The sequence below is a fragment of the Quercus lobata genome, chromosome 8 (assembly GCF_001633185.2).
Source record: "Quercus lobata isolate SW786 chromosome 8, ValleyOak3.0 Primary Assembly, whole genome shotgun sequence".
Classification (NCBI taxonomy): Eukaryota; Viridiplantae; Streptophyta; class Magnoliopsida; order Fagales; family Fagaceae; genus Quercus; species Quercus lobata.
In genome coordinates, this window is record NC_044911.1 from 1345592 (window position 1) to 1465928 (window position 120337).

General features: G+C 34.4%; 3 protein-coding genes across 10 annotated transcripts; all 3 read right to left on the reverse strand.

The window, feature by feature from the left end:
- Positions 1-17746: 17746 nt before the first annotated feature.
- LOC115955526 (vacuolar cation/proton exchanger 3-like) lies at positions 17747-29503 on the reverse strand. Of its 6 annotated transcripts, XM_031073662.1 has the most exons (15): positions 29157-29503; positions 28966-29005; positions 28359-28510; positions 28205-28255; positions 27839-28093; positions 27694-27761; positions 27581-27609; positions 25091-25284; positions 24788-25000; positions 22257-22391; positions 20271-20387; positions 20137-20190; positions 19086-19202; positions 18318-18414; positions 17747-18218 (listed from the first exon to the last, which is right to left on the reverse strand). In XM_031073662.1, exons 4-15 carry the CDS (start codon positions 28205-28207, stop codon positions 18196-18198), a joined length of 1305 nt encoding a protein of 434 aa, XP_030929522.1. In that variant the 5' UTR covers positions 28208-28255; positions 28359-28510; positions 28966-29005; positions 29157-29503; the 3' UTR covers positions 17747-18195. The 6 variants fall into 6 exon arrangements, with proteins under 6 accessions (XP_030929522.1, XP_030929520.1, XP_030929519.1 ...); XM_031073660.1 differs by lacking the exon at positions 28205-28255 and having other exon boundaries at positions 28971-29005; positions 29157-29502; XM_031073659.1 differs by lacking the exon at positions 28205-28255 and having other exon boundaries at positions 29157-29502.
- A 30964-nt stretch (positions 29504-60467) lies between these two features.
- On the reverse strand, positions 60468-93021 carry LOC115955767 (probable galactinol--sucrose galactosyltransferase 1). The gene is given in 14 exon segments (XM_031074089.1): positions 60468-61032; positions 88946-89163; positions 89300-89434; positions 89521-89588; positions 89685-89826; positions 89925-90335; positions 90423-90557; positions 90656-90763; positions 90889-90952; positions 90955-90979; positions 91083-91131; positions 91507-91597; positions 91694-91953; positions 92583-93021. Coding segments are annotated over 14 exon segments (2274 nt in total). The 5' UTR covers positions 92774-93021; the 3' UTR covers positions 60468-60655.
- A 13891-nt stretch (positions 93022-106912) lies between these two features.
- Positions 106913-115074, reverse strand: LOC115957469 (probable disease resistance protein At4g27220). 3 transcript variants are annotated; one of them, XM_031075713.1, is made up of 4 exons: positions 115035-115074; positions 114827-114928; positions 107261-110258; positions 106913-107124 (listed from the first exon to the last, which is right to left on the reverse strand). In XM_031075713.1, exon 3 carries the CDS (start codon positions 110189-110191, stop codon positions 107264-107266), a length of 2928 nt encoding a protein of 975 aa, XP_030931573.1. In that variant the 5' UTR covers positions 110192-110258; positions 114827-114928; positions 115035-115074; the 3' UTR covers positions 106913-107124; positions 107261-107263. The 3 variants fall into 3 exon arrangements, with proteins under 3 accessions (XP_030931573.1, XP_030931575.1, XP_030931572.1); XM_031075715.1 differs by having other exon boundaries at positions 107279-110258; positions 114827-115074; XM_031075712.1 differs by having other exon boundaries at positions 114827-115074.
- Between the last annotated feature and the right edge of the window lie 5263 nt (positions 115075-120337).

Sequence of the window (120337 nt, forward strand, 5' to 3'; positions counted from 1 at the left end):
AAAGAGACAGAACATGCAAAGTGAAATAGAAACAAGTTTTATTAATATGAAAAATTATTACAATGTACAAAAAGAGGCTTCAACAAGCCTATACAAAAGAGGGGCTGCCGAAGCAGTACTAACATCCACAGTACAGATAAGCAAACGGTCAAGCGCCTTTTAAACTTGTCTTCAAAGTCTCTCCAATCTCTGCCTCATTGTTGCTCATACTAAGAGAAGAACTCACTTCAAAGAAAAAAAGAACGAAGAAGAAGGAAATAGTAAGGAAGAAATCAATGAAGAAGATGGAGGAGATGAATGAAGAAGATGGAGGACATGAGTAAGAGAAGGAGGAGAAGAAGAGTGGGAGAAATGAAAAGACAAAGAGAGGAGCAAAAGAGGGAGAAGGACAGCACCAGGGCGGAACTGGTGCTGGGAAGACTATAAGAGGAAGACGGAGGAGGGCACCAGTGAGCAAAGAGAGGGAGAAGCAGAAGCACTTCGCCCCTGCCTCAGCCCTGACTCCTAACACACTGGTGCCATGTTAGGTACGCTCGTGAGGAGCCGAGTGGTGCTGATATTGGGTGCTGCTTCAGATTTTGACTGAAAGAGAGGCGGGACAGATCTTAAGTCTGCGCCATCCTTGCCCCGATCGAGCCATTTCAAGCTTTATCGGAACATGGTGTTTTGAGGAGGGGCATGGTTCCTTCATCGTTCGTTATGGTAGGCGTGTACTGATATGGTGTATAACAAATGGGCTAAGCAGGCGCTAAATGAGGCTACGGGTTTCAGATCTCAGAGGGAAGGAGAGGAGTCTGCACGAAAGTGATGGCCTCCTGCTTGCCTTCTTATAGGAAGGGCAAAACGGAGGGTATTAAATGCATTCAAGTTTCCCAAAGGAATCTGAAGAAAAAAGAGGCGTCCGTTCCATTCCCCCACCTTATCAGATAAGCCGCCGGACATAAATGAGCCTCGTAAAGAGGATTCATTTAGGGCGCGTCTGGGACAGCCAAGCGGCAGGAGTAGATCACAAGCAGATTAAACGGAATCCCATGAAAACCGGCTAACTTCTTGGATAGGTGGAAAACCGCTCACATAAATGCGGGGTTGAACCAAACAAGCCATATTAAGGGCCCGGGTTTGCCAAAACCCTCCTTTCCAACCCGGAAGTCGGATAGAAGGGTTTTGAGGGGCTATTGTGGGGCCCAATAATTTAAGGGCCAAGCCCAATCGCTCCTGGGAAATCCGAAAGCCCAATCCGAGGAGAGCTGTGGCCCAAGCTCTACAATACAGAGCACAGAACAGTTTTTGGAAGGCAGCCGAAGACGGCTTGGTCCTCGGCAGATCCAGAACCCCACCAGAATAAAGGGGTAGAACTGGTATAGGAACGAATTTGTAAGGAGATCCAAAATATCTTGGAGAAGTTATCCTTACTACCCATCCAGATAAGACCCAGCGCCTGACAGAGCCGTACCTTACAGCTTTATCAAACCATCCCCAACAATTCCGGGATTGGACTGATGGGACAAATGTCAGTTTTTGTAAAGATTGACCCTACACGTGGACGAAGGACAGCGAATGCAAGTTAGTATAAAATAAGAAAGTAAGTGAATCTGAAGAGGATCCATCCCACCTCCAAAAAAGAAATATCACATGGGGGGAGAATATCTCAACAACACCGGACTTCATTGAAGAAAGTCCGTCGTTGGAGAACCGGGGTAAGGCCTCAATGGTCCTCGGATCTACTCCGAGGAGTCCCATCCCATAGGGTGCGACGTCTAAGGGCTTAAATGTTCACGCCCAATCCCTTTTTTCTACTTGAATTCCTCTAAAGCCAGGATCGGACATCGCCCCGTGACCAGCGGCTAGCTTTTCAAGCCCACTCTCTACAAATCATATTGTGAGGGATCTTTCGTACGCGAGCCCAACATCCTTATTGGGCCGCCAGAGAATTGTGTCCTTACAAATAGGTTTTGTGTATTTTTTGTCTTTTTTTTTAACCTAATTTCCCAAAGTTTTATCCTATTTATTTGGTTATTTTTTGAGCATCAATCATTAAATAGAGTTAGACATGAATTTTTTTTATTTTGTATATCATATATGAATTACACTCTACAATAGCACACTTCTATTTTTGTTTAGTACAATTTCATTTGAAGTTCTGCATATTGGACAAACTGCTTCAACATAAACACCACGCCTAGATAAATTGTCCATTGCAAGTAAAGAATTACTCAATGATTTCCAAAGAAAAAGTAAGACATTTTTCCCCTTCACTTATTTTATTCTATTTATGCCTCAATAATTTTTATTTTGTTGGTCTTATTGCTTCTTCTTTATATATTTTTATTTATCCGTGTTGCTCACATTGTTAATTGGGAAACTACTGTTTACCATTCTCTTTGTAGTTTAAGCCTTATTTGAAAAATCTTAATTAGGTGAACTAGATAGGAAATATCATGCTAAGCAGGTTTTTTTCTTTTTTCTTTTTTCTTTTTCTTTTTTTTTTTGTGCTACTTATTTTGGTTTGTTAATAATAGAGAGAGAGAGGTTGAGATCAAATAATAAGATTATTGTTCACAACTAAAGGTCAAAATGGATGCTACTATTGAAAGGTATCACTTCTCAATTCTCATCATATCTCGTTACTAATGAATTTATTTATTTTTTTTTTTTTTTGGTTGGGTGAAAATCACTCAAGTTTTAGTGTCTTCTCCCATGCTTTCAAGGACAAAAATTATATTTTCATGTATGTCTCTCTACTTTATATTTTTAAATGTTTAGTTATTTAGATTATTCTTAATTACTGAATTGAGGTTTCCACTTAAATATGCTTTCAATCATTTTTTTAATAGCTTTTAATGATTAAATTCAAGGTTTTTCCATTTAAATATTACTTGAGCCCTAAATCTCAATATATTATGAAAAATCCTTTTATATTTCTTTTATGTATCTCATTTTATATTAGTTACTTAGTTATCTACCATCTTCCATTCGATTATTTTAGACATATATATATATATATATATATATGCTTTTAAAACATTTTAGTATCACACAATATGCATTTATTATATAACTTAAAAGTAAAATATTCATTTATTTTTTATTTTATTATTTAATTTTAAGGAAATTAATAAAAAAAAATTGTTTTACATTTGAATTTTAATTAAGCCGTTGGGCTTAGAAGCCGTGGTTGCGTCACGTAACTTCACCAAATTGCAAAAATTTTATTAAATTTTTAGATTTTTAAAGGAATAGTATACTATCAGGACTCTAATTCATTCTTATCATTAAATAAAATTATATTAACATTATTTTTTTATTTTTTAGGATATATTTTGTAAATTAAGGGATAATATTTAACATACAAAAAATTAATTTAGATCATATTTATCATCTAATTAACATTATTTTTTTATTTTTTAGGATATATTTCTTAAATTAGGGGATAATATTTAACATACAAAAATTTAATTTAGATAATATTTATTGTAGGGGTAAAGTTCTCAAATCAAACAATGGGCCTTAGGCCCCCTACAGAGTCCAGCCGCGTCAGAGGAGAAAGCGGGGCGCCAAGAGGACTTCTGGCCCAACTCTTATGAGCCCAAACTTATTTAAAAGGTGGTCCAAGGAGGAATGTCTCCTCGGACGTGCCAAATATGGACCAAACATGCACCCTACCAACAATAAGGAATCACTCCAACGAATATTGGTAGCAAGGACGAGCCTCACAAGCCCGGGAGAAGGGAGAGAGTATAGGATGTCAAGGGAGAGATTACAGTTGCCGCATTAAATTCAGGGAAGCTACTTTTCTGGCCGCATTAATGTGGAGAGGACAGGCAAACAATGTTACCTTGACCACTACAACTTACAGAACGGTAGGGGAGATGTCCGATGGGACGGGCACTCAAGTGAAGGTCCAGATGACCAACAAGTGTAAGGCTCTGATGACTTTAAGGAGGCTATATAAGAGAAGGGAATCCCCATGAAAAGGTGATCGGCAAAAAAGAAAGAAAGAACAGAAGAGAGAGAGAGAAAGACTATAGCCTTTGATCTGGAACAGAAGTGCACCCACACGTCTCCTCGGACCGGGTATTCAGTGGACATGAAGGAGATATTCTTACGTTCAATCGTTGCATGGCCCAAAGCTAACCAACATTCACTTCGTTAGGGCCTAGTTCTGTAACCCACTGTGAGAGACTGGGCCGCCTGCCCGTTTTTATGATGTGTTGGGCCAAACCCACGTGAATGGGTGGAGTCGTGTTATTGTCTCTCAAAATGGAGATTCGACTAGTTATATTTTTCCCTTTAGATTAAGGGTTTTACAATGGAGTCGCCACTTATTTAATTATTGGAAAAATAAGAAAATCATGAATGAAAAATTCCTCATTTTATTAATTTGAAATTGAATTTACATTGATCATAGGAAAATTACATGGCTTTGGTCCTAGATACAATCTAAGATAAAGTACATGGCTTTATTTCCTAGTTACAATCTAAAAATCAAAAATTACATGGATAAGCATTTGATCTACTAACCCTTGATTTAATCTCGGAAGCTATGTTACAAGGTGGGAAGGTGTTAGGCACCCACCTTGCCTGGTGAAACTGGTCTTCTAGACTATGGTGGCCAACATTCATATCACATCATCCAATATGTCAATCAATTTGTATGTTGAATTTAATGTGTGTGCATGTGATAAACCCTAATTCAATTTATTAAGCATGGCATTTGGATTGAAAAATAAACTCTAGTGAATGTGTGTGGATAGTAATAGCCTAGATTCAAGAATTTGAAAGAATTACTAAACAAACATGTTTTTCATATTTTTGATGTGGATTTAAGATTAAATCTAGTGATATGCATGAACATGTGATGAACAATTAAGAACATGTAAAGAACACATAAGAACAATTAAGAACATTCAAACATATTCAAGAGAATTATCATACTTTAATCTTAAATTCTCATCATGACAATATAAGCAGACAGTTAGGGAAGGGGATTATACCTTTATGCAAGATCCATGTAATGGAGGAGGAGATTCTTGATGGAGGTCCTAAGGGTGGAGGAAAAGAAGAACTAGGAGAGGGAGAGTGAGTCTCACTCAATACCTTGAGTCTCAGGAAGACCAAGATATGACAAGACTACTCAACTTCACTAGAACTCAAGAGAAGAGAAGAGAGAGGGATCTTTTTTTTTGTGTGCTTTGGAATGAAGGAGAGGGGGGTTTATATAGTAGTGGTGGAGGAAATATGAATGAAAGGCCATTTAATGAGAGTTGACAAGGAATCATGAACCTAGACCTCATTTTAGCCTTTGGGGAAATCTGGTGTATTAAATGGAAAGATTGGTGGGAGTGAGGAGCAAGCCAAAATTCGGTTTTCCGTAGTTGCTGTCACAGCCTATAGAGCCAACTTTGAAAAATCATATCTGCCTCAATTCTGATCGGAATTGTCTCATTCTTGTGCTCAAATTGAAGCCCCGGATGTCTAGTTTCTGGGAAAAATAACCTCATTCACAGATTCAAAATATTCTGAGAGATATCAATGAAATGGTAAGCAGAGGTCATTTGTTAGAAAATGGTTTCAGCACAATTAACATTAATAGGTCCCCAAATTAGCTCCCAATTAACATTAAATGGCTCCAATCACTCCCATTTCAGACTTAATTGGCTCTAAATTTACTCTAATTAAAAGATAATTGAACAAATTACTCTTTGAATAATTAATATTTAATTATCTAGTTAATTAGGTGTATGCAACTCTACCATAAAATGTAGTCCTAACCAATCAAATTATGACACATCATCGATCTCAAATTGATTATATTTATAACCAATTGAAATCAATTGTTCATAATCACATATAGTCAGACTTAATTTGTAATAGTGCATCTCAGCCATTAAAACTTGATTTGATGATAACTTTCAATCTAATGGTCCAATTAGGGCTCATGACCAGTCGATTTGATCGTTACAACATCAAGATCATTTTGGTGAAATGAGATTAAGGATCTAATGACCAGAATCAAGATGCATATTTCCAATGTGAAATTACCCTTTTACCCTTCATGTGAGGTTAAATACGGGTTGCAAAATAGGGTGTCAACACCCGTTCTCTACAAATTCATTATCTAGGGTTCCTTGGGCCAGAATCACCTACCTTTTGGGCCTGGGCCCCAAAAATTGACCCTAGAATTGGCGCCATCTGTGGGAAGAACTTGTGCTTTGACAAGTGAAACTATTAGAAATGGAAGGATTAGGTCCGCGCCAAACCAGACACGCAGACTCCCAACAGCAAGACAACTTTTTGAACCTCGAACGGGAGAAAGATCAAGACAAGTAGCGAAAGGGTAGTGTGAACACCTCTCACACGAGCAGAAGCCGCTCGAAAGGGAAAGGTCACGCATCCCATAAGCGAAACGATCATAAGGCTTTACAGTAAGAAATCGATGACTTGAAGAAGAAGTTACGCCGAGCGCAACGAAAACGTCCTTCACCTGGGTCGGACACTAGCGATGAGGAGGACAATGAATACAGGCAGAGATCAAGAACCCCTCTAAGTGAAACCTTTTCCTATGAGGAAGAGAAACCTCGCAAACACGGCCACAAAAGCCCATCTTACCAAGGCCTGGCAAATGACGCCATGAGTAAGGCCCTGGACCGCATCTCCCAGTCGCCTTTCATGTGTAGGATAGAGGGGGCTGAGCTTCCTCGGTAGTTCCACCAACCAACCTTTGCCATATATAATGGTCGGACGGACCTAGTAGAGCATGTAAGCCAGTTTAATCAGAGGATGGCCGTCCATTCCAGGGACGAGGCGTTGATGTGCAAAGTGTTTCTGTCCAGCTTGGGACCTATGGCGATGAGATGGTTTGATGGCCTTAAGCCAAACTCCATAAATTCCTTTAAGTAGCTTACACAGGCTTTTGGTTCCCGCTTCATCACCAGCAGCAGAGTCCCTCGGCCTCTAGATTCCCTCCTATCCTTGTCCATGTAAGAAGGAGAGACATTGAAGGCCTATTCAGACAGGTACTGAGAAATGTATAATGACATAGAGGGAAATTACGATGACGTCGCCATTAGCACATTCAAGAGGGGCCTGCCGATAGAGCATGGTTTAAGGAAATTCCTGACTGGGAAGCCGGTCACTAGTGTACGCCAACTCATGGACAGAATTGACAAGTACAAAAAGGTCGAGGAAGACTAGCAGACGGGGAAGGGCAAAGCGAAAGTTGTCCCTCAAGAGAGGAGGGATTTCAGGTCGAACCGCTTTAACAATAGTAATAGGCCGAGAAGGGATTACTTGGAACAGTCTGGATCCATTGGGGCACAAGCAGTCCATGTTGTGTTCCGAGAACCATTACATAAGATCCTAGAGAAAATGAAGAACGAACCGTTCTTTCAATGGCCAAGCAGGATGGCAGGTGACCCCTCAAAACATAACCAGAATCTGTATTATGCATATCACCAAGAGCCGGGCCACACCACCGATGATTGCAGGAATCTGAAAAACTACTTGGACCGGCTTGTCCGAGAGGGGAAGTTAAGACATCTATCACATTACCCTACGGGATGGCAGTCGAAACCAGGCAAAGCACATTGAGGCCATCCATTGGCACAATAAATGTCATTCTCGCCACACCAGGAAGGACCAGTTCCAATCCTTTAAGAGTAATGTCAGTGGGCAGGCTCTTGGTTGAAGCTGACGACAGGGAATCCAAGAGGGCTAGAGGGATGGCCACACCCTTAATCGGATTCTCAGATGAGGACAAATTGGGAACCCTTCAACCCCACGACAACTCCCTAGTCGTCACGCTCAGAATTGGGGGATACGATGTGAAGAGGGTGCTAGTTGACCAAGGCAGCACCGTGGAAGTAATGTATCCCGACTTATATAAGGGATTGAAGCTGAAGCCAGAGGACCTGTCGGCATAAGACTCCCTTTTGGTCAGTTTTGAAGGAAAAACCGTCACCCCGAAAGGCATGATTAGGCTGCCTATACAAATAGACTCGGACGTGGTGGAGGTGGACTTCATTGTGGTAGATGCATACTCCCCCTACATTGCCATTGTGGCCCGACCGTGGCTTCATGCCCTAGGGGTGTGTCATCCACCTTACACCAAAAGGTGAAGTATCCGTCAGGAGGTCAAGTGAAAGAAGTAATAGGGAACCAGGCGATGGCCCGGTAATGCATAGTGTCAGCAATCTCGCGATAGTCGAATAGTGAGCCTTCCACCTCAGCCGAGAACGGCTTATAGCAATTAACGACCCCGGCCCCAACCTCGGGTAGTGGGGGACCAACCATGGAAGCAAGTTGCGAGGATTTGGAGAAAATACTTGTCGGATCAGACCCAGAGAGGTTTTTTGAGGTTGGCTCAGAATTACCGTCTCAAGAGAAGGAGATACTAATTGATTTTCTCAGACAGAACGTGGACGTGTTTGCCTGGGACACCTACGAGGCCCCTGGGGTTGACCCAAATTTCATTTGCCATCACCTTAATATTAGCCCGGCAGTAACGCCTAAGAAGCAGTCTCCTCAGAGACCGTCGAAAGAGCATGCAAATGCCGTGAGAGAAGAGGTCACAAAATTGAAGAAAGCAGGGGCTATCAAGAAGGTATTCTACCCCGAATGGTTGGCCAACACAGTCGTGGTAAAAAAGAAGAGTGGGAAATGGCGGGTTTGCATAGACTTCATGAACCTAAATAAGGCCTGCCCGAAGGACCCCTTCCCCATGCCGTAGATAGACCGATTGGTGGATTCAACCGTGGGACACCCTTGAATGAGTTTTCTGGACACCTTCCAAGGCTACCATCAAATACCCCTGGCTGCTGAGGACCAAGAAAAAACGGCTTTTGTCACCCCCGTTGGAAATTATCATTATAAAGTAATGCCCTTCGGCTTAAAGAATGCCGGGTTAACCTACCAAAGGATGATGACCAGGATGTTTGAATAGCAGATGGGTAAGAGCATCGAAATTTATATAGACGACATGGTGGTAAAAAGCAAATTAGCGCCCAACCACGTTAGAGATCTCGGCGATATCTTTCGAATTCTAAGAAAGTATAGGCTGCGCCTAAACGCGTCCAAGTGTTCATTTGGGGTGGATCAGGAAAATTCTTAGGTTACATGGTGACCCACAGAGGCATCGAAGTTAGCCATGACCAAATTAGAGCTATCCATAGCCTGCAGCCTCCTTTGAATCCCAAAGAGGTCCAAAAGCTCATTGGCATGATTGCCGCTTTAAATCGTTTCATTTCCTGTTTAGCGGACAGATGCAGGTCATTCTTCCTCCCATTAAACAAGTGGACAGGCTTCGAGTGGACTGAAGAGTGCGCTTTAGCTTTCCAGCAGCTTAAGGAATACCTGACCCGGCCATCAATTATGTCCAGTCCTGAGGTCGACGGGATGCTATTCACCTACATTGCTGTAGCCTCTCATGCAGTGAGCTTAGTGCTGATCCGAGAAGACAACGGCACACAACGGCCCGTCTACTACATAAGCAAATCGCTACATGAGGTAGAGATCCGCTACCTCCCCCTCGAAAAGGCCATCTTGGCAATCGTACAAGCCACACAAAAACTCCCCCACTATTTCCAGGCATATACTGTTGTTGTACTAACCCAACGTCCGCTGAGATCCATACTCCGGAGTGCCAACTATACGGGTAGAATAGCAAAATGGGGGACGATTCTGGGCGCCTTCGACATTAGGTACATGCCTCGCACCGCTGTGAAAAGTCAGGGGTGGGGCTCGTTTTGGTCTCCTCGGAGGGGATCACCATTGAAAAATCGTTGAGGCTTGGGTTCTCGACAACGAATAACAAAGCAGAGTATAAGGCTCTATTGGAAGGAATGTCAATGATCCAGAAACTGGGTGGGAAATCCGTGAACATGTCCTCGGACTCAAGACTCATCGTGGGACAAGTAAATGGGGAATTGGAGGCGAGGGATGAAAGAATGCAAGAGTACCTAGTCCAAGTCAAGCACTTGCAGACCTATTTCTGTCTCTTCAATCTTGTGCATGTGTCTAGGAGCGGGAACACCCATGCTGATTTTCTTGCAACGCTCGCCACCTCCTCGGCTCAGCCACTTCCTAGGGTCATTCTCGTAGAAGATCTCTACAGCCCAACAACGGCGAGGACTCACCCAGTACGGGTTCACAGCATCAGGGCAGGGCCTAGCTGGATGGATCCTCTAGTACTATTCTTAAAGCATGACACCTTACCAGAAGATAAGAACGATGCCGAAAAGTTTACAAGAAAGGCTTCTCGATTCTGGTTGTCCGAGGACTCCAAACTGTATAGGCGCTCATTCTCAGGACCGTACTTGTTGTGCATGCACCCGGATGCCACTGAACTCATCCTGGAGGAATTTTAAGAAGGGATTTGCAGAAGTCATACGGGGGGTAGATCCCTGTCCCATAGGGCCATAGCGCAAGGATATTGGTGGCCGAGCATGCAGAAAGAGGCGCAAGAATTTGTAAAGAAGTGCGACCAGTGCCAAAGGTTCGCCCCGAATATACACCAATCGGGCAGGACCCTTAACCCGCTGTCCAACCCTTAGCCATTCGCACAATGGGGCCTAGACATCCTAGGACCATTTCCTAAAGCAGTAGGGAACAAAAGATTTCTTCTTATTAGCACGGATTATTTCACAAAATGGGTTGAAGCTGAGCCGCTGGCAAACATTAGAGACGTTGATGCCAAGAAATTTGTTTGGAAAAATATCGTCACTAGGTTCGGAATCCCTCACACCCTGATCTCGGACAACGGTCTCCAATTTGATAGTAAAGCTTTCAGAAGATATTGTAGCGAGCTGGGAATTGGCAATAGATACTCCACACCGGCTTACCCGCAAGGTAATGGGCAGGCTGAAGCCATCAACAAAACCATAGTGAATGGGTTGAAAAAGAGGTTAGACGACGCGAAGGGAAGATGGGTAGAAGAGTTGCCCCATATCTTGTAGACGTATCGCACCATGCCTTGCAAGTCTATAGGGGAAACCCCCTTTTCGATGACCTATGGGGCCGAAGCTATTATTCCTCTAGAGATAAACTTCCCAACACAGAGGACCACCGCATTCTGCCCTAGTGCTAACAACGGATTTCTGGAAAAGAGCTTGGACTTCATCGAGGAAAGAAGGGAGAGCGCAATGGTCCAACTTGCCTACTATCAGCAGAAACTCAAGCAGGGTTACGATGCCAAGGTGAAGCTAAGGCCCCTGGCACCCGGGGATTTGGTATTGAGGAAGGTCCTGGGCACTGCGAGAAATCCTGCGTCGGGAAAACTCGGACCATATTGGGAAGGCCCATATCGTATCACCTCCATAGCCGGCATAGCAGCCTATTTTCTAGAAGATTTGGATGAACGTGTAGTGCCCCGCCTATGGAATGTAAATAACCTGAAAATGTATTATTATTAATGAAAGACGTAATTCTTGGCGCCACACTACTGTGCAACTACTCCAACTAAGTGTTAAACAGAACCCAAGTCCTGCTTGGCTCCTCGGACCACAGGTTTGGGGGAAATTAACTATAGTGCAATTTTCTCTAAGTGTTAAACAGAACCCAAGTCTTGCCTGGCTCCTCGAACCACAGGCTTGGGGGAAATTAACAACTGCGCAATTCTAACTAAGTGTTAAACAGAACCCAAGACCTGTCTGGCTCCTCGGACCACAGGCTTAGGGGAAATTAACTGGAATGCAACTTGAACTAAGTGTTAAACAGAACCCAAGTCTTGCCTGGCTCCTCGGACCACAGGCTTGGGGGAAATTAACTACCGTGCAATTTTCTCTAAGTGTTAAACAGAACCCAAGTCCTGCCTGACTCCTCGAATCACAGGCTTGGGGAAAATTAACAATTGTACAATTCCAACTAAGTGTTAAACAGAACCTAAGACCTGCCTGACTCCTCGGACCACAGGTTTGGGGGAAATTAACTAGAATGCAACTTCAACTAAGTGTTAAACAGAACCTAAGTCCTGCCTGACTTCTCGGACCACAGGCTTGGGGGAAATTAACTACCGTGCAATTTTCTCTAAGTGTTAAATAGAACCCAAGTCCTGCCTGGCTCCTCGAACCATAGGCTTGGGGGAAATTAACAACTGTGCAATTCCAACTAAGTGTTAAACAGAACCCAAGACCTACTTGGGTCCTCGGACCACAGGCTTGGGGGAAATTAACTAGAATGCAACTTCAACTAAGTGTTAAACAGAACCCAAGTCCTGCCTGGCTCCTCGGACCACAGGCTTGGGGGAAATTAACTACCGTGCAATTTTCTCTAAGTGTTAAACAGAACCTAAATCCTGCCTGGTTCCTTGGATCACAGGCTTGGGGGAAATTAACCGCAAAGCAGTCTTGTCTAATTATTAACTATAATTTTTCTTACACGTTCATTCATGCTTGACCACATTGTTTAAAGCTCGAATGACATTTGGTTCCCAACAGTTAATAGAATAACAGAAACTCATTCATAGTGAAAACAGAAAAGGAAGCAGTGCAACAAAATTCAAAGGAAAATGACATCATTCATTGAAGTCCAAAAGGTGTTCTTTTACAAGCTTTAGCAGAACAAAATGTAAAAGACAAAAAAGGCAGTTACAAATAAAGTCCTACACTAATTTCCTAAGGCCTGGTCCTGAGTAGAACTCTTTGCAGGAGCTGATGGCTCAGGTTGATCATCTGTAGCCTTGGGCTCGGGAACAGCCTCCTTGGCTTGCGCGACAACATCCCTAATTGTGAGAATGTCCTCGGGCGACTTGTCCTTGGCAACCAGATGCACCTCCTTAGCTTCAGGTATATGGGAATCCGAGGTTGTGACCTTCTCAGGGAGGGGCTCCTCAGGAGGAATCTCACGAATATCTTATGGGAAGAAGATATTATCGACTTTCCTGAGATCGGAGTCCGCCGGAACCGCCGCTCGGTCCAAGGCCACCCCCCAAGACACAGTAATGTAATCCCTACATACTATAGCCACCTCCTCGGTCAGCCTAGCCTCAGTGTCCGTTACTCCACGTTCATATGAGGTTACCACTACAGCCTCGGCCGCCTCCCTGGCCATGCGAGCCGCCTCTTTGGCCTTTGATAGCTCGGCCTTGAGGTCTGAGACCATCTGCTTCTCAGTCGCGAGGTTTATCTCGGACAGATAAAGTTGTTGGCGCAGATCCTCAGCCTGCTTGGTAGTGTTTTTGAGTTCGGCCTCGGCGGTAGCACGAGCCTTTTGTGCCTCCTTCACTTCGCTATTCAGGTGATCCTTTCCAGCCTATGGACGCCAGTAGCCTTCTCTACAGCGTTACGAGACTGAACCTCAGCATGCAAGTCCTCACGAGCCTTCTTGGCCCACTCCTCAACTACAAAAATTTGTTGAGTGACCTGCATTGGAGTAATGGAAAATTAATTAAAAGAAAATGATGAATAGGTAAATGCAGTAGGAAGAAGCTAAGTAGGAAAGAGTTTCGTCTTACCAATGGTCATATCTCTTTTCAGGACATGAAGAGACCTGGCTGCCGAGTCTCCTGGAGCCCCTTCATGTCACGGGGCAGGAGAAGGGGCTGCTACAAAGCCTCAGCCAGATAGGACGCCTGTCCTCGTTGGGACTCCCACAGAGTCGCGTCCCACGAGATAGGGGCACCATCCAACTCCAGACGTGGGGACCAAGTCCGTTGCTCCTTCCTCATGGCCGCCTCGTCTCGACTGTCAATAGATTTCGTTCTTTTCTCCTTGGGATCTTTGCCCTTCTTCTACTGCTTGGCCTTCTCGGGGCCGACCTTGCCCTCTTCCAACTCTTCGACTAGCCTCTTCCGTCTCAAATTGGGAAAAGGTTGTAGTGCTGGGTCGGTTGTGGAGGGGGGAGGAGGAGGAAGCTTGGACGTAGCCTGCTCCTTGGGGGCATCCCTGGAAGATTGCCCCTTATTTCTGTTAGACATGAGGCCCCTAAGACCAGACCTCGGTTTCAGATCCATGCCTTCTTCCTCGATCTCTTGGTTAGTATCAACTTGTGCAATCACCAAACCAAGGTTGGGAGCCGCCGAGGCACGGTCTAAGTCCGAATTGGAGTCCGAGAGCTCTACAGGCCTGGCCGATACGTCTCCCTCCTCGGCAAAGTGGAACTGGTCTATCTGATCCTTAAGGGACGAGTGCGAGGAATCAGCTCCTTCTCCTAGGACAACTGCCGCGGGAAGAGCCCGCTGAGCAGGCAGTTGGACGGGGGGTAAGTCTTTCTGAGCAAGAAATCCTAGTATAGAGACGTCGATGGGTGCTAATCGGGGACTTCCAGCCCTGATGGCTTGACCAGCGTCCACTAGAGCGCGCGAAAGGGACTCGTAGTCCAAGATTAGAGGAGCAGCACGCAGTTGCCCGTCCTCGCTCATAAAGATTTCAGACCTCAGGAGGAAGTTGAGCGCCGGGACGTTGACCAAACTTAGCCGAGGAGTCGTTCGCTCCTTGTCTGTAAGGCCCAAAAGGAGAGTTACATTAGTCCGAGGAGGCAAATAAGCAAAACCAAAACTGAAACAAAGAAAGGAAAACTCAAGACTAAGATCCCCTCCAAGGAATCTGACCCTACAATGCCCCACCTGGTGTTCCTGCCCTAACTGGGCAGTGAATACCATCGTGCCATGCTTTGGAGACGATCAAAAGGTCGTCCTTCAAGCCTTTGTTGAACTTAGGAAGGCAGGATATCAGCCTCACCTCGTCGGACTTGGATTTCAGGTAATACGACTCGTTGAGGCTGTGGCATTCGTATAGGTGAACTACATCGTGCCATGAGAGGCCGAGGTTCATTTGTTCATTCAGAGCATCTACGCACCCAGGATTCAGAACATATTCACGGCACACTGGTGGGGGGCCAGCCTATGACCCCGCAGATAATCCCTGGTTATCCTCCCCATAGGGATCGTCATTCCTCCCTCTATGAAGGCTATCATCGGAATGGCGACCTGTCCCATCTTTCTCTTGAGTAGGACCTCTTCCAAGCAGCAATATTCTAGACCTCCTCCCGGCGGGATATGGTATTTGGCCCTGAAGCCTTCCATACCGGCTGGGGAGTCTACCAGTTTCTCAAGCTTACCCATCCTACTAACCCTAGGCGACACGAAGAAGGTTTACTTAAGGAAGAAAGCCGGGAAAGGTAACGGAAGGGAAATGAGCACTTACGGGATCGAAAATCCTAAGTTTCTCGAAGTTGTGAAGGACTCGCCGGGAATCTTCAAGGGAATGTCTGCGGAGTTTTGAACGCTTCGCAAGAGAAGATGCTGGAGTGCTCTGGGGCGTTTGAGTGCTTTTTCAAAAAATGGGAGTAAGTTCCCTTCGAAACCTTATATATTCGGGAGAAGCTGAATGGGCTTACTCCCGCCCAGAGAAATGGGAAAAATATCAACCGTTGATCTGGCGCCCCACCGTTGGATTGGAAGGACATAAAGCCGCCAAGCGCAATAATTAGCGCTTCGTGGGTTATGAAACGCCATTAGCAGTAATGAGGCACGTGGAAGCATACCTCCACACGGGTGAAGCAAGAATTCACAATCAATGACCCAATGAATGTCAAAATCCCGTCTTTCCTCCTCGGATAAGAGGGAAAGAGCCGGAATTTTGAGGGGCTATTGTAGGGGTAAAGTTCCTAAATCAAACGATGGGCCTTAGGCCCCCTACAGAGTCCAGCCGCGTTCGAGGAGAAAATGGGGCGCCAAGAGGACTTCTGGCCCAACTCTTATGAGCCCAAACTTATTTAAAAGGTGGTCCGAGGAGGAATGTCTCCTCGGACGTACCAAATATGGACCAAACATGCACCCTACCAATAATAAGGAATCACTCCAATGAATATTGGTAGCAAGGACGAGCCTCACAAGCCCGGGAGAAGGGAGAGAGTATAGGATGTCAAGGGAGAGATTACAGCTGCCACATTAAATGCAAGGAAGCAACTTTTCTAGCCGCATTAATGTGGAGAAGACAAGCGAATAGTGTTACCTTGGCCACTACAACTCACAGAAAGGTAAGGGAGATGTCCGATGGGACGGGTACTTAAGTGAAGGTCCAGATGACCAACAAGTGTAAGGCTCTGATGACTTTAAGGAGGCTATATAAGAGAAGGGAATCCCTATGAAGAAGGGGTTGGCAAAAAGGAAAGAAAGAAGAGAAGAGAGAGAGAAAGACCATAGCCTTTGATCTGGAACAGAAGTGCACCCACACGTCTCCTCAGACCGGGTATTCAGTGGACATGAAGGAGATATTCTTACGTTCAATCGTTGCATGGCCCAAAGCTAATCAACATTCACTTCGTTAGGGCCCAGTTCTGTAACTTGCTCTCTATAAATTCATTGTCTAGGGTTCCTTGGGCCAGAATCACCTACCTTTTGGGCTTGGGCCCCAAAAATTGACCCTACATTTATCATCTAAATTTTCAAAATTTTAATACTATTAAATTAATATTATTTTATCTAAATATCAAGCTACAAAACTTGATTATTAAGGGATAAGCACAACCAAATTCTTTAAGAGGTGATTAATATAAATCTATCCCAAGAAATAGTATATATCTCTAATAATTTGATAATCTCTATCTATCCCAAAAAACAATATATATCTCCATTAATTTTATAATTTTTAAGTTGATGAAATTTAATATATATATATAAATTCCTTATAGCTATCAACCACATTCTCTTTCTCTCTTTTTTTTTTTTTTAATTTATTATTATTATTATTTTCATTTTGTTTATTTTCTTTAGTGTTATTATTGGTTTTTTGTCTTCATGTAATTTTAATTAATGAATTCAAAATATTCGAAAACATTGTCAAGTTTCTAAAGGCTCCTTCTTTGTTTTTGTATTTTGTTTTTATCAAATTGATTAGGTTTTGTGTATTGGTTGCCTTTTGTTTAAACTAATTTTCTTAGTTTTGATATAATTTATATGCTTAGGGTTAGGGTCTTAGAATTAATGATTAAATATTATTAGAATTAATAGATTAATTTTAACAATTTTTTTATTTGATTTTTATGTTACATCAAATTATCAATAGGTTCTACACGTGTATTCTTGAATTATCAACTTTAATTTTAATTTATAATATTATCAAAATTATATTAATTTTAGATTTATCAATTGTTTAGTACGTTTTTTTAAATAATTATCAATTTAAAATTCAATTTTGGTATTATCAATTTAATTTAGTTTTAGGAAGAAATCTTACCCCTTATTTTAGTGAGATAATTATTTACACTTGATAATTTTTTTATGTTATCTTTATTAAATCTATTAAAATATATAATTATTTATACATTTATTTTATAAGTTTTTTCATAAAACCATGCAACGCACAAACCTATAACTAGTAAGATACATATATTGAAGCAACGATGAACCATTATCCATAAGATTATTTGCTTGGAATGATGAATCCGTATTTCTCTTGTTGATTCATACTGGGTACTTTCTAAATACTGCCTGAAGTTTAAGAGCTTCCCGTGGAGAGTAAGCATTAATCTCCTCCCCAAATATGATAACAGACTATGCTAGATGTAATACAACTTTGAATTCAATAAAACCTAATATTTTTATCAAAAAAAAAAGTACAACATATCTTCTTCTTCTTTGTCATCAAGCATCTCAAAAATAAAGATACAAGAGGAATCCAATTCACATACTAATCCACCTAGCTACAAACAGCTACCATGCTGCAAATGTAATTCATGTAAAAATTACTACACATAAGCATCTTAAGTGGGGCCATTACAACATATGGCAGACATGATTGGATAAGATTTATTAAAATAAATAAATAAATAAATAAAACCCTAACATTACAAAGATTTTTTTTTTAAAGGTAATAAATAAAACCACCAGTCCTGATGGTTTCCTTATGTTCCAAAATCCATACGATGATGACTTTATACCTTCAAATGATGTGTACAACATAAACAATCAATTTTGTTGGATGCATGCCCCTTAATATCAAAATGGAAAGGTACAAGTTATTTTAAAAGAAGAAAAAAATATCTCAATTTTCTATAATACACTTCTCTCTTGCAGATCCAAGTGAACATTTGACATCTAAGAAGTAGCTGAGGAAGAGAACGTCAAGATACCGGTCAAGTCATTCACTGACAAGCACAAGCAGGAGGTTGGAAAAATGTAACGGTTGAAAATTCAAAATATATACATTAGAATGAACCAAAGCTTTGGTGATCGATCTCTTGAATCAATAGCTCCTTTGACTATGTTTTTGGTTGGTTGTCATCTGCAGAAACACATACATCAGTTATAGTTTCTAATATATGTATTCATAAAATGATGAAAATTAAGCATGAAAAGCTTAAAGCTTTAATGTAGAACTGACCTCCTTGAGAAGGATCTTCATGTACAAAAAAACTTGCAGCAACTATCAGATAGCAAAGAATAAGCATAAGACCTTTAAAATAATTAGAAGTTCCTTCCTGCAAACAAAACATTTGGAACACATAAGAATTTGTGTACTAAATTACAAAAAGATTAATAACAATCATGAAAATGGAATCCACAATAATTAAGAGAGAAATTATTAGCACAAAACTTATTTAAAAAACAATTGAGCAAACAAGAAAACTCAGAAAGTATTTGGAACTTATTTAAAATGCTTACTAGCCTCTTCACAGGAGCCTTGCCTGTGTTCAAATGCTTTTTTTTTAACACTAAAGTACAAGTAATTATAGCTTATAAGCACATGCATTTATTTTTTTATCAGAAAAGCATAGATAGTTATAAATAGTAGTTAGTGCAAAAAGTGGAGTCTGGGAAGTTACTATGGTTACTACTTCTTCTAGTTATAATTTAGTTTGTATTGTGTTCTAAATTTTAAATGTGGCCTAAAAAATTGTGTTTGACATATGTTATTTTCCTTAATTGACCCTATTATTCAAAGTATTTTTAATTTACTGTGAGTGATTAATGTGAGGGTATTTTGGACCATTTAAAAATTGGACACCAAAAAGTCATATTCTCTTTAATAAAAGAGATATTCAGCTTATACAAGAGCGTACCATTGCAAACATTATTTAAAATGCTTCCTTCCCTTAAAATCATTTGACCAAACTATAGGTTTTTTTTTTCTAGTCACCAAATTACAAACCTGCAGCATGAAGGCTACGACTAAGACAGTTATGAAAAGCGTTGCTGTCTCGAAAAGCCGAAAGTCTAAGTCCATACGTTGCCCCATCATCCAACCAACAACTACAGAAAAAGGAATCTGCAGCAATAGAATAATGATTTTAGCAGATATTGACACCAAAAAAGAAAACCTTCAATAAATTTATACTAAGCAGAATAATCATCAGTACAAAAAGAATAACCTAGTATGAATGACCCTTCCAAAGACAAAATGAATCATACAAGATGTTCTTTTCCTTATTTTCTCTAAATTAATTTCTCTTTTATTTTTCTTTTTTTTGGACATTGTTTAAATTTGTCTAAAGGCTTTCTTGTTTGAGCCACAATAAACATCACATCACAGGCAACAAAGATCACACAAATCAAATTCATGTAAATATGTCTGAATAGGAGCATATCATCGAAAGTGTACAAGTTTCAAGCCAATAAAGGTGGCAACAAAAGCTGCTCAGATAGAAGAAATTACTCATGATAGTAATTATAATAATCACCAGCTCTCTTTTCCAATTAAATAGTTTATCCATTTGCTGGGACAGCCAATGAGTTGAAAAACTAAAGGCTGAATAAGCCTAAATTCCCAAATTCTAGAAGATGGCTGGTCTTGATAGAGATTGAGACCTCTGTTATATTCATTTTTTTCTTGGAGGAAAGAGGACCAGGGAGGGGAAGATCATGCACCATTTACTAATATACTTTTAGCGATGAAAGAGATATTTTAGTGGAACTTCAAAGCAACTGAAGAACAAGAATTATCATTTTCTTGTTCCTATGAACTTGTCAGATACTCGATCCCTAAAAAAGAATACATCTAGTGACTCATGAAGAACATAAAGGCTACAAGATATATTTAAGATTGAAACAATTTTCTATTTCAGTGCTTAAAATATTGGTTTAAATGCAAATTCAGATTCAAAAGTAAAAATATGAAACATCACTCAAGTCAACAAACTCTTATATTTTGGAAGTACAAATATAAAATAGCTTCAGAAGGAATCCATCTGGTTAATGCTTACCCCAAACATAGATATCTGCGTTGATGATCCTATTGCCACTCCTAATGAAATGTCCTGTGAAGAAACTCAATTATTAAAACTAAATTCTAAAAAATAAAAAATAAAATGTTAGAAATGAATGTCAGAAAGCTTACAAGCTTGTCTTTCATGGCAAACATAATAGCACTTGCATGCTCTGCAGCATTCCCCACAATTGGGAGCAAAATAACACTAATAAACGCAAGTGGCAAATTCCATGCAATAGATGTTCCCTGCAAAACAACCAAACCAATCAGAATGTTCATAAATCATTCAATTACAATAGCAAAATGGTAATCTTTCTCATAGAAACTATGGAAATCCCAACACTTTGTAATCTGAACAACCATGTCAAGTGAGTACAATCACCAATATCAAAGAGAAGAAGCAGCATAGTAAATGAAAAGCAGGGAAAGAGAGAGAGAAAGAGGGGGGTGGGGGGGGGGGGGGGGGGGGGGAGGGGAGGGGAGGATAGAAAAATGGTCCTTGGATTGGTGAAACACTTGTGAGGGTTTTGCCCATTCACCAAGGTTTAACATGAGCTTTCAACCTAATGCACACCTGCTCCTTTGCCAGACTTATTGCCAGTCATTAGATAAGAGTCAAGTTGTGTTCTTTGAAGTGAATATATTCATTAGTTTATGAATTAAAGGCAATTTTTTGCACATAAAAATATCTGGAATTTCACAAGATTCCTGCAAATAGTTTTACTTTTAGGGTTATTTTCTTAATCGCATTTGATCTAGATTCTTCTGGAGTTTGTAACAGTATTAGGATTGTTCTATTGGGTTTTCTTAGCCACTAGCTTACAAATCAATCCTAGAAGTCACAGTCCTACTAGGTTAAATAAGAGTCAATCAGTCTATAGAAAAATGCTTCATTGTGTTTAGACAATTTAAACATGATCAATGGAATTACAACTAACTTGCATTGTTGAAGAAATGTGTGCCTAGAATGATCTCTCTCTTCTTCTTCCTTTTTAGTCTGCAATTATGACTAATTTGGTTTTTTTTTTTTTTTAATCAGTAAAGTAAATATTTTTATTAATGAGAAAAAAGAAGGACCAAGTCCTGTATACTCTACAACTGATTTGGGTTAAACAGTGTTTGAATATATTCTTTAGTTTATGAATTATGGGCATTTTTATGCACAGAAACAGATCCAGAATTTCACATGATTGCTGCACATAAATTTATTTGTGGGGTTATGTTCTTAATCAGATTCATTCAAGATTATTCAAGAGTTTGTAGTTGTAATATGAGAGTTTTATAGGGTTTTCTTAGCCTTTAGATTACATATCTCCTAGGAGTCACAGTCAAACTTGATCAGTCTATATAAAATGCTTCATTGTATTTCAACAATTCAAACTTGATCAATGGAACCGACTGATTTGCATTATTGAAGCTGTATACCTAAAATGTTCTCAATCTGCTATTACTGTTCAAGTTTCTGTTCACACAGCCCCTAGAGCAACAAACTTCTTGCTTTTCATTCTTCATAACCCCAAATGAATACATTCGACTTACACGTCAAAATCCTAAAATAGTAAAACCCACATACTTTCTCTACCAAATACTCACAATGTAACCCATCAAACAAGCCTTTTAAGTTCAATTATTTGTTGCTGCCCAAGAAATCTTGCAACCTGCTTGTTCTCTATTGCAGCCCTTCTATTCCATTCAATCCTATCCTTTTTCCAAGTCACAAATAAATTACAAGCCTAAGCAATATTCCATATTTCTAAAACCCCAACTTTCACACCCTAAGCACAGAGAGATTTGGAAAATCTGCCCCATGTCACTTATGATCATTCAATGTCCAAAAACATGATAGAAAAGTGACCATATACCAAAACAGCATTTGATATGAACATATAACCATGACCAAACAAAGTATTATGTTATTAGCCTTTAGAGTATTGAATTGCAACAGCTCATATAAGTAAAATAAAATGGGGAAATGAAAATTATATACATCCTTTAGTAACATCCTTCAAAGACATTTAAGCCCAAAAAAAAAAAAAAAAAAAAAAAAGATTTATCCTTGAAGAACTAAAATATTAAATTTTCAAGGAGAAAGGAACATTAATAAGAAAATATTACCTCTATTGCATGAACTAAATATTCAGATAGGATCGAGATCCATGTAGTCATAATGAAAAGCCAAATTATTGATTCCCATTTTGAGATCTCAGCACTTTCATCGTCATTCAAGCCCTCTTCAATTGGACTCCCATCCTATGTTCATACCACATATCACACCATAAATTAAATAATTGAACAATCCAAGCTAAAAGAAGTGCTCCCAACAAACATGACAATGAAAATATAGGATACACCATATAAAGAAGGCGCCTTGTAAAGACTCAATAGGTCAAAAAGTTAAATATATGTAGCATTGAAAAGTGTACTGAGCTACATAGAAGGTAACAAGTTACTTAGTCCATTAGATTAAGGTTCAAATCCCCTCACCCCCGATTACCAAATTATTCAAAAAAAAAAAAAAGTGTAGTATACATGTCTCACCACCTTGATAGCTTTTAAAAAATATGTAAAATTCAACATTTCTTTCTCAATTCTTCAAAAAACTAAAATCCAGGGTTTATTATTGTGTTAAATATGGAACCCACTAATTGAATTGCCCTGAAAAATGAAGTGGGTCAAAACGTGGGACAAGAGCTACTTTTTAATATTTTTTTTATTTATAGGAAACTCATGAATTTCATTTCAACTGAAATATAACAGTTACAGAGTACTAGGCCTGCACTTATCTTCTAGTATTCACTGTTTGAGTTACAACCCAACATGGATCTTCTTCCAGTACAAGAGCTATTTAGGAATGGTGAAATGAGTAAAAGAGTGATGCGGTTTGGTGCGTGCATGGACGGAGACATTCATGGGCTAGGGGGGGCAATGGCCCCACCTAATTTTTTTTTAAAATAATATAACTATATAACTATATATTTAGGTACTAATTTTAGCAACTTCGTTCAATAAAATTACATTTTGTCCCCCTTATTGATCATTATAAGAGAAATGCTACAACTACAAACATTTTTATAGACTATTGAGGTAGTAAATTCTTACTGGTTTGCATCTGAGTCTACCATTTACATCACTTTTTTACTTACTAATAACCACTAATCACAACAACAATTTGTAAAAAAGTTTGTAAATTTAATATTTTCCTCCTTTTAAAGGCCATAAAAAAAAAAAAAAAAAAAAATTAGATCTAAAATCTTAAAAAAAAAAAAAAAAAAAAAAAAAAAAAAAAAAAAAAAGAGACTAATCAACCAATTTCACCAAAAACAAACAACTTAACCCTTTAAAAAACTTTAAACAAAATAATTTTTTCCTTACCAATAAAAGACACGCTCTACACACACATAAAAATAATAATAAAAGAAAACTTTTTCCGGCTACGCAGTAGAGCCAAAAGCCGAAGCTACTGCAAGTAGCTAACAATAAAATAGCCCCCCTTAACTCCAAGTCCTAGCTCCATCCCTGGGTGCGTGGATATTTTTTTTTCCCCCCTTTTCTTCCAGTCAGGGACTGTTTCTATAAGGTGGGCATGCTTTTACTTTTTTGGCTAGGTCAGTGGGATCAAACTAGTTAAGAAGTACAGAGGGTAATAACCCTTCTTTTGGCTCCATCCTTGGTTTGGTAGTAAGGCTGCGTTTGAATCGGCTTCAAACCAATTTCAGAAATCAATTTCCGGAAAATGCATGCGTTTGGCTGTCACGGAAAACATTATTTTCCGGAAAATGATTTCCTGTTGACCGAAATTTTCAGTTTGACCACGGAAATGAATTTCTGCCTTCATTTTCACTTCAAAGGATTTCCGGAAAAAGAGAGAGAGAGAGAGAGAGCGCGCGCGCGCGAGAGGAGAAGACCAGTCCGAGCTCCAGTCCGCGCCGATCTCCAGTCCGAGCTCCAGTCCACGCGCGCGAGAGGATAAGACCAGTCCGACGACGGCGATCGACGCTTTGCGAGATCGCGCCGTCGATCGCGATCTTGCGAAGCGTCGATCGCGATCTCGCCTTCGCGAGATCGCGTCGGATTGAGATCGCGATCGACGGCGCGATCTCGCGAAGCGTCGTTCGCGAGATCGCGCCGTCGATCGCGATCTCGCCTTCGCAAGATCGCGCCGGATCGAGATCGCGATCGACGGCGCGATCTCGCGAAGCGTCGACCGCGATCTCGCGAAGGCGAGATCGCGACGTTGATCGCGATCTCGCCTTCGCGAGATCGCGCCGGCGAGATCGCGATCTCGCGAACGCGATCAGGTTTTCTGGATTTGTGTTTTCTGGGTTGTGGCTTGTGTCTGGATTTGTGTTTTCCTTTCTTCTTTTCCAAACACTAGAAAATATTTTCCGGAAAATTTTTTGAAATGCAACCAAACACACAGAAATATTTTCCTTTTCTAGAAATTAGCATTTCCAGAAAATATGTATTTTCCGGAAAACGTTTTACGGCAACCAAACACAGCCTAAGAAACAATAAATTCTAGCAAAATTATAAGAAAGTTATTTTTTTTAAAAAAATACAATAAAGAACACATGATACTAAATTTTACACACATTTTTTCTGGATTTTTTGGAAGGAGGGGGGATGTTAAAAAAGTCATAACCAACCTCATTAAGAGGATCATAGAGATTCCTATGAGACTTTAGCTGGAAAAAGAGGTATGCAGCATATGCAATAAGCATGATGCAACTGCTAAATCTTGAAAGAGCCAACTCTGACTGCCCAGAATGAACTTCAGTGTGTGTATAATGAAGAACAGCTGGAAAAAGTAGGCCCATGACTGCCATCAACAGCAATCCAGAGTTCACAACAGCAGTTTCCTGCATATCACTTATGCTTTAGCATGAAAGATACAAGACAAATAAGAAAGAAATAAATAAAACCCCCAAAAAAGCTCCTAATACATCCACCTTTGTAAACCGCTGTTCCTTATGGCAAACAAGCCCACCACAAAAGAATGCACATCCTAGCACCAGCAACATGTTTGATAGAATTGAGCCCAATAATGACAACTGAACAACACGCACCATTCCGCTTTTCAGTGCATAGATTGATATAATAAGTTCCGTTGCATTACCAAAAGTAGCATTCAAAAGGCCTCCAACTGCAGGTTCAAATTCATGACATTAAAAAAAATGCAGCTAGAATACTAATTACTAACCTAAAGATGAAAATAGACATTGCACATGACACTTGTTAGAATTGTTGTGGGAAATTGAGTAACAAAAAGAGGAGAAAAAATAAAGGGCAAAAGCAAGAATTAACGTGGTTCGGCCTTATAGACTATGTCTACATTGGAAAGCACATGGCAACTACATCTTTTCTATATTGAGTACATGTTACAATGGGGACCTAATGTAGGGTTTGTATCTCTCTAACACTACCCCTAAAACTCAAAGAGGAAGTTTGAGTTTGGAATGTAACATCTCGAATATAAAATGTGACGATGTTAGAATGCAGCAGGAAAATATCAAAGGCAGTAGACTACAACAGTCAGTGATCATGGCTAACACCAGTTGCCAGAAAATGCGATGACAGATGGAAGCATTACTAGTGGCTGAAAAAAGCGTTGGCATACCAACAGCTAGAATGACTTTAGTTGTGGAGCATGGACCACATCACCAGTGGTTGTTCGATATGTACCCTTAAGAGGCTCAATAGTGATCATAGTAACAGGGTGATCTGATATTCTGGCACATGTAATGTGTGACGTACATGCAAGTGTGTTAGCTTGCATGAGACAAGATGATGCGGTAAGATTGCATGGCAACTTGCATAGGAGTATGTCACTGCTTGTGTTGATGTAGTTGTCCTACACAAGTTAGTGAATCCAACATACGTGGCGCAATTCAAGGAGTTGTCAGCATGTGAAAGCACATGTGGTCTCCTATCCTAATGACAAGTGTCACATGGGCCTAAATGATGTCGGGGTATGTGGCGTGTTTGTGTTAATAACTAGCAATATTTGAGCTTCGAACTAGGTTATTTGCTCACATTCTTTGGAATGGTTGTTGACTAAGCTTACAAGCTCAAAAGCCCACTTATGAAGTTGGACATTGTGAGCCTAGGTCCATCATGGTATGTATGATGCCCTAGATTGATTTGATATTATTTGAGTATGTTGTGCAAGCCTGTGTCGAGTCCCACATTTGGTGTTTACTAGATAGATCTTGGGTTTATAAGTAATTTTAAGGAGTTCAAATTGTATCTTTGACTAGTCCCTTTGCGGTGTAAGCACAGATATAGCTAACGCTTTCCTCAAGTCATTAAAAATGGTATGCGAGTAAGCCTAGTAACACCATGTTACTCAAGGGCACTGCACAGCACAAAAGGCGACAGACAAGGATGTGATGGGTGAGGAGATCTGTTTTACTCATTGGTTAACAGCAGCTATGGGTGATTTCAGTGGAGTTCTAGTGATGATGAGGCTTGCTTGGTCCAGAGGACAATGGCACAAGCTGGCTGGTACAAGTTTCGATTGTGAACTGAAGTTCACACAGAAGACCAGATCCAAGAGGCCGACCAAGCAATGGAGGAGCTTGAAACTTTGGGTTCATGGCATGGCAAAGGTAGATGGTGATGCCCACAATGCAAGAATTATCGTGATTCAACTTGACAACCTATTTCCATAGTGGAAAGCCATTGGCGGCTACATCTTTTCTATATTGACATATACATGAACCCAATATAAGATTTATATAGTAGCCAGCTCTAGGTTTATTTAGCTTGCTCTACAAGTATGTGGGTAATTGAGCCTACTATGAGTTTGAGCCTCTTGGACCATAGAATCTCTAATAATACTAAATTCAAACGTTTCAGGAACATATAATACTAAATCTGAATGTTTCAAGAACATGCATGGACAACAATGTGGGAGTATTACATTGATGTAGTTTATAAGGCAGCAACAAAATATATGACAATGAAGTATTGACTGGTGAACCTTGCCTAATACAATTTCCACCCCCTTCAATCATTCACATGACCATGAATATGCTTAATAAAAGGGCAACTAAAAATGCAAAAAGACAACCCAAAAGAGAAAGGTTCCCTTCACAGCTATGTTTACAATAGCTTTTTAACAAGATTGTTGCTGACAAAGAAGAAATCAAGTTCTTCTCCTGATCAAGAATGCATTTTGAATCAAACTCATACTAGCCAAGAAGTTTTTTTTTTTTTTGGTAAAAGTCTAATTACCTCAATGAGATCAACAGGAAGGGAGAGGGAAAATAAATGAACAAACATATATATGGTACTTGCAAGAAAGACTATGAAAGCATACCAACATCCAATAAAAACAAGAAAGAAATTGTGGAATTTCTGAGGTTATAAACTAAACAGGACCGAAGAAAAAGAAAAACTAAGAAAGCTACTAAATTGACATACAACAAAAACTTTACCTGTAGGTCCGGTGTAAAAAGCCAGCTGCCTAAATCAGAGTGAAAATCAACACATTAGCTACTTAATAATTCATATTCTTTGGAGAGAGAAGGAGAGAGACTGAAAGCCTTACTCTGTAGCATAACCTAAACGCTCAGCCAAAGGTGTTATACCCAATAAGCTTAGAAAGAAGACCCAAGCCTGCAATCCACCTCAACAAAATGAACAACAACAAATTTAAAAAATGATACAAACAATTCGAGGCAGGGACAACTCACATGACCACCATTCAGTTTCTTAACAATAATTGCTATTGGCCCAAAAGGGATCAGCAAGTTGAGTTTATTTGAGAAAACTACAATCTTTATGCTCTTATACACATTCCTCAACATTACATTAATGCTAGCTTGCGAATTTCCAGAACTCGATCCATGTTCAATTTTGGGAGAACGCAACTTGCAAGTTTCTTTTTCCAGGCTATAAGGACTCTCATCATCCAATTCATGTACTGATTCTCCATTTAGTGCCCCCATCTGTTAATCCCAAAAACATATATTACAAAATTTATTAAAAAAAAATCCCTTATTCATAAACCTCAGTACCAGAAGTTGCTTTGTATGCCCAAAATGAAATTATTTTCTTACCATACACAAATTGGCCCAGAAACTAATGCTTTAATTTTTCTATAACCATAGCTGAACGCATGCAATGTAAATTGAGAACGTTGTTATAGCATTAAAGACGGGAGAATCAAGAACCACTCAAAAAAGAGAAATGGAAACAAAGGTTGAAACTTACTTCAAGCTGAGATCGGCCACTGACAGGTTGTAACTTATAATCCATCTGTTCCTACTAAAAACACAACAATTCTTCCACATTCATGGGAAAGCATCGCCTAGATGTAGTTTCCTCAACATCAAGGCAACAAGGTCCTAGAATCTTTAGTGCGGCTGATACCATAAAAGCAACCATTACATTAGCAAGGTTTTTTTTTTTTTGAGAATCCATTACATTAGCAAGTTATTTATTAAGAAAGGGGAAAAAAAACCTTTATATGTATCCTATATCTCTTAATCTATAGAATCATTTTCTATGAACTACATCTATCTGCACCAAACTAAACTTGATTAGGTATCTAAGTTCTAAAATTTCGCTCCTGAAATTTTTTTTTTTGGGCAAGTGGGGTCTACATACCATTTCCAAAATCATACAACATATATGTATATATTTTAAAATAATAAGAAACCATAACTTCCATAATCCTTCATGTCAACACAGAAATCCCATATAACTAAAATCTTTAAAATCACGTTCAAACTAAAACACACCAACAAACCCCACTAGAAACTAACACCATAATCTCTTGCATCTAACTTTAATTTAAAAATAAAAATAAAAAAAGAACCTTGCCAATTAGGGTCCTCTGATCTGAAATTCCGAATCACCTGCAGATCAAAAAATCAACAACAAATTTCAAAAATTTAATCTTTTCCACACCCCAGATAAATTTCTACAAACCCCAGATAAATTATACAAAGATAGAGAGAGAGAAACAAAATAAGATGAGAAAAACAATAGGCTGAACTGAACACATACAAAGAAGAAATTTTGCAACAAATAGAAGTCTTTTACTACTTCTATTAGCGTAATCTCCAATTTATAAGAGCCAGAGTAACCAAAAGCAAATCTTTAGGCTCTAGCAAGCACCCTGATCCAGAACTTGTTCTCTCTGTCTCCTCTCTCTCTCTCTCTCTCTCTCTCTCTCTGTCTATTTGTGTATATAACTTCAAAAACCGTGTACTTTACTTCGTGAATGCACGAACTGAAATATACGATACGATACAACCAACGAAATGTACCAGTTTAAAGACCACTGTGTCTTTGCCGTCTTGCCACTGCACTTTCCAAGAAACTTCCCAGCCTCTATTTTTCTTGTTCAAATTTTTTTTTAATATATATTAAATGAAAGAAGTGCGTTTGAAGTGTCAGTGTGTGTATGTGTTTTACATGTAATCAGATAAGGTGGACGTATTAAAGTCTCTGTGTGAAAATATAGTATTAGTTACCCCATAAGAGTTACCGGCTTTTGTGTGTATTGAGTCGTGTGATATTAAATTCGGTCTCCATTTTCTGTGTGTGTTAAGTCTATTTACCTCTCAACAAAATTGAGAGAAGTTTCTCAAAAAAAAAAGTTACCCCCAAAAAAAAACAAGTGTGTTCACTGTTACATGAAAATAGTGTACTTTCCTAAAGAAGTATGAGTTTCTGTGCAGTACGGTGACAGATTTTGGTCTTTGAATTTGTGGGATAAGTAGTAAGTACGGTTTGAGGAATTTATATTTAAGACCCAAATGATCTGTACCATTGATTGTGCAGGTCAAACTCTCATAGATCTCTGCCAGAAACCACGGGCCAAATTTAAGGCTCTATGGACTTATTTTTACTGTGTTTTGTGTTACATGTAAGTGGTCAAACAACTAAAACTAGTCATTCCATAAAAAAATAAAAAAAATAAAACCAAAAAAAGAGTAAAACTAGCCCTTATTAGATTTTTCCGAAAATTATTAGTTAATTTTGAAATATAATGATGTGATATTCTTTCCTTTTATATTTATGGTAGATAAATGTTAACAAGTATCATGTGGTGTTTGTTAAGATTTTCTTATATAAGTTTCACATAATAAAAATGATAAAAAATTATTAAAAGGGTTGTCAAAAAAGATTAAAAAAAACTACTAAAAAATTGTTAAAAATGACAAAAAGTTGCAAAATGTAGACAAAAAACTACAAAAAAAAAAAATTGTTGTTAACGTGCACTCCGTTCACACAACCCTTTGTGGTAAATCCCATTATGACAAGAATAAGATTATAGATTCATATATAAAAAATATTATGTAATTTAATTGTGTATACTTTTATCGAATTAGTTTTATGGGTGATTTGGTTTGTTTCTCAAAAAATATTTTTCTCTCAAGAAATGTTTTTTTTTTTTTTCAACGGAGATTAAATTTTATAAATTTTATATAATTAATATTTAAATAAAAATCATAGTAAATTATTTTGCACGAAAATGTTTGGTGAAAAATATTCATATAGTATTATTTAATTAATATATCAAAAATCAAATGATATAATTTTTATATAATTCAGAAAATTAAAATGTTGATGTAAAAAAATTAGAACTTTCAAAAGCTAATATAGCAAGACAAGAGAAAATCATTAAAAAAAAATGTCGAAAACTTTCGTTATATTATTATACAACTAAATACGTGGTTTGTATTATGTGAAATATGTATTATTGTTTCTTAAACATTTTTGTTTATTATACTAAACTCAATTGTTCTTTTTTTTTTTCAAAATAAAATTATCATAGACTATTAAATTCTTTAATAAATAAATATATTTTAATTTGATTAAATTTTATTTTTTTTAATTAACGATAACCCTTGATCAATGCTATATAAATTATAATAGGAATAGAAAATAAATTATATCTACTTTTGCTGTATTTCTTTGCTTAAAAGTTAAAAGTATAAACAAAAAATTGGAAAAATATATTCCCAATATATTAGATTATTTAATTGATATCATAAATTCATTGTGTGCGTTTTTACATTTTTATAAAAGTAGAGTAGAAATGCAAAGAAAATTAACTGAATTTTGTGATAAAATTTAATGAATTATTATTAAAATTCATATAAGATAAAAATTCAAACTTTTAACACTTTTGCTTCTCTCACGCCAACACCCACCTCCACCTAACAATCTATCATAGAGGTTTGAAGTCCATATATAAAGCCTAACTTTGTAATGTAAATTGTAAACTACCTAATTGAACACGCCAAAAGGCCTTTTAAACATCTTCATCCTTGACAACCACGATTCATTTTAACCAAATAATACCGCGGTGAGATTACGCAAGGACTAACTTATTAAATTCATAATTTTTTTTAAAGGAAGACTTAAAACAAATCAACTATTAAAATTCCAAAAACTAAAAATGTAAGTTCATTCAAATCTTATTGACCAATTAATATTATTTTACAAGAATCAACTTGGGTCCAATACTCATGTTCGCTAGACTCATTGAAATAACGACACGTGTTATAATTTTACCACTTATCCACATCCTAACAGGTCCAGTTTGCACTAATTCCAATACTTGCATATCATTTTCTCTCAAACAAAATATCATGGGTCTGTTTAGATAGAACTTATTTTCCTGAAACTGAAAACTGAAAACACTGTAGTAAAATAATTTTTAAATGTGTGAATAGTGTCATGGGACCCATTTTTAATGAAAAAGTTACTGAAAAGTGGAATTTGTGGGTCTATGAACAGTGCATTCGTGCACTGTTCACAGTTGACTTGATCAAATAGTGCAGCTATGAAAAAAAAATAATAATAATCACAAAACGCAACCCAAGATTCAGCGAAAAACGCTGAATCCAAACGGACACCATATATAACAAAATTGCGAAAAGAAAAAACATATTTTCAGAACGGCCTTTAGAAGTAGCCTTTACGAAAGGTTCATACTACTTTAAATTTTTTGTGTTGAAAGCGATAGAATTTTTATTCAAACTATTATTATAATTTCTTTTACAGTGGGAAGAAGACATGATGGCAATCTTTTTTCTTTTTTCTTTTTTGATTGAAGACATGTCGGCAATCTTGAATCCACACTGAATTTATGGTCACGTTAATAGTTACAAATTGGAAATTAGGACAAGAATGGGTTTCTTTCTTAGGTCCGGACCAAGATTGAAACTTCCCTTGCCGAGATTCATGGCGTAACTACTAATCAAAGTTTTTATTTAACTTATTGAACCCCACTCCAATTTAATTCAATTCTTTTTTTTTATAACGTATCAGAAATTTTGGTCAATATAAGAAGGCTATGATGGACCTTTGCTTTCTGCTTTATAATCAATTATGGATAAGTCAAGATACATAATTGCATATAGCCAAAATAAATAAATTGAAAAAAAAAAAAAAAAAAAAAAAAAACTTTGTAAGCCTTCATTAGCCTTTGTATAGAAAGAATTAAGTGTCCAAATATATTTTGGCTCCTAGAATTTGATTTAAGTTCAATTGTTGCTCCAAAATTTAAGAAGGTACAATTTTTTTTTTAATATTAAAAAGACATCACTTTCACTATTTTTCATTTAATTTTATGTTAAATCACCTTTTAACTTTAAGAAAGTTATTTAACAGATGGTAGTACTTGGTAAGTAGGATGAAATTTTAAATTTTCAGAACCTATAAGGGCACGTTTGGTATACTGAATATAGATTATATTAGGAATAATAATCTTTATTATTGGAAATAGAAGATTTTGTAATGGAATAACTATTACTATCTATAAGTTTGATTGTTACATATGGAAAGTTAGTATGGTGGTCACTCCATAAGTATAAATACTTGTAGGGTGTAGGGGGTAAGGACCGGAGTTCAAGTCTCCAGGAGGGAGCTTCACACACATATATACTTAGATTAGGTTAGAGTAGAAATTCTATTTTGTATAAAAAAAAAAAAAAAAAAAAAAAAAAAAAAAAAAGAAGTATAAGGAAAATTTATATTTTTGAAAATACATTAATTTTATAGCTTATTATATGCACTAAAGAATAACTATTACATCAATTTTAAAGAAGAATAACTATTCTTCAATTTAAAGAATAATTATTTTTATGTAATAACTAATCCATATGATAAAGATACAACCAAATGACCGAATTGCTATTACACGTGAGTTATTACAACATACCAAATATACCTTAAATTGTTTGTCACTTCTTAAAAAGGCGAAACCAAAATGGATTAAATTTCAAAAACAAAAAATTTGTTTTACGCAAAATTAAAAAAAATAAAGGAAACAAAAAATACTTTTAATTTGATAATCTATTCAATATTCAAACAATGTAAAAGTATGTTTAAATGAGTTAATTTTATCTAAAAAAATCAGGTTTGTTAAAATTTTTAGATAAAATTTAGCTTTAATGGAAAAAGATAGTTTTTTATTTATTTGTTTATTAATTAATCAAAAAAAAAAAACAACTCTTAGTAGTAATTGAAAATAGAATCTATGTAATAATCTGAGCAACTGTCATTTATGTCATCTGCAATGAAGCCAACCTCAGTGCAATATCTCTTTGTTGATTTGATATGAGATATGAACATATAGCGCTTTGAGCATTCCACCAAAAAAACTAGTGGGTAGAATAGAATAACTTGACAAGCCCCCAATGTGAAGATTTTGATCTTTATTTGTAACGCTAAAAGAGATCAAAGCCGAAAACACCATTAGTCGAGCCAGTCCAGACTAAACTATCTTCAGGTCGTGGCTTCAAATGGTGGGAAGACCTGGTCTGGTTTACAATATCAAAATTGCAAACCTGGTTTCATTGGTCTATAAGCTCTATAACTTACACAAGCAATCCTCATAGAGAAACTGAGGTGGGAAAATTGATAAAGCCTGTATGTATGTTGCTGGAGATGGTCCATGTCTTGACAAATTCATACCGTATCCCCTTTACCAATTCGCCATCTTGAGTGAGTCGTGACCCATTCCTAATAATGTCCCTAGCTTTGGGCAATGCTATGCTAGGGGCATATGAGGAGTATGGTAGGACCCTAGCCTCCAAGACTGAACAATTTGAAAAATATTTGGATTTAAAAACACAAAACAATAGAGTTTGGGTTTTTCATAAGTATTTACCCTTGCTTGGCTACCCTCACATCTAGTTAAACACATGTTATTTCAGAAAAATTACAGGATTAAAACTTATAATACATTCATTTTCATAATTATTTGATGTAGCTGATTATAAGTGGTTGAGAAAAAAAAGTAGGTTTATGTGAAAGTGACAAATAGTTAATTACAATTTGCTGCATAAAATAATTGTAAAAATGTGTGTGAAATAGATTATGGTTCTAAAATAATTCTATTATAAAATTCCAGCCCATCTATTGAACTTTGTTCTCATTCCCTTTGCTCCCACAAAAATTTACCTGTAACCCAATTGGAAAATGAAAATAGCTCATTGAACATGTTGGTATAGCTTGTGCCACAACTTTTGTAAAAATTTCTCATCCCGCTTGAGATAGTAACCTCTCCTTCCAACCATTTATCATTTTTCCAAAATCCTAAACTTAATTTCAACAAAAGCTTTATTTTTGCTCCTCCCAATCATTGGAGGCAAGGCAACCTGAAATATTTTCTCCAAAGGGTCTAAGCTTCTAAGTCTAATGCTCTCATAACATGCCTTACGTCTCTCTGTATATCAAGAGGCATTCGTGCTAAAAAAACACAATGATCTCTTCACAATTCAGTTTTTGCCTCGAAGCTTTTTTCATATGTAGTGAGTGTTTGTGAGAAGTGAAAACATGAACCTCCTCTAAGGTAGCTATGTAGAGAGACCTAGACCTTTAGCACACATAAGTAAAAAAGGAAAGGTGACAAAAGATCTCCTTACCAAAATCCTCTTTATGATTGGATCAATCTTGTTTGGGAGCCATTGAAGATGATAGAACAGCTAATTGATCGAAATAATGCATGCCATGACAAGATCCATCCACTTTTGCTCAAACCTCATTTTTAGCATTACAAGCTTCAAATAAGTCCATTCCACCGCTCATAGCCTCATAGCCATGAGCATGAGCTTGAATACTGCCAATTTTGATGTATTTTTCCTTTGCGCTTATTTTCAATGTTAGGCTATGACTCAAAAGCACTTTTGTCGTCTGAGATAATACAAGAAAGAATTCTTTTAAGTCTGCTTGCCAAACATTTTGGACACTATCTCAAACATTACAACACCTTGAACACTATTTTAGTTTTCATGTAAAAATTTAGTTATACCTTAATAAGTTGCTTTCCAAACTAAAAACATAAACAATGTTTTAAACTCTTGCAACGGTAAAATTTCAGAAACACGATGCCAATAAAAATTACAATAAATTTAGTTAACCCAAAAATTAAAATAATAATAGAGATTAAATTCAATAAGAATGTAATGTAAAACCCAAGTTTTTACCCTTCTAATCCCAACATGTTATATCATCATATTACATATAAAATAATAGGCACATTCACACTCAATCAATTTTAATACTTATTTGAAAATCCAATATAACTATGAGTTTATTGAAATATTATTATGTGTAGTAGGATATACTGAGTTTTAAGTAAAAAGATGATGTGACAATCTCTTATTAGATGATGTAAAATTCATGTTTTACACCACATTCTTATCAAATTCGGACTTATAATAATAACGTAACACTCATATATCTTCACTGTTCAACACATTTAAAATAAGTTGTGAAAATAGGTTCCAATTAGTTTGATTATATAAAAAAATAAAAAAAATTTGTCATGGAATAGATTCGAATTGAGGCAACATTTTCCCCCTAAAAAAAATTGAGGCAACATTTGGTCTCTTGAATTTTAATAATAAAGAACAATAATCATTAAGCAAGCATAATTAAGTAGATCGTATCATATCTATAAAATAAATAAGTGGTGCAAAATTTAAGTGGTGTCCTAATAAGTAATCACCAATGTTTTGCGCAATCACTTTCGTGCGGGTCAAAACTCGGTCACAGTCCCAACTCGGGTTGGCTCAGGGAAACGAGCTAAAAGCTCGAGCATCGACATTATTGGCTTGTGGACTCGAGACAATACAATATACAATATATATACAGCTTAAAATAATTGTTTCCTTTTTTTTTTTGGAAGGATTCCAACTTGTTAAGTTGGGGGGTCACATTAGTGGGTCCTTATTTATTTATTTTTTTATTAAATGGATTTCGAGCCCTTGAAAGGTAATTGTCATAAGTAGGTATGACTTGCCTTGTCAAATTAATGATAATTACCTCCCATCCCAAGTCTATAATTATAGCTCAATTTTCATGTCAACTGTTGATAGGTCCCTCCATTTCAGTTCAATAATTTTTAGCCGAATCTAAAATTGTTTTGTTTGGTTGAATTGTTGCGAATGAGTTTGAGCTTCAATGTTAGTTAATGCTCCAACAAAGTTGGGCTCGGCCTCAATTTTCTTTTCCACCCCAGTAAATTGCATGCAATTGATTGCCAGAGAAAACTGCAATCAATATTGATTTTTCTATTCAGAAAACAGAGTCAATAAAGACTTTTCCAATCCTCCATTTTTCCAAAGGAATTTATTGTTTTGAAAAAACTCAAACAGGTTCCTCAACTTTATTATATTGATTACACAAGATATTACCAAACTTAAACGCACAACCACGATAACTTAATTTCTTTGCTGACTTATACAATGTTTTCTTTCTCTAGAGACATCTAGAGACAACTTTTCAATTAGTTCATTCACCAATTAGATCAAGGTCAAGATTTAGACACAATATTTAGATACTGCTATTTAGGTTTCTCTTTTAAGATTTAGCCATATGGTTATACTTAACTAGAACTACACTTTCATGAGAAAAAAGTCCTAAACTTTGAACCTTGTCTTAACCCATAAGCAGTTTTAATCCCTAAAAAACTGAAAATATTTACTTTTAATCACTAAAAAAAAAAAAAAACACTTAAAATGATCACTTTGTGAAGTAATAAAATCTGTCCAGTCGGTTTTGCTACAATAAATATTAGAGATATTCTAGTGGTTTTACAAGCCAGGCATTTTAATACCATCAATCCAATGCCAATGACAGCCAAATTCCTCATCAATCAGCCAAACATTTTCCACAAGAAGCTGCGCATAATTGAGTATGCATCCTTGATTCCTTATCATGAAAAGGATAGGACCAAGGTTGAGAATTAACGTTGTTATTCGCCCAACAATACTGACTATTATTCCTTCGCAAAAAATTTAGTACCAAAACTTGACCCCTACAATTACAAACAATTCGCCATGAAACTAAAAGGACCAAAGTTGAGACTATATTCATCCAAAAACAGCGATTTTTTTTCTTTTTTCCATAAGCAAACAATTTTGTTTCTTTTTCATTTGTAAACCTTGTAATATGTTGTTCCATGTTCAAAAGAGACATCCTAAACTTTAGGATCATCCTTTTTTGATGTGTTCGTTAATTCAAGTCAGAAAAATCTAATATTTAATTTTAAAAAAAGGGGAGAAATTGAAAGAACTAAAAAGAAGAAAAATCTATTTGATGTGTTCCTTAGTTCAAATCAGAAGGGGAATAGAATAGTTGAGTTAGATCCGAAGTTATGGACTGATGCATGCCTCCACCAGAATAATTGTTCAGCACTTGTTTGGATTGAGAGGCTTGCTTGGGTTATAAGCCACTTATCCTTTTTCCTTATTGTTCTACCAGTTCCCCTTCTTTTTCAGGTGTTTGTAACTTGTGAGAAACCTTTATTAAAGTAAAATTATGTGTGATGCATGCACATATTATAGAATTTAAACTAGTGTTAAAGTCATGTTAAGCATTGTCCTTGCCACATACAATGAAATATATAGATCATAAAACATACATTACCAGGTGGAAATTGAAAGAAATAAGAGCTATTATTTAGCATATGTGAAGACATATCTCCTTTGGATCACCCAATAAGAAAGTCTGGTTATCATTTTCCTAATTATTCGTTGTTTTGAGTTTTGTTTAAATAATGGCCAAAGAGCTGTAGCTCTCAAATAATGGCACTTCGTTTCGTGGAAAGAGTATGATGGAGGATGAGGTTGGGTTCAATACTCACCAGGTGTAACTCACAAATCAAAATAACAAAAAGGACTGTTAAAATAGTGAATGATACTAAAATGAGTAGGACCAGGTAGCAATAGATATATAAAAAAGGGGCTGGTTTGCAAGTCTTTGGCCCATGCTTCCCTTTGTACCTCTTTTTCTTCCCAAGGCCCAATACTTTATTCTTTTCTCCCCATGGGCCGGGCTCCTCCCTTCTTTATTTTCTAAGGACCAAGCCCTTCTTCTTCATGAGCTGGGCCTCCCCCGCTTTTAAGGGCCTGGTTACTCATTGCAATTTTGAACCTCAACAGCTTTCAGGGTCAATGGACTCCACAGGATATATTAGAGTTGGTATAGATTCATTTACTTATGTGAGAACATTTTTGTTGCATATATTGCTATGATGTTCAGAACATTTCCTTGAAACAATGTGGCACAAAATGTTCGCGAAAAAGATCATCTTTATTGGATCCAAACATGTAGAGAGCTGTTGCCAGTTTTTTTTTTAATTTTCAGTCTTCACAATTCATTTTTAGAAAAGGAAATAGAGAAGAAAAAGTGGTTTTAGTTCCTTATTTAATTAAGAGGGGGTTAATGTTATGTGACCATTTTCTTTTCATCTTTTCTTGCAGATAACTTCACAGTTTTGTCCTTTCTTGAGGCACCTGAGGATTCAGTTTCCCGGACATTAGATTCCCAGGATTTAAGATCTCAATTTTAGGCAAATGGGACTCTCCTCTGCTCACCTTGTATTTTTCACATACAATCAGGAAATTTTTTTTTTTTTTTGGTGAGTAAATGGTTGGTTTTAATTTGCATTTATAACTCCTCTCTACATAGATCTATAACCTTTTCTTTTTAATAAAACAATCAGATTATGCGTCTCATTAAAGGGATTGATTACTGTGTTCGATACTCCATTAGCTATGTGAATTAATTATTTGGATAGATAAGAATAATAAAACCGTTGTAGGAGCAGGGCTATAGTAACTTCACCCAAAAGTGTTTAGTTCTAAGAAGTTTGCATGGTTAAACGGGAAATCTAATCAAGGCGAAGTATTCTTCTGTTGTAAAATTCATTGTTCGTTTAAATTTAAGTTGTAATTTTGTAGTTGTTGTTCTAATATACTTGTGTGCTAGAATAATTGTCATAGATCAATAAAAATGATATTTTAATTTACGGCAGCAGGTAGGTGAAAGAAAAAAAAATCGTTGCAGGTAGAGCTTATCAATGCTAGTTTGAAATAGGGGCGTGGCAATGGATGAAATTATCTATTTCATGCTACTTTTATGTTTTTTTTTTTTTTTTTTTTTTTTTTTGTTTTATAACATATTACTGTTGATATATATTTTAGCTATATTGTGTAATTTACAAATTCAATTAATGTGATTGTAGTAAAATAAAACAAGATTAAATCATATATCATACTTAATACATTTTCTGTGCATCGCATGAGTTAGCAACTAGTATGCTATATATTCTAAGGGTTGGGGGAAATTACTTTGCTTGTCCAAATCATATAATATATTATAAATTTGGGAAAATTACATTTTAAATCTCATATTTTAAGGTTTGTAACAAATTAAATCACGTAGTAGTTTAAAAAATAACAAATTAAATCTTAAATCTTATGAAATTTGCAAATTAAACCTCGATTCATTTAAGTAAAACTATATTGTGTTTGAAGTTTAACATAAGTTCATGAGTTATTTTTTTACATTTTTAAATCTCATGGTTTAGTATTTTACTTTTGATTTTATAGTTTTTAATTTATAACTTTGAAAACATCAAGGTCTAATACGTTGCTTTTGAAACTATGGAATTTAGTCCGTTACTTTTTAAAATCATGAGGTCTAATTTTTTGCCTTTAAAACTAGAGGGTTTGATTTGTTTGAACCCTTACACTATAGGATTTAAAGTAAAATATTAGATAAAAGTTGTGTTATACTTGCCGTGGCCTCTCATTTTATTTAATTATTTTTTAATGTCATGAAGTGCACTATAAAAATATTAAAAATTGTATAGCGTAATTTTATTTTTGTCATGGGAGACCTTAAACTTATTAAGTATTAACATAGTTTATTTAATTGAAACTCTGTTATTAAGGGTTCACTATTTATTATATTTTAGTAAATTTCTTTTGGCCATGTTTTGAAGAAATTTTTGAAAAGGATTCATTACTTATTATTCAAGTTGAATTATATTATTAAAATATTTTCTTAATTTACATATAATTTTTACTTAATCCATGCATCACATGAATATAATATTAGTTTGTATATATATATATATATATATATATATTTGGATTACATAGTTAAGATGAATATTTTTATTGGTTACACCTTTTTTACAAATTAATTAATTTAAAATTATAATTATTTGTGTATATATATATATATATATATAATCAAATATCATTTAAAAATACTTTTCTATAAAACTTCCCCTTTGCACGCACATGTTAATTTCTAATTTTAGACCAGTTTCATATACACAGCATTTTAATATTTGTTTATTGAAGTGCAAATTTTTTTTTTTTTTCCAAATGACTATTTTTTACATCTACAAAAGAATAAAAATAAAATATAAATTACAAATTACAAATTACAAAAACCTTTAAATTGGAGAGAGTGTAATTAGAATCTATATGTGAATAATGATGTGATTTTTTGTGTGTTTACTTTTAAAGTCAGTATGTGCTTTCAATAACAAAATTGAAAAAAAAAAAAAAAAAAAAAAAAAAAAAAAAAAAAAAAAAAAAAAAAAAAACCAGTTTGGAGAAACATCATTATCACTTGGGCCTGTTGTTGTGAGTGATTGGGGAAATGTCACTTGGGTCCATCGTGTTGGGGAAAAATCCTAATCCCCTCTATGTCTGTGTGTGAATTAAAATTAATAACTACCAAGCAATAGCAATATTATGGAAACAAAAAAAAATTCAGCAAACACCACACAACCACAACACAAGAATACCAAATCTTACGTGGAAAACCCTCTAGTGTAAAGGGAAAAACCACGGGGCAACTCCGAAAAATATCCACTATAAATAGAGATTACAACTATCAAGTTTATGCTAAACTTGTGTTCACAATAAATTGGATATATAACAAATAGGTCTCAAGGAATAAATACAATCTCACCACAAAGCCAGTAGCAAAATCTTCCTCTGAATACTCCAACTCTCCATGGTTGTAGCACTCAAAAACTCCATGAGAACTCCACCAATTTATCTTCCTTATGTGTAACTTGAGCAAAGAAAAAATGTCTCCTTTTTCTTTTTCACTCTCTCACACTCTCATTGTGTTTCTCTCTATTTTTCGGACTGCACCTCCAGCTGAAGCTCTCTCCTTTTTGTGTTTTGCTCTCTCTGGAACTCACATACAAATGGCCAAGAAAGGCTCTCAGTTTCAGCTTTGCTCACAAGGCCGAATGCCTTTGTTTTCTTTCTTTTCTTCTTTTGTCAGTTTCAGCGTGTCTCACACGCCTAAGTCACTGCCCAAGAAAATGGCATGCTGACTTTTGGAACACTTCTCATTAAGAGAAGTTAGACCTCTCCATGTTTTGGTCACTTCTCAATAAATGGAAAGCTAAGTTTGAAGACTCTTGGAACCAAGCTCATAAATGAGCTTTGACAAGGCATGGCAAGCAAGTGGGCTGGACCCACACGGTAAGGCACCCAACAATCTCCCCCTCCAGCCCACTACGGAGGAGATCTTCAACCCAAGTCTTCAATCAGAGTTCATGTCGGCCAACCCGACACAAAGCTTTAGCTTCTCTCTAGACACAACCTTGGTCAACATGTCATCTGGATTTTCATCTGTGTGAATTTTCTCTAATTCAAATAACTGTTGTTCAACAACTAGTCTCAACCAATTGTATCTCACCTCAATGTGCTTTGAGCGTGAATGGTACATAGAATTCTTACTCAAGTCTATAGCACTCTGACTATCACAATTAACTACATACCCATCTTGCTTCAAACCCAATTCTTGGAGAAACCGTTTCAACCAAAGCATCTCTTTACCTGCTTCATTAGCTGCAATATACTCAGTTTCAGTTGTAGATAAGGCAACACACTTCTGCAATCTTGACTGCCATGATACAACTCCCCCTGTAAAAGTAAATAAATACCCCGATGTAGATTTCCTACCATCAAGGTCACCTGCCCAATCTGCATCTACATAACCTTCCAAAATTGGTTTAGAATCACCAAAAGTCAAGCACAATTTAGAGCTACCCCTTAAATACCTGAAAATCCACTTCACTGCTTCCCAATGATCCTTACCAGGATTAACCATGAACCTACTGACAACACCAACTGCATGAGCAATATCTAGTCGTGTGCAAACCATAGCGTACATCAAACTCCTAACTGCTGAGGAATAAATAGTTGATGCTATGTCTTCCTTCTCTTTCTTTGATGAAGAACAAGATTTCTTTCTTAGCTTGAAATGAGAACCAAGAGGTGTATTGACTGGCTTGGCATGCTTCATATTGAACCTTTCAAGAACCCGCTCAATATACTTCTCTTGTGATAACCATAGCTTCTTGGCTTTCTTGTCACGTAGAATCTGCATACCCAAAATTTGTCTTGCTGGACCCAAGTCTTTCATATCAAATGACTTGAACAAGTCCTTCTTTAAATTTTCAATCACACCTGCATCTTGTCCTACTATCAACATATCATCTACATATAGCAGAAGAATTACAAATTTACCATTGGGAAATTTTCTAACATACACACAATGATCTGCATTAGTTCTCGTGTACTCGTGACCCACCATGAATGAGTCAAACTTCTTGTACCACTGTCTTGGAGCTTGCTTCAGGCCATACAAACTCTTCTTTAACTTGCAAACCATGTGTTCTTTCCCTTTCACTTTGAATCCCTCTGGCTGATCCATATAGATTTCTTCTTTCAAATCACCATGAAGAAAAGCAGTCTTCACATCAAGTTGCTCAAGCTCAAGATCCAAGCTAGTTACTAATCCCAGAACTACCCGAATGGAACTCATCTTGACTACTGGAGAAAATATCTCATCAAAGCCAATCCCTTGTTTCTGACTGAAACCCTTAACCACCAATCGAGTTTTATACTTCACTAACTTGTCACCATCTTTCTTTAGCTTGAACACCCATTTGTTTCTCAATACCCTTTTGCCTTTAGGAAGTTCCACCAAGTCATAAGTTTTATTCTTGTTCAAAGAATTTATCTCTTCATGCATAGCCTTCAACCAGCTTTGCTTATCCTTATGAGACTGTACTTCCTGAAAACTTTCTGGCTCCCCCTCTTCAGTAATCATAGCATACTCAGAAGTGGGGTATCTAGTTGATGGACGACGCTCTCTAGTAGACCTTCTCACCTGAGGTTCTACCATCTCTAGTGGAGGAGGCTACTCCCCCTGCTCAGCACCATTTGTATCTGTCACATCATCACCATCAACACCTGCTGGCTCATCAACATCAAATTCAGTTGGTTCATCACCATAATTCTCATCTTGTACCTCTTCCCTATTTGTGGCATTATCTGAGGAAGAAGAGGTAGGTGTAAGATCAGGAACACCTCCAACTGTAGCTTTAGGCTTCTCAGCTTTCTCAAAGTCTGCCAAGTTTTCATTCTCATGAAAAATTACATCTCGACTTCTGATCATTTTCTTTTCTTTAGGATCCCATAGCTTGTAGCCAAATTCTGCATCTCCATACCCAACAAATATACAAGAAGTGGATTTGCTATCAAGCTTTGATCTTTGTTCCTTAGGCACATGAACAAATGCCTTGCACCCGAATACCTTCAAGTGAGAGTAAGAAACATCTTTCCCTGTCCATACTCTTTCTGGAATATCAAAATCCAAAGGAACTGATGGAAATCTATTAATTAGGTAGCATGCAGTCACAACAGCTTCACCCCAGAATGACTTAGGCAGATTAGCCATTCTCAACATACATCTGATCTTCTCAACAATAATGCGGTTCATCCTTTCTGCCACACCATTTTGCTGTGGGGTACCAGGAACTATCTTCTCATGTCTAATGCCTTTCTCGGAGCAGTAACTCTTGAATTCATTAGATGTGTATTCACCTCCGTTATCACTACGGAGACACTTCAAAGGCTTCCCTTTCTCTCTTTCCACCATGGCATGGAATTTCTTGAAGTGCTCAAATACCTGGTCTTTTGTTTTCAAAACATAAACCCACACCTTTCGTGAAGCATCATCAATAAATGTAACAAAATATTTATTACCACCTAAAGTCTCAACATCAATGGGACCACATACATCAGAATAAACAAGATCTAATACATTGGGTTTTCTAGTAGAAGGTATATTAAATGAAACTCTATGTTGTTTACCAAATAAACAAAAATCACAAGGATTTAGTGATGTACCTTTGGCAAAGGGAATGAGAGACTTCTTTGCCAAAATCTGCAACCCTTTTTCACTCATGTGAGCCAGCCGCCTATGCCACAAGTTAGGCGAAGAATCCTCTTGAGCTGCACTAACAACATCCTTGCACAACTTTACTTGTATCTTGTAAAGTGTACAACAAATTTTCCCTCTAGCCAACACCAATGATCTTTTGCTAAGCCTCCATTTTCCATCACGGAAATAATTGCCATAACCTTCTTTATCAAGAACATGAGTGGAAATCAAATTCAGGCGAATATCCGGAACATGTCTCACATCCTTTAAAATCAAGGTGTATCCAGTGTTAGCCCTAACACATATATCACCAATTCCCACAATGTCGGCATAACTATCATTGCCCATCTTCACTCTCCCAAAGTTTCCCGCTTTGTATGAAGTGAATAACTCCTTTCTAGGAGTGACATGGCAGGAAGCAGCTGAATCAATCGCCCATTCAACATAAGGATCTGAAACTGTACAACAATCATCTTGTCCTATAGCTAGGACCTCATCTTCCAACACTATAACAGCAGCAGTGTTCTCATCATCCACCCTTTTTTGATTTTTATCCTCTTTCTGTTTGTTCTTCCAAGCCTTGCAATTCCTTTTTATGTGACCTTCTTTATCACAATAAAAACACTTGAATTTCCCTTTCGACTCTGACCGACTTCTGGATTTACCTCGCCCTTTAGAATTTCTACTCTTACTTCTCCCCCTGTTCTCTGTGACAAGAGCATGTGCAATATCCTTGCCCATATCCTTTCTTCTAGTTTCTTCGTTAAGCAAACTATCTTTAACCATGGCAAGTTGTAACACACCATTTGGAGCAGAATTACTAAGTGACACTACCAAAGTCTCCCAACTATCAGGTAAGGAACTTAGAAGCAATAAAGCTTGCAACTCATCATCTATTACTAGCTTCATTGTAACCATTTGATTAACCAAGTCTTGGAACTCACTAAGATGCTCGGCTATGGACTTACCCTCTTTAAGCTTCAAATTCACAAGCTTTCTAGCAATAAAAGCTTTATTTTGAGCTGTCTTTCTTTCATAAAGACTCCTTAATTTTTCCCAAAGAGCCTCTGCATTTTTTTCCTGAGACACATGGTGAAAAACACTGACATCGATGCATTGTCTAATACATCCGATAGTTTTTCTATTTAATTTCTCCTAGTCTCTATCAGACATATCACTAGGCTTAACACTATCACCCTCAATAGGGTCATGCAAATCCTTGCAATAAAGGACATCCTCCATCATCGGCTTCCATATCGAATAATTCGATGCCGAGAGTTTAATCATAGTGTTCATAGCCATATTTTCCATTTAATCCAACACAAGACAGTCAAACCCAAGCAACCAAAAGCTCTGATACCACTTGTTGGGGAAAAATCCTAATCCCCTCTATGTCTGTGTGTGAATTAAAATTAATGACTACCAAACAATAGCAATATTATGGAAACAAAAAAAATTCAGCAAGCACCACACAACCACAACACAAGAACACCAAATCTTACGTGGAAAACCCTCTAGTGTAAAGGGAAAAACCACAGGGTAGCTCCGAAAAATATCGACTATAAATAGAGATTACAACTATCAAGTTTATGCTAAATTTGTGTTCACAATAAATTGGATATATAACAAATAGATCTCAAGGAATAAATACAATCTCACCACAAAGCCAGTAGCAAAATCTTCTTCTGAATATTCCAACTCTCCATGGTTGTAGCACTCAAAAACTCCATGAGAACTCCACCAATTTATCTTCCTTATGTGTAACTTGAGCAAAGAAAAAATGTCTCCTTTTTCTTTTTCACTCCCTCACACTCTCACTGTGTTTCTCTCTATTTTTCGGACTGCACCTCCAGCTCAAGCTCTCTCCTTTTTGTGTTTTGCTCTCTCTGGAACTCACATACAAATGGCCAAGAAAGGCTCTCAGTTTCAGCTTTGCTCACAAGGCCGAATGCCTTTGTTTTCTTTCTTTTCTTCTTTTGTCAGTTTCAGTGTGTCTCACACGCCTAAGTCACTGCCCAAGAAAATGGCATGCTGACTTTTGGAACACTTCTCATTAAGAGGAGTTAGACCTCTCCATGTTTTGGTCACTTCTCAATAAATGGAAATAGGGGTATGCAGAAAACCCACCGACCCGCCAAACCCGACCCGACCCACCGGGTTGGGTCGGTTTTTAAGGCTTGGTGGGTTGGGTTGGGTTACAAAAAAAAAATTATAGCGGGTTGGGTTGGGTTTGGGTCATAAAATTACAAACCCACCAAACCCAACCCGACCCACCGACCCACCCATATTTAATATATATTTAAAATATATTATATATTTAATATTTTTTTTTAAACCAGCTGTAGGGCACTTATATATATATATATAAATATATATTATATATTTAATAATTTTAAAAAAAAAAAATAGTTGTAGAGCAACACTTCCTCCGTTCTTCCTACTAATACTAATTTAATATATAAATATATATTATATAATTAATAAAAATTTTAAAATAACCAGTTCTTTCTATCTTATATAAAAGCCAATTAGTTCACACAAAACCCTAATAAATTACTATTGTTGTTTAGTCATTAGTGTTGTTTGCCTTTAAGAAATTACATTGATACTAATTTTTGGGTTTTTTTTTAATATATTAATATTTATATTTTTTTCTACTCAATTTAATAATAATAATAATAAAATTTGTTAAACCCATGGGTTCAACCCGACCCATGTGGGTTGGGTTGGGTTGGGTTGGGTTGGATTTATGTGATGGGTTGGGTTAGGTTGAATATTTTTTGATCCACCATGATGAGTTGGGTCAAAAAATCCCTTCAACCCGACCCAACCCGACCCATGCACACCCCTAAATGGAAAGCTGAGTTTGAAGACTCTTGGAACCAAGCTCATAAATGAGCTTTGACAAGGCATGGCAAGCAAGTGGGCTGGACCCACACGGTAAGGCACCCAACACATCGCTTACGACACCACTTTTATAATTTTATTGCCGTATGAATTTGAGCTTCAATGTTAGTTAATGCTCCAACAAAGTTGGACTCGAGCTCAATTTTTTTCCCCCAGTTTGCAATTGCATGCAATTGATTGCCAGAGAAAACTGCAATCAATATGAATTTTCTATTTAGAAAACAGAGTCAATAAAGACTTTCCTAATCCCACTTTTTCCAAAGGAATTATTGTTTTGAAAAAACTCAAACCCGTTCCTGAACTTTATTACATTGATTATATAAGATATGACCAAATTTAAATACAGCTTATTAGGTATTGTAATTTTAATTCTTTAATTAATTAATTCAACCATAGTAACTTTATTTTATTTTATTTTATTTTATATTATATAGAATTTCTAGTGTAGCCTAATCTAAGTGTATGTAATTGATTCTGTTCTTACTTTTCAGCATTACTGGACTTTGATTGGTGATGATGTAATTGATTCTGTTCTTACTTTTCTTAATTCTGCATCTCTACCTGAGCACCTAAACCACACTTTTATAACTCTCATCCCAAAGAAAAAAAATCCCGAGCATGCTTCTGATTTTAGGCCTATTAGCCTTTGTAATGTCTTGTACAAGATTTTTTCGAAAGTCTTAGCAAATAGGCTTAAAAGCATTCTACCAAAAATTATCACTGAACACCAAAGTGCCTTCACCAAAAGCCGTCTTATTTCTGATAATATTTTGGTAGCATTTGAATCCCTACATAGCATGCAAAAACACACAGGGAAAGATGGCTTCATGGCAATCAAACTTGACATGAGCAAGGCCTATGATAGGGTGGAATGGCCTTACCTTGAAGCGGTCATGAAAAAATTGGGATTTAATGATAGATGGATTAAACTTCTCATGTTATGTGTTACCACTGTATCCTACTCCATTCTGGTTAATGGGGAACCCAAAGGTTTAATCCATCCATCAAGAGGCATCAGACAAGGAGATCCCATCTCCCCATTCCTATTCCTATTATGCACGGAAGGGTTTCATGGCCTACTCAGTCAAGCAGCTGCACATGGTGATATTAGAGGCTATTCTTTATCTAGAAATAGTCCTCGCCTAACCCATCTCTTTTTTGCAGATGATAGCCTCCTGTTTTGCAGGTCCACAATTCAAGAATGTCAAAAAATCCTTGAAATTCTTGATACTTATGGCAGGTGTTCGGGTCAACAAATTAATTGGAATAAGACTACTATATTCTTCAGCAAATCCACTGATGAGGACACAAGGAACCACATTAAGCTTGCATTGGGAGTGGAGGAAATAAGACAATACGAGAAGTACCTTGGTCTTCCATCTCTTGTTGGGAAAAATAAAAAGGCCAGCTTCAACTACATTAAAGAAAGAGTATGGAGGAAAATTCAAGGGTGGAAAGAGAAGCTCTTATCACAAGCAAGAAGGGAAATCCTAATTAAGGCCGTGGTTCAAGCAATTCCAAGCTACACCATGAACTGTTTTAAACTCCCTCTGGGTCTATGTGCAGAAATTGAAAGCCTAATAAGAAAGTTTTGGTGGGGTCAGAAAGGAGACAGGAGGAAGATTCATTGGGTCAAATGGGAAACTCTGTGCCTCCCAAAATCTGAAGGGGGTATGGGATTCAAAGACTTGGCCCTATTCAATGATGCACTACTTGCAAAACAAGCATGGAGGCTTTTGCACAATCAGAATTCCTTATTTTATAGGGTATTCAAATCCAAATTCTTCCCGGATTGCTCGATTTTGGAGGCCTCAAATTCTCATTCAGGATCTTATGCTTGGCAAAGTATCCTAAAAGGGCGGGATGTTTTGTTGAAAGGTGCTAGATGGAGAGTAGGAAGTGGGGAATCCATTAGTGTGTGGCTTGATGCATGGCTGCCATCATTGGAGCACCCACGAATACAATCACACATTGTTGAAGGATTTGAAGATATCAAGGTAAAAGACCTCATAGAGCCGGAGACACATAGCTGGGATGATAATCTCATTCAAGGTTTGTTCAACAACCAGGAGGTAAACTTGATAAAGAGTATTCCCTTATGCACTACCCCTGTTACGGATACAATCACATGGCCTTTCAATGCTTCGGGTTCTTACACTGTGAAATCTGGATATAAATTCTTAGCCAAAGGTGAGCTCCACAATCAATCAACTACCCCTTCAGACCACAACAGTGAACTATGGAAGCTAATATGGAGTCTTGAGGTCCCAAACAAAATTAAAAATTTTGTGTGGAGGTCAAGCAGAGATGCAATCCCAGTAAAGAAAAACCTGAAGAAGAGAAAGATTTTGAATGATGACATCTGCGAACAATGTGGACAAGCTGAAGAATCAGTACTACACGCAGTTTGGGAGTGCTCAAAACTATCTCCAATTTGGGACGCTGTACCTGACTCTGCATGTCGTCAAACTCACTCATTTGCAAATATAAAGGACCTACTTCTTTATGTCTCAAAGGCGGGCAGCAAGGTGGATTTACTGGTGGCCATCATGTGGAACATATGGTATCGTAGAAACCAGCTGAGGTTGAACAAGGATTATCCCATATCCCAGGTACTTCAAACTGCTCAACAATGTTTGCTGGCTTACACAAAGGAAAACAGAGTGCAAAGAACTCAGATGAACTCCCCAACACCAACCAGAGTTGCTTGGCATCCCCCACCTGATGGATGCGTGAAAATTAACTTCGACGGAGCAACTTTCAAAGACATCAATAAGGCTGGTCTTGGAATCGTTATTCGGGATGGTTTTGGACAGGTAATGGCTTCCCTATCTGAGCAGATTCAACTCCCTTACTCATCGGACCTGGTTGAAGCGATGGCAGCGGCAAAAGCCATCTATTTTGCTGCAGAACTTGGCTTCTCTAGTTACGTGTTGGAAGGTGACTCAGAATTGATTATTAAGGCACTAAAGAAGGAGGAAGACTCCCTTGCACCCTTTGGTCACATCCTAGCTGCAGCCAAAACCTCAACAGATGTCAGTTGTATTTCATTTTCCCATATTCGTAGACTTGGCAATTCTGTTGCTCACAACCTTGCAAAACATGCACGACATGTTGCGGGTTTAAAGGTGTGGATGGAGGATGTTCCTCCACACCTCTATCATGTATTATTAACCGATCTTGGTTGATTTTCTTAATGAAATTCCAGTTTTGTTTCTCAAAAAAAAAAAAAAAAAGTGTATGTGTGTGTGAAACTCTTTTGTGGAAACTCACCCCGGCCCTTGCCCCCCACACCCTACAAATATTAATACTTGTGGAGACACACCCCGGTTCTTGCCCCCCACATCCTACAAACATTTATACTTGTGGAGTAATGGTATAGTAACTTAATTTCTATGTTGAGTTTTACAATGTTTTTGGATTCTGCAAAGACAACTTTACAATTACCTTGCTCGTTGAAGGATTAGATCAAGGACAAAACTTAAATAGAATACTTAACTGTACTTAAGTTCTATTCTTTAGAACCATCGCACATCTTTGGTGCGATAGTCACTTCACAAGTATAAGTACTTATGAAATGTAAATGATAAAGGTTATGATTCAAGTCTCCAGGAAGGAGACTCACACACTTAAGTTCTATTCGTTGAGGATTAGATCAAGGGCAAAATTTAGATAGAGTACTTAAGTTCTGTTTCTTATATTCCCCTCTTAAGATTTAGACATGTAACTGTACTTAATTAAAAATATACTTTTATGAGAAAAAAGCCAGCCATGGTCTCTAAACCTTAACCATAAGCAGTTTTAATCCCTAAAAAAAATGAAAATATTTACTTTTAATCACTAAAAACTAAAATAAAATAAAATAAAAAACTTAAAATGGTCACGAAGTAATAAAATTTGTCCAGTCGGTTTTTTACAATAAATATTAGAGAAACTCTGGTGGGGTTACTTAAACCAAATAAGCCACAGAAAATAAGCTATATCAAACTAAAGCTTAACATGAATAAAGATAGATGCACAGGCAGATATTGCATTAAACCACAAATAGAATACATCAAAGCAGGCTCCTAGTAAACAAAATTCATCAAACTTCAAATACATGTAGAACCCTTTGCAGCACAACACATTTTCTTTTCATTATCATATCTTCTACTAATTAAGAAAGCATCAACATTCATTCATACACCTACACAAAAGCAAGCACATACAAGCATAGGGCACAACAAGCAGGGATGGAACTAGGATCAAAATTTAGGGGGGGCCAAAACGTCAATAAAAAAAATTATTTAAAATACAAATTAGCATATATTTAATGTTAAGAAAATATTAACAAAAGAGAGGAGAAACAAAATAACCGTTTATTAATACTGTAGGGACTGGGTTTAAGCACTTCTGCTGTTAGATGAGTGGACTCAAGTCCAACTAGTCCAATACAATAAATTTATAAAGAATGGGTTTAAGAACTAGGTTTTAGCTAGGATTACAACAACTAGACACAGTTGTGTATGGATTGAATAATAAGGATATAGACTAAAGTATGAAATTCTGTCCTTGAGCACTTCGTCTGAGGAACTTAGTGTTCTCCTTCTTTCTTCAGTGGTAAGTTATAAGGTTTCCAAGATCATGCAAATTGCTACCATTTTCTCCTTTCTTTTTGCTCTGCCCCCTTTCCTGGAGGGTTTCTTGCATTATATATCCCCCTACAGTCGATTTTGGCCCTCCATTTGTCGACCATGTAAGTCGCTACTCAAGTGCTTGTCCCATCGGCCACCTTCCCAAATCTTTAGTGAGTTGCAACAATCAAGACCGTACTGTTCAGAGGTCATTTCCTCATTAATGCGGCCAGAATATTAGCTGTGGGCATTTAATGTGGGGGTGATAGTTTCTCCTTGAGTTGTTCCTACACAATGCCCCCATGGCTGTCCTACAACAGTTGTCCTTTTTCTTAGGACGCTCGGGGAGATTGCCGTTGATGACGGGCTATTCTTCCCTATTAGGATCTAGATTGGTTGAGGTCAGCGATGTTTCTGGGCCATTTGGGCCTTCTTTACTCGTCCTCGGCCATTTCTTCCTCTTTGACGTGGGCCTTGGGCCTAGTATGAAGTGGGCCGGAGTTGTCAAATTCTTTGACCCCACAAATATATTTTAAATTAATAATTTAAAAATAGAATTCAACATTCTTTTAAATAACAAAAATCATCTATAGTTGATTTTGTACTAAACTCTGCAACAATTTCCCTTTCAATCCTAATTTCTTTTGATTAATGATATATGAATTTATAAAATTTATATAATAAAATTTGTAATACTAATGACTGTACACTACACATTAGCACCAATTTATTAATGTAACTATTCAATTCTATAATACCCCACATAAAATTAAACTAATTTACTAATAAACAACCAACTAGTAACTAGTAAGTTAAAATATATATATATATATATATATATTTTAAGTTAAAAATTAATAGCCAAACACTCCTGCCATCCCACCCCACACATTGATTAATGGCCACCCACGCACCCCACTCTTACTCACTACAAGTATATTAACTTGGTTTGTAATTTGTATTCATCTATCTTTCTTCTTTTTTTCTTTACGCATTTTTTTTTTCTTTTCAACAAAAATAGTCATATCTTTTTTCACGAAAATTCAAATAGTCAATCTTAACACTGATAAAAAAAATAGTTTGGATCTAAGAAGAAAGAGTAAGAAACAGCCAATACAGTAACACAGATGTTGTAGTATAGTTGTTTGTTAGTTGGGTTTTATCATTTTCATAGACCAATTTGTAACTTATTGGGAGGAGGGGGGGGCAAAAATAATTATTTTGGGCTCAATTGTTAAACTATTCATTAAATGAGTACACTATTACTATTTTAAAAAAAAAAAAAAAATTTGGGGAGGGGGGCAATGGCCCCTTCTGCCCCTTACTAGTTCCATCTCTGATAACAAGCATTAATAGGCAAAGATATATATATATATATATATATTTTATTATATTCCTCCTTGCTCTTTCCAACCTCGATTCCTATTATTATATGGAAAATTTTCCTGCAAATAACCAGCCCAACCCTTCCCTCTCTCCCTAACAGTACTTTCTTATCCAAATCCCACATCTCTTCTGCCCTTAACTTGGTGAAAAACACATTCAAGTGTTAATAAACCACTCATTACCATGAGTGCAGCCTCAGAGAACCCAGCTACAGCTCCCCCAAGCACAAGGTCAGCAAAGAAGATTATAGGACTGAAGAGCAACAATAGAGGTATGCTAACATGTAAGATTGCCACTGATGCTAGGAAACTCAACCCCATCATACCCAAAAGTGGTCCTCCTATGGCCACGCCAGCAACTGATCCATGTACATGTCGTTGGTGTTCATGTCCACTAATAAAGACCTCTCGATTCTCAGCCATTTTAATGGTTATAGAGCTCCTTCTATGGTGTGATGTGTTTTGTTTTGATTTTGTAATTGTGTTGGTGTTATATATGAACATGGTGGTGGAGCTTGAGTACGTGTTTAATAGGTGTTAAGGTTGAATCTTATGTGGTAGTTTCTGAGTGTTAATGTAGCACATGTTAATGTAGGCTATGACAAGTACCTATATATAGTTTGCACCGATTCGGAATGAATGAGCAATAGTAATTCCAATTTTTATAAATAAAAAGAAATTAAAGAAAAGAATGAGCAATGATTTTGGTGGAAAATAATAATTATTACATATTGTAAAGTTATTACATAAATATACAATTTGCAGATTAATGTCCATTTTAAAAATAAATAAAAATAACTAAGAAATTTATTTATTGAAAAGTCTAGATATCATATGATTGGATTATTTTTCAGAAATATCAGTGATGATCTCATGTGTAAGTGATGTAATCTAATTATTAATTGACAAATATGCAAATTGTGTCAAAGCATACAACAAAATATGTGTCCCTAGAAGAACTGTTATTCATTATCTTTATAGTCACATCACGATCAGTTTGTAATAAAATTAAGCAATTTATTTCATAATATTGTATTTAATGAGTAATTACTGAACTACATTCATAACAATACAATTTATTTCTGTAAGTGTACGTATTAGTGATGAATTTGGGCAATTAGCACATGAGTGAAAGCCTGTATAAGTGTTTTATTCCCAATCAAATAATTAGAAGTTGGTTTTTTATATCTATGTTGCCTAAAGAATCATGCATGAGAGTAGGTTGATCAAAGTTCTATGTAATGAAATTTACAAATCTTAAAATCTAGGTGATTGGTTAGCAGTTATATTTGCATTCAATTATCAACTAAATATATATAAATGTCTCACTTTTTAAAGGAATATTTGATTTTTTTTGGGCAGCGCAGACTCAAGATCATGTGGCTTCTTCATCTATGAATCCAATTTCTTTGCCCTTCTCATCAGCGATTCAATCTCTTGTCAATAATGGTAACCTGTGATAAAATCTTTTATTTATATGTTTATATGCATATGCCTACGCAATTTTCTTTTTGTTTTCATAATGTGCATAACTTTTTTAACAACAAAAAGTTTAAAAATTAGTCTTGAGGAATGTCTAGATAACAATAACAATGAAGATAACTTGGCTGTTGCTGAGTCTTCTCAGGAAATAGAAGAGATTAGGTAACCATTATTAAACTAAAAAGTTCGAATATGATGGAAATAAAAGAGATTAGGTACCCATTATTAAACTAATAGTTAGGATATGATATGCTAAGTAAGTTGAATTAATAATTTTACTCTTAAGTTCTGGCTTGTATTTGTTAACATCTACGTTCATATTTCAGTAGGTTTTTGTTTAATTCCTTGCATCTGAAATTGCTCTTACTTCTCTCATTTACATATATGTTGCATTTGAAGTTGATCTTACTAAAAAAATCAAAAGAAAAAAAGTATATATATAGTTTGTCATACAGGAACTTAGCTGAATGAGAGGCAACAAATAAGCGTACAAAATTACAGTATATACCCTTGACACCAAGGGTAAGCCATCATTTAAAATATTTATTAAGGTGATACTGTATGGTAGAATACATACAGTTTTGGGTTCTTATTTAGAATCTAGTTGTTGTTTCTTGTGGTCTTCCTCAAGAAGATTGAAAATCCATATGTTTATTTTCAGGCAGAAACTGTTGCATCTGAAGGGAGGAATATAACAATGTGGCCACCAAGGCTTGGAATGCTCCAAGCTACTAATTATTCATTTGATGCATCCTTGAACTCTACTAGATCGGTATGTGCCAATGAATCCTACTTGAATGCTAGTATATCATATGTGAGGTGTATTTTGTTAGTTTTCTCCAATATTTCAATAATTTTACCACTAAAAAATTGTAATATTTAGTGTTTTATTTTATAAATAAATCAGAAATACAATAAGATCGAGGTGTAATAATTTGATTATATATACTATATATGTTTAAAATTTTGAAAATTTTTATGATATTATGACTAATATAAGCCTGTTTCAAACCTATCAAAAAAAAAAATGAAAATATCATTTTGATAAATAAAAATACAAATATTATTTAATAATTATTTTTAAAAGCTAATGTGGACCACGTCACATCAATACTTTGTAAAAAATTTGTAAAATTTTGTGTGTGTCTAGCATCACTCTTCTTTCAAATATGGCAGAAGGAAGCCATGGATTGAGAAAACATGAGATTTTTTTCATAATTTATTGTAATAAATAAGAGAGAGAACATTAAAAGTGAGTTCCAGAGCTCAACTGGTAAAGTCTCTGATAGTTGTATAAGAGATTTGGGGTTCAATCTTCGCCTACACAAAAAATTGATTAATATCTTGGTCTATTGATAATAAGCTATTATTAGGAGCGGATATCATAGGTTGAAACTCTCTAAAAAAAATATAAAATTAAAACATACTATATTAATTAAGTAAGATGATTTTTTTGAACCATTAAATTGCTTAGAGATCTATGGTGGATAAAATGTGTAACTTTTGTTAGACCTTGTAGCAACAAAAGTAACTAAATTTGTACAAGAATATTATATTTCAAATCAATTTTTTATCATATAAATCTTAGAAAATTGATATCAAAATTTCATTATACTTAAATAATTAATGAACTACTTCAAATAATTAATATAAAAAATATATTTATTTATCATATTATTAATCTTTTAATTACATAGAATAAATACTACAATATTGGTTATATATATAATATCACTAAAAGAAGTTAAGAAGCCTAAATGGTTAGGACTAATTTGAGTAAATTCACAAATATTTAATTTTTATGGCTTTTGTATCAATTGTTATCAAAATGACTAGACATTCTAAATCAATTATTATTATTATAAATAAAACTATTTTATCATATAAGGAAGAATTTCATATTTTTAATAAATTATTATAATTATAAAGAAAAATATTTCCTTATGTAATATATATATATATATATATATATATATGTAGGGATAAGAGCCCAAGATCATATATTGGGTTTTGGGCTTTATCCGTGACATTAACAAGTTTGAGGATGAGCAAATAGTTGTTAAGGGATTCCTGGTTAAAGTCTCATAAGCAAGGAATGAATGGAAGATGATCTGAGCAGGATTCCCTCCTCGGATACGACGAATGTAGCCTAAGTGTGTACTCTAACAATTAAAGTGACCATCCAAAAGGCTTTAACGATAGGAATGTGTCTCATGAACATATGAGAAAGCAAGAAACTCAAAAATATCTAAGGAAAAGCTGCTACCACCGCATTAAATGCATTGTAACTACCTTTCTGACCGCATTTATGTGGAGAAAACTTCTAAACAGTGCTGTTTTGGCTACCACAACTCACAGAAGGCTGAAAGGAGTATCTGATGGGACAGACACTCAAATAGGGACTCAGATGATCAATAAGTGTAGGATCAAAATGACCCAAAAGGAGCTATATAATGTGAGAGATCCTCCATGAGAGGGGGGAAGAGAAAAATAAGATGGCAATCTAAATCATTCTGATACCTAAGAGTGATCATTATATACAGGTCTGACCTCCTCAGACTGAAAGTCAATTGATATCAATGTCTTTTATTTGTGTTTGATTGTCATACAATTCAATACTAACCATTGTTCAACTCATTAGGACCTAGTTCTTTGACTCATTTTCTATAAATTCATTGTATTGGGTTCATTGGGCCAAGACTCCATACGTTTTGGACTTGGACTACAAATTAGGACCCTACAATATATATAAAAAAATAATTTAAATTCCTCTAGTATAAATAATTGATGTATAACTATTTATCATTAATATATACATTTACTCCATTTGTTAATTCAATGAACTAATACTATGATGTTAATGCAAACTTAATTGAGGTGTAAATCTAAATAAAGAAAATCTCAAAGAATGTGCTACATAGTAAAACATCATATTCTCTCACATGAGATCTTTACTTTTATACATACATCAATCGAAGTTTTTGTTTTTGTTTTTTTCCTTTTTATCTAGTTGATTGGGATTGAAGCGGGAAGTTTAGGTTGATACATTTGGTCATTCCAAATAGTAATAAAGTGGGCCGTATCAACGAGTTTATGGCATAACAGAAGACATTGTAGGAATCAACTTTCTCTCAGCTTCTCTACTATTATATATATATATATATATATATATGTATGTATGTATGTATGTATGTATATAATAACATGATTTCTTGTTTGAGTTTCATATTTTTGCGTACTAAAATATTTTCACAAAATTTTTTAAAATTTAAAAAATAACCCTAGTTTTTAGTTAATTAATTAAAAAAATTGAGTAACAAATAATTTTAAATTTAAAAACATAAACCAATTAAAAAAGAAATTTACTATTTTTTTTTTAATTGTCTAAGTTTAGCTTTCAAATTGTTATCAACTCTCACATACAAAAATATCCAAAAATTAGGACATTATCTCTATCTTACTTTTAAACGTTATATCACTAAATCCAAAATAAAAAGAATCTCATTTTAAGTGTAAAGTGTGTCTGACAAGTCTAGTATATATATATATTGATTTGTTGTTAAATTGTTTTTCTATTTAGTTCATCAAAGAATAAATTTGTCATAATTATTAGAAGACGATAATCCATTGATGCTAACTTGTCACGGATCAATTATCATGCATTGCAAAACATTTAATTGGCCCTGAACTAAATTAGTAATCTTAAAATTTTGCCTCTTCCTAGAGGCTCTAGCTTTTCGATTTGGGCATGACTGTCATGGTAATACAAGCTATCTATAACAGTTAAGCTAATAAGTAACATTGTTAGCAATCTCAGTGAATAACCCAACAATGGCTGATTATTATGAGATACTTGTGTTAGATAGCTTAAGTTTTTAGATCAGATAGATGCTTCTTTAATTCTTTTAGTTTCATTTGTTTATTGATTTAAGAATTTATTTGCTGTGGAGGAGAGGAAGATGCATCAATAGCAATATAGCTCAAATGTTCTATTCCCAGCGGATTATTTGTTTTTTTTTTTTTTTTTGGATGTCTTTGATGTTAGAACCTGTTGTGTAATAGTCTGGGTTGCTCACTTCGAGTAAAAATAAATAAATTCTTTATGAATATTATTACTACTGATTAAGGTAATAATATATCATAGAAAACAGTTTTAAGGGTATTCATCTTGAATCTAATTGTTAATTCTTGTGGTCTTGCTCTCGGTACGTAACAATGAATTCATCAACTATCCTACACACTTATTATCTATTTATTTATGATATTTGTTTAAAATTGAAAATACGTGTGTGTGTGTGTGTTTTTTTTTTTTTTCAGGCAGAAACTGATGCATCTACGAGGACTATGGCAATGTTGCCACCACCAAGGACAGGAACACTCCTAACAAATCAGTTGGAGCCATTCCCAAATTACTCATCTGATGCTTCCTAGTATTCTACTAGCTAACTATGTATCAATGAATTCACCAACTATCCCTACAAACTTATCATCTATTTATTTATAATATTTGTTTAAGATTGAAAATACGCGTGTTTATTTTCAGGCAGAAACTTATGCATCTGCAGGGAGGACTATGGCAATGTTGCCACCAGCAAGCACAGAAAGACTCCTAATAAATCATTTGGAGCCACTCCCAGATTGCTTACTTGATACTTTCTTGTATTCTACCACCCAATACGTACCAACTATCCCTCCACACACTTAATTATCTATTTATTTACGATATTTGTTCTGTTATTAATATCTAATTTTTTATTCTATTTAATTCAATTAGAATAAATTCGTTATAATTATTCGATTTGGATCTACTGTTTAAGATACTAATATAATGTAGAAAAAGATCATTTGAACTTATATGTGACCATTTTTATTTTTCAGGCACAATTTGGCCCTAATTTAATGATGCAGTTGCCAAGAGACCAACCTGATCAACCAGGTCCCCAACCTGGTCAACCAGGTCCTGCCCCACATTATTATTACTCCCACAACATTCCTTATCCACCACCCAAATGATGCTTCAAGGACTAAGATGGTTAAAGATTAGCACATTTTACAAGCAGCTTATTTATCACATTTTTTAATTGAATTTGTAGTATCTATGGCATGATTTTATTTGGTATTATTTATTTCAAATTTTAATACTGAAATGATTTTATTTGGTATTATTAAATTTAAATTCTAATACTCTGAAGTTTTTTGCTTGTGTGGTATAACTGGTTTATTTTTCAATTGTTTGAGGCAACAACACTAAACATAATCAACCCCATGCATTACGCATTGTCCAAAATAATTGACAAAACAAGGCTAGTAAGATTATTAGAATGACATCATTGGCATGGTTAGAGGTACAAATTTTGCTGCTAGACATACCCACCTAGTCTTTTCCTATCATTCTTTTCCAACAGGAGAAGTGAATAACATGCTTGTCTTTGGTAAAAGATTTGTCATTTATTTTGAACAATATGTTATACAAGGTAAAGCTACAACCACAAGATACCACCATGTTCTCCTAAATACCTAGTGAGTCCCTCAAATAGTGAATGGACTCTTAAGGACAAAACTTAAATACCCCTAATAATGCAGTACATAAATTTCAATTTTATAGCTCAATGGATATGTTCCAGAGGTACAACTCTTGCTCTGGAACTCTCAAAGAAATGGTGACCAAACCCGATCCTTCTTCATATCTGAATTCTATTTCCTGCAAATCAACTGTTATCCTCTTGGGTCTGGCTGATGAATAAGCTCCAAATAGGCCACACCCGCGAACTTTCAAGACAACACTTGTATTTGTCTTAGAGTCATAATTCATATCTTTGATGGCTCCACCTGAATTGAACATCTTGATTAAACCTATGGCAGAAAATTTAACCCCATTGTGGAGTTCCTTAACGGGAACCACTGTGAAAACTTCGTATTCTCGGGATTTTAGTGTGATTGGAATTGCTGCATCGTTTGGAAGATAAACTACTTCCCCTGCAATTAGGACCACAAAAATTTCATTAGAAGAATTAAACAGTAAACAGTATTTTTTTTAAATTTTTTTAAAAAATATTAAATAAATGTTATGTAGCATGGTGTATTGTGGCTAAATGCTAAACCATGCCTTATTAGGTTTGATGTACGAATTACAAAATCAAGGATAAATATACATACCACCAAGATGGGAAAATATAACAGTATCCCCATTCCATGTATCATCTACAACTCTCGGCAAATAATCAACATCTTTAGCCCTAATCACCCCAGTAATAGTACCAGGATTTTCATTGTGGATAAGGTTCTTCTTTCCAACCTTACACCAGCCAGCTCCCTGGCAGTTGAAGACTCCCACAACTCCATTAAACTCATTGAGATTCCAAATCTTTAGAAGACTGCACAATCAAGAGCTAAGTTAAACATAAATGGCCCTAAAACACAGCATTTGTGGAACGTGAATGACACAATCATCATTGTTATCATTATTTACCTTTTTCCATCTCTGGCAGGATCAGAAAACAAGCAATCCCGTGTTGGTCTTCCTGGAAGTTTGGCTCTCAATATAGAACCATCAGGGAGTACAAGCTTCTTTAGGAGATTGAAGTCATGGTGTCCAGGCTTGTCACTGTACCACCATATATATATCTAATATGAGAAAACCTGCAGTTTCATGTTACAGAGCTAGCATTAGTTCATGCAAAGATCTTACCTCACATAAATAGCACATCCTCCAACAGCACGAGCTGCTCCATGATATTCAGCCATTGGATGTACACTCTATCATCCCAAACAATTTTAAAATTAGAATTTAACATATTGACCAGTAATCTACAAGTTCAAAATAAAACCAAAAAATCAAATTTTTTAGCTTACATGGAACATGTCCCAATCTGGCTGCATAAATTCCCCAAGAAAAATGGTGTTATAAGCAACAGAAGCAATATGAATTGTGTGTGATGCTGGATCTCTTGGCCAGAAATCATCTGATGCCCTTATAACAGCTGATCGCTTTGCACTATACAATACCAAAGGCAAAACAAATCAATATGGTTTGAAACTCTAAATGAGTGTTAATGTCAAGAAAAGGAAAAGCAGGATTTCAAAAGAATAACTACCTGTACAAACCATCTGTGTTGTGACTCATGCAAGAAATAATTCCATTGTCAGGGAAGTTTCTGGATATAGACGCCTCTAAGGCCTGATGGTATTTTCTAGCAAGTTTAACCCTCCCACCATGGCCTGCCCCAAGAGTTTCAAGGATGTTCTGAACATCAACTTTGACACCATCAATACCAGCTGATGCAAGATATGAGTGGAGTTCATTGTAGAAGTTGAAAACTTTTTCAGGGTTCACAAGGCCGAGCCCATTTGTTGTAATGCTTTTTAAAGAAACACAATCCTCATTTGATTGAACCCCGGGAGATGAAACGGGATAGGTCAACTTAGATTCATAATGTTCCATCTCAGTAACACCAGGTTTAACACCACCCCAATATCCTGTTATCGCATGCCATACATAGACATACCTGGGAATTCACAAAGAAAAGCATAAATTCCTTATCAAATAATAGATGCAATACTAAGATTTGAAACTCTAAATAAGAGAAACCTACTTTAGAGCATGCTGATCCTTGATTTCACCAACAATGTGGCGAAGTCCCAATGCTGGATCCTCTACCCTGTGACCCTCTTTACCATCTTTCTGAAATTTGTGGTTTTCTTTGATATGTGTCAACCTGTTTGCAAAGCTGAAGGCCAAGAACAATGCCAAAACAGCAACTATTGTTAGCCAAAGAAAGGAAAGGTAGCAAAACAAACAGAAAAGTTTTTTGGATCAAGCACTCACTTGGCACTGTTATCAGCTTCACATTTAATACCAGTCGGATCCATGCTAACTGATTGCCATCCATCATCAATTATAACAAACTTTGGAGGAATCCCACCCTTCTCTAAGCTGCAATGGTTTTACTAATTAGCATCTTTTCTAATGCCAGAACCATGGAATTTTTAGGAAAATGCTAAATGTACCACTAAGTTTACTACAAAAGCAATTGCGAGAAAAGCTAGACAGAAGATACCTCTCTAAACCTTCCTTCACGCCTTCTGAAGTAACATCAGTATAGAAAGCATCCCATGTACACCAGCCAAACCAGTTCAATATGTCTGGCATCTGAACCATATAACATATAGAAATTGGAAGTTATGGAGTTAAGTATGACAACGTACAAAAACCTAGTTAAGCCAGAGGATACTCTGAAGGAGGGAAAGTGTACCTTCTTTCTCTCACGATGACAAAATGTCTGTAAATGTTTCTCAACAGTCCTGTTCATTATTGAAATAAAAATAAAGTTCAGATATGTACAAGGAAAGATCATTTCTGCTTATCTAGGTCAAAACTCTATAATAAAACAGATTAAAAACATTTAAGAAGATAAGATCAAGAATAAATAAATGAGGGTGATCAATTTCACATAGTATGTGATAAGAATCATAAGATTTAAACCTGCAAGTGCTATATGAAACAAATATATATATGAATTTTACTTCTAAGATTCTAAAGGAATTAATGTAAATGTGTTTTCAATTCTTTAATGACTTAGACTTGAAATTTCAAACTGGACACAGACAATGAATGGAAATCAAGGGATACTGGTATTGCCAATATATAAATGTGTATCAAAATTTAAGACTCACATGACTGCATTTGTGATGACATCAAAGGGGTCTCGTCCAGCAGCCACAAAAACCAAATGACTACCCTCGAAATCCTCAACAGCTGGATCTCCTGCAAAGAACCAATTTTTTTTTCATATCCATTTCAAAGATAGCCAAAATGTCCATAAATTGATCAAACAAAAAATAAAACGTTTTATTTCATACCACTTTCCAAGCAAATTTCCAACTCATTCTGCTCGTTTCCCTGAAGAACAGCCCTGAAATCACCTTCAAGAATTGGTAAGAAAACAACATATAAGGCAGATTGGTCCATGCCATCTTTGCTTCCTTGTTCAACATTAGAACCATCGCGTGCCTCAACAATCAAAAACTGGGTCTCAAAGGGTATGTCTTGGCCACAATTACCCATCCTCTGTGTCATCCACCACATCTTGAAGCGAAAAACACACATAAACCGCAATCCCCTGCACAACCATTTGAATTCATCACAACATGTAAGGAAATAATCCAAATTTTGATCCTTACCCACATAGAACACTTACAAACCATCTTAAAAGAACCCCCACAGATTATGACTTAGAAATCACTCAAAAAAAAAGTATGAAACAAGTCAACAACAAAATCCCAAAGCTATAACATTACAAATTCTCTTATCAAAAGCTTGAGGTCCCCTGTATATTGAAAACTTCACATTATAACTAAAACAACAAAGAACATTTACCACATATAACACATTACAGATCATCTTAAAAACTCCCCACAAATTATGAATTGAATAAGTTAGATCAGAATTCCAAAAAATAAATTATACATATAAAAAAAGTTACAGTAAATCCGCCAAACAAAAAAGGATTAGGATCAAACAACAAAATCTCAAAGCTTTAGGATTGCAAATCCTCTTATACAAGAAAGAAAACAAGCAAACTTGAACAAAAGATGTGCTAATAAAAAATTTGTTAATTTATAACCAAGAATCAGAATAGTCATATTGTCATTATCTGAGCACACAAACATAGATAAATTCAAAGGGAACCCCATAACAATGTTCAAACAGAAATAAATAAGAAGAGAGAGAAACATACTCAAGCTTCCCAATAGGAAAGACCCGGCGGCTTCCCATCTGATTGGATCTGACCCCAATGAATGCCCCATTCACCAATGCACCTCCTGTGGCTGCTGTCACCACAATGTTTTCATGCACTTCATGCAACACTTTGCTCCCCAACACCACCAAATTCCCATCAGCTACACTTATCCCCGCCCCAACCGTCATCTTTTCTCAACAACAACAACAACCAAGTCTAAATTAGTCTCAAAATTTTATGATCAGCTATGAATTCTCTGACAGATTAATCAAAGACTGAGCAACAAGCTAGCTTGTTAAAAATCCTATAAGAATACCAAGTATTTACAAAATAAAACACAACAAAAGCAACAACGAAACAATAACTAGAACGACAATTTAGGATGATAGACACGTGAAAGCAAGCTATGAAAGTGAGTAGGTGACACTTGGAGAAGTTCATCCATGTATTTATAGGTGACACAAATTTAACACATGAAGGCCATGTTGAAAAATCAAGGAGTCGGTTGCAAATATGATTTTGCAAACTAGGGACTCCGTGGCTAGCTGACTCTATGGGAGGGACCCACTTAAATAAAAAGTCCTTCCTCGGACAACGTGTAAAAAAATATCTATTAGTAGATTACAACTTTTTTTCGTGGTGGGAAAGTTTGGAATCTTATAATTATTAAACTTCGAGTGAATTATATTCGTTGTAACATTCGGCGCGACATGTTTGTCGAAATCTCTGTTGTAAATACGTACGGCGCCTTATGATGATAAAAAATATGACATGTCAGAATGTGTCAGCCTTTTTTATGGTTTTTTATACAGACATGCATGTGACTATGTCTATGTCATTCGGCCATTCACCTACCAATAATGAACCATGATTGATCTCAGTCCGTTGGTTTTCTGGACACCTATCATTCATGACAAATCAGGGTAAGTTTTATTGGTCATCTTTGAAATCCTAATATCACCTACGCAATTTATTTATTTATTTATTTTTGTCATTGTTGACTTAAACGAAAATAATTTGAAGAGTCTTAATGTTTATTTAAGAATAATATATTTAACTTTTCACTAAAATTTCCTTGTTGTAAGTGTGCTAAAATTTTAGCTTGATAATAAAAATCACTCATTATAAAGTAGATGTTATAGATTTGAAATAGAATTGTATTTATTTTTGTAATAATTGATATAATATAATAAGATAAAATTGGACTAATATCAATTTTTATAAATTTATTATTAAAAATATTTTTATTAATATTTAATTACAATATATGCATATATATATATATATATATATATCTTAATTGTTATGATAAAATTTGTGACTTTAAAGTTATTGTTGTGTGTAACATGTCAATGAATGATTAATACAAAGAATGATTTGACATTAAATTTTGGGGTTTATTTTAATATTTGTGGATGCCCCACAAGGCAATGAATGGTGGTGATGGACGCTTGATTGAAACTGCTTTGAAGATTAATAGATTTGTGAAGCATTAGATCATTGCCTTATAAATATCTCCCTCGTGAATTGGAGCTACGTGGCTTCTCAACACAGGAACCAGCTTGGATACACTTGAGCACTAAACCTATTAAGATTTGGATAATTGCCAAAACACTAATAAGTATTCACACCTTAATAAGTCTAGTGTATTAGAGCATTAAGCCTAAACTTTGTCTTCATTTTTTTTTTTTTTTTTGGTTGATGGGCTAAACTTTGTCTTCTAAGACATGAAATAGTGTATAAGAGCATTAAGCCTAAGCTTTGTCTAAGAAATGAAAAGTATTTCGACTATCTTAACTTAAAATTTTAAAATAGAACCAAAATAATAATGTTAATTTATTTCAAATTATTAACAAGGTGTAATCGATTTTCGTATGATTTGATATTTTGTTTATTTATCATTATTCATTACCAACTTATCACTTCTCAAAAAAAAAAAAAAAATTATCACCTTATAGAAAAAATAAAAAATGTGAACCATAAATTAGCTCAATCTCTCCCAGTGCTAGCCACGTGGCAGGTTTACACTGGATAGGTGTCATCCATATCATTGCCTTTAATAATATAAACCAATCATTATCCAACAACCTTGGTAGCTACTAGAATTGGGGTGGAGCTCATTAATTGCATAGGTTACGTTGGGTTGGGTAAGCTATATATAATTCGAAGTCAATAAATAAATAAATACAACAATAAATAATGAAGTACTTATTACAATCAACGGCATTGAAGACGTAAAGCAAATGAGTACGTGTAGCCACATCGGCTACTACACAGACACAGCTCAGATCCTACTTGGCATTTAAAAGGAATCTTAATAAAGAAAGATTTTTTATGCTAAACTTTGTAGAAACAAGAAGGGGCGGACAGATAACAGATTAGACACAGCATGGGACAGCTTGCTTGATATATATATATATATATATATATAATGGGCCCTCTTTGATTTTGTAAAATGCATCGATGACTCTATTTGGTGCAAAAATGGCCATAATTTTTATATGATTGATTGAAGGGAATTCTATTAGGAAAGTCCACCCAATCATTATTGCAAATAGTTGTAATGTAATCTAAGGTAGTAGGATTAGAAATCGTTCTTTTTTTTTGGGCGTGGACGTAAATGATTCTTTTGCTAGGTAAGGAAAAAGTAACCCCTATTGAAAAACTAATTAGATATATTTTTATACATCAAAGAATATATTAGATTTATTTGAAAAGTAATTTGATTATTTGTTTATTTTTGTATGAGAGAGTTATTGGATGTATTAGATTTTGGGATTTGGAGTTTAAGTATGAGAGGTTTATGTGTTAATTTGGGCATGTAAGAAGGTTTGTTCATGTTTGTGATAGTCTATGATTTTGGTGCGAGGTTAAGTAGTTGAGTGTACTTATAATTCATATTATTGATAGTAAATTTTGGTTGAGTTCATAAATGTAGGTTTAGTGTTAGTCAAATCACATTAAAATGGAGTTGGGTGGAGTTAAACAATAATATAGTGGCACCCATATCCTAAAAATCTAAACTTATTGAGAGCTTTCACCTCAATGTTGCTAATATATTTAGCTTTTAGTACATCAAAAAATTATTTTATCTATTAATACACCTTTTATCAAATCTTCTAATTTTACATACAACTCATTAAAATAATATAAACAACCCAACATATTAATGAAAATCATTAAAATGAACAAGAGTGAGAGGTAGGGAGGAGATTGGAGGAAAAAAAAAATAAAAATCATTATAAAAAAAGATTGCTACAGTGAACTCTTATATAAGAGTTCACTATAAGTGAATGTTAAAAAAATTTAGATATAGCATATTTTTATGTAACATAATTTTTTTTAGTCTGAAGTGCTAAAATAACATAATTTAGATATACCACTTTTAATGTCCGTTTGGAGAGCTTATTTTTTGTCAGCTTATTTTATCATTCGACTTATTTTTGCTACTATTCATGGGCTCAACTGCACTTTTTAGTACTATTTATGGGTCCCACTATACTATTTCACCTAACTTTTACTTTTATCTACAGTATTTTCAGCAAAAAGTTTTTAGTTTCAACAAAATAAGTGAATTTCAAATAGAACCTTATTGTGAATGTTCTTACATTGGGCCTCAAATGGATAAAGAGCCAAAAAATAACATCCATAAAAAATAAAAATAAACAAAGGAAGCTGCATGGAAACACAACAATTTGAAAATTGAAAACTATCTATAGGATCATGCTAAAGGGTGCCCTTAGGGCAACGGTTAACAATTCATTTTTGGAAAGTTTTGACACCACTTTTATGGGAAATGGAAAAAGTTATCATAAAATTAATTTTTTTTTTTCTTTTCCCATAAAAACTTTTTTTAAATGAATGGTTAACTATTACCCTAAGAACACCCGTTAGCATTTCCCATATATATACCAAACAAGTAAGCCATAATTTTTTTGATAAGTGAGTAAGCTATAATTTGATACCATATACACTTTTAAGGACTTGTTATGTAAAAGTGATTTTTTTAACTTTAGGGAGGGCCACTGGCCATAGGGATGAACTAAATTACAAATTTTTTTTTTTTTTTGGTCAAAAATTTAAAATTTTAGGTTCGCCTTGGCCTCCTTTTTCATAAATTATCCATTGAAAATGTTACAAACGGTTCTTGTTTTTATACTAGATAATTGCAAGTGCCAATTTGATTTTGTGAATGCACACGTTATATTTGGTGTAAAAAAAAATATACATGCACTTTGCATTACTTCAAAGCATGTGATAATTTGATACAATCAATCCTACTCATCCTATATAAATATTTAAACCCTTCATTTTCTATATTATTTTTCAAGTTTCAACCAATTGCAAATGATTCAAACTTCAAATTTGCTTCCACCATTTTTTTTTTTATAGTAAAAGACAAATATAGTAAAGCAATGTTGAATGTAATTAAAAAGTACATAACCGGTTTGAGTCATTGTAAGGTGGCGGCATTCAACAGAATATAACGTTGTGTCAACGTCGAGTTGGGTAGGCCTTTGCTAGTTGAAGTAAGTTAAGTTTCTGTTTCTGTTTTTGTTTTTTTTCAAACATTGAAATCATGAAATAATTGAAAAAAAATTTCATTTCAAAAACTGTTCCTCACAAAAAGTATATAAATGGGCTTCAGTGTTTCACATAGACCCATGTGCCCCATTACATTGTGAAATCCAGGAGTTTAGCCCAAAACTCCAAAAGCTCCAAACCCAAAAAGTGACACGGGATCCTATAAAGAGTTCTTTAAAGAAAGAATGCACATGTAAATGGGAAGAGAATGTGACATTCAACTGAGAGTAGTGCGGTTGATTATGGAATAAGAGACTAATATAACATAGTTTGACTCAAATCCTTAGGTTTATGATTTTTGATTAAGTGATGTTTGTATTTATTATAGAATTGTGTTAACAGACACCGTAAGGTGTCCGTTAATAACAGCTTTATATTATTTTTTTAACAGTCTTATAAGTTGTAGGGCCAGTTTTATGGGGAGAAAGAAATATTAACATAAGTTGTGGAGCTAATTTTATGTTTTTTTCCTTTTATTTATCTAATTTTTTTATTAAGTGGGACCCATATTATTCTAACCTCAACAAGCACGCACAATACTTATTTATTTATTTATTTATTTTTGATAGGACGCACAATACTTATTAACATATGGCTATAGGGTGATCTCGCAACACGATATAATGTCTCCACATATATAGCATATTGACATCTTTTTTCTCTTTCTTCCTAGAAAAGGACATTCACATGAGACATAAGATTCAGAGAAACAAGGGCAATAGGCATGTGGAGTGTGGAGTATGGACAGTTAGCCAGACCAAAAAACATGTGAAAGCACATCAATGATCCAAATTTGTTTTTCTTTTTAGGGTCTCGAGAGGGGAAGGATCCAAATGTGGTCTAACTCAAAATTGTGAGAGATTTTTATGATGAGGCAGACTCAATACTGTAGTAATAATGCAATTTTTATTTTTAGAACTGCAAATGAGTCAAAAACATTTATAATAGTAGTTCTGACCCCCCCCCCCCCCCAACTCTAGTTAAACTGAATATTTGGTCTTCAACATTTAAATTTTTTTTTTCTTTCTAAATCATCATTTTCTTTAAAATATTCACTTTAATCTCTATAATTTCAAAATTGTTTCCACAAGATTTTTTGTGTTATCTTATGTATAGAAAATACTTGCATCGCAAAGAGAATTCATTTTACATCATAGGCTTTTTGTCATCAAAGTGATATTGGTTTCTTGAATTTCATTTACTATGTTATTATTTTCCATTCATTAGCTGAGGATAATAGCTTTTTCAAAAAAAATATTTTAAAATATAAAGAAAAAGTTTGAAACAAATGTTAAAATGTTTTTTTTTTTTTTTTGAGATAAAAAAAAATGTTAAAATGTTGATGAGTAAGTATACAGTCTACACAAACTTATTTATGTTTGATTGCTTATTAAATAAACAAACTCAAGCTCAATTTTAAGGCTCGCTTATCAAAGTCAAGCTTGAGCAAGACAAAGCTGGGCTTATTTCGGTTCATAAACAAAACTCGTGAAACGGCCCATGAATAAGGCCAGTGACCAGGTTCATAAGTAAGCTTGATTTTACCAACATCTTTATATAAATCATTAGCTTAGATTGTAAGTCATAACCTTTTGCAACTTTGAGTCTTTGACATATAGACTTGGATTGCATATCCTTTTAAGCCAGGTACTTATACTAACGCTATTTGGTGCTTAATTGAATTTTTTTATTATAATTAATTTAAAAGGAAAAAAAAAAAATGATTCACAATCTAACTTATTAATTGAAGGAGATGCTTTTAATATTTTATGTTGTCTTTTCAAATGAAATTAGGCTTTTATTTCCCTTTTCCTAGTTGAATTAGGACTTTATTTGTATTTCGTTTCTTAAGTAGAAGTAGGTTTATTATTTCTTTACCTAAAAGGAGTAGGAGAAATATTATTCCTATAAATACACTATATAAGGGGGTGGTGGATTATTATTATTATTATTATTATTATTATGTGGTTATTAATAAAACCTTATTTGAAAAGTTTCTTTTTTTTCTTCTTTTTCTTTTTTGCCTGCTAGTTCTACAATGGTTACTCTTTACCATTAAGTTAAAATACTAATAAGTTTCATTTTGATATAGGTAAAATTTGAACCCAACTTACTTATTCCATAATTAAAGAATTTACTAGTTGAAATAATTTGTAACCATCTTAAATTTAAATTTAAATTTTGGAGAATTTGTTCTAGTTGTAGGGGAGGGAATGACATCATTCCCTCTAATTTAGTTTATGTTTTTTTATTAAAAAAATTAACGTTTTTGTGAAATTAAGAAATTAAAAAAAAAAAATGCGTAGTTTTGGTAAGTTGACGGCAACAACTAACTAAATACTAACGGAAGATTCAATTGGGAATGAATGAAACTTAGAGTACCGAATGAAAAAAGATGAAACTTAGAAGGTGGGTTTTGCATTTTGGCCAAATAAAAAGCAATATATATATACATATATCAAAATATGCTCAAGGCGTAATATTACAATAAGAAACAGCATTGATGAAATAAATAGATATAGCAAAAACAAATATCAGTTGAGAAAGGAAAAATAATTAAACCTCCAGTTTTTCCAGAAGCTTATCCAATGCCTCAATATCTGCACCATTCTCTATAACAGAAAGTTCTAACTCACCTCCATCATCTTTGTCATCAGCAAGTGAAAGAGAAGCATAACCTCTCACTGAACTCCGTGCATCAGATGCTTTACTGTCCTTGGCCTAGTTTGTCACAGAGGGAACCCATATTGCTAATTGCAAAATTCACAGGAACAGTGGGTAAAATTCGAGCACTATAAAATTGTAGACATCCGTATTACAATAATACTCAAAGTAATGAAAATCTACTCATCAACAACAATAAAGCAACAATAGAGCCTAAATCCCAATATTGCAGAAAGATATGGAGAATTCTATATCTTCATATAAGAAGGAGAAGAAGATTCCCATTTCAAGCCACCAGAGCTTTGCATAATATTATCTTCATATGGCTGTTATGCCATCTGTTACTGTTTCAGAAACCGGAGCAGCTTCAAGAAATAAAGGAGTACTTTTGGAGAATTTATTACACTCTACTTTGCTTTGAAAGAGCAATGCATTTTTCTCAGGCCAAAAATGTTGGGAACAGAAATCTATTTCCAATAGGCCGGCCCAACAAAATTTGGAGTTTAAGGCAAAATTTTTATATGGGCCTCTTTATATGTAAATATTTTTTTTTTGAAAAGCTTTATATGTAAATATTAATTAAATAAAATTATATAATACTAATAAAATTAAGATTAATTTGATATAAATACAGAAATTGATAAATAATACGAACTAAACTAAGGTTAATTTCATATAGAGGATTGAACATCATATAGAGGATTGAACATCATAGCTAAACCATAATTAAATAAAAAAACTAAAAAAAAAAAAAAAAACTTACTTTTACTTGGAAATATAGCTATGCATAGTTAAGCACAGTTGTAATATAAATTTTATAATTTTATATATTCTTTTTAAGAGAAAGAGATAGATAGATTTTATTTGGTGTGTGGTTTTGTAGGAGATTAGTTTACAAAAAATAAAATCTCAAACTATTAGAAGAGATTAGTCATCACTGATGATCTATCACATTTGCAGTATTTTTTTTTTTTTTTTGAAACATTTTTAGGGTTTCAATTGGTTTAAATTTCTAGCGGTCTCCTATCTTGGAAGCCTTGTTAGAAATGAAAAAGAAAAATACTAAAGAGACAAAAAAATTTCACAATATAATGTGATAATGATTATAATTGATGAATTTCAACAATTTAAATTATTTGTATTTGAATTACTTTTTCATGTGATTGGTGACATGTTAGTTAAACTTATAGTAAAATTTGTGATATCTTTAACATCGATCTTAAAAAAAATATTATATTTATAAAATTTTGGGCTTTTACTTAGGACAAGGAGATGGGGCTTCTTTTGGTAGGGATTTTTTTTTTTTGGCAGGGCCTTAGGCCTAAGCCTAAGTTGCCTAGGCCTTGGGCCAGCCCTGATTTTCAAGCAAGATAAATGTCGGGTGATGTGCTGTTTGACAACATTGGAGAAAAAAACAGTAATGCTTTTTAAGAATTAATGCAATATAGTGAAGAAAATCAAGAAATGTGTGATGGACTGTAATTAACTAAAGTCAAGGTATGTAACCACCAAATTCTGAGAATTACTATCCAGTTGAGAAAGCAAAAGCAGCTAACATTTCCTTGAGGTGATATGGTTAATACTATGCTGCCTTTTAGCCTATTACATATGCAGTAACTATCAAGCAAGAATTACCATGAGAGGAAGCAATATCATGTAATCTGTTGTCATTTCAAACAGGAGGACTGATTTATGCTCTCAACAATTTGGGATCTAAAGCAAAAATTTAAATACTAAATAAATAATATTTACTGATTTTTTTAAATTCATATTCAGATAAATATTTTTTAGTAAACATTTATAATGAGAAAATATTTATAAATAAATAAAACACAATTTATAATTAAAAATTGTAGTTTAACTAAAAATAAAATTTTAAAGTATAGAATTATAGAACTTGGTTATTGCAACTTTTTTAATGTTGTGATCACTTTATACTTTAAAGACTAAACTTTCACAAATAAAAATTAATTTATTACATGGTTCAATAAATTAGTATCACTATAATACAAATGAGTGATATAATATATATATATATATATATATATATCAAATTATCAATTCGTGGCCAAAGGCCTTGTAACTGAATTAGCACATCTCTATGTACAAAGTGTTTGCAGATCTAAGGAGGAAAAGAGTTTGTAGAATTAGCAACATGTTGTAATTATTTTTTTAAAAAAAAATTTATCAGTGATAATTTATAATAATTGGTAAAGTAAAAGTAAAAGAGACTATGCATGTAGAGTGGGTGGGTTAGTGTCTTTTGTGATGGTGTGTGGCCATGTGGTTGTGGTGTGCTAAAGTGCTAATATGCTATGTGCATTGTGCAGTGCAATCAACAGTGTGTTATCCTATCAGCTGTGCAGTGGCCAGTGTGCAGATTAAAAAAAAAATTGAAATATTGAATAAAAAGCCAACAATTATCACAAACTAGTACTCTTCAATCTTCATGAAAATTTCGGAGAGAGAGAGAGAGAGAGAGAGAGAGAGAGAGGTTACCTCAGATTGCTATGCCCACACACGACACATCGTCCACCACTGTGAAGGTAGTGAAGCGATTGCAAAGAATGATTGAATGAAAGAAAGCTTAAAAAAAAAAAAAAAAAAAAAAAAAAAAAAAAAAAAAAAAATCAAGGATTCAAGATAAAGAAAGGAAAGGCGAGAATATAGATGGAGAGATAGAGAGATTTTTTCTTCTATCTTTTGTTTTAGAAATTTATAATCTTTATTTTAGCATATTTCAAGATATTTATGTTGTATTATTAATGAATTTTTCTGGTATTAATTTTGATTTTAGCATATTTTAAATTAATGAATTTGTCTCCTATGATTTAATTTTGTTAGTCAAATTTTGACTATTTTTTTTTTTCCTTTTTAATCTTTTGTATTTTAGGATACAATGGGGTCTTATTGATGCATTCTATTGACCAATAAAAGGACTTAAAATATATATATATATATATATATATATTATACATGTGGGGACTTTTTTTTATTTGAGGGCCTTAGGCAATTGTATCACTTGCTTATATTGTTCAGTCGGTCCTAAGAGTAGAGTAAGAAAAGTGGAACAAAAAATTTGGACTCATATATAGATTAGAGTAAATTGCAAATTACACCCATAAAGTTTAAGGGTAATTGGATTTTACACCCTGAATTTTTAGAATTTGGATTTTACCTCATGACATTTCAGAACTTGGATTTTACCCTCTAACGTTTAGGGTTATTTAGATTTTACACCCCTAAATTTTGAAACTTTAGGATGTAAAATCCAAACACTTCTAAAATCCAAATTCTAAAACGTCAGAGTGTAAAATCTAAATATCACCAAACTTTAGGGGGGTAAAATTCAAATTCTGAAATTTCAAGGTGTAAAATCTAATCATCTTCAAATTTTAGAAGTGTAATTTGCAATTTACCCTAAAGATTATAAGAACTAGGGTAATGTGTACATGGGCTTACAATGTAATTGGTATGTTGGGCCAATAATTAACAAAAAAACTTTATATAAATATTAAGTGAAACTACACTATTGATATTTGACGTTTACCTTATGAGTACATTTGGTTCTTCAAGTTATAATTGGACACTGTTAGTCCTTCAAGTTTTAAAAATGAGTGATAGTGTTTCTATTAACTGCTATTAGTGATGTTTGCTCACGTGACTAATGATGTGACATTCTTTTAATGAAAAAAATATAAAAATTATTTTACAAATAGAAAGCCATTAAATCAAAATCTGAAATCCACAATTTGATAACTAAATCGCAATAAGAGAGAGAATGGAAAAATGAGGTTTTTTAGGTGTGGCCTAAGAGTTGTCAACCCAAACTCACCAAAACATTATCTCCTCAAGAATTAATTTTCTAAGATAGTTTAATGAAATTGATTGATTTAAGGCAAAACAAAACTAGTCAATTAATTCACAGGAAATTCTAAGCATTTAATGTACTCGAAGTTTACGCTAAATCAAAGAACTATACATAACTAAACACTCTTAAAAAATTAATTCTTGAACATTAAAAAAAAACAAAGGAAACCCAATAATAAAACCAAATTCGAATAGGAATTTGAGATCAATTCTAACAAACCGGCATAGTTATAATTCCTTCATGAAAATGAATCGTGTGACATATAATGCAAAGATGAAATGATTTAATTATTTTTTATGCCTTTTGTGGAATTTGTTTTAGATAATTATGATATTTTGCTAGTACCTCAACTTAAACCATTTCCTTTCCTAAACCCCAAAATACTTTGTGTATGGGAAAGTGTCACTAAACTACTTTTGTTGAATTAGACATTATCTATAATTAAACCAAATCAATAATAGAAGACATCATGGGCCACAAAATTACAAATTTCCACATGCCAAGAATTTGGTTAAGAATGGAAAAATAAGGTTATTTAGGTGAGGCCTAAGAGTTTTCTTCCCGAACTCACCAATACATTATCTCACCCAAACATTATTGCCTCAAGAATTAATTTTCTAAAATAGTTTAATGAAATTAATTGATTTTGTAAAGTTGTTGTTGATATTGTATTTTGTCTGCCCTCGATTTGCATGCCGGACCCCCAAAAATCCAAAAATATTATTTTCTCTCTACGGGGCCATGAGAACATCTGGAATGACGTGGCACAACCCATTCGGGCACCAAAGCACCCGAAGTGCCCATTTTTTCCAAAATGACCAAAACGCCCCTGGTCAGCCCTAGGTTTAATCGAAGGTCAAAGGAGGTCGAAAATTCCACAAAACAATGTTTTCATAGATTTACACCAAACCTGGGCTTCTCGGAGATTTTTAACAGTTTAACCAAGTTTGACCCGAAGTCGACCTGAGGTGGACCCAAAAACTCTAATTTTGATCCGGCTGTCAGAATGAGTTGAAACCAAAGCCATTACGAAGATTATTGAATTCTCATTCCAAGGACTGTTCATGGGTCAAAATCGGAGTTAGAACGGCCGAGATATCATGGAAATCGGGATGACACACCGATCGACACACCACAAACTTCAGAAAGCCATAATTTTTTATCCGACTGTTGGATTTTTAGGTTTCACACCTTTTCAAAATCAGGACGCCTAGATATTTCCAGAGGTACCCAGATCCACAATTTTAGAAGGCCTTTAAGGCCGACGGCCCTTGAAGGCTTGAAGAGCCGTCGGCAGCCCTTCAAGGGCCACAGCCTTAAAATTCGTGCCTGGGGCTATAAATAGCCCCAGGCACTCCCCAGACCGAGGGGACACATTTTTTTGAAAATTTCTCTCTGCCCAGTTCCTCTCTACGTTTTTTCTCTCTTCAAAACACCCAAAAACACATCAAAGTCTCTTGATTCTTCCCTCTTCACCAAGAACACAAGGTATTGCTTTTGTATCCAATCTTCCTTTCCTTGGTTCTACACTTTGGATTTGGGGTTTAGGGGTGTGGATGTAGCCTTTTTAGCTATCATCCACACCCCTAACCTTCTAAATCTTTTTCTAGCATTTATCCTTTTTTTTTTTTTTTAAAGCTTAAATAACATGATTTATTGCTTTCTCTAGCATGCTTCTTGCTTTATGTGTGTTCTTTGCTTAGATCTATATGTTTATGTGCTCTTTGCCATGTTTTATGCTTAGATCTACGTCCTTTCATGCTTACATGTTTAGATCTACATGCTTAGGGTTCTATGCCATGCTTTCCTTTGTTTTGTTTCTCTTTTTGCTTTATTTTGATGTTAGGGTTATATGCTCACATGTTTGATATCATTTCTATGGTTATGCTTTGCTCTGATCTATGTGTTCGTGTGCTTTTCGCCATGTTTTATGATTAGATCTGCATCCGTACATGCTTATGTCCTGGGATTCATGTTCTTCCATGTTTATGTGCTAGCTTTCACATGTTCACACACGTTGCCATGCTTATATGTCTAGATCTATGTTTTCACCTACTTGCGTGCTTGGATCTATGCTTTATGCCATCTTCCTTGTGCTTGTGTGCTCCATGCCATGTTTGTGTGCCTAGGCCTAAACTTGTTTGTCATGCCATGTGTTATTGCAGCCCTTTTGTTCCTTTTATAGCATTTTCTTGTGTTTTGGCCTTTTGGTTAGGACCCGATCTAGACCCTGTGGTCTTTTTCATCGTCCATATACCTTGGCCCATATCAAAGGGTTTGGATCACCCGTTTTTCATGTCCAGGCTTGCTTGCTTCTATGCTTTATGCTCGTGTTAGCCTCTCTTGATTTAGGCTTTGCCACGTTTGGCGCCCTTAGCAGGTTCGTGGTTGTGTGGTTACATTCGACACCCATGAGGCCTTGTTTAGATGCAGCCATTCGGGATGCATTGCCATGATGCCGGTTGCTTCATGCACACCTATCCCCGTTTTCGCTCCGTGTGATGATTACTTACCATGCTTTTTTGTGCCACTCGTTGGCTTTATGTGCATCTTTACACGCTTGTTTACTTATTCATGCATGAGTCTTGCTTGTTAGTATGTCGTCCATGCTTCAACACAATGAGGCTATGGACATCCGATCCAAACCTACATCTATCCCTCATGGACACCACCTTTTGTTTCCTCTTGCTTGTTTACCCTTTGCTTGTTGTTTGCTATCTTGCTTGTCTGCCCCTTCGCTCGTATGTTTGCTTGCATCCTGTATGCTATGCTTGTCATTGCTATCTTGCTTGTTTATGTTGCGCCCTTTTGCTATTATCTATGCATCTCTCCCTTTCCATTGCTTGTCTGCTGGTTTCTAGTCTTTGCCTTTGCATGTACACACATGGAGCTAAGGCACGATCTCCTAGGCATAAGCAAAAAGGGTGCAGATGCAAGCTTACCAATATGAGTCGAGTAGTTGTGTTCAATAGGTTTATGGTTTAGCTTTTCCCTTTGGTTATGTACTCTTTTAAACTCCTTCCTTCCTCCTCCCTTTCTCCCTTAGATGGTTTGTATTAGGTATATCATGCTTTGTACCATTCGTTCTCATCTCTAGAATATGGCGACCCTTGTTTATTTTCCTACACCTATATTTTGGGCCATGTTTTAGGGATGTAGGTATTTACTTTCTTGCTCTGTGTGCTAGCATTATGCATGATGCATGTATATATATACCTGCTTGCCCCTTTCCAGTGTGATTGTCACAATCCGTGTCACTCAAGGCTCGCGATGCCTAATTTTCGCTGCGGTGGAAATCTGGCACTTTGCTCGAATGCCTTAGGAAAGCATAGATTGGGACCACACCCATTCAAAACCAAACCTCAAAGCCCCGAAAGCCAATGTCTAAATCATGTTTTTACTGCCAATCTCCAAAAATTATGGTTTTATCAAAACAAAGGATCATTCTTGGGACAAGTGTTGTGGGGTGCCTAACACCTTCCCCACACGTAACCAAACTTCCGGACCTAAGAATCAAGATTTTTTCCATCCACATTAGATTAGAAAAAATGACATTTTTTTTAACCAAGGATCGATAATAAAATCAACTAAAAACAGGTGACTATTCACACCTTAGAAAAACTCAATGATTGGTGGCGACTTCACTTACCTTTGGTAATCACCTAAAATTTGGCCTAAATTCCTGCCACAAAACCAAAGGTAGACCTACCTTCCTCCATCAAGAGAGAGAGAGAGAGAGCACCCGAAGCTCCACGTGAACAACACACATGCATATACATCAAGAGGGGCCTCCAACGGGCCCCACGCGCACAGGAGCTGTCACCACGACGGGTGGTCGAACAAAGGCATGGCAGCGACGGTCTTTTCCGCTTAGCCAGTTGAGGCTGGGCGTCGACAGTTGTGATTTCCAACTAGCCTTTGTTGGCTTTATTTTGTGCCAAATTTGATTTTATTTTCTTCAATCATTTCCCTGTATTTATATGAGTTTATTTGTAAGGGATGAGTGTGAGAGATTGGTGAAGAATCAAGCTTCAAAGAAGTATCAGTGTAATTCACGACTAGCTCACTAGAAGCTCATGAGAAGAGTAACTTGCGAAAGGCCACGTGTGAAGCACACGACTAGAAGCTGAAGAGTCCTGCCAGACTGTCAAATTCATGAGTACTTCATGAGAAAGGCCATCTCGCGAGGTACTCATAAAACTCTCTGTTTGGCAAAAAGAAAAAGTGTTTTACCAAATTCTTTACCCACACTATATATACACTCATTACCCATGAAATGTAAGGAGTGCTTTTCAGAGAGAAAACCCTAGCAAAAAGACTTGAGAGTTAGAGATTGTTCTACCCACAATCATCTACACATTTTCTCTCGGTTTTCCTATACTCCTACCTCTCCATCTCTAAATCCTTGAGAGGTTCTTAGCCCAAACACTTACCTCACCCAATCTAACTATTGAGTCAAGTTTTGGTGCCTTTGGGAAGTATTGGAAGGAGCCATTTAGTGGTGGATGCAATTGGGCTAAATTGAGGGATCCGAAAATTTAGTGAAGACAAGACTCCGAAAAGTCTGTTTGTAGCAGGAGCTTGAAGGGTTCAAGTACATGGGATAGACTAGGTTTGGAGGGTCTTTTGTTATTCTTGGACTCCAACTTTATTCACTAGTGGATTGATTTTGATTTGGAGGGTCGAAGAAAGGTTTTTTCTCGAGTTCTTCAGTTTCCTCTTCGATAACACATCTTGGTATTATCTTATATTTGCATCTCTTTTCCCTACTCAATAAGCTTTACTTTTATTGTTCATTGTGGTTAAATATGGTTTAGAGTAGTGTTACCGGTTTATTGTGCATATTTACTTTTGTTTCGCATGTTGTTAAGTAAGAATAAAAACAATCTAGCCATAATTTTAAAATTAGGGTCCGAACAAGCATTAGTGTATTCACACTAATTTGTGCTTTCAGATTTAAGGCAAAACAAAACTAGTAAATTAATTCACAGGAAATTCTAAGCATTTAACATACTCGAAGTTTACACTAAATCAAAGAAATATAAATATAAATAAATAAATAAATAAATAAATAAATATATATATATATATATAAATAAAACAAAACACTCTTAGAAAATTAATTCTTGAACATTTAAAAAAAACAAAGGAACACCAATAATAAAACCAAATCCAAATAGAAATTTGAGATCAATTCTAACAAACCAGCATTGCCTATAATTCCTAAATGTAAAAGAATCATGTGACATATAATGTAAAGATGAAATAATTTTAATTATTTTTTATCAGCTTTGTTGAATTTTTTTTGGTAATTCCAATATGTTGCTAGACCTGTAGCTCAAACCATTTCCCTTCCTAGACCCCCATATACTTTGTGTATTGGAAAGTGTCATTAAATAATAAGGGTCTTGGCTCTTTTGTTGAATTAGACATTATCTATCATTAGGTCAAATCAATAATACAAGACATTTTGGGCCACAAAATTACAAATTTCCACATGCCAAGAATTTGGTTAAGAATGGAAAAATTAGGTTATTTGGGGGAGGCCTAAGAGTTTTCTCCCCAAACTCACCAAAACATTATCTCAAGAATTAATTTTCTAAGATAGTTTAATGAAATTGATTGATTTAAGACAAAACAAAACTAGTGAATTAATTCATAGGAAATTCTAAGCATTTAATGTACTTGAAATTTACGCTAAATCAAAGAATTATACATAACTAAACACTCTTAGAAAATTAATTCTTGAACATTAAAAAATAAAAAACAAAGGAAACCCAATAATAAAACCAAATCCGAATAGAAATTTGAGATCAATTCTAACAAACCGGCATACCTATAACTCCATGAAAATGAATCATGTGACATATATGCAAAAATGAAGTGATTTAATTATTATTTTTATTTCTTTTGTGGATTTTTTTTTTTAGAATATTACTATATGTTGCTAGTCCCGTAGCTCAAACCATTTCCCTTCCTAGACCCTAAAATACTTTGTGTATGGGAAGGTGTCACTAAACTAATTTTGTTGAATTAGACATTATCAATCATTCAACCAAATCAATAATAAAAGACATCATGGGCCACAAAATTACCAATTCCCTCATGCCAAGAATTTGGTTAAGAATGGAAAAATGAGGTTATTTAGGTGAGGGCTAAGAGTTTTCTCCATGAACTCAGCAAAACATTATCTCCTCAAGAATTAATTTTCCATGATAGTTTATATTGATTTAAGTCAAAACAAAACTAGTGAATTAATTCATAGGAAATTCTAAGCATTTAACACGTACTCGAAGTTTAGGCTAAATCAAAGAATTATACATGACTAAACACTCTTAGAAAATTAATTCTTGAACATGAAAAAAAAAAAAAAAAAAAAGAACAAAGGAAACCCAGTAATAAAACCAAATCCAAATAGAAGTTTGAGATCAATTCTAACAAACCGGAATTGCCAATAATTCCTTCATGAAAATGAATCATGTGACATATAATGCAAAGATGAAGTAATTTAATTATTTTTTATTTCTTTTGTGGAAATTTTTTTAGAAAATTACTATGTGTTGCTAGTCCCGTAGCTCAAACCATTTCGCTTCCTAGACCCCAAAATACTTTGTGTATGGGAAGGTGTCACTAAACTAATTTTGTTGAATTAGACATTATCAATCATTAAACCAAATCAATAATAAAAGATATCATGGGCCACAAAAATACCAATTTCCTCATGCCAAGAATTTGGTTAAGAATGGAAAAATGAGTTTATTTAGGTGAGGCCTAAGAGTTTTCTCCACAAACTCACCAAAACACTATCTCCTCAAGAATAAATTTTCCAAGATAGTTTAATGAAATTTGATGTTTCTCGGAAAATCAGTAGGTTGGATGATGCAGATTAAGAAGATGTGTTGGACCTGAAAAAGTATTGACAAAAGTCAGAGGAGACCGGGGTGACCGGCCACAAATCCTCCGATGATGAAGTTAGTTTCTTTCTTCAGGAAATCTGAAATTTCAAGATTCTAGGAATATTGTCTAGAATGAACTTACCCTTCTTCACATGAGTAAAAGTGTTTATATAGGTTGATGTAAGCGGTTATTCATCTCATAACTCCCCCTATTATTAAGGAGTTCGTAGGATTTGGAATTAAGTCCTGTAACTGCCGTGGGAGTTATGTTTCTTTGACTATCGTTTCCATAACTGTTGTTGGAAACGATTCATCACAAAGAGGCCTAATTTCCTTTATTAAGTGTAGAGCTCGTCCGTCCAAACGTTTCTAAGGACGGACGAGCTTTTTAAGGAAGCTCATCTGTCTAAACGCTTCTAAGGACGGATGAGGTCATTAAGGACGCCTAGGACGATCACTACATGCACTTGGTTCGCCCTAGTTGGTCTTTCATTGGACGAGTCATATGGACGAGCCTAGGAGTTGGGTGTTTTTTGTAACACCATCAAAATTGATTGATTTAAGTCAAAACAAAACTAGTGAATTATTTCACAAAAAATTCTAAGCATTTAACGTACTCAAAGTTTGCGCTAAATTAAAAAATTATACATAACTAAACACTCTTAGAAAATTAATTCTTGAACATGAACAAAAAAAAAAAAAAAAACCCAATAATAAAACAAAATCCAAATAGAAATTTGAGATCAATTCTAACAAACCGGAATTGCCTATAATTCCTTCATGAAAATGAATCATGTGACATATAATGCAAAGATAAAGTGATTTAATTATTTTTTATTTCTTTTGTGGAATTTTTTTTTAGAAAATTACTATATGTTGCTAGTCCGGTAGCTCAAACCATTTCCCTTCCTAGACCCTAAAATACTTTGTGTATGGGAAGGTGTTACTAAACCAATTTTGTTGAATTAGACATTATCAATCATTAAACCAAATCAATAATAAAAAACATCATGGGCCACAAAAATACCAATTTCCTCATGTCAAGAATTTGGTTAAGAATGGAAAAATGAGTTTATTTAGGTGAGGCCTAAGAGTTTTCTCCACGAACTCACCAAAACACTATCTCCTCAAGAATTAATTTTCCAAGATAGTTTAATGAAATTGATTGATTTAAGTCAAAACAAAACTAGCGAATTAATTCACAGGAAATTCTAAGCATTTAACGTATTCGAAGTATATGCTAAATCAAAGAATTATACATAACTAAACACTCTTAGAAAATTAATTCTTGAACATTAAAAAAAAAAAAAAAAACCAATAATAAAACCAAAACCAAATAGAAATTTGAGATCATTTCTAACAAACTGGCATTGCCTATAATTCCTTCATGAAAATGAATCATGTGACATATAATGCAAAGATGAAATGATTTTTAAATTATTTTTATTTCTTTTGTTGAATTTGTTTTAGATAATTACTATATGTTGCTAGACCAGCAGTTCAAACCATTTCCTTTAATAGACCCCCGAGTACTTTGTGTATTGGAAAGTGTCACTAAACTATAAGACTCTTGACACTTGTTGAATTAGATATTATCTGATAGGCCAAGAATGTATTGACCCCTATGGTAACTTAATCAATTAATTTAGCCAAGTGAAATTAATTAGATTCAATTACATGCAATAAGCGTGGTAGCACAAACAAATCACCAACTAAGTTAAATGCAGCGGAAAATAAATTTGACACAGGTGATTTGTTTATGAATGAGAAAAATTATTGAGACAAAACCCTACCGAATGAATTTAAGGTCACCACTTCCGAGAATCCACTATTATCAAAACAAGCGGTTACAAGTAAAAGGAATCTCAATACCTAATACCAACCTACAGTTGAACCTTTACCCCAATACCCAATTGGACTTGTGATGTAGTGACAATCTCTCTTTTCAATACACGGCTCCCTGTATGTGACTAACCAATTGATGCACAGATTTAAGTACGTGACTAACACACCAACTTGAGGAAGATTTAGCTACAAAGTTCTTTAGTTCATTCAACGATGAAGGTCAAGAAACTCCTTGGTTACAAAACCTTTGGTGCAAAGACGCTGCAGCTTCTACAAGGAATATGATGAACTAGGGCAAATTCTGTCTCCCGTCACAATTTGCATGCACAATCAATTTGCATTGAGTTGCATCACTTTGCATCACCTTTGACGGCCCTTAAAATAATCCTTATACATGTCTAGGATTGTGAGAAAAGAAACCCTACATAAATACACATGGATATGCGTGAAATCAGATTTAGAAATCTGAATTTCGTAATTCTCGACAGATACAGCTTCTGTCGAGCTACTGTTGAGCATCAGCATTAAACCTCGATGGATATGGATCTATTGAGCTATCTGTTGAGTTTTAATGAATAGCACTCCTTCACTTGATTCTTGGACAGATTTGCATGGCTTCATTACTAAACTTGAGCTCTTGTTCCTTGAAGTACTAAACCCATCCTAAATCTACCCAATTACAAGTAAAGTGCATTTTGTCAAAGGATTAGCCAATTTACATAACATATGTTCTAACATTATCTATTATTAAACCAAATCAATATTACAAGACATCATCGGCCACAAAATTACAAATTTCCACATGCAAAGAATTTGGTTAAGAATGGAAAAATGAGGTTATTTAGGTGAGGCCTAAGAGTTTTCTCCCCGAAACTCACTAAAACATTATCGCCTCAAGAATTAATTTTCTAAGATATTTTAATGAAATTGATTGACTTAAGGCAAAACAAAACTAGTGAATTAATTCACAGGAAATTCTAAACATTTAACGTACTCAAAGCTTACGCTAAATCAAAGAAATATATTTAACTAAACACTTTTAGAAAATTCATTCTTGAACATTAAAAAAAAAAAAAAAAAAAAACAAAGGAAACCCAATAATAAAACCAAATCCAAATAGAAATTTGAGATCAATTCTAACAAACCGGCATTGCCTATAATTCCTTTGTGACAATGAATCATGTGACATATAATGTAAAGATTAAATGATTTAATTATTTTTTATTAGTTTTGTTGAATTTTTTTAGTTAGTTCCAAAATGTTGCTGGACTTGCAACTCAAACCATTTCCCTCCCTGAACCCCCTTGTACTTTGTGTATTGGAAAGTGTCATTCAATTATAAGGCTCTTTACTCTTTTGCTGAATTTGACATTATCTATCATTAAACCAAATCAATAATACAAGACATTATGGACCACAAAATTACAAATTTCCACATGCCAAGAATTTGGTTAAGAATGGAAAAATTAGGTTATTTAGGGGAGGCCTAAGAGTTTTCTCCCTGAACTCATCAAAACATTATCTCCTCAAGAATTAATTTTTAATATATTTTAATGAAATTGATTGATTTAAGGCAAAACAAAACTAGTGAATTAATTCACAGGAAATTCTAAGCATTTAACATACTTGAAGTTTACGCTAAATCAAAAAATTATACATAAATAAAAACTTTTAGAAAATTAATTCTGGAACATTAAAAAAAAGAAAAAGAAAAAAGGAAACCCATTAAAAAACCAAATCCAATAGAAATTTGAGATCAATTCTAACAAACCAGCTTAGCCCATTATAAAAATGAATCATGTGACATATAATGCAAAGATGAAACGATTTAATTATTTTTTATTTCTTATGTAGATTTTTTTAGATAATTACTATATGTTGCTAGTCCCCTAGCTCAAACCATTTCCCTTCCTAGACCCCAAAATACTTTGTGTATGGGAAAGTGTCACTAAACTACTTTGTTGAATTAAACATTATCTATCATTAAACTAAATCAATAATACAAGACATCATGGGCCACAAAATTACAAATTTCCACATGTCAAGAATTTGGTTAAGAATGGAAAAATGAGTTTATTTAGGTGAGGCCTAAGAGTTTTCTCCCTGGACTCACCAAAACATTATCTCCTCAAGAATTAATTTTCTAAGATAGTTTAATGAAATTTATTGATTTAAGGCAAAACAAAACTAATGAATTAATTCACAAGAAATGCTAAGCATTTAACGTACTTGAAGTTTACGCTAAATCAAAGAATTATATATAAGTAATCACGCTTAGAAAATTTATTCTTGAACATTAAACAAAAAAATAGGAAACCCAATAATAAAAGCAAATCCAAATAGAAATTTGAGATCAATTCTAACAAACCGGCATTGCCTATAATTCCTTCATGAAAATGGATCATGTGACATATAATGTAAAGATGAAATGATTCACTTATTTTTTATTTCCTTTGTCGAATTGTTTTTTGATAATTCCAATTTGTTGCTAGTCCCGTAACTCAATCCATTTCCCGTCCTAGACCCCCATGTACTTTTTGTATTGGAAAGTGTCATTAAACTATAAGGCTCTTGGCTTTTTTGCTGAATTAGACATTATATATCATTAAACCAAATCAATAATAAAAGACATCATGGGCCACAAAATTGCAAATTTTCACATGCCAAGAATTTGGTTAAGAATGGAAAAATGAGTTTATTTAGGTGAGGCCTAAGAGTTTTCTCCCCGAAATCATCAAAACATTATCTCCTCAAGAATTAATTTTTTAATATAGTTTAATGAAATTGATTGATTTAAGGCAAAACAAAACTAGTGAATTAATTCACAGGAAATTCTAAGCATTTAACGTACTTGAAGTTTACGCTGAATCAAAGAATTATACATAAATAAGCACTCCTACAAAATTAATTCTTGAACTTTAAAAAAAATAAATAAAAATAAAGGAAACCCAATAATAAAACTAAATCCAAATACAAATTTGAGATCAATTCTATCAAATTGGTGTTGCCTATAATTCCTTCGTGAAAATGAATCATGTGACATATAATGCAAAGATGAAATTATTTAATTATTTTTTTATTTCTTTTGTTAATTTTTTAAAAAATAATTACTATATGCTGCTAGTCCCGTAGGTTAAACAATTTCCCTTCCTAGACTCTCTAGTGGCAGGAATAATGAGAGAGAAACTGCTAAGCCCAAGTGGCAGGAATAATGAATTATAGGCACAAAAAATAAGTAAATGGGCCTTGAGGAAAGCAAATGGGCCTAAAGGAGCCTAGAGAAAGAAATAGTAAACTCATGGACATTAAGTGATGTAGAGAAGTAAGAATTGGCTATAGCAAACCTGAAGTAATGAAGTAAGAAAGTAAGGGATTGATGGAAAACCCATGAGCCCCAAGGATGAAGGATATGGTAATTGGGCTAGGAAATCCCAAGAGAGTTAATAAAAACCCATGAGAATGTAAAATTAGAAAATGGGCCGAGGATGCTCAGGGAAAGAAATGGGCCAAGGATGCCCAAGGAGAAAGAAATGGGCCAAAGGAGCCCACAAGCAGTGTTATGGGTTAAGAAAGCCCAAAGTAACATAAGTAAATCCAATGACCATACTGGGACATTGTGATCCATTGACACAATATACCACCATGTTCTCCTAAAGACCTAGTGAGTCCCTCAAATGGTGAATGGACTCTTTAAGGACAAAACTTAAATACCCCTAATACTGCAGTACATAAATTTCAATTTTATAGCTCAATGGATATGTTCCAGAGGTACAACTCTTGCTCTGGAACTCTCAAAGAAATGGTGACCAAACCCGATCCTTCTTCATATCTGAATTCTATTTCCTGCAAATCAACTGTTATCCTCTTGGGTCTAGCTGATGAATAAGCCCCAAATAGGCCACACCCTCGAACTTTCAAGGCAACACTTGTATTTGTCTTAGAATCATAATTCATTTCTTTAATGGCTCCACCTGAATTGAACATCTTGATTAAACCTACGGCAGCAAATTTAACCCCATTGTGGAGTTCCTTAACGGGAACCACTGTGAAAACTTCGTATTCTCGGGATTTTAGTGTGATTAGAATTGCTGCATCCTTTGGAAGATAAACTACTTCCCCTGCAATTAGGACCACAAAAATTTCATTAGAAGAATTAAACAGTAAAGAGTTTTTATTTTTTTAAATATTACATAAATGTTATGTAGCATGGTGTATTGTGGCTAAATGCTAAACCATGCCTTATTAGGTTTGATTCTACGAATTACAAAATCAAGGATAAATATACATACCACCAAGATGGGAAAATATAACAGTATCCCCAGTCCATGTATCATCTGCAACTCTCGGCAAATAATCAACATCTTTAGCCCTAATCACCCCAGTAATGGTACCAGGATTTTCATCGTGGATAAGATTCTTCTTTCCAACCTTACACCAGCCAGCTCCCTGGCAGTTGAAGACTCCCACAACTCCATTAAACTCATTGAGATTCCAAATCTTTAGAAGACTGCACAATCAAGAGCTAAGTTAAACATAAATGGCCCTAAAACACACAGCATTTGTGGAAAGTGAATGACAGATTCTTATCGGGGTGGAAATTCTGTTAAGTCCAAAGGCCAATCATCATTGTTATCATTATTTACCTTTTTCCATCTCTGGCAGGATCAGAAAACAAGCAATCCCGTGTTGGTCTTCCTGGAAGTTTGGCTCTCAATATAGAACCATCAGGAAGTACAAGCTTCTTTAGGAGATTGAAGTCGTGGTGTCCAGGCTTGTCACTGCACCACCATATATATATCTAATATGAGAAAACCTGTAGTTTCATGTTACAGAGCTAGCATAAGTTCATGAGCAAAAATCTTACCTGACATAAATAGCACATCCTCCCACAGCACGAGCTGCTCCATGATATTCAGCCAATGGATGTACACTCTATCATCCCAAACAATTTTAAAATTAGAATCCAACATATTGACCAGTAATCTAAAAGTTCAAAGTAAAACCAAAAAATCAAATTTGTTCGCTTACATGGAACATATCCCAATCTGGCTGCATAAATTCCCCAAGAAAAATGGTGTTATAAGCAGCAGAAGCAATATGAATTGTGTGTGATGCTGGATCTCTTGGCCAGAAATCATCTGATGCCCTTATAACAGCTGATCGCTTTGCACTATACAATACCAAAGGCAAAACAAATCAATATGGTTTGCAACTCTAAAGGAACGTTAATGTCAAAAAGGAAAAACAGGATTTCAAAAGAGTAACTACCTGTACAAACCATCTGTGTTGTGACTCATGCTAAAAATAATTCCGTTGTCATGGAAGTTTCTGGATATAGACGCCTCTAAGGCCTGATGGTATTTTCTAGCAAGTTTAACCCTCCCACCATGGCCTGCCCCAAGAGTGTCAAGGATGTTCTGAACATCAACTTTGACACCATCAATACCAGCTGATGCAAGATATGAGTGGAGTTCATTGTAGAAGTTGAAAACATTTTCAGGGTTCACAAGGCCGAGCCCATTTGTTGTAATGCTTTTTAAAGCATCACAATCCTCATTTGATTGAACCCCGGGAGATGAAACGGGATAGGCCAACTTAGATTCATAATGTTCCATTTCAGTAACACCAGGTTTAACACCACCCCAATATCCTGTTATCGCATGCCACACATAGACATACCTGGAAATTCACAAAGAAAAGCATAAATACCTCATCAAATTATAGGTGCAACACTACGATTTGAAACTCTAAATAAGAAAAACCTACTTTAGAGCATGCTGATCCTTGATTTCACCAACAATGTGGCGAACTCCCAATACTGGATCCTCTACCCTGTGACCCTCTTTACCATCTTTCTGAAATTTGTGGTTTTCTTTGATATGTGTCAACCTATTTGCAAAGCTGAAGGACAAGAACAATGCCAAAACAGCAACTATTGTTAGCCAAAGAAAGGAAAGGTGGCAAAACAAACAGAAAAGTTTTTTGGATCAAGCACTCACTTGGCACTGTTATCAGCTTCACATTTAATACCAGTCGGATCCATGCTAACTGATTGCCATCCATCATCAATTATAACAAACTTTGGAGGAATCCCACCCTTCTCTAAGCTGCAAAAGTTTTACTAATTAGCATCTTTTATAATGCCAGAACCATGTAATTTTTACGAAAAATGTTAACATTACCACTGACTTTACTACAAAACCAATGGCGAGAAAAGCTAGACAGAAGGTACCTCTCTAAACCTTCCTTCACGCCTTCTGAAGTGACATCAGTATAGAAAGCATCCCATGTACACCGCCAAACCAGTTCAACATGTCTGGCATCTGAACCATATAACATATAGAAATTAGAAGTTATGGAGTTAAGTATGACAATGTACAAAAACCTAGTTAAGACAGAGGATACTCTGAAGTAGGGAAAGTGTACCTTCTTTCTCTCACGATGACAAAATGTCTGTAAATGTTTCTCAACAGTCCTGTTCATAAATGAAATAAAAATAAAGTCAGATATGTATAAGGAAAGATCATTTCTGCTTATCTAAGTCAAAACTCTATAATAAAACTTGTACAGATTAAAAACATTTAAGAAGATAAGATCAAGAATTAATACATGAGGGTGATCAATTTCACATAGTATGTGATAAGAATCATAAGATTTAAACCTGCAAGTGCTATATGAAACAAATATATATAAGAATTTTACTTCTAAGATTCTAAAGGAATTAATGTAAATGTGTTTTCAATTCTTTAATGACTTAGACTTGAAATTTCAAACTGGACAGACAATGAATGGAAATTAAGGGATACTGGTATTGCCAATATATAAATGTGTATCAAAATTTAAGACTTACTTGACTGCATTTGTGATGACATCAAAGGGGTCTGGTCCAGCAGCCACAAAAACCAAATGACTCCCCTCGAAATCCTCAACAGCTGGATCTCCTGCAAAGAACCAATTTCTTTTTTCATATCCATTTCAAAGATAGCCAAAATGTCCATAAATTGATCAAACAAAAACTAAAACGTTTTATTTCATACCACTTTCCAAGCAAATTTCCAACTCATTCTGCTCGTTTCCCTGAAGAACAGCCCTGAAATCACCTTCAAGAATTGGTAAGAAAACAACATATAAGGCAGATTGGTCCATGCCATCTTTGCTTCCTTGTTCAACATTAGAACCATCGCGTGCCTCAACAATCAAAAACTGGGTCTCAAAGGGTATGTCTTGGCCACAATTACCCATCCTGTGTGTCATCCACCACAACTTGAAGCGAAAATCACACATAAACCTCAGTCCCCTGCATAACCATTTGAATTCATCACAAAATGTAAGGAAATAATCCAAATTTTGATCCTTTCCCATATAGAACACTTACAGGCCATCTTAAAAGAACCCCCACAGATTAAGACTTAGAAACCACTCAAAAAAAAAAAGTATGAAACAAGTCAACAACAAAATCCCAAAGCTGTAACATTACAAATTCTCTTATCAAAAGCTTGAAGTCCCCTGTATATTGAAAACTTCACATTATACTGTAACTAAAACAACAAAGAACATTTACCACATATAACACATTACAGATCATCTTAAAAACCCCCCACAAATTATGACTTGGATAAGTTAGATCAGAATTCCAAAAAATAAATTATACATATAAAAAAAGTTACATTAAATCCGCCAAACAAAAAAGGATTAGGATCAAACAACAAAATCCCAAAGCTTTAGGATTGCAAATCCTCTTATACAAGAAAGAAAACAAGCAAACTAGAACAAAAGGTGTGCTAATAAAAAATTTGTTAATTTATAACCAAGAATCAGAATAGTCATATTGTCATTATCTGAGCACACAAACATACTAAGATAAATTCAAAGAGAACCCCATAACAATGTTCAAAAAGAAATAAATTAGAAGAGAGAGAAACATACTCAAGCTTCCCAATAGGAAAGACCCGGTGGCTTCCCATCTGATTGGACCTGACCCCAATGAATGCCCCATTCACCAATGCACCTCCTGTGGCTGCTGTCACCACAATGTTTTCATGCACTTCATGCAACACTTTGCTCCCCAACACCACCAAATTCCCATCAGCCACACTTATCCCCGCCCCAACGGTCATCTTCTCTCTCTCTCTTTTCAACAACAACAATCAAGTCTTAATTAGTCTCAAAATTTTATAATCAACTATGAATTCTTGACAGATTAATCGAGGACTGAGCAACAAGCAGCTGGCTTGTTAAAATTCTAATACCAACTATGGACCAAGTAAAACACAACAAAAGCAACACAAGACAATAACTATTAACTACAACGACAATTTAGGATGATAGATACGTGAAAGCAAGCTATGAAAGTGAGTAGGTGACACTTCGAGAAGTTCATCCATGTATTTATAGGTGACACAAATTTAACACGAGTCATGAAGCCCATGTTGAAAACTCAACGAGTCGGTTGCAAATATGATTTTGCAAACTACGGACTCCGTGGCTGACTCTGTGGTTGGGACCCACTGAAACCAAAAGCCCCTCCTCATACAACGTGTAAAAAAGTATCTATTAGTAGATTACAACTTTTTTTTCACGGTTGTTAGAAAGTTTGGATTCTTTATTAAACTTTCAATGAATTCGTTGTAACATTCGGCGCGATACGTTTGACGAAATCTCTGTTGTAAATACGTACGGCACCTTGTGATAAAGTATGACATGTCAGAATGTGTCAGCTCTTTTTACAGACATCCATGTGATTCAGCCATGCACTACCAATAATGAATCATGACTCATCACAGGCCGTTGGTTTCGTGGACACCTTATCACCCACCTTTCATGCCAAATCAGGATAAGTTCTGTTTGTCATCTTTGAACAGTGGCGGCGCCACTCATGGCCAGTGGTCTCAGGACGACTTTTATATATAATAATTTAAAATTTTATATTTATTTATATTTAAAAAAAAGATTTGGGACCACACTAAATTTCTCCAAAATTTTTTTTATGTCAATAAAATTAAATTTTGGTCTATAATTTGAGTAACTTCACAATATATTGGGGTTTTTCAAGTAAAAAGGAAAAACTCAAAAAAAAAATTTTGAACTAAAATCTAAAGGAAAAAAATTATAATAAAACTACTAAAAACTAGGTAGTGGCTTGATTCCTTGATTAAGCACACTGCCCAATACAACACAATTTCTAACCTTTTATTATTTTTCCTCATTAGACATATATTACTTCTCATTTTTAATTTTTTAATTTTTTTTGTTTATTCTTAACCACACACGTCTTTTGTCTTCTCGATTTCTACACTTCGGATTTGTTTGGATACTGTTTATTTTACTGAAACTAAAAATTTATTGTTAAAAGTACTGTAGATAAAGGTAAAAGTTAATTGAAATAATACAGTGGGGCCCATGAATAGTACTAAAAAGTGCAGTGGGGCCCATAAATAGTAGCAAAATTAAGTTAAATAATAAAATAATTTTAATTTTTCATTTCAATCCAAACGCATGCTTCATGTGTGTTTGGATAAATTATTTTTAGTTAGCTTATTTTACTATTCAGCTTATTTTTGCTACTATTCATAAGTCTTACTACATTTTTTAGTACTATTCATGGACCTTACTGTACTATTTCAGTTAACTTTTACCTTTATGTACAGTATTTTCAGCGAAAAATTTTCAGTGTTAGCAAAATAAGTGGTTTCCAGACACTTTTACATCTACGTTTTAAATTTTATTACATCTTCATCTACAATTTTACATCTACGTTTTGCCTTCCTCCTTATTCATAACTTTTGTGTCTTCTACCAGTACCAGTGCAGCAGTATCTCTTCTCAAGTTTTGAGTTTCAAATTTCTCAATACGATTTTTTTTTTAGTTGTACATGTACCTTTGTTCTTTTTTTTTTTTTTTTTTTTTTTTTTTTTCCTTATGAGGTTTTTCGGTGTACATAATGCAAATTTGTTTTGGTTTTAAGAACAACTTTTTTTTTTTAAGCACAAACTTCAAGCCAGCCGAATCTTGAATTTCAGCCAGTATTTACCGAAACGTCTTGAAACACCCGAAATAGTCTGGAATGACTCTAATTTTTTCAAAGTGGAATAGGGTGGGTTATTGTTCCGGTTTGTTTACCGGCAGGGTATTTTCTAGCCATTCCGGCCGAAACAAAACGAAATTAATAACATTAAATCAAACGTAATTACCTCGAGGCTAAAAGGAAATAAGATTGTGTAATTTATGCTTCCTAAGGAACAACCTAGACAAAATTCCTAGAGCCACCACTGTCTTTGAAATCCTAATATCACATACACAATTTTATTTTTTTATTTTTGTTGGTCATTGAATTAAAAGATTTTACACCTTACAAAAAAATAATAATTAGTGTTTTAGTCCAATGATAAAACTAAAAAAAATCATGAAATGGGTACCATAATTTTGGAATACTATTGTATTTATTTTTTTAATGACTGATTTAATATAAAAAGATGTAACCAAAATAATGTCTTTTTTTTAATAAATTTATTATTAAAAATATTTTTATTAATATTAATTACAATATATATATTATATATAAAATCTCTGAATACTTATGAAAAAATTTGTGACTTGTGTGTAAAATGTAAGTGAATAGTGAATACAAAGAATGATTTGATATTATGAGTAATGGGTTTCTCAATTTTGGGATTTATTTTAACATTTGGGGATACCCCACAAGGGGATGAATGGTGTTGATTGAAAAGTTCTTTGAAGACTAACAAATTGGTGAAGCATCGGATCATTGCTTTATAAATATCTCCTTCATAAATTGGAGCTATGTGGCTTCTCGACGCAGTAACTAGTCTATGTCTAGTGCATTGTGTTCTGGATTGGTTAAGATTTGGACACATGTCAAGTACTTGTCACGTATTTATATTTCAAAAAGTTCATAGTATACAATCATTGGACCCAAGCTAACTTAAAATTTTAAAATAAAAACAAAATCATGATGCTAATTTATTACAAATTATTAACTAGGTGTAATTGATTTTTACATATTTGTTATTATGTTATTATTTAGAGAAATACTACGTTCACAACATTTTCAAAAGAGATTAAATTCTATAAGGACGTGGTGTAAAACCCATGTTTTACATCTCCAATCTCAACTTGCCACATCATCTTATCACATATTTAAGAATAAACACAATTACACTCAATCAATTCTAATACCCATATAAAAATCCAACCAAATTAGGAATTTATTGAGATGTTATTAGGTGTGGTAGAATATATTGAATTTTAAGTAAAATAATGATATGACATCACTTATTGGATAGTGTAAAACATGGATTTTACACCCCATCTTTATAAAATTTAATCTCTTTTCAAAATACTTTTACAATAAATCTCAGGTGACAGATTGTTATAGATTTTCAATTTAAATCCACTGCTGAAATTACTTTTTTGCCCATCAATAGAAACTCATAACAACTTACTGTTTAATTTGTTGTGAGAAAATTATAGACATTTCTCAATTATTTATCATTAAATTCATCACCAACTTATTTATTTATCAATGTGAACCATAAATTAGCTCAATTTTCACTTTGTGCTAGCCACGTGGCAGGTTTACACTGGATAAGTGTCATCTATATATATATATATATATATATATATATTTTTTTTTTTTTGAGGAACATAAGTGTCATCTATATCATTGTCTTTACTAATATAAACCAATAATTATTGGCCAGTTACGTTGGCAGCTACTAGAGGTGGGGTGGAGCTCATTAATATTTGCATAGGTTTACGTTGGGAAAGCTACATATAATTTGAAGTCAATGGCATTGAAGACGTAAAGCAAATGATTACGTGTAGCCATATCAGTCTATCAGATACTACACAGACACAGCTCAGATCCTACTTGGCATTTAAAAGGAAGCTTAATAAAGAAAGATTTTGAAGGAGCAGACAGATTAGACATAGCATGGGACAGCTTGCTTGATATATATAATTGCCCTCTCGATTTTGTGAATGCATCGATTCTATGTGGTGCAAAAATGGCCATATCTTTTATATGATTGATTGAAGGGAATTGTATTAGGAAAGTCCACCTAATCATGATTGTAAATGGATGTAATGTAATCTAAGGTAGTACTATTAGAAATTTTCTGTTTTACATGATTAATTTTGTCAATTTATTTTACTATTTAGTTTATTTTTGTTATTATTTATGGACTCTACTGCACTTTTTGATATTATTCATAAGTACTACTGTACTATTTCAGCTAACTTTTACCTTTATTTACAGTATTTTCAATAAAAAATTTTCAATTTCAGCAAAATAAGTGAATCCTAAATAGAGCCTAGGTTGAAGGGTTTTTTTTTTTTTTTTGGGGAAGGGGGGGGGGTGTGGAAGTAAATGATTCTTTTGACAGGTATGGAAAAAGTAACCCCTATTGAAAAACTAATTAGATATTTTTTATTCATCAAAGAATATATTAGATTTATTTGAAAAGTAGTTAGAATATTTGTTTATTTTTGTATGAGAAAGTTATTGGATGTATTAGATTTTGGGATTGGGAGTTTAAGTATGAGATGTTTATGTGTTAATTTGGGCATGTAAGAAGGTTTGTTCATGTTTGTGAGTTTATTTGTGATAGTCTATGAGTTTGGTGCGAGGTTAAGTAGTTGAGTCTGCTTATAATTCATATTGTTGATGGTAAACTTCGGTTGAGTTCATAAATGTAGGTTTGGTGTTTGTCAAATCACATTAAAGTGAAGTTCGGTGGAGTTAAACAGTAATATAGTAGCATCCAAATCCTAAAAATCTAAACTTATTTAGAGCTTTCACCTCAAAGGTGCTAATATATTTAACTTTTAGTATATCAAAAAATTATTTTATTTATTAATACACATTTTATCAAATCTTCTAATTTTATATACAACTTATTAAAATAATATAAATAACTCAATATATTAATAAAAATCATTAAAATGAACAAGAGTGAGAGGTAGGGAGGAGACTGGAGAAGGAAAATAAAAATCATTATAAAAAAAAAGTTGCTACAGTGAACTCTTATATAAGAGTTCACTATAAGTGAATGTTAAAAAAATTTAGATATAGCATATTTTTATGTAACATAATTTTTTTTTAGTTTGAAGTGCTAAAATAACATTTGAGTAATTCTACCACTTTTATTGTGGATGTTCTTACATTGGGTCTCAAATGGATAAAGTGCCAAAAAATAACATCCATATATAAAAAACTAGTCGCTAACCCATGCGATGCACGGGAAATGTATTGAGTACAATATATAATTTAATCTTTGTTTATTTTACTACAACACCAAAATTGAATTTGTAAAATAAAATCATATAGCTAAAACATTTGTTAACAGCTATACGTTTCAGACATTTATTAAACTATATTATTATTATTATTATTATTATCAACTTAACAGTATTTTAATATATGATACCAACATGCTTCAAGAAAATGTCCAACACTGAAAACAATTTCGAAAACAAACTCAACTAAACAGTTTGATGAATAAATATATTACAATCTATAATATAAGCCAAGAAATAAACTTTGAAACCAATATGAACAAAATCCACGTCAAATAAAACCATTTCGATCATTAAGAATATGACTCACTAAAGTCATGAAAAACACAGGATTCATTACAAAAGAAAAAAAAAAAATGAAGCATCTTTAGTCTTTATAGATTTTGCCTAAGTACCCAGATACGATGACACATACTCACAAAAATCATTAAAGAAAGAATCAAAGAACATACACAACATGTACATACGCTATGAAAGTAAAAATAAGAAAAACAAAAGAGACGTAAACACGGACAATTAAAGAAAAAATATAGGAAAAAAAAGTTAGGAATAGAAATATAAGATAAAGATGGGTTACCCTCAAAAAGAATAATCCATGGATATTCATTGAAATCTTCTAGATAATTTCTGATAATAGAAAAAATAAAACCCAAAAGTTATGATGTTAAAACTTCCAAAAGGCCAAAAAAAAAAAAATTTTTTAAAAATCAGAAGATTCAAAGCTTCAAAAGTATTGAAATAAAACAATATATATATATATATATATATATAATTACGCAATAGAGAAATACAATAGAAAGAAGGGAATCCATGATTATAGCTTTTCCACTTATGTATTGGACTCCTCTCCTTCTTCGGTCAATGCATCAAGGTTAGGGTTATTTGATTTGTTCAATAAAAATTTGAAGATTTAATTAAAAGATTCAGGCCCAGCAATTAAATAAACAAAACAACAATTGACAAACTTATAAGAAAAAGCAACAAATCTATAATTTTTATTGAACAAATCAAATAACCCTAACCTTGATGCATTGACCGAAGAAGGAGAGGAGTCCAATACATAAGTGGAATATGTGAATTGTGAAGCATGAGCCGCCCTCAAAAAAAATCTTGAAGAAAAATAAGTTTTAAGGAGAAAATTGTGTTGTGGCAAAAATAAGTTTTTGGGGCTTAGGTTTTCTACGCAAGCAATTCTTAAATAGGAGAGAGTAGAGGCGGTGGGAGAGTGTCCTTATTTGGCTAGAAGTCTAATTTGCATTGGAAAAGGAAAACAGTGATGAGGTGGAAAATTTAATTTAATTTAAATATTGTGCTGACGTAAAAAATTGTGGGAGTTTCAAAAGCTTCGGTTATATATATATATATATATATATATATATATATATATATAGATGAAAATAAACAAAGGAAGCAGCAGGCAAACACAACAATTTGAAAATTGAAAATTATATATAGGGTCATGCTAATGGATGCCTTTAGGGCAATTGTTAACAATCTATTTTAGGAATGTTTTGACATCGCTTTTATGGAAAATGAAAAAAACCGTTATAAAATTAATTGTTTTTTTTTCCTTTTCCCATAATTTTTTTTTAATGGATTGTTAACTATTGTTTTATGGGCACCCGTTAGCATTTCCCATATATATACCAAACAAGTAAGCCATAATTTTTTTGATAACCGAGTAAGCTATAATTTGATACCATATACACTTTTAAGGACTTGTTATGTAAAAGTGATTTTTTTTTTTGGTTTTAACTTTAGGAACGGCCAGTGGTCATAGGGATGAACTAAATTACAATTTTTTTTTTATCAAAAATTTAAAATTTTAGGTGCGCCATGGCCTCCTTGGTCCATAAATTATCCATTGAAAATGTTACAAATGGTTCTTGTTTTATTCTAGATAATTGCAAGTGGCAATTTGATTTTGCAAATGCACACGTTATATTTGATGTTAAAAAAAAAAAAAAAAATGTACATGCACTTTGCATCACTTCAAAGCATATGATAATTTGATATAATCAATCCTACTCATCCTATATAAATATTTAAACCCTTCATTTTCTATATTATTTTTCAAGTTTCAACCAATTGCAAATGGATAATTTCAAGTTTCAACCAAGTTTCAACTAACATTTAGGATTTAGTCTACTCTGTCTTTCTCAGTGTTTCTTCGCTATGTTCATTTTCTTTGGCTTCCCACTACTGTCGCCAGAGCTCTCCGGTATAGTCATGTTATCGTTAGAAGTCGCATCAACACTACAAGACTATTGTCTTCTTCAAACCGCTGTCACAGAGTCAAAATTCATTTAAGGGATCTTCTCACTCTTTTCAAATCTCAAGATTTCATCAAGCTTCCATCTTGGATTTGAGATGGGTGTTAGAAATATATTAACCTATTAGCATAGACCCAAGCCTAATTCTACTTTGTGTGCAAACCAATTCTCTTAATTGTATTAGAAGTCGTTGAGGGTTTAGTCTACTATATATACCCATGTTATGGTTCATTGTAACATAAGATTTGTATTATACTCTAATATATTATTGATGTAACCCTTTAGGGTTTCCTCCATGGATGTAACCCTTTAGGGTTTCCTCAGTGGATGTAGGCCGTTAGGCTGAACCACATAATTCTCGTATATTACTATATTCTATACTTTATACTTTCCCTTCCGCATCTATACTAGTATATTCAACATGTTGTATTAATGTTAATATTTAACATGGTAATAGAGCCACCTTCCTGTGGCCATGGTTTTCTGTCCTTACGGTGTGTTTAAGAACAATATCTGTCTTCCTCGGTGTTTCTTTGCTACGTTCATCTTCTTTGGCTTCCCATTGCTGTCGCCAAAACTCTCCAGTATAATCATGCCACTATTAGAAGTCGCATCAACACTACAAGATTATTGTCTTCCTCAAACCATTGTCACCGAGTCAAAATTCATTCAAGGGATTTTCTCACTCTTTTCATACCTCAAGATTTCATCAAATTTCCATCTTGAGTTTGAGAGGGGGTGTTAGAAACATATTAGCTCTTTAGCATAAGCCCAACCCTAATTCTATTTTGTGTGCAAGTCAAATCTCGTACTTATATTAGAAGTCGTTTAGAATTTAATCTACTGTATATACCCATGTTATGATTTATTACAACACAGAATTTGTACTACACTCTAATATATTATTGATGTATCCCTTTAGGGTTTTCTCTGTAGATGTAGGCCGCCAGGCTGAAGCACGTAACTCTCATGTGTTACTATATTTTATACTTTATACTTTCACTTCCGTATCCATACTAGCATATTCAACGTAGTGTATCAGTACTAATATTTAACATTTACCATATTGTATTAAGTACCTAAAGAGAAAGACAAGAGACATGGTTTTTTGAAAGCATCAAGAGAGGCAGTTTCAAAGGTCAATAAATCTAGGCAAAAATGAATTTTTTGTGTTTGTGGGGTGTGGGAGGCAAGGGTTAGGGTTCAAGTTTTTAAAAGAGAGTTTCACACATATACACTTAGATTAGACTAAAGTAAAAATTTTATATTGTATAAAACAAAAATTAGCATGTTTTATTTTTTTGGGCTGTGTGACTAATACGTGTCTCCAATGATGATCCAACGGTGGTTGGTGCCGGTCATTTGAACGTTCTGGAAAGTGGGGGCCTACGTTAATTGTACAGTAGCTATGGAAGAGACCAGAATGTCTTTAATTTTAGTATATGGTTTGTGAGTCTGACTCGGTGCATCTCACGTGCGAGACTTTTTTTTTCCTAAAGTATAAGGAATAGAACGTGCAAGAGGGTTTTTTTTTTTTTTGAGATAAATCATAGAAACTTTATCTTTTGTAAAAATTTCAATTCTCTTTTAGTGAATTTGTTTTACATTAAGAATAATTATGTCAAATCCTCCCAAATTTTTTACCTCGAAACGGTTCGTTTCATTAGTTTTTTTAGGTGATCATATCGATGTGTTCTTTACTTTTTCACTGTTGTGCATGATATGATATTTTTCTATTTAATCTAGATTTCATAATTAACCTAATTAATCACTTGGATAATTTATTAGATTAAATACTCTATTTAAGGGATCTAAACAAACAAAGGATTTTTTTTTTTGACAAATCTGCCACTAAATTACTATGTGAGGCTATAAGAGTAAATCCCTTAGAGCATTAGCATTGGGAAATGCTAATGCTATCCTATTTTACCATTCTAAAAACTCACTTTATCATTATACCATCTTATTTTACAATACCTCCACATCCCAAACTTCTATTTCCTTCTTTTACTCATTAAAATAATATATTTACAAAATAAAATAATATATATCAAAAATTTTTCTTTTCTCTCCCATCTCTCTCCTCTCTCTCATTTTCAGCTCTTCCCTCTGTAACTTCCGCCGAATCCTTCATTTCCGGCGAGGTGGTGAAATAGTCCGACAATAACCATCAACTCAAACACCCAAAACTTCATCAATCAACAAAACCCACAAACAAAAAATCGTAAATTTCTATCTGCAACTTCCACCGGAGCCTTCATTTCCGGCGAGGTTCAAGTAAAAGGCCATTGAATATTTTCAAGAAACCCAGAAATCATTCAAACAAAATCCAGCAATAACCCATCAACTCAAACACCCAAAACTTCATAAATCAACCAAAAACGCATCAATCAACAAAACCCACAAACAAAAATTCCTAAATTTCTGTCTGGAACTTCCGCCGGAGCCTTCATTTCCGGCGAGGTTCAAGAAAATGACCATTGAATAGCCCAATCTCACATTTCCCGGTGGGGTTCATTTTTGGCGCTCAGTCTCGCACTTCCATGGGTGGTACAACTCGGCTTGCCTGCACTTGTTGAGAGGAAACCACGCCGCAAGCCACGCCGCAAGAAGCTTAAAGACGCCGCTGATCATACCACGCTGATTTGGACCCAAAAAACCCAGAAATCGCCACCATACCACGCCGATCTCGACTACCCAGCCTCACCTCCACGCCGGACCCACGACCCACGTTAGAATAGCCCACCGTGAGAGAGAGATGTGATGAGAGAGAGAGAGGCCATTGTGGAGAGAGAATGGAGATGAGAAACAGAGCAGAGACGAGAGAGAAGGAAGTCAGAAATGTGAATAAATAAAGAATATTTTGGTTTAGAATTGTGCTACAGTGCAATTCTATCTTTAGAATTGCACTGTAGCACTATTGCAAAAAAATTTGCAATAGTGGGCAGTAGCATTTTCTGATGGAGAGGATTTTAAGGCTTGAAATGGTAAAACTTCCTTACATTTGGCTTAAGCATTGTGGAGTGCTGATGCTCTTATAGGGTAAAACCACACAAGGAGGGCCCTCATGATACCTGTGGTACCTTTCTGATACTAAACCTTCTTAGTGAAATGGCTTCCCTGAAATGTGTAGGTCGAAACAACTCTAATATTTAAATAATTTTTCTGATCTAAGATTAATAAGAATGGACTGTAAACTTCTCAAAAGTCTTTTTCATACCATTGTTGGGATGAGAGACCCCATTATATAATTGAAGATCATGCCTCCTTTGTCCAAAACTTTCCTAAGATCTTAGGCTTTTCAGAGGATGGGATGAATGTATCACTGCGATCCAATAGGTAGGAGGGAATGGTGTCATAGGTTTCGAACAGTTACCAACCATGGTTTGTAGTAGTTAAAGGCGTCTAACTGGATTCGAGTCCTCCCTTGTGGCTTCGATTGCATTTGGTCAACTTCCAATCCAAATGTTACAAATTCTACTGTTCTAGCCCTAGTCTTAAGCAGGTGTAGTCTAGCCTCTACAATTATATTGTCTTCTTATATTTTTTCATACTTGCAAAATATCAAAATAATCATAAATTAATAATGAACATCTATAAAATGCTTAATACCAAATGTTTTAAACTTTAAAATTATACACAAAACATGAGTTTATGGATTACATAGTAAATGGCATTTGATTGACACAATTTTTTTTTTTTTTTAATAATTTTTTTGGTGTATGTTAAGAAAAGAAAAGCAAAACAGATAATCCAATAGTGAGTGTTTCAAAATATTAATTTAATAAAATGTTTAATGTTGTGTATTACTATAAAAAGATATACCACCTGTAACTTGATCGTATATAAATATATATAGTTTGGTTCAAGTTACTGCTTGTATAACTTTTATCAACAATCAATAACTTTCTATTAGATGTGTTTCATGATAAAACTACCACTGAAATAATTTTTCTCATCATGTGCTATATGTTTTCAAAATATAAATATATACTATCAAATACTGATAATTATCTCATCTATAAAATATTTCAATTTCAATTTTCTTGAAAATTTTTTTGAGTGAAACATGAGTTTATGAATAAAAAGTAAATAATATTCAATTGGTACAAAATATGGCATATATGTCAAGAATACAAAGAACATGTTTGTTTAGAAAATATGGCAATAGACATTTGCATATAATACATTTGTTTAGAAATATCAAAATATTACATTTGTTTCATGTCATTGCGTACGTTCCATTTCATGCATTTCATTTTCCCACATATTTGGGTAAAAAAGTTTCTTTCTTCACCGAAAAGGGATTATTTTAATTGCATGGAGTAAAGATAATAATAAAGAAAAGAATATAAAAAATATATCATTATTTCTAGGGGGTTAATCTCTCACAGTTTTAGTGTTTTTTATTTATTTATTTTATTGTTCTTGCAAATGAGAATACAGTGGATATTGCATGCTTGGAGTGAAGAGGAATGCGTGAAACCACTTAAGCAATGCAAGGAGGCAATCACAATCAATGATAAGAAAGGAAAAGTAATTATCATAGAGTTGGTGGTGGGAAATCAGAAGGAAATTGAGAAGTCAACTGAGACACAACTCTTCTTTGACATGGTGATGATGGTATTGGTGAAAGGAAAAGAGAGAACTGAGACAGAATGGGCTAAGCTATTTCTGGATGCTGGTTTTAGTGACTATAAGATAACCCCTGTACTGGGTTTAAGGGCTCTTATTGAAGTTTATCCTTAATAAGCTTTTGCAAGTTTGATAAATTTTCATGCATGGCTTGGTTTCTAGTGTGCCTATGTATGTTATCAGCGATATGCTGATTCTAAATAAAATAATGTATTAATGTTTTATCATGTATTGAAGGTATGTGTAATATTATTTTTTACCACTAGTTGATATCCTGCACAATGTGCATGTATGCTATCATTTTGTTTTTAAAATTTAATGAGAAATAATATTTATGATGTATTATGTGTTGTGATATTTAGAAAACTAATATGGTTGTATTACACGTCGCCAATTATATTTAGAAATAATATATTATATGTCACTAAAATAAGTTAAAAAAAAAATATAACTAGTTGATCAGATATTATATTACCTCTTTATATTTTCTATATTTGCAAAATGTTGAGATGATAAAAGATTAATAACTATTTTATTAAATAGTGCAACCATAGCATTCTAAGAGAACATTCTTTTCACTCATTTTATAAAACACATTGGATGCCTCAGTTGTACGGCCTGATTTTGAGCACATATCAATGAGTTTGCGTTAAAAACATCATCCTCGATACCCATCCTTATACTGATCCCGTGAATATCCTTGCTTGCTTTAAAGTGTTCTAGCTTCACCAACACCGGCAGCATACTAGAAATGGTAATAGAGTTTGGTTTAACCCTTGTATTAATTAGCACTACAAAAAACGTGGGCTATAACCGTGTTTTTAAAATGCAGTTATAACTCTGAAAAAGGTGGCTACAGGCCCATTTGATCTATAACCGCGTTTTCTATAATCATCAAACCAAATCTCTCCAAGGCATCCAAATTATGATTCATAAAAGCAAGACTGGTGATAAATGCAATCCAACCTCATTCCTCTCAACCATATCATCAAAAACTTGCTTTGTAGCCTTCAAATTCCCACACTTCCAATATGCATCAACCATCGCATTGCCAATATTCACGTGAATATCCAAACCAATCTTCACAACATGACAATGAATACGTCTCACCATGACCCCATCTTCAAGACCAGCACAAATCGGCAACACACTAACAACGGTTGCCAAATTCGGCCTCAGCCCAGAGATATAGTTGGTGAGAAAAAAATTCTTAAGAAGAGAGAGCAGCAACTGAGAGGAAAGAAAGGCCGTACCTGTAGAAATAGGAAATATCTAGTAGTTGGAAAAGTTTTGAGAGAAGGGACAAAATATTTCAAAAGGGAGGGAGATAGAAAATTTTTAAGAGGGAGATGAAAATTTTGGAAAAGCAGGTAAAGGGGGATATTTTGGGAATTTTTTTAATTGAGCGTGTTATTAAGTGAAGGAATAGGAATTTAGAACTTTTAATAAAGAAGGACTATTCCTCATTTTAAGAAATAGTTATTCATAAGGAATAATTATTCCTTGTAATAAAAGCTTTACCAAACAAATGTACAACTAAACCATAGGATTAGTTATTACGTTACAGTATCTATTACAGTCTATCAAACGTGCTTTTAACATGAAATATCAAATATTAGAGAAGATCATACCACTTAGTCTAAAAGACGAACTCATGTTCATAAATCATAACCCAAAAAAGTTCAAACAATAAGAAATTAACAACCAATAAAACAAGAATCACACAGAAAAACAGTTTGAGAGTCAAGTTCTTGTTGCGGGCCTACATCGCAAAATTAGTTCACAAGCTGCCTCGACTTGGTGACATGAGGGTTTGGATACAAGTTTGCGTTTTTTGTTTTTTTTTTTCTTCAGCCGCAATTGTTGACCAAGTCAGCAGTAAACAGTGCATTCACGGTCCCACAACTTCACTTTTCAACCACTTTTTCATTAAAAATAAGTCTCACGGTATTATTCACATATTTAAAAATTATTTTTCTACAGTGCTTTCAATTTTCAATTTTCAGTTTCAACAAAATAAATTCTATCCAAACGATATATATCAAACCAAACAGGAAAATAAACCACTTGTGAAAACAATTTTTATAGAAAAAATAATTAAAAAGGATAAGCATATATGTCTGGGGTCTGACTTACAAAGGAAAAGTCATGTAAATCTGCCCCGTACATTGAGTACGAGATTTCATTGCTGATTGCTAGGTGGCTCTTCGTGTGAATCTGCTCCGTCCATTGAGATCTCATCGCTGAGTGGTCCAAATGGGGCATAAAAGGAAACGAGATTAGTAAGAAAGCAAGGAGTATTATAAGTAGATAAGGAATAAATTGAATCGCCCTCATAAAAGATAAACCAGAGATATAAAAGTGAAAAGAGAGTCATACTCATCAGGATCCACTTACAACGAACTGACAGAGGGGTTCAAGGGCATTCTTAGTAGCATGATTGTCCCATTCCAGCAACCCCCACCATTCTTTCTGTGTTATAATCCGTAATGAAGAAGGTGGAGATGATAGTTGTTCATCCCGCAGAGAAAGAGGTAATCTCTTAAGCTTTGGACACTTTACTATCTTAATATTTTGGAGAGAATCACAAACTATTGCATTACTGCTACTGCAGATGGTCTCCAGTCTCGGCATGTCATATAATTCCAACTTCCTCAATCGGGGGAATATGGTGGTGTCCTTTCCTTCCTCATCTATTTCTTCTTCAACTTCATCCGATGCTGCACCTATTATTTCCTCTAATCTCTCACAGAGTTGGACTTCAATCTCTTCCAGGTTGGCCAGGTTTTGCAACAAGCCAGGCGTGAAGAGCTTCTTTATAATCGGACACCCGATAATTAAAAATTGTTTGAGACAGGAAAGGGTGCCAGGTGGGATGTCTAGTGGTGATGCAACTTTCTCTTCCCTAAACAGTACTTGTAACTTACCCAAATATTCAAGATCAAGCCTTTGAAGAGGGAAGGTGTAAGAATAAGAAAGAACGTCTTCTATTTCTTCACACCACACAATAAAAATAGACTTCAGTTCTCTTGCGCATTCCATATATGGAGCATCAGATGAACTTCTTAAATTGTTACATTCGAAAATAGTTAGGGTTTGAGCGTCTTTTGGGAGCAAACTTACATCGCAATTGTATAACATTACACATTTGCCCTCACTTTCCCAAAATACATCATCGTCTATTTTGGCCGTCATTTCTCTCACTATAAATTTGTAATGGCTAAGTTGTCCCTCCCTCAAGGATCCCACGTATTTATTGAAGTCATCAACACCATAAAATGCTCCTTTAAAACACTCTAATTTCAAGCTTACTATCTCTTCCACATTCAATTTTCCACAATTTAATTTGAGAAATTGGAGTTGAGTAAGTTTGGATAAAATCCCCGATGGAATCTCCGGTATTCTGGTTCCTTCAAGATTGAGATATCTCAAATTGACCAACATTTCCAAACCATGAGGTATTTCTTTTATTCTACGTGACCATCCAAGATCCAACTTCCTTAATGCCGTAAGCTTTACTAATGAAGGAACATGATATAAACAGTAACAAGAAATAAGCATTAATGTAGCAAGATTCTCCAGATCAGAGATTGAATTCGGCAAAGATGTAATACTACTGTTACATATACGAAGAACTTTGAGTCCACGCAGATGCACAAAAAAAGAATTTGCAATGATTCCACAAAAATAATTATTGTCTAGAAGCAAGGTTGAAAGTTTAGGACATCTTGGTGATATATTAGGAAAGTTTAGCCTATCCCTCATGTCCATCAAACAAACCTTTTCAAGATCCTTTCCCCATCTTTCTTCATGCCGCATAAAATCCATCACTCTATCGCCAGCTGCTCCCATGAACTTAGGACCCGCAATCTCGAGGGCCATGTCTCTTATTAGATCATGCAGTTTCACATTACGGTTAATCCCAGTTTCTAATAAGCAAGCCCTTTCAAGTTTATTCAACATAGTATGGCCCCTATCAAACTCTGCTTGCCTGCTCTCCATCCGCTCTATTATTCCCTCATCAATTAAATCCTCAATCAATCGATCTCTTTCAAACTCATGGTCTTCACAAAATAGTGCACAATACAATAGACAATGTTGAAGGTCCTCATCTTTTAAGCGTTCGTAACTAAATCGAAGCCTCTCAAATATTGCAGCAGCATCTACATTTTTGGACCCCTTTTTTGGTGTCCTCAACTCATTCAATGCATTCCTCCATTCTGAAACATCAATTACATTTTTTAAGCTTCCTGCTATTGTGACGATTGCAAGAGGTAAACGAGCACATTCTTTGACAACCTCCTTCACAATTGGTTCTACATCTCGAGTATTCAAAACATCACAACCCACTTTATCTAAAAACAAATCCCACGAATCTTCTTCTGAAAGAAGCTCCATTTTAATATTCACACAATCCATACGATTACAAACTTCCAAACTTCGAGTTGTCAATAGTAATCTGCATCCATTTGTTGGAGTGGGCTCTGGGATCCCTACATCCTCAAGATGAAATTCTTCCCACACATCATCTAGGATTAACACATACCTCTTCCAATTTTTCAATTCATTGTTTAGCTTGCCTGCCCTTGTAGTTTCATCCCCAAAGTTTGTGAGATCTAGTTTCAACTTGCATGCAATGTCATGTTGTAGTTTGAAAACACTTGATGGCTTTGATACAGTAACCCAAATTACATTATCAAACTTGTCTCTCTCTTTTAATAGATCATTATTGATTTGTTTCATGACTGTCGTTTTACCACTGCCTCCCATGCCATAAACAGCAATCCTCCTAAAATTTTCATACAATAAGTGTTCCCGAACCCTTTCAATTGTTCTTTTGGTTGTACTTTCTCCTACTAATGTTGTAGTCGGCAATTCTTCTCCATGGCTTATAGGTGGATCAACTACCAAACTATCTCTGAAACCACCTCTTTGATAAAGTTCTTCCACATCTTGTATCTTCTGGCATGCAAGTTTTCCCATATGCATACGTGGGAAATACTTCCAGATCCCTCTGCCACCTTCTTCTTCAATAGTTTGTATCTCCCCGTTAATTGTTTCTACCTCTTGGAGCCAAAGTTGAACTTCTCTCTTTGGTCTCTTTCCTGGAAAAAGTTCAGACTTCATTTTTTCTTCTACGTCTGTCTTCTGACATTCTAGTTCTTCCCATTTTCTCTTGAGCTTATTTACATGCTCACCAGCGCTGCTATGATAATTGTATAATTTGCCACTTTCATCCCAAATCTTTTTTCCAAGTTCAAGAACTTGGTTTAGTTTTTCTGGTTCAAGAAATTGGGTTAACTTCTCCATTCGTAAGTCTCTGCACAAGGTTCTATATCAGAATTCTCTTCAATTAACCTTTTCAGTTCTACCTCATCTGTTTCTCCAAAAAAAAAAAAAAGTTATGCCTCATCAAAATCAAAACTTTGCATTTTTTTTTCAGTGAAATACTATAATTAATTTCCATCATATATTAATGGGATAACTGCATTGATTTTCATGAATTAATTATCTAAGGTGCACTAATTATTTTTATAAAAGGAATTTATATAGTTATTTTAAAATTTTTATATAAGAACACTTATTATAAAAAATAAAAATTAGATATTACAATCTAATTTCCAAGCAACGAATCGTAGTACCTTAGAAGGCTCAAGACAAGATTCTATAGTTGCTAGTAGGAGCATCGTATGTACTGTAATAACCTTCTAGTTTTCTTATTCAGGATTGCCTTAAAGTGTTTATTGTTTAAAGTTTTCACTTCTGTGTGTGTTTCTATTGTTTTGATTGTGTTTATCTATATAGACATTGTGACTTGAATCTTGATTAATTAACAACCTAGATTAAGTTGTGAATCAATTAATTAAAATTGGTGGTTAAGCCAATTAGAGGTCTAAACGTAACTTTCAATTGATATTAGAAATATAGGTTCACTCGTGTAGGTCTAATCTTCTTCTACAATCCTTGAACTCTGTTTATCATGGATAAACTCAAGTGTCATACACTCATACTACTCATGATTGTGTTGATTTGGTTTAAGACAATTCTAATGGCGATCTTAAATTGTTTGTAATAAGCATTTTTGGGAACTGACAAAGTATAAGAAATATTCTAATAAATCCTTAAGTGGGTGAAATTTGATAAATCAAATAAATGGGCTTGATGAAGTAATTAATTCTCAAAAGCCCAAGTTCCAAATATACTAGACTCCTTCGTCACGTCCACCTCAAAGTCGTCCACTGCTAAATACAAAATTGTGTTTGTATCCCTAAACTGATAGGAGTGAGGACAGAGGTTAATTTGGCCTATTAATGATCGACCTTTGCATAAACTCCACTATCAAAGGTATGTTGGTCAAAAAGTCTCCATTTGATAAAATCGAGAGTGGTGTAGAATATTCAAATTTTTACTCCTTTATAAAAAAAAACTAGTTAGCATGTGGAAAAAAAGTAGTCTAGTAATTAAGGTCAATTCTAAATTTTATTTATATTACAAAACAAATACATGAATTATTTGATTTTTAAAATATATAGAAATTTACATTAATCAAAAGAAACATTAATTTTAAGAATTTTGATAATTATGTCGTAAAAAGTTAATCTCATTTATTTAAGAATTTTGATTAACCATAAAGTTAGGGTAGTTATTTAACATATAAATATTTATTTAACTATAATATTTTTTTTAATACCTACTTGCTAAAGACAATATATCTATTCTCCAAAAACTTCTAAGAACGATAACGAATAACAACAAAGTTGATTAAGCCAACAAAAAATTTCTAAAAACACAATAGAATGATGCAACATTTTCATAATACCTTTATAATTTTGTTATATTTTATTTTAACTTGTAAAGAATTGACAACTCAGCAGTTTTGAAAATATTGTGACAACATCAATATGTTTTAACATTTTTCACACAAAAAAATGTTATGTCCATGACATTTTCATAACAAATTATAAGTTGTAGGTTACTACAAGTTGTTATTGGTGGGCAAAAAAGTAGTTTCATTGGTAAGTTTAAATTAGAATCAATAACAATTTACCATATTTGATTTGTTATGAAAGTGTTGTGAAAATTATTGTGGACAAACCAAAAATAATATAACAAATATACTACAACTTTATGCATTCACCAAAAAAATAAATAAATAAATAAATAAATAAAATAAAAAGGCCAGCAAAACAGTGAAAGTTAAAAAAATCAAAACTACTGTAGCGAAATTACTGTAACTTTTCCCATTTATTCTTTATATATATATATATATATATAGAAATATACATTGCACTTACAATGTAAATTTATATTGTAAACACATAAAAATTAGTAAATGTTATACATATTTGCAAAATTTGTACTTTTTTTTTTTTGGCAAATGTATATAATATTTGCTACTTTTTGTGTGGATACAATATAAGCTTACATTACAAGTAAAAAAGTAAACATATAAAGATCCTTAAAAAAAAAAAAAAAAAAAAGCTCCAACCAAGTTAGAACTTGAAGGAAAAAAAAGAGAAAAAAGGCAAGTCACTAAACCAAAAATACTGTTCATAACACTATTCATGAGCCTATTCTCTCTTTTTATATATAGAAAAAAGAGCACAAATCGATGACTGAGACCAAAAAAAAAAATGAACAGTACATATTGAATAAACCAAAAGTGCTGTAGTTTTTACACATTTATTCAACAAGTGTTACAACATTTTCACAAAACATTTATATTCAGTTGTGATTGGTCACAATTTCATATTTTATTATTTTATTTTGACTTATAAAAAATTGACATCTCAATAATTGTGAAAATATTGTAAAATTTGTTGTGTCAGTATAACAATATATATGCAGGTTCTCATAAATATTTAAAAGAAAAAAAAAAGTACAAATGAAAGACTGAATGAAAAAAAAAAAAAAAAAAAAGGGTTGTGGCTACTGTAGCTACAAACCTATAATGCTACTTGAAGAAACCAAAGTGGCACTATAGCAACTGTTCAAGACTTGGGGGGAAAATGGCTCACTACACCAAAAGGGGCACCGTAGAGGCATTGCCTCTTTTTATTTAGTCAGTACAAGTAGAAAAAAGAGCACAAACCGACCAAGAAAAAAAAAATTACATATTGAATAAACCAAAAGTACCATAGTTTTTATACATTCACCTAACAAGTGTCATAACATTTTCACAAAATATTTATTTTCAGTTGTAGTTAGTCACAGTTTCATATTTTATTATTTTATTTTGACTTATAAGAAATTGACACCTCAATAATTGTGAAAATATTGTGAAATTTGTTGTATCAGTATAACAATATATATAAAAGGAAAAAAAAAAAGTACAAGCGGAAGACTGAAAAGAAAAAAAAAAGCTGTAGCTACTGTTCAAAACTAAAAAAAAAAATTAAAAATTAAAAAAATAGAAAGAAAAAGAAGAAGAAGAAGACAGTGGCTCAATAAACCAAAATGACAGTAGAGGTATTGCCTCTTTTTATATGGTTAATAGATGTTATGAAATTTTAAATGATTTAGGATTAAATCTTATTGTATTTCGTATCATTGGATGGCCAAAATTTTTAGCTAATTTAATTTTGAATGTTATTATAAATTTATATTATGAAACCATTGAAAATGAGTATTACAAAAGTGAAAATTTGAAAAATTATTTGAATATGCATGTAGCAAGTAGAGGTGTTCACTGTCTAGTCTAGGCTAGTTATTTCATTTTTTGGGACCAAACCGGTCTGTTCAGTTCCATAAAACCTTGGACAAATGATCAATCTCAACCCGTCCTGGTCAGTCCGTTCCGGATTTCGATCCTGGGCCTGCACTTGGGACTTTGAATATTTTGGTTTTTTGCAAATAATTTTGGTCTAACTGATTCAAAAAAATCAAAACATAAGTTCAATGGTATTAAAATAAAATGAGAGGAGAAGGGAGAGTTAGATTATTAGTTTTTAAAATATATATATCTATATATATATATATGGAATTGTCCTGTTCAATTTGGTTGACCCTATTTTTTTACAAAAATGGGATTAGGAGTGACTGAATTCAACAGACCATACCAAATTTTCAGTCCAATCTGAATGGTTTTTTATTCATTTCTATGAGTACGTGACGAAGCTAGTGTTATTTGCTTTACTAAAAATTGATTTTTTAAAATCGGTTAAGATTAGGCCCCTTATTATAATTGGGAAAAAAAAATCTTTGATTTTGAAGTATAAAGTGGCCTGAAATTTTTTTTTTTTTTATGGGAGCAAATGTAAAAAAAAAAAAAAAAAAAAAAAAAAAAAAAAAATTATTATTATTATTATTATTATTATTATTCCTTATTTAATAGTAGCGTATATATTTTAAATTTCTTTTAGTAAACCAGTCACAATTTATGTTTTCAATCAAATATCAATAATCAGAACAATAAGTATTAGTTCTATTTTTTTTTTTTTTGAGAAAAAGTTATATTATTAATTAATAGTTAGTATTTGTTTTTTAACATCTCAACGATCTCATCATACTTTATATTGTTAAAAATATTAAGGTCTAATCATGATCTAAGTCAATTATCCTAATGGGAGTTCAATGTACTTGTATTGTAAACAAGATAATATCCTAATCCTACTTATAATAACCTTAATTTTTGAGCAGATAAAGGAAGTTTAGAGTTAATCTAGAATTAGTCTAAAGTTCATTGTAAAAAAATAAGTTTATAGCATAGATCTAATTGTTAAGGGCTTTTTAACGAAAACATAAATTGTCGGACCAAACCATGTTAATTTTAATGATCTTTATTTTTCTCTTTCAATCATAATCCCACATAAATTATTATATGGTAACAAAGCTAATCACATCAATTGTAGCATATATATGAAATCAACTTTCAGTAGGATAAGTGGCAGAGAACAAACTATTAGGAAATCAAATGAGATTAGAAAGAAGTGGGCAGTATTATACCTAGATTGAAATGGCGATATTTCTTCAAGATATTGATTACAGTGGAAAAATAAGCATTAAAGTTACGCCAAGAAGGTAACAACGAGCATCATAAATCTCCCTCTGTAGAAAGAGGAAAGTGATTCAGAGCACAAGATTCAATATGTGAAGCATTTTTTATGATGTATAAAGAAAATGGGAAATTAGCAAGTCAGGAGAAATTTCGTACAACTTTGCTAAGAAAACTCGGTTTATCTTTTTCTAAAATATGTGTGGTTAATGGGCTGCTTTAAATGTGTCCAAATTGTCAAAGTCTTCTCTTAGGTCTTCGACTATTTGTCTTTGAACCGTTCACCTCATTAAATGTGTCCAAGTTTCAGCCATTCCTTTTTTTTCACCTTGCCCAAGGTGATGTGGCAAATATCTGAACTCTTAAAGTACTTTCAAGTTTCAATAAATATTTACAAATTAAAAAAAAAAAAAATCTAATACCACCATTTATTTTCTAGCTTTTTTACTGATAAAGAGTAACTAATAAAGAAAAAATAATAAGTTTATATGTAAATGTTAGACATTTAAATTTACAATTGTGCCCAAAAAATATATAAAATTGTATGATTCTAAAATTAATTTCTTTTAAAAGCAATAGATATAATTGAGTATATAATTATTTTAATTTAAAATTTTTATTTTACTTAATATAATATAAGTGTCCTTATAATTTGTATATTATTATTGCTTTATAATTTGTATATTATTATTGCTATCACAAGTTTAACTAATCAATATATAAATAAATACTATATCTACCTTTGCTTAGTATTTGATATTTCTTATTTGTCTTGTGAAAGTTATGACATAAAAAATGGATAATTACAGTAAACTCATCTGTGGTATAGCCCGTTTTCACTTTGCCTATCTGTGGTTTAAAACTTTACACTTTACCCACCTGAGGTAACTTCCATTTGGGATCTGTTACCCACCTCTCCTTTTGCCGTTAGAAAAACACATTTTTAAAGAAAAACAAAAATAACAAAAATAAAAAAGCTAGGGTTTTGATTGCTTAAGAACTTCTATAAGAACAAAGTGGAGGAATAGCACACAAATCCCGCTTTGATCTTGGCTTCTCTCCCCACTGTGGCTGGGGTTCAAAGTGGGTTTGAAGTTGGAAATAGGGGTGGGTTTGCTACTGTGGCTGGGTTTCATTTGAGCTGCCTCAAATGAAACTCCATGGCCGACCCTTCAAGCTCGTTTCCCTCAATCATTGACGTCATCTCAGCAGCAAGCTCCTCCATCGGACCTCCATGGCTGACCCTTCAAGCTCCCACAATAAATCTCATCGAGCCCTTTTTCTCACTCTAAACCCAAGCTCAGTCTCTCTAAGCTCTCGGCCTAAGCTCTCTCTAAACACTTGTTCTCTCATCTCTAAAACTCTCTCAAATGAACTCCATGGCCACCCCTCTCAAGCTCACCCCCTCACATCAACGTCGCCACCTTAGGCGGCCTTGCCTCATCAGACCCTCATTGAGCCTTCACCAAACCCAAGCTCCCTCTCTCTAATCTCTGAAACCATCTCAGGCCGAGCCTCCATCGGACTTCCAAGGTCACCCATCTCCAATCATCAACCACCACCACTCCACAATGGTTCCTTTGCTCTTTACGTCTCGGCCTAACTCGGGTTTTGGGGGTTTGTTAATGGTGGGTTTGGGTGAATTTTCCAGAGGGTTTTCTTGTGTTGGATTGCGAATTAAGTTTTAGTTTGATAAAGGGGTTTGATTGAAAGGTTGGGATTAAGTTTTGGTTTGATAAAGGGGTTTGATTGAAAGGTTGGGATATAAATATCTAAAATGGGTTGTGAGAAGAAGGGATGAGTGAGACATAGAGAGAAATCAAAGATTGTGAGAAAGATGCGAGTGAGATAGAGAAATGATGAACAAAATGTGCTGGCCTGTCCATTTGATCTTGTTTTGATACACATCTTGTTTCTCTACAAAACCCCCCTTTTTGATCTTGTTTGTTTGAGTTTTTTCTGTTATTTTTTGTTTTTAGAGGAGAGAGACATAAAAGTGAAGATAAAATACATTTTTACCCCTGATTTTAATAGAGGTGGGTAACGGATGGGTAACGGATTGAAGTTCAGGTGGACAAAGTGTAAAGTTTGAAACCACGGGTAAGCAAAGTGAAAACGGGCCATACCACAGATAGATTTACTATAATTATCCCTATAAAAAAATACATTTGAAAGATAGATTTTTATATTTAATTTAATTATTTTAGTTATTTCTTATATTTATATTTATTTAATATAATTTTTTATTTTATTTAATTATTAAATTAATTATGACGTCATCACAGTTCGACCTTGGTCCAACCTCAAAAATCTTGAACCTCTCCCTTTTACGGTTCATTGAACAATCTGGGTTTCAAAACCATGCTCATTATCTAGTTGGAGAGGGGTTGGTGCAATTTGCAAATGAAATGCCTATTTTACGTACAAATATTTTAATTTGAGTAAAATACATTTTAATCCCAGAATTACAATTTCACTTCTGGGGTCCAAATACAGTAGCAGAAGATACTCTTTTTCAAGCATTTTCAAGGAAAAAAAAGAAAAGAGAGAGATGCTATTTTCACTTCCTTTTCTAACAAAGTATAAATAGCTATGAAGCATGGGTGCAGATTCAGGTTCTGGTGTGGGTGCGAGACTTGACAATTTTTTAAAAAGTAGGGTACGGGTATGGCAAGATACATTTTTTAAAACATTATTTTTATTTTTATTTACTATATATTGCTAAGCATACTTTTTCATATAATTGTAAACATATACCGATTTAAGAGCAATAGTAGATAATAATTAAAACATGATGTTCATAAATTAAAATACAACCCACAAGTTTGAAACTAAAACATTCCATGATGTTTGGAAATTAGAATACGACCCACATGTATGAAACTAAAACAAAATAAAAGATAAGTGTTCAAGACAATCAAATACAACCATCATCCTCATTTTCAATATCAATAGCTTCACTTTGAACTTCACTTTCACTAGTAGTAACACTAGTGCTAGTATTCCCAATAACCATGGCCTCCAACTATGGCTCATCAAGTGTAAGGGTAGCATTCTCAAGATTTCTAGCTCCTCCATGTATGTCACTCTCATTCTAAGAGTCTCCTCCAATATCTCATATCTTTTTTGCTGCATATACATACTTCTCATGGTGCCTTGACAAGAGTCGAAGATTAGAATGCACATATATCAAATCCTCAGCACGTGTAGGAGCCATTTTGTTTCTTTTTAAGGAATGAATGAATTTGCATGTAATCCAATTCCTCTTAGCATATGAGGATGATCAAGGTTGTCTAAGAAGTTTAAAGGCAAGGGTTTGAAGTGTTGGTAATGAAGAGCCATGGTATTACCACCAAACCAAAGGTTGTAAAACCCGCCTATCTATTAAGGCATCTGGTGAAAGAAACCTCCCTGTTGAAAATGTAGCAAACTCAACTTTCACCATCCTTAAGTCATTCTCATCTTCAAAATATCACTCCAAACTCTTGTGCCTTTCTATAGGAATTTCATGATCCTGATGTGGAGGGACGCATTCAAGATTCTTCGAAAGTCATTCAATGGAGTAATACCTAGTAAAAAAATCAAATATAGATGATGAAACATGTGTTTTACTAGAAGGGGGAACTTTACCCTTTGACCTCAAGTATGTAAGACATTCAGATTTCCTATGACCATACCCTTGACACCCAGAACATTGTTGCTCCATAGAATTATTAGAAGGTTGACTTACTTTTTCTTTAGGTTTTTCAGTGTTATTAACCTTAATGGGATCATTCCTCCTAAAATTTCTAGATTCAGTAGTGTTCTTACCTCTTGTCCTTTTGTTATTGTTCCTAAGAAAATTTCCAAAGTTCTTAGCAAGGTAAGCAATCTCTGTAGCAGAGAGCTCATCATTAAATCCACTCACATCAACATCAACAACAGACTTAAGAGCCATTAATTTGAATTTGCTAGTCTTAAGTAGGTCCAACTCATAGGACTAAAGAGATCCTTCAAGTTCATCAACAGGGATGGATTCCACATCCTTACTTTCAGTGATGACAGTCACTTTGGGTCTAAAATCCTCAGTCAAAGATCTAAGAATCTTCCGAACAATTTTATGTTGATCATAGATTTCATAGATTATATGCAGAATTAACAATATCATTAAACTTAACAAAGAATTCATCAAAAGATTCATCATCAGACATTCTAATGCTTTCAAATCTAATAGTTAATTGCTGTAACTTATTAATTTTAACAGTCTTTGTGCCTTCATGCACAATCTGGAGGATATTCTAAGTAGTATGAGCAATCTCAATATTAGATATTCTCTTAAATTCCTCCAAAAAAACAGTATTAAAGATAACATTAATAACTTTGCTATTGAAAGCGGCTGCTTCTTTTCGAGAAGTTTGCAACTCACTCACAGGAGTAGTGGGCTTCTCCCATCCATATTCGATGGAGTTCCAAACTCTCTCATCAATGGATTTCAGGAATGCTTTCATCCTGACTTTCCAATAAGCATAATTATTCCCATCAAAGTGAGGAGGAATAATTAGAGAGTGCCCGTGTTCCATGACAACCGAGGTCAAGGACCAACTCAAAGATCAAAAGATTTTCAATAAGAGAGCTACTTGCTTTGATACCACTTGTACGTTTTTAGACCCCTTAAAACACAACCAGATTAACCTAGTTAATTAGCCAAGTGATTACTTAGCTAAATTATCAAATTTAGGTTAACACAAATATATCATATCATTCTAAAATGTGGAAAATAAAGAACATAACAATATGATAACCCAGGAAAACTAAACTGGTAAAAAATCTGGGGATGATTTAACCTAGCTATCCTTAAGGTAAAACTGAATCCACTATGAAAGAATTGAAATTTACACAATAGTGACTTAGACCGCTAACATTTTATTGCTACCTCGAGTAGGAAACTTACTACCACGACCACGCGATAGCTCCAAGTCCATGGATTACTTCTTTCTTGGATTCCCAGCAAGCACAAGCACTCCCGCTTGTATATCTTTAAGCTCTTGAAAGAGCAATTGAAACGATTATCAAGCTCTTGACATAATCTAGCACTCTATAACCCTAAGTATGTGTGAAGGCAACCGCCTCTTGATCTCACAAAAGATTCACACACAACATAAAGAGTAACCTAAAATGTGGTTAGGGTTTTCCCTTTTATACCTAGGGCGAAACATAAAACCCTACACATCAAACAAGCTTAGGCTGGGTTGGAAAATTTTGTAGAAAAACGTTTTGCCCGAATTTCGATCGGCCGAGTCTAATTCTCAATCGATTGAGCCAGGTAAATTTACATAGTAAATCCTCCAGCAACTCGATTTCAACTTTACATAAAAAGCATATACTTTGAGCAGGTCTAAACAAGACTAAAACGTTTTAATCATGGTTTACCAACATTACAAAATAGAGTTCTAATACATTAGTTCTTAATTCCTTAGAACCAA

Excerpts from the sequence above, each read along its gene's own strand:
- LOC115955526 (XM_031073660.1), bottom strand. The coding sequence starts at position 28,403 with ATGGATTATAAGTTACAACCTGTCAGTGGCCGATCTCAGCTTGAA. Across the intron at positions 27,762-27,838 it reads AGAAACTGAATGGTGGTCAT|GCTTGGGTCTTCTTTCTAAG; the intron begins GTGAGTTGTCCC and ends GGTGGATTGCAG. Across the intron at positions 18,219-18,317 it reads TGAAGATCCTTCTCAAGGAG|ATGACAACCAACCAAAAACA; the intron begins GTCAGTTCTACA and ends GTGTTTCTGCAG.
- LOC115957469 (XM_031075713.1), bottom strand. The coding sequence starts at position 110,191 with ATGGAGAAGTTAACCCAATTTCTTGAACCAGAAAAACTAAACCAAGTT.